At 33.0% G+C, this 144,179-nt stretch overlaps 2 protein-coding genes across 2 annotated transcripts; both read left to right on the top strand.

Moving 5' to 3' along the window:
- The first annotated feature begins 29,893 nt into the window (after window positions 1–29,893).
- On the top strand, window positions 29,894–60,079 carry LOC130649036 (cytochrome b-c1 complex subunit 2, mitochondrial-like). Its single transcript, XM_057455231.1, has 19 exons — window positions 29,894–30,054; window positions 31,444–31,536; window positions 39,409–39,558; window positions 49,729–49,793; window positions 50,016–50,072; window positions 50,221–50,281; window positions 55,726–55,789; window positions 55,863–55,896; window positions 55,977–56,040; window positions 56,148–56,205; window positions 58,155–58,317; window positions 58,392–58,431; window positions 58,503–58,558; window positions 58,635–58,677; window positions 59,263–59,343; window positions 59,418–59,494; window positions 59,570–59,642; window positions 59,713–59,793; window positions 59,888–60,079. Exons 1-19 carry the CDS (start codon window positions 29,992–29,994, stop codon window positions 59,975–59,977), a joined length of 1,413 nt encoding a protein of 470 aa, XP_057311214.1. The 5' UTR covers window positions 29,894–29,991; the 3' UTR covers window positions 59,978–60,079.
- A 2,670-nt stretch (window positions 60,080–62,749) lies between these two features.
- LOC130649037 (coiled-coil domain-containing protein 137-like) lies at window positions 62,750–69,564 on the top strand. Its single transcript, XM_057455232.1, has 6 exons — window positions 62,750–65,047; window positions 65,582–65,700; window positions 65,771–65,939; window positions 66,028–66,104; window positions 68,335–68,414; window positions 68,584–69,564. The coding sequence occupies exons 1-6, from the start codon at window positions 64,968–64,970 to the stop codon at window positions 68,776–68,778; spliced, it is 720 nt and encodes a 239-aa protein (XP_057311215.1). The 5' UTR covers window positions 62,750–64,967; the 3' UTR covers window positions 68,779–69,564.
- The last annotated feature ends 74,615 nt before the right edge of the window (window positions 69,565–144,179 follow it).

Consider the following 144,179-nt stretch of genomic DNA (forward strand, 5'->3'; position numbering starts at 1 on the left):
ATCCTTCCTAACTACGTGGACAGACCTTTAAAGTGCGTAATATGGCCTCTTATGGCCTAATAAAGAGACTACACTTAAGTCAGGGAGTTCTACTAGCACAGACAGGAAGCGGTCGGCCTAGTCCTTTCAATCTCAATGGATTACGATGTGTTATGCCGTGTTTCTGAGTGCCAGACTCTAAGAACGCTGCTAACTGCATGCACAGACCTTTAGAGCCTGTAATATGGCCTTTTACAGCCTAATTTGGAGTCTACACGTAACTCACGTGATTCCACGAGCACGGACAAGTTGCCATCGGTCTAATCCTTTTAATCTCAATGGACAACGATGTGTTTAGTCATGTTCCTGAGTGCCAGACTCTAAGAACGCTGGTAACTACGTGCACAGGCCTTTAGAGCCTGTAATATGGCCTTTTACGGCCTAATTTGGAGTCTACACGTAAATCACGTGATTCCACGAGCCCAGACAAGTGGCCATTAGTCTATTCCTTTCAATCTCAATGGACTACGATACATTAATTCGTTTTCCTGTGCGCCAGGATCTGAGAACGCTGCTAACTTTCTGCATAAGCCTTTAAAGCCTGCATTACGGACTTTACGGCGTAATATGGAGTCTACACGTAAATCACGAGCCCAGACAAGTGGCCATCAGTCTATTCTTCTCAATTCCAATGGATTACCAAACATTAAGTCGTTTTCTTGAGCGCCAGGCTCTATCAACGCTGCCAACTACATACACAGTCCTTTAAATCGCGTAATAGGGCCTTTTACGGCCTAATAAGGAGACTACACGTGAACGACGTGCTTCAACAAGGACAGAAAAGTTGCCATCGGTCCATTCCTTTCAATCTCAATGGACTACGAAGCATTAAGTTGTTTTTCAGAGCAGCAGGCTCTAAGAACGGTGTTAACTACGTACACAGTCCTTTAAAGCACGTAATAGCGACATTTACCGCCTAATTTGAAGTCTACACGTAAATCACGTTATTCCACGAGCCCAGACAAGTGGCCGTCGGTTAATTCCTTTCAATCTCAATGAAATACCATGTATTAAGTCGTTTTCTTGAGCAACAGGCTCCAAGAACGCTTCTAAAACATGCACAGGCCGTTAAAATGTGCAATATAGCTATTTACAGCCTAATAAGGAGTCTACACGTAAAGCACGTTATTCCACGAGCCCAGACAAGTGGCCATCGGTCAATTCCTTTCAATCTCAATGAAATACGATGTATTAGGTTGTTTTCTTGAGCGCCAGGCTCTGAGATCGTTCCTAACTACGTGGACAGACCTTTAAAGTGCGTAATATGGCCTCTTATGGCCTAATAAAGAGACTACACTTAAGTCAGGGAGTTCTACTAGCACAGACAGGAAGCGGTCGGCCTAGTCCTTTCAATCTCAATGGATTACGATGTGTTATGCCGTGTTTCTGAGTGCCAGACTCTAAGAACGCTGCTAACTGCATGCACAGACCTTTAGAGCCTGTAATATGGCCTTTTACAGCCTAATTTGGAGTCTACACGTAACTCACGTGATTTCACGAGCACGGACAAGTTGCCATCGGTCTAATCCTTTTAATCTCAATGGACAATGATGTGTTTAGTCATGTTCCTGAGTGCCAGACTCTAAGAACGCTGGTAACTACGTGCACAGACCTTTAGAGCCTGTAATATGGCCTTTTACGGCCTAATTAGGAGTCTACACGTAAATCACGTGATTCCACGAGCCCAGACAAGTGGCCATTAGTCTATTCCTTTCAATCTCAATGGACTACGATACATTAATTCGTTTTCCTGTGCGCCAGGATCTGAGAACGCTGCTAACTTCCTGCATAAGCCTTTAAAGCCTGCATTACGGACTTTACGGCGTAATATGGAGTCTACACGTAAATCACGAGCCCAGACAAGTGGCCATCAGTCTATTCTTTTCAATTCCAATGGATTACCAAACATTAAGTCGTTTTCTTGAGCGCCAGGCTCTATCAACGCTGCCAACTACATACACAGTCCTTTAAATCGCGTAATAGGGCCTTTACGGCCTAATAAGGAGACTACACGTGAACGACGTGCTTCAACAAGTACAGAAAAGTTGCCATCGGTCCATTCCTTTCAATCTCAATGGACTACGAAGCATTAAGTTGTTTTTCAGAGCAGCAGGCTCTAAGAACGGTGTTAACTACGTACACAGTCCTTTAAAGCACGTAATAGCGACATTTACCGCCTAATTTGAAGTCTACACGTAAATCACGTGATTCCACGAGGCCAGACAAGTGACCATTGGTCTATTCCTTTTAATCTCATTGGTCTATGATGTATGAAGTCGTTTTCTTGAGCGCCAGGCTCTAAGAACGCTTCTAACAACGTGCACAGGCTTTTAAAGTGTGCAATATAGCCATTTACGGCCTAATAAGGAGGCTACACGTAAATCACGTTATTCCACGAGCCCAGACAAGTGGCCATCGGTCAATTCCTTTCAATCTCAATGAAATACGATGTATTAAGTTGTTTTCTTGAGCACCAGGCTCTGAGATCCTTCCTAACTACGTGGACAGACCTTTAAAGTGCGTAATACGGCCTCCTATGGCCTAATAAAGAGACTACACTTAAGTCAGGGAGTTCTTCGAGCACAGACAGGAAGCTGTCGGCCTAGTCCTTTCAATCTCAATGGATTACGATGTGTTATGCCGTGTTCCTGAGTGCCAGACTCTAAGAACGCTGCTAACTGCATGCACAGACCTTTAGAGCCTGTAATTTTGTTTTTTACGGCCTAATTTGGAGTCTACACGTAAATCATGTGATTCCACGAGCCCACACAAGTTGCCATCGGTCTATTCCTTTCAATCTCAATGCACTCCGATGTCTTAAGTCGTTTTCTTGAGCGCCAGGCTCTATCAACGCTGCCAACTACGTACACAGTCCTTTAAATCGCCTAATAGGGCCTTTTAAGGCCTAATAAGGAGACTACACGTGAACCACGTGTTTCAACAACGACAGAAAGGTTGCCATCGTTCTACTCCTTTTAATCTCAATGGAATACGATGTCTTAAGTTGTTTTTTTGAGCGCCAAGCTCTAAAAACGCTGCTAACGACGTGCACAGGCCTTTAAAGTGTGTAATATGTCCATTTACGGCTTAATAAGGACTCAACACGTAAATCACGTGATTCCACAAGCCCAGACAAGTGGCCACCAGTCTATTCCTTTCAATCTCAATGGACTACGATGTATTTAGTCGCTTTCTTAAGCGCCAAGCTCTGAGAACGTTCCTAACTGCGTGGACAGGCCTTTATAGTGTGTATTATCGCCTTTTACGACCTAATAAGGAGACTACACGTAAGTCACGTGGCTGCACAAGCCAAGACAAATGCCATAGGCCTATTACTTTCAATCTCAATGGAGTACCAAGCATTAAGTCGTTTTCCTGTGCGCCTGGCTCTACGAACGTTGCTAACTCCCTGTATAGGCATTTAAGGCCTGCATTACGGGCTTTCACGGCGTAATATGGAGTCTACAGGTAAATTACGTGATCCACGAGACCAAACAAGTGGCCATCGGTCAATTCATTTCTATCTCAATGGACTACGATGTATTAAGTTGCTTTCTTGAGCGCCAGGCTCTGAGAACGTTCCTAACTACGTGGACACACCTTTAAAGCGTGTAATATGGCCTTTTACGGCCTAATAGGAGTCTACACGTAAATCACGTTATCCCACGAGCCCTGACAAGTTCCATTCGCGTGTTCCTTTTAACCTCAATGTTCTACGATGTATGAAGTCGTTTTCTTGAGCGGCAGGCTCTAAGAACGCTGCTAACTGCGTACACAGTCATTTAAAGCGTATAATACGGCCTTTTACGGCATAATAAGGAGGCTACATGTGAACCACGTGTTTCCACGATCACAGACAGCAGTCCGTCGGCCTAGTCTTTTCAATCTCAAAGGACTACAATGTATTTAGTCGCTTTCTTAAGCTGCAAGCTCTAAGAACATTCCTAACTACATGGACAGACCTTTAAAGTGTGTATTATCGCTTTTAACGGCCTAATATGGAGACTACACGTGAACCACGTGTTTATACAAAGACAGAGAAGTTGTCATCAGTCTATTCCTTTCAATCTCAACAGACTACGATGTATTAAGTTCTTCTCTTAAGCACCAGGCTCTGAGAACATTCCTAACTACGTGCACAGGTCTTTAAAGCCTGCATTCTGGCCCTTTGCCGCCTAATTTGAAGTCTACACGTAAATCATGTGATTCCACGAGCCAGGACAAGTTGCCACCGGTTTACTCCTTTCAATCTCAATGGATCACGATATATTAAGTCGTTTTCCTGTGTGCCAGGCTCAAAGAACGCTGCTAATTTCGTGCACAGGTCTTTAAACCCTGTAATATAGATTCTTATGGCCTAATAAGGAGACTACACATAAGTCAGGGAGTTCCACGAGCACAGACAGCAGTCTGTCGCCCTAGTTCTTTTAATCTCAATGGAGTACCAAGCATTAAGTCCTTTTTCTGTGCGCCAGGATCTGCAAACGCTGCTAACTACGTGCACAGGCCTTTAAAGCCTGTAATATGGCCTCTTATGGTCTAATAAGAAGACTACACTTAAGTCAGGGAGTTCCACGAGCACATACAGCAGTCCGTCGGCCTAGTCCTTTCAATCTCAATTGACTACGATGTGTTAAGTCGTGTTTTTGAGTTCCAGGTTCTATGAACGCCGCTAACTACGTACACAGTCCTTTAAAACCCATAATAGGGCCTTTTACGGCCTAATAAGGAGACAACACGTGAACCACGTGTTTCCACAAGGACAGAGAAGTTGCCATTGGTTTATTTCTTTCAATCTCAACAGACTACGATGTATTAAGTTGATTTCTTGAGCGCCAGGCTCTGAGAACGTTCCTAACTACGTGCACAGGCCTTTAAAGCTTGTAATATAGCTTTTTATGGCCTAATAAGGAGACTACACTTAATTCAGGGAGTTTCACGAGCCCAGACAAGTGGCCATCAGTCTATTCCTTTTAATCTGCATGGAATACAATGTAATAAGTCGCTTTCTTAAGCGCCAAGCTCTAAGAACATTTCTAACAACGTGGACACGCCTTTAAAGTGTGTATTATCGCTTTTTACGGCCTAATAAGGAGACTACACGTGAACCACGTGTTTATACAAAGACAGAGAAGTTGGCATCAGTCTTTTCCTTTCAATCTTAACAGACTACGATGTATTAAGTCCTTCCCTTAAGCACCAGGCTCTAAGAATGTTTCTAACTACGTGCACAGGACTTTAAAGACTGTAATATGGCCTTTTACGGCCTAGTTTGGAGTCTACACGTAAATCACGTGATTCCACGAGCCCAATCAAGTTGCCATCGGTCTATTCCTTTCAATCTCAATGCAATCCGATGTCTTAAGTCGTTATCTTGAGCGCCGGGCTCAAAAAAATATGCTAACTATGTGGACAGGCCTTTATAGTGTGTATTATCGGCTTTTACGGCCTAATAAGTAGACTACATGTAAGTCACGTGGCTGCACAAGCCAAGACAAGTGGCATAAGCCTATTACTTTCAATGTCAATAGAGGACCAAGCATTAAGTCGTTTTCCTGTGCGCCAGGCTCTGAGAACGCTGCTAACTACGTGCACGGGTCTTTAAAACCTGCAATATGGCCTTTTACGGCCTAATATGGAGTTTACACGTAAATCACGTGATTCCACGATCCCAGACAAGTGGCCATCGGTCTATTCTCCTCAATCTCAATGGACTACGATGTATTTAGTCGTTTTCTTGTGCACCAGGCTCTAAGAACGCTGCTAACTACGTGCACAGGTCTTTAAAGCCCGTATTATGGCCTTTTACGACCTAATTTAGAGTCTACACGTAAATCACGTGATTCCACGAGCCCAGACAAGTTGGCATTGGTCTATTCCTTTCAATCTCAGTGATCTACGAAGTATTAAGTCGTTTTCCTGTGCGCCAAGCTCTGAGAACGCTGCTAACTACGCGCACGGGTCTTTAAAACCTGCAATATGGCCTTTTACGGCCTAATATGGAGTCTACACGTAAATCACGTGATTCCACGATCCCAGACAAGTGGCCATCGGTCTATTCTCCTCAATCTGAATGGACTACGTTGTATTTAGTCGTTTTCTTGAGCACCAGGGTCTGAGAACGCTGCTAACTACGTGCACAGGTCTTTAAAGTGTGTAATACGGCCTTTTACGGCCTAATTTTGAGCCTACACGCAAATCACGTGATTCCACGAACCCAGACAAGTTGACATCGGTCTATTCCTTTCAATCTCAATGGTCTACGAAGTATTAATTCGTTTTCCTGTGCGCCAGGCTCTGAGAACGCTGCTAACTACGTGCACGGGTCTTTAAAACCTGCATTATGGCTTTTACGGCCTAATATGGAGTCTACACGTAAATCACGTGATTCCACGATCCCAGACAAGTGGCCATCGGTCTATTCTCCTCAATCTGAATGGACTACGATGTATTTAGTCGTTTTCTTGAGCACCAGGCTCTGAGAACGCTGCTAACTACGTGCACAGGCCTTTAAAGTGTGTAATACGGCCATTTTCCTGCATAATAAGACGATTACACGTATGTCTCGTGGTTCCACGAGCCCAGACAAGTGGTCATCGGTCTATCAATTTCAATCTCAATGGACTACCAAGCATTAAGTCGTTTTCCTGTGCGCCTGGGACTAAGAACGCTGCTAACTTTGTGCATAGGCTTTCAAAGCCTGCATTACGGCTTTTCACGGCGTAATATGGAGTCTACACGTAAATCACGTGGTCCACGAGCCCAGACAAGTGGCCATCGGTCTATTTCTTTCAATCTCAATGGACTACGATGTATTTAGTCGTTTTCTTGAGCACCAGGCTCTGAGAACGCTGCTAACTACGTGCACAGGTCTTTAAAGTGTGTAATATGGCCTTTTACGGCCTAATTTTGAGCCTACACGTAAATCACGTGATTCCACGAACCCACACAAGTTGACATCGGTCTATTTCTTTCAATTTCAATGGACTACGATGTATTAAGTCGCTTTCTTGAGCGTCAGGCTCTGAGAACTTTCGTAACTACGTGGATGGTTTTTTAAAGCGTTTAATACGGCCTCTTGCGGCCTAATAAGGAGTCTCCGCGTGAAAAACGTTTTTCCACGAGCACAGACAAGTTGCCATCGGTCTATTCCTTTCATTCTCAATGGACTACGATATAATAAGTCGTTTTCCTGTCCACCAGGCTCTGAGAACGCTGCTAACTACGTGCACAGGCCTTTAACCCTATTCGGTCCGGGGGGGGGGCGGATTCCGCCCCCCCTGACGGTTTTTTTAATAACTCCTGATTGCTTTGTTATATGGCTATGATACTTACTGAATTTCAACATTTATCTATTAGACACCTGCATGCTAATTTTTTAGGTCCCATACCTATCAGAGGCTTTGATATTGGCCATTACTCGAAACTACCCCTAAAAATCTCTATGAAATCCTTATAATGGGGAAAATATAATAACTCCTGTTAGGATTATCCTTAGAACTTGAAACCTGCAACACAACTTTGTTTCATCAAGAAGAATCATTTGGAGTAATTTGAACACGTGACTAATCCGATTTCCCGATTTTGTCGGATTTTACCCGAAAATCGGAAAAAAACGGATTTTCGGGCAATTTTTGGCAATTTTTCATCCGATCCATGTAAAAACCGGAAGATATGTAAATAACTTTTATTTAGCTTTCAGAAATTTCAAACAGAATGTAAAAATTCGCTCTAGAACAAAAGTTATTATATTTTAAGCAGATAGTGGCATTTTTAACAATTTTCGAGCTTTTGATGACGTCACAGAAAATGTGCTGACGCAAGCAAATTTTTTTTGGCGCCATTTTGTTCCTTTTATGACGTACTATAAGTGTGCCAAGTTTGATTCAATTTGAACAACCCTATGAAAAGTTATTGAGGGGGGGCGGAATCCGCCCCCTCCCCCGGTCATAGTATGTTCGAAAAACCCCGGACCGAATAGGGTTAAAGTGTGTAATACGGCCATTTTCCTGCATAATAAGAAAATTACACGTATGTCTCGTGGTTCCACTAGCCCAGACAAGTGGTCATCGGTCTATCAATTTCAATCTCAATGGACTACCAAGCATTAAGTCGTTTTCCTGTGCGCCTGGGACTAAGAACGCTGCTAACTTTGTGCATAGGCCTTCAAAGCCTGCATTACGGCCTTTCACGGCGTAATATGGAGTCTACACGTAAATCACGTGGTCCACGAGCCCAGACAAGTGGCCATCGGTCTATTCCTTTCAATCTCAATGAAATACAATGTGTGAAGTTGTGTTCCTGTGCGCCAGGCTCTAAGAACGCTGCTAACTTCGTGCACAGGCCTTTAAAGCGTGTAATATTGCCTTTTACGGCCTAATTTGAAGTCACACGTAAATCACGTGATTCCACGAGCAAGGACAAGTTGCCATCGGTTTACTCCTTTCAATCTCAATGGACCACGATATATTAAGTCGTTTTCCTGTGTGCCAGGCTCAAAGAACGCTGCTAATTTCGTGCACAGGTCTTTAAACCCTGTAATATAGCTTCTTATGGCCTAATAAGGAGACTACACATAAGTCAGGAAGTTCCACGAGCACAGACAGCAGTCTGTCGGCCTAGTCCTTTCAATCTCAATGGAGTACCAAGCATTAAGTCCTTTTTTGTGCGCCAGGATCTGCGAACGCTGCTAACTACGTGCACAGGCCTTTAAAGCCTGTAATATGGCCTCTTATGGTCTAATAAGAAGACTACACTTAAGTCAGGGAGTTCCACGAGTACATACAGCAGTCCGTCGGCCTAGTCCTTTCAATCTCAATTGACTACGATGTGTTATGTCGTGTTTTTGAGTTCCAGGCTCTATGAACGCCGCTAACTACGTACACAGTTCTTTAAAACCCATAATAGGGCCTTTTACGGCCTAACAAGGAGACAACACGTAAACCACGTGTTTCCACATGGACAGAGAAGTTGCCATTGGTTTATTTCTTTCAATCTCAACAGACTACGATGTATTAAGTTGATTTCTTGAGCGCCAGGCTCTGAGAACGTTCCTAACTACGTGTACAGGCCTTTAAAGCTTGTAATATAGCTTCTTATGGCCTAATAAGGAGACTACACATAATTCAGGGTGTTCCACGAGCCCAAACAAGTGGCCATCAGTCTATTCCTTCTAATCTGTATGGACTACAATGTATTAAGTCGCTTTCTTAAGCGCCAAGCTTTAAGAACATTCCTAACAACGTGGACAGGCCTTTAAGGTGTGTATTATCGCTTTTTACGGCCTAATAAGGAGACTACACGTGAACCACGTGTTTATACAAAGACAGAGAAGTTGGCATCAGTCTTTTCCTTTCAATCTTAACAGACTACGATGTATTAAGTCCTTCCCTTAAGCACCAGGCTCTAAAAACGTTTCTAACTACGTGCACAGGACTTTAAAGCCTGTAATATGGCCTTTTACGGCCTAGTTTGGAGTCTACACGTAAATCACGTGATTCCACGAGCCCAAACAAGTTGTCATCGGTCTATTCCTTTTAATCTAAATGGTCTACAATGTATTAAATTGTTTTCTTGAGCGCCAGGCTCTATGAACGCTGCTAACTGCGTACACAGTCCTTCAAAACGCGCAATAGCGCCTTTTACGGCCAAAATTGGAGTCTTCGCGTAAATCACGTGATTCCACGAGTCCAGACAAGTTGTGATCGGTATATTCCGTTCAATCTCAATCAACTACCAACCATTAAGTCGTTTTCTTGTGCACCAGGCTCTAAGAACACTGCTAACTTTGCGCACAGCCCTTTAAAGTCCGTATTATGGCCTTTTACGGCCTAATTTAGAGTCTACACGTAAATCACGTGATTCCACGAGGCCAGACAAGTTGTCATTGGTCTATTCCTTTCAATCTCAATGGTCTACGAAGTATTAATTCGTTTTCCTGTGCGCCAGGCTCTGAGAACGCTGCTAACTACGTGCACGGGTCTTTAAAACCTGCATTATGGCCTTTTACGGCCTAATATGGAGTCTACACGTAAATCACGTGATTCCACGATCCCAGACAAGTGGCCATCGGTCTATTCTCCTCAATCTGAATGGACTACGATGTACTTAGTCGTTTTCTTGAGCACCAGGCTCTGAGAACGCTGCTAACTACGTGCACAGGCCTTTAAAGTGTGTAATACGGCCATTTTCCTGCATAATAAGAAGATTACACGTATGTCTCGTGGTTCCACGAGCCCAGACAAGTGGTCATCGGTCTATCAATTTCAATCTCAATGGACTACCAAGCATTAAGTCGTTTTCCTGTGCGCCTGGGACTGATAACGCTGCTAACTTTGTGCATAGGCTTTTAAAGCCTGCATTACGGCTTTTCACGGCGTAATATGGAGTCTACACGTAAATCACGTGGTCCACGAGCCCAGACAAGTGGCCATCGGTCTATTTCTTTCAATCTCAATGAACTACGATGTCCTAAGTCGTTTTCTTGAGCACCAGGCTCTGAGAACACTGCTAACTTCGTGGACAGAGCTTTAAAGTTTGTAATTGGGATTTTAACGGCCTAGTAAGGATTCTCCACGTAAACCACGTAATTCCACGAACCCAACCAATTGCCATCAGTCTGTTCCTTTTAATCTCAATGGACTACTATGTATTAAGACGCTTTCTTGAGCGCCATGTTCTGAGAACCTTCCTAACTACGTGGACAGACCTTTAAAGCGTGTCATACGGCCTCTTATGGCCTAAAAAGGAGACTACACTTAAGTCAGGGAGCTCCACGAGCACAGACAGGAAGCCGTCGGTCTAGTCCTTTCAATCTGAATGGACTACGATGTATTAAGTCGCTTTCTTAAGCGCCAGGCCCTGAGAACGTTCCTAACTACGTGGACAGACCTTTAAAGTGTGTATTATCGCCTTTTACGTCCTAATATGAGGTTTACACTTAAATCACGTTATTCCACGATCCCAGACAAGTGGCCATCGGTCTATTCCTTTCAATCTCAATGGGTTACGATGTGTTAAGTCGTTTTCTTGAGCGCCAGGCTCTGAGAACGTTCCTAACTACGTGGACAGACCTTTAAAGCGTTTAATATGGCCTTTCACGGCATAATAAGGAGACTACACGTAAATCACATGGCTGCATGAGCCAAGACAAGTAGTCATCGGCCTATTACTTTCAATCTCAATGGACTACGATGTATTAACTCGCTTTCCTGTGCGCCAGGCTCTGATAACGCTGCTAACTACGTGCACAGGCATTTCAAGCCTATAATATGGCCTTTTTCAACCTAATTTGGAGTCCACACGTGAACCATCTGGTTCCACGAGTCCAGAAAAGTGGCCATTAGTCTATTCTTTTAAATCTCAATGGACTACGAAGTATTAAATTGTTTCTCAGAGCGTCAGGATGCAAGAACGCTGCTAACTACGTGCACAGGCCTTTAAAGCCTGTAGTATGGTCTTTTAAGGCCTAATATGGAGTCTACACGTAAATCACGTGATTCCATAAGCACCGACAAGTTTCATTCGTCTGTTCCTTTTAATCTCAATGGTCTACGATGTATTAAGTCATTTTCTTGAGCGCCAGGCTCTGAGAACGTTCCTAACTACGTGGACAGACCTTTAAAGCGTGAAATATGGCCTTTTACGGCCTAGTAAGGAGTCTACACGTAAATCACCTGATTCCACGAGCCCAGACAAGTGGCCATCGGTCTATTCCTTTCAATCTTAAGGAACTACGATGAATTAAGTCGCTTTCTTGAGCGCCAGGCTCTAAGAACGCTGCTAACTACGTGCACAGGACTTTAAAGTGTGTAATATGGCCATTAACGGTATAATAACGAGTCTACACGTAAATCACGTTATTCCACGAGCCCAGACAAGTGGCCATCGGTCACTTCTTTTCAATCTCAATGAACTACGATGTATTAAGTCGTTTTCTTGAGCGCCAGGTTCTACGAACGCTTCTAACAACGTGCACAAGCCTTTAAAGTGTGCAATATAGCCCTTTACTGCCTAATAAGGAGTCTACACGTAAAGCACGTTATTCCACGAGCCCAGACAAGTGGCCATCGGTCTATTCCTTTCAATCTCAATGGACTACCAGCCATTAAGTCGTTTTTCAGTGCGCCTGGCATAAAGAACGCCGCTTACTTCGTGTGTCATGGCGTAATATGGAGCCTACACGTAAATCACGTGATCCACGAGCCTACAAAAGTGGTCATCGGTCTCTTCCTTTCAATCTCAATGGACTACGATGTATTAAGTCGTTTTCTTGAACGCCAGGCTCTGAGAAAGTTCGTAACTACGTGGACGACCTTTAAAGCGTGAAATATGGCGTTTTACGGCCTAATAAGGAGTCTACACGTAAATCATCTGACTCCACGAGCCCAGACAAGTGGCCATCGGTCTATTCCTTTCAATCTCAATGAACTACGATGTATTATGTCGTCAGGCTCTGACAACGTTCCTAACTACGTGGATGGACCTTTAAAGGGTTTAATACGACGTTTTACGGCCTAATAAGGAGACTACACGTAAGTCAGGAATTTCCACGAGCACAGACAGGAGGCCATCGGTCTAGTCCTTTTAATCACAAAGGACTACCATGCATTAAGTCGTTTTCTTGAGCGCCAGGCTCTATAAACGCTGCTAACTACGTACACAGTCCTTTCAAGCCTGTAATATGTCTTTTTTCAGTCAATTTCAAGTCTGCACGTGCACCATGTGGTTCCGCGAGTCCAGAAAAGTGGCCATCAGTCTATTCTTTTAAATCTCAATGGACTACGAAGCATTAAATTGTTTTCCAGAGCGGCAGGCTTTAAGAACGCTGCTAACTACATGCACAGGCCTTTAAAGCCTGTAGTATGGCCTTTTACGGCCTAATATGGAGTCTACATGTAAATCACGTGATTCCACTAGCTCGACAAGTTCCATTCGTGTGTTCCTTTTAATCTCAATGGTCTACGATGTATTAAGTCGTTTTCTTGAGCGCCAGGCTCTGAGAACGTTCCTAACTACGTGGACAGACCTTTAAAGCGTGAAATATGGCCTTTTACGGCCTAATAAGGAGTCTACACGCAATTCACATGATTCCACGAGCCCAGACAAGTGGCCATCGGTCAATTTCTTTCAATCTCAATGAAGTACGATGTCTTAGGTCGTTTTCTTGAGCGCCAGGCTCTATGAACGCTGCTAACTACGTACACAGGCCTTTCAAGCCGGTAATATGGCTTTTTTCAGCCTAATAAAGAGACTAATTTGGAGTCTACATGTGAACCATGTGGTTCCACGAATCTAGAAAAGTGGCCATCAGTCTATTCTTTTAAATCTCAATAGACTGCGAAGCATTAAGTTTTTTTCCAGAGCAGCAGAGTCTAAGAACGCTGCTAACTACGTGCATAAGCCTTTAAACCTGCAATATGGCCTTTTACGGCCTAATATGGAGTCTACATGTAAATCACGTGATTCCACTAGATCGACAAGTTCCATTCGTGTGTTCCTTTTAATCTCAATGATCTACGATGTATTAAGTCGTTTTCTTGAGCGCCAGGCTCTGAGAACGTTCCTAACTACGTGGACAGACCTTTAAAGCGTGAAATATGGCCTTTTGCGGCCTAATAAGGAGTCTACACGCAATTCACGTGATTCCACGAGCCCAGACAAGTGGCCATCGGTCAATTTCTTTCAATCTCAATGAAGTACGATGTCTTAGGTCGTTTTCTTGAGCGCCAGGCTCTATGAACGCTGCTAACTACGTACACAGGCCTTTCAAGCCGGTAATATGGCTTTTTTCAGCCTAATAAGGAGACTACACAGAGAAGTTGCCATCGTTCTGTTCCTTTCAATCTGAATGGGCTACGATATATTAAGTCGTTTTACTCCGCGGTGTGGGTATCCAGCGCCCTTGACGTCTTCTCCCCTTTCTCTTGAAGCTCACGTTGTACGTAATAACCATGTACCTTTTCTACCACCTCATCGGGGGCCTAGTCAATGAACCCTTCCGAACACTTTTTTGGCAGGAGGTGTCCTTTGCCTTTACGCAGGGCCTCTTTCAAAGCTTGGCGCTGATCCGCGGGCTTTTCAATATTTTCATATTCTGCAGAGGCATTGTCGAATACTTGTGCAATATGGGACGACATCTTTATTATACGTTGATATCGAAAAAGTATGTAGGCAATCAAGGCATATAGTAGGAGTATGGCTATATACAGACATGCCTCCATTTTTATTTCCCTGTAGACGCTAGGCGGTAATGGCCTCTTGCAAGCGCTGTAATCTGGTTCAGTTGTACGATACGCTTATCGTCTGCCCTGTTTAGTGCCAACTTCAATACTTCTTGGGTGTATACCTTATGGCCCTTGTTTTGGATTAAGATCTGGCTTTTATATATGTCAACGCCCTCTTCCAGACATCGTTGATAGTCGTCGAAGGTGACAGATTTCTTGGTGACACATCTCTTAAAACCCTTCGCTTTTCGATCACCGCCTTCCTTGGTAAGGCTCTTATAGGCGTTGTCATGATTTTGCCACACAACTCATCCTTCATTAGGCCTACCACCTCATCATTGAGATCATACGCACTTGTGTCGAATCTTTCTTCGACGTAGTCCTTGATATCACGGTGGAAATCATGTGTCTGGATATAGTAAACGAAGCTGTCTGTGTCCATATAACAGATCCGTAGCTTGCTACCGTATTTGGGCTGCATATAGTTGTAGTGGAACTTGTACATGACTAACTTTGACAGATCCTGGATGGGCTGTACTATATACACCGGTTTGTTCATCTTGACCTCGGTCTTGCCCATCTCTACGCCTAGGAGGTGCTTGCTAAACCGATTTACACCCTTGAAATTCGGCTTCATTACAAGCTTCGTGTACTTCTCCTCATTGGTGACCGACTGGATGTTGCGGTGGTTCCGGATATTTTCCATCGTCTTGCCAAATACACTTAAATTCATGAGCTTGTAAAAGTCCTTCTCGAACTCATTTATGGCAGCCGTTCTCAACCTTGTGTTGTGATCGATGTACCCTTTCAGCCATGCCTTCTGGTTAAACAGGATGGCTCTGTGTACTTTTTTGAGCTCGAGCCCATGTTTTATAGATCCATGAAGGGCTCTGATATGCACCACCTATCGACGTTTATCACTCAGATTCGGGACCAGATTCTCAACCTTATGCACCATCTTGCGTTCGGGTAGGAACGGTAGCACATTATGTTTATCGTGCAGCTCCCTTGGGTAGTCGATATCGACCTCTAAAATGTACCCATGTTTGTTCCCTTCAGCGAGTTTACCAATCCGCCTTTCTGTGAAGGACTCAACATTCCAAATCCATTTAAAGCCATCGCCCAGCCGTACAAACTGTTGGCGTCGAGGTATTGGAGGTATGTTGATTTAACCTCCGGATCGTACTGGTCTTCCATGTATTTGTTACTTGCTTTGGCATAACGATGTACGGCTTGGACTATACCTCCACGGATACCTTTTTCGAACATCAATAGCATGTCGGGGTCTGTCAAAAGCTCTAGCTTTATACCCGTAAATTTAAGTGCCACATTCCATCCCAAGCCAGGTGCGCTGTAAATGTGTGCAGGGTCAAGGCTGTAGTTGTCCAGGCAGACACCCCTAAATGTCTCAAAAACGTCGGCTAATAGCAGGACGTCTATTGTCAGGTAGATGTTATGGTAGTCCCCCATGGTGACGTTATCATCCCCCGGGGTAATGACATCCCATACCTTTTTTGCATAGGTATAGTCCCTGTCGCTGATTCCCTTCATATTTAGCTTGCTATAGAACACATAGATAGCTCCAACTCTTCGAATCGCTGCCATCCATCCAGGTACTCATAGGGGTCTTTTCGCAGCATCAGCCTGAAGACATCATCTTTGTCGATAAATTTGGCCATTGATGGTACATTTGCCTTTACGTGGTCCCGATTAAGCTGCTTGGTGGTACTCGTTGATTCACAATTTTTACACCGAAATCTTGCCTCATATTCTGTGTCCACGCTCTTGAATTCTAGACAGGTATTGGCACACCGTTGACATTTCATACCAGCAGCTTTTGTTCCAATGAGATTGCTTGCTAATTTATCCAGGCTGGATGGCATGAGTCGACAACTATCGATAAACGGGATTTCGATTGTCTTGTGCTTCTCGCCATCACCAGAAGATCCGATACCTCGAAGGAGTACCTTGACTTTCACGTTGAAGCTGATATATTTCTCCGTGTTTTCGGCCATACAGCCAATGTCCTGGGTGTCGTACTTCTTACCCAGTTCTCGGATAAACAGGTAGGCATCATACCCCGATAAGTTTCGGAAAATGACGGGGATGTGGCCGGGTATCTTGTATTTGAAGTTGCATATTGCGTGCGCCGCGCCTCTATATAGACCTGTATAGTGGCAGTGGTCCCTGATTTTATGATTATTCTTATAGTTATCAAAGGTTTTCAGGCAGATATGAAAGTACGTGACCTTGTCATGTTCCTTTTTTAGGACCTCTGTTAGTTTGGTCATGGGTTGCTGAGGGTAGGTACTATACAGTCTTTTCACCTCATCCTCCAAATGGTTGACAAAGCGGGTGACGCAGTCCTTGCCGCGGTACACCGTTAGGGGATCCGGTACATCCCCATAGGCAAATGTGCTATAGGTACACCATCCAGATGGTACGTGCCTGCTAAGCTTTTTAGTCTTGGTCTCTCTGGCATCCTCTTCCATTGGTATTAATAAGCTTTCAAAGTCGGCATATATTGCAAAGGGCATCTTGAATTGTTTCTGGCCATCTCTGTAGTATAGCCATTTTTCAGCCTCCATTGCCATCGTAATTTTAACTGCCTCCTGATCGGTGCAATACCTATAATGCTTATCCCTCGACTCGATTGTGGGGAATGCCTGGAGGCAGTTCAGGCAAAAATGCATTTTTGCAGTATTTTTTGAGGTCTCAATACCTAGGAGCCGTGAGAGGTTTGTGATTGCTGTATAGTGATTCTTCTTGCCATCGGTGATGTACAGTAGATTCACCTGCTTGCCACTCTTGTTATGCGTTGATTGACGTAGGATATTGATCCTCTTTCCATCTATATACAGGACGTTCACCGCAATCTCCTTGTTATTATCCTCAAACTTTGATATATCCTTAATACTTGTGGAAAACCGTATACCTTCCCAATTATATTGGCCTACGTATGTTCTCAGCTTGCTTATTCTTTGTGGATACCTTTTAATCTCCTCATGATGCAGGGATGCTATTTGAAGCTCTCCTCATCTTCATTTTTTGGATTAATAATGGCCTTCTTCGAAGCTATCCATTTGGGTGCTTGTATATACGATGAGCCTCTTGTTAGTTTCAATTTATGGAAGTCTACATCAAGGTGTAGGATTCGACCCATCGAAAAGCCACTTTTGGAAAATGCAGGATTTTCCACATGTGTTTTAACCTGGGCAAACATCGTATCCAGTATGTCATCTACGTTGCTACCCTGTAATACCGGGGCCATATTACTATGGAAGGCCTTATTAGCCTCCTCATACTCTTTCGTTCCCTCTATTGGTTTAATCCAATGTATCCATAGTGACAGCTGTATCTTTGCTAACACCATATCTTCTACCTGCACCTCAACTAAGATTTTCACGTTTGGTCGCACCATCCCCATATACCCGTCGACGTCCGCTTCTCCTATACCGGGAATGCGGAAACTTCGGAAGGTCCTATGGTGAGCATGCGTATGTTCCTAGGGGGTAAAATCTTAGCCTCCTGTTCGACTTCATCATGCAGCGTAGGTCTTGTATTTGCTACTCTGCGATAGAGCTCCATCACCCCGCGTTTGCATTTTGCATAATTACTCATGAACCCTTTTTTATGGGCTTTGGAATGGCATCAACCAGCCAGTTATACCATTCCTGCATCTTGGATTTCACGATCGATCAATTTTTCGACATCTTTTGGGTCTCAAAAGTATCCATGGCCTCCGGCGTTGGTAGTACAGTTACAGGTCTTACGGGCTTTTGTTGTCCGGTCTTCTTGGTGGCCTCAGTGGTACATCCCCTAATAAGCTGATTAATTCAGCTTCATGTAGCTTATAATACCCTGTTAAACCACGACTTTTTGCAATATCACGTAATTGTTTGTCTTTGATTCCATTCTCACTTTATTATATAGAATTTTAACATTGTCGGTGGATTTCATAACGGTCAAAACTAATGTGGTTATTTCCCTTGAGGGAATTTCCCTCTTTACTGCGCATGCGTTGATTTTTGATGAATATTAGTATCATTAGGGATTTTCCCTTATGTGCGCGTTGATTTTTAGGGAATTACGCTACAATCTTGATGACGTCATTATGGTGAATATTAGGTCTTATGTAGATTATTATGGGATAGCCTTGGAATGGTGTTGGATTAATAGGTCTTGGATGATAATGTAGTGACTATTAGGGGATTGTCGGTGACTTTGCTGGGGGTTGCCGTAACGTGCGCACGCGACTGCGCTAGAACATACATTTGTCCGGAGGGTTGTGTTAACAAGGCTGCGGAGGAGGCCATCGACAAGGTCTATACCGAGTATGCGCAACGGGAACTTCAGGAGAAGGGTGAGAAGACAGCAAAGGCACTGTCTACCCACGTGGTTAACTTGTACGCAAATTTGATTAGAAATTTCGTGGATATCGACAATGTCGAGGAACTGAGAAAGGATATCGAAGAAGACCCTATAATCCGAGACTCTATGACAGATCTCGGGATCATGGTGTACTGCACCATCGGCAGATGTCTTGCACCGCTCCTGGTCCTGTCTCACACGGCTCGGCATATGAGCAAGAAGAAAGAGAACGCGGAGAAGGAGGTGGGGGAGGCGGAGACGGTGCTATAACAAAATGAGTGAAGAGGAACAAAAACAAGGGAGAGAGTCATTACGAAACCACCAAAGAATCCGGGGAGGGTTGCGCAGGGGCATAAGGTGGCGGCATTGATGAAGAAGAGGAAGGAAGAAATGAAGCAACAAGAGGGTACTGTAGAGCCTGCAGCCAAAGCCTCTTCCGCGGGTAATTCTATACAGTCGGTTCACATCTATGGGGTCGGAACTTTGGCCGTGTTTGCATAGGTGTCGGGGTTTGGTACAACTTTGGCAGGGATAAATATGAATCTAGCAAGCCGGTGGTTAATCCAGAGCCTCAGAATGGCAAAACCCAACTAAATATCTTCAAAATGCAGTAATAATAATAAATGAGTGCAAGCAACGTAACGCCGAAGGAAAAGGAAATTTTGGATATGTTGTACGAGACAGTTGTAGACCTTGGTTTCACCTTTGCCTATGCCATGGCGGGTAAAAATGTTTTGAATATAACAAGACCCTCTACAAAAATGGACACTGAAGACGTCCTCAAAATGGTTGCGTACTTCGTGGCAGGGAGAGCAAGTCGTGAAATGGCCGTATCCAAAGGATGGTTGACGGCAAGTATCGTGCCGAAGCCTCAATAGACCGTCCGATATTATTTCTATTTGCCCCGGGGGCAAATAGAAATATGGAAGAAAAAAATGTTCTGGATGTTCAAAATCTCTCCCATTGTACCAATTCAAGACAAGGGGCAAAGGCCAACTAACAAAAACATGAATTCCTTGCCTTGACCTGGGTAGGATTTCAAAAGGCCACACCAGACGTCGCATCTATATGCAACCCCTATATGAGTTGTTAATTATGCTGCAGGACCATATTCAGGCGCAGTTTTCCGAAGGCTATACGTGGGAAATTTTCAAGAATGCGTGTACATAACAGGGTACGCTTCAGACATCAAGAGAGCTTTAATTCCCCAACGCTTGCTGAGGTCGCCAATGCATTAAAGCGGGCACAGGGCGCCATAGTAAATGGACGTGTTATGTTGTAGAGTATGTAAACAAATATTACCACCACACACGTTTAAAATTAGGGGCAATACTTTAACTAAAAGTTGCATGGCCTGTCTAGCTAAGGTGAAGGAGAGGCGGGCTGTTAATAATGATGATATCCAAGACGTTGAAATGGACCCCTGCTATTGATGGTGAGATTCGAGGTGTTCAACACTAATCCTGTATGACCTATTCACATACAAAATTATAAAACAATATATCGAATTCATCGAGGATAGCCCCGAGAGGGCAAGATTCGTCGAGAGATATTGCAGGGCATTGCGTTGCCTTCAGGGCAAATTAACATATACTCCACCACCCCTCGAAAAGGCTCGTGTTCCTGATAGACCCCAAGACCGGTTACTTGAATGGATATCAAAACTGTCCTCATTGCTGGCAAGTGAAGAGACATTGTTTGTGGTTGATGATATGATAACTGACGAGAGCCTCGATAAACGGCGACAGCCCCTACTTGAATTGGTGGTCTCGGGCAGGCACAGAACGCATAGTTCATGGCTACTCACGCAGTCATGTACTGCCTTGCCTAAAAATTTGAGGAGGCAGAAAAAACTTTGTTTTTGTGGTACCCACATGAAAGAAGCGATATGAGGTTAATCGTTGAAGAAACGAACATGATCACAGACTGGGATCATATTAAAGTTGAATTGAAAAAATCCAAACATGCATGCTTGTATGTGAGATTGGAACACCCTAGGGCCTGGAAGATTCTTGAGTGAGCATGTTGAAAACCTCTGGCTTACGTTGATATATTAGAAAGATGTCAACCCAAGTTATGTTCAACGCAGGAGCCAATGAGACACTATCCAACAACTAAGATCAACCTATGTTTAAACGCGCCGATTTGGGATGGTTTCTGGGTATTGAAAAGGTTAAAAATAGGACAATACCTTTGGCGTTCCTATTCACCAGGTCAGAAAAAGTGGGGTCCAAGGGGACATCTCCCATGGGCACCCGATCGGTATGCGAGGAGCAGGGAAAAATGGGCATAACGTCTTTGTCACGCTCGAGGGCGCCTTGGAAATTGTGCGTAGATAAAAACAAAACAAAAGCTGTTGGGGTCATTAAATGGTTAGCCAGAGCAGGTGTCCAAAAACTACAAGATGTAATTAAGGAGCCTGGAAGATAGAGATGGGGCCCTTGCCTTTCTCAATGATGAATTTGAGGATAGGGATAGTCAGATCGTGATGTTAGGGGATGAAATTGAAGAGCTACAGCAACGTGCTGTGCCACACCTTGAAGATCCCGGTAGCATGGTCATCATCCAGAAGAATAATGACAATCCCTTCCAATACATTTCCATCTGTGGTCAACAGAGGTACGTAGCACAGAAGATTCGGAATAAACTCGTTGATTACCACAAGGGTGAAATCGTGGTACTGACAGAGACCCCTAATGCTATTGTCCATTACAACTGGCTCCGGGAACGTGGATGTGTTGAAGTAAACCCGGAGTGGGTCAGACATTTTAGGCTTGGTGAGAATTACACGCATGAAAGCCTCTTAGAACGCGCGGAATAGACACGACTTTTACTACCAGCAGGTAGTGAAAATTGAGGGTGTCTACCACTCTTTAACATGTTCCGGGGGCACTTCAACATCCTCAGAAATAAGCACGAGTTCTTCCGACTCAAAACTCCTTTCAGGACCATCCTTCAAATAATATAAGGCACGGCTGCCTGCTACTATGCGGTCCAACCTATACAATTTCCTACTTCAGAAAGCATCGGTGGCGCATCTTCTTGCATCACCGTGCTCTTCCCCAAGTTGCAGAAGGTAGAAGTATAAACGTCCCCGGGTAGTTTCTCTTCGGGATATTCTTCACTTTTCGCGGGTGGGACATCTTCGAGTTTGATCGCTTTGTTAGGGTTCATGCCATGCATGGCAGTCTTGGTATTGTTGAGACCCTTCACGATGGTATACAAATGCTTGGCCCAGGTAGTACTAGTCACATCGGAAGCCAACTCTTGGGCATGTTGAGGCTTAAAGAGTCTTTCAGCAAGGACCCTATTGTACGATTCGACGAAAGCCGTAAAAGTATGGTGATATTTGGTAGTGGCCCGCCTAATTTCTACACCTTTGCCTTCCAGGAGCTTCGTCGCATCCGATTTAAATTCAGAACCATTTTTGCATTGGAAGGTTTTGGGGTACTGTAGGGGTCCTGCTTTGTAAATATCTTTGAGCATGTCGGCGACTTTACTGGTTTTTTTGTGCGCAACGACCTTGCTACTTTGTATACCTGGAGGCAACGTCAATACCTGTCAATATGTATTTGTAGGTGTTCCCATGCAACCGATCATGAGGCATATAGAGTAGGTCGAACTGATGTATTTCATTCGGGGTTGTAATGGTGAAGTGTGGATAATCGATATGTTTTGGGCCTCGGATATGTCTTACCCACAGGAGTTGACGGGATAGCCAATGAGTAACCTTCTTTTTCGAGAGACCACTCTCCTTTGCGAGTAATTTAATATATTTAACATTTCTATGGCCTGGTCGTGCCGTTTGCGTTCAGCTTCCCCGTGTCCCGCAAGTTTAGAAAACAGATAATTTGATCCGGAGAATGCGAGGGCGTTGATTAGCGCGGCCCCCGCCATAATCATAAGAGTAGCCATTTTATTCTGAGACAAAACGGTTGCCTTTTGAGATGTTCTCACTTGCCCACATGGGTTGGGTATTGCTGTAGTGCAATCTCCTGCCCTTACACTCCCTAAAACGGGATCTTTTCCTCTCATGATGGCAAATCCCACCCCCTTACAGTCCTTGCATTGATACTTTAACTTCTCATGGGGGCAAATCTGACTGCCCTTGCACTCTTTGCAAAAGGCCTTCACCCTTTGATGGGGGCACTTTGTACATTCACGTGGCGCTGTGCTGGCATTGAGGCATTTTATGCACATTTTTGTTAGTTGACCGTTTACTTTGATCCTAAACTTGTCCAAAGATAAAAAGTGCTTATAACTCGAGCATTTTCTAGTCTCCTCCATATTGATTTGTGTTTGCCATTAAGGGCAAACACAAATTTTGCCGGTCATTAATACTCCACCCTATCCAGTCTGCCATCCAGAATATTCAGCTGCGCGTCTTGGAGGAGGTATACGTAACACTTAAATTCACCGGTTCCGTCTGCTTTTTTAACAATGTGGAGCGTAATGCCATCGGATAGACGCTGCAGGGGTCTACCGCTACCATGTAGTATATCGTCGGGGGAGGTCCGGAAGTCTACAAATATGGCATATCTCTCATTAAAGAACTGCCCAATCGTCACATTTGAGTCGTGCGCCCCGAAGATATTGACGATCTGCTCAAGGTGGTTCTTCGGAATCATAGCATGGCTGTATAATTCGTTAGGCTCCCCCTCAACCGTAATGCTAATTTTTTCAATTTTTGGGTTGTAAAAATTTTCATTAATGCCGGCATAGGGCTTCACTTTCCCGGGGTCTATAAACATTAGCAAGACGCCTTTGAACGACTTGGAGGGAGAGTTAATTTGTAAATTATAACTAGTGTCTGATTTTTTCATGGTGACTACCTTCATTCTAAGTACTCTTTCATAAGGCAAGGCCAATCTTGCATAGCTTGATATCATGGCACTTGCCAGGCCTTCATGGGTAACTTTATCGAATTCCAGTCTGATATTAGTAATTTTGTACGCAGTATCAGCCGCCTTGGCTGCCGTAGACCCCGAAGCTGCCGTCCCCGCATCCTTGATGACGTCACCGTAATGCGCGGAATTTATGATAAATTGCAACCTATCGAAGAGTCCTGCCGGGTAGAATGGGAGATCCCGGGTCAACTCAAACCTTATTTCAATGGGTATGGAAAACGTGTTCCCATAGGCCGCAACGATGGCCTTTTCTTCATCTGTCCCCACGTGGCAACTGGCACTTACCTGCAAGGCCCTAATGGTCCCGTCGTTGGGATTAATACCCTCTAAAACAAGGTTGTTATCCCGGTCACATTTCGGCAGCCGAAGGTCCCTATACACTGCCAGTATATTATAATCTGATATATTTTGGACCTCCTTACCATTCAGGGTGATCCGTAAGTTTTTTACCAGACTTTTCCATATGTTCGACACGATGGTTCTTGTTGTATTTGTTCCGCTATTGCCAGATCAAATAGGAGCCTGAGGCTACCCGGGATAATGACATCATTTTGGGGCATATTTGCAATGTTAATATAGAGATCCTACTTCTGGCCGATGGTCGAGGGTGTATGGGAGATTTAAAAACTCTGTCCCCTACCTTTCATGCCCAGCAGCTGCTTGGTTTCCCGGTAAGGATCCACCAGATTTCCATATACATTCATTGTTTATTATATGGGAAAATGTTGTTAATAAATGGCTGATAATCCAGTATTTACACCAGAGGAGCATATTGGCAGAGATGATAGGGTGACAAAGAGGATACCCAGCAATCAACGCAGCTCCCCGGAACGCAAAAACTCCCCGGAACACAGGAACCCTCAACATCAGGACATACGTTAGGAGATGCACTTGATAGGCTTCATGAAGATAAACTAAAAAAAAAGGTAAGCAATTTTTATATGCATCTATATAATAATACGCCAGTTCCGTGTGTCTGTAACAGGCAAAGTGGATATCGTCATTTTCCTTTGATGTTGCCGAAAAATGCATATCCAATATGTTAAATTTTCTGACGTTACGGCGCGACGTCAATAATATTACTTTAACGTCAATATCCTATATTAAATTATTGAAGCCGTTACAGTGCACTTAAAACTTTGAGGCCAAATAACTTGGAAACGAGGTGGTGACGTCAATGATTTTTCACCGCGTGGGTAACTAGGGACCACCTGGGACCAATTTGGGTAAGTTTCCCAAACCTGGGTCCTTGAATCCGTTTCGGAATGGACGGGTTGATGGCGTCATCACAAAACCTACAAACCCCAATATCTCTGCAACCGTTTGTCAAAAGTTCATGTTCCTATACATTTTCTTGATCAGCATTTCAAGATCTATATGATGAATGCAACGGGTGTACGAATTTGTGAAGAAATTTTTCTTTGGAACTTTTGGTAGGAACTTTGCTGACGCCAGCAAAATTTTTATACCCTATATCTCCTTAGGCTCTTTTCAAAAACATACGATACTATACATTATTTTGATCAGCGTTTTAACCTCTGCACATTACAGACAACAAATGATTAAATTTCACCAATTTTCTTTTTGTATATGCACTGTTGACGTCAGCAAAAAATCTAAAGCAACCTAATTTTCCATTGTTCTTCTGCGCCTTAGTGGATTTTTCCACGGGCCTTATTGACTAGTTGGTATAATAATTGGAATATGGGACATCTGAATGAAGTCAAGATAGAGATAAACGTAATTAATGGTAACTTTGAGTTTGAAGGGGAGCAGCTTTTTTTCAAAAATAAAAAAATCACGAAGGAGAATAGAATCTGGTTTCTAGCATTAACTACACTAAGAAAAAATGGCCTTACGGCCCACGATATTCGAGATATGGGCTTTACCGACTATATCTTTACGCCCAACAAGATGGAAGCGGTCCGAAAACTAGCTATGGAGGTTGATGTTATTGTTAATGAGGGTGAGGAGGATCCGGGTGAGATTATTCGGATGAAAACTATAGAAAATATCAAGAGGGTTGTACATGCAGAATGTACATAGTACAGAAGAAACTTCATTTGGTAAATTCACCGAGCGTGAATTAAATGGACCTAATCTTGAACTTCAAACCTATCAGGGGAATAATAAAAATATGGAACATAAGATAGTCTTATACAACGAAAATATTAAGAATTCGGATGATAGTCTGAAACGGATCAAGAATCATGTAGATGCCGATGGCGAGATTCATGAAAGCGCTAAGGAGGCCATGGAAAAGCTTGAGAAGGGCATTAAAAGGATGAACGATGAAAGGGATGCCTTGCAGGAAAAAGTAAAAGGACTTAACTGTGTTATTTATAGCCAACTGAGACATATCAAAGACACGCTGTTGAAAATCTCCGAGGATGATACAACCTTGCTTGAAAAATTAAAGATATTGTTCAAGGAGTAAGGCCTTGCCATAGCTCTAGTATCGTCTCTGCTGTGGGTCTCTTTCCACCATTGTACTTGCTGTTACGGGAGGTTCTGCCGCCGCTAATGCAGTGGGAAGTGCTGCAGCTGGTGGTAAAAAAGGGTTCGTGGAAAAGCAGCTTGAAAGGCTTGGGAGGTTCCCTAAATATCTTGCGGGCAAAGCAGGTGCCGCATTGTCCGGAGTCATCAGTACGGTAGTCTCGTTCCTTCTGAGAGTAGTGTCAACTATCGTTACATACGCGACTCAGCATCTGTACATGGCGGCTGCTGCCGCTGTTGGGTTTGTCGTGCTATACGAGAAATAGATCTATTTTTTCAACCACATAAGCCAAGATGATGCCGACGCCTGTTATAATTATGATGGTCTTGGTATCCTCATGTTGGTTTGGTTGGGGTTGTTCGGGTATGGGGGACGATGTTGTAGGTCTGGGAGGATGGTATAGCCTGTATAGTATGATCAGGAGTATGTATAGGAGGTGTGGTATGCTTTGGAGGTATAGTAGGTTTGTCATACTTTGGGGTATGTATGGGTGTTTTGGCAGTATGCTTGAAGGGTGCGGCAGACGCATGTCTCATAAGGGACTTGTTATTTAGGTCAAGCTGGATACCAATAATTGCGTTTGCAGGGGAAATCAAAATGTTGTGGTTATACCTTACGATTTTTCCTATACGCAATTTCATATAGGATGGTAGCATGTACACGTGGTGCATTACGGCAAAGATCACCAGGGTTCGGGCATATTGCAAGACCTTCTGGAATTCGGTGGTATCATGGCTTACATTTTCTTGACATTGGATCATTGAATTGAACTTCTGTAATAAAATCTCCCTTGCTGTGTAGTTATCTGCATTGGATCCAATCAGGGATGCCTTGGCACCTGCTTGCGATCCTAGCAACAGGACAACGTAAACCCTGATAATCTCGCTTAGTTTGGCGAGACCCTCCGACGTTAGGCCTTGTTGGCATCTGCGGCCACCATCTACCGTTTGTCGATGATGACATGACAGCCTTGAACTTGTACAAAGCATTGGCATCTGCGCCGTATTTCCTACATACCTGCGCGTATCCTGATGTGGAATAGGGATTTTTATACTGTTCAAAACCATCATCATAGGGCATTGGTACTTTCATTCTTGCCAATATACGACGCATGTGGTAGTAGACATGGAATTTAAAAATGGAGTTGATAAGTGGTACAGAGCCAGTCATGTGCTTGGCACACATGCCCAGAGCCGTTGTGGCGCAATGGGTAGCGAAATTAAACTGGATATTTCAATAGTCCAGCGCCTGCCCTGCCCACCCCACTTGAACGGGGTCATCAAGGTACGTTGTTGGGACCCTGATTGCATATTTGGTGAACTCGGGGAATACTACAGAAATATGTGATTTTGTAGACACGTAGAGGTACTGATGCTCCAAATTTGTAACACCAAGTGACCATTCTCCCCTGTTACTTTTGTACTTTGCTGACATGTTATATTGGTATATGTTCATTTGATAAGGATATGAAACAACTCTATATTACCGATATCAATAAACCTACTATATTCGAAGACTACCTTGGGCAAGACACTCGCATTGCCTTGAAGTCAATAAGTATCATGCCTGGATGGTTGAACCTATACAGCGACAATGACATTACGATCAGGAAAGTGGGACCTGATCAGAGGGTGACTCGTATCGAGATGGTTTGTACAGGATCGCGGCAGTTGTCAACAGCCAGGCAGAGGACAAGATCAATCTATTTGTGTTAAAAAATGGATATTGTAGGCTCCGTGTCGGTGACGGGTACTCGGTGACAATTCATCGACCATTGCAGGAGCTACTAGGCCTACCCTATGACCCCGCAAAAAAGTATTATATGAAGGGTTACTATGATGCCTTATACAGGACCGATACTTACCAGAGATTGAGACTGATTTGTCCGCAATTGGATGAAGACGACTGCCTTTTGGATGGGAAAAAATCGAAGGTTCTTGCTCTACTTCTACCAGGGAGTTAAATGCATGGGGAGATATGTTGACCTGGAGCTTTGACACTCCTGTTTACCTGCCACTTACGGGCTCCACGGAGCGTCTTGAGTTTATGCTAACAGACGTCTACCATCACGAGAAGAATGTCACGTTCTTCAATATAACCATGTGCATTCTGATAGAATAATAAATGAGCGATATCAGCAAACTTTATCCGAGTTTGCCGAGTGTACCTGAGCAAGGCTCTGATAAGGATGAGGGACAGGTCTTCAGGCTCAGAAAGATCGAGGAAATAGAGCAATATTTAAGGGATGAAATAAAGGAGCGGAATAGACTCGCAAAGAAGTTCAAGATGCACAATACATGGGTACGCTTTTGTAATAATGGACTGCTTGGTGTAAGTGTTATTACTTCGGGGCTTTGGATTGGAGCTATGTCCTCGGGCTTGGGGTACCCTTAGCCTGTGCCATGGGGGGACTCCCGATTGGTGCTGGAATAAGGCAGGCTGGTCTCCGGAACGCCTCTAAACGTTTGCGTGTTAAATTAAAAAACATGAGGGCATCAGGTTGTTGGCAGAGGCGAAATTAAACTCTATTGTTGATCTGATCAGCAAGGCAATGGAGAATGGCGTTATTAGCGATCACGAGTATAGTCTGATTAGCCTGGAAAAAGAAAGGTACATGTTGCTGAAAGAACAGATGCGTCAGCCTTTAACAGGATCGTAAATGCTATCAACGAGGGCCCAGCTGGTTGCCAAAGGTAGGGAAAAGGGGAAAGACGAAATAAAATATATGGTTTCTTAATCCTCACATAACAGCAATTTTTTTTAAAGTCCTTGTACCGGCATTCCGTAATATGTACCTGAGGGTAGTAGTTTTTACCTTGTACATATACTGATGAGATAGCTAGGATGGCACTGACCTGGCAAGGCTCATTATAGGGTACCGGCATACCATAAAATTTAGTAGTAATTGCATTCTTGTGATATTTAAGTTTAGCGTTTACAGAGCGGTCTTTTATCACCGGCCCCGTCGTCAATTGCTCAGATATCCGCTCCTCAATCTTCCCCCAGATCAGACGATACTTCGCAAACCCAATCAGGGTACTCTTCAAAATTGAGACTCATTGCTGGTACGGCGTTGGCGTTGTACCGTGTCACCCCATGTGCGGACCAGATTTTTGGTGTTTTTACCCTGAGGGCCACCACAATGTCTCGTGTATGGTACCCTATAATATACCGATTATCCTTACCTCCATTGGCAGGGATGGCATGTGACACTGTTAGGTAGTCTACATTGATATCATCGATATCTGTAGAGGTGTGGCGGCAAATTAATAGAATAATTTAGTGTTAACAAGCTCATTTTCAAACTTCTTTATTGTATATTTTAAAATATTTTATTTTTTTATTTTTTATTTTTTATTGTTTGTTTTTGTTTTTGGCTAAAACATAATTTGTAATCAACTCAGTCACAGAAGAGGAAGGTCCGTAAAATAAAGCTAAAAGGTCGCAGGTCCTGTGGGAACAGAGTACCCTTTTATTTTGTACGATTCTTAGTAAAAATTATGTCGGTCGCGTGACGGCGCTGACGTACACTGAATCCGCCCCCGACATACAGCAGTTTTCAGATAAGCCACTTATATTTCCTGCAAAGTCATTTCGGTTTTCTTTTTCCCTTTACGTATTGAGGTTCCACTTGACTTGATTTTTCTGCTAATTCTTTTCTTTCTCGCAGGCTCCTGCTGACTTTTTAATCCAGCTCGAATTTTGCATGTGCCATGTTGGCGTAAATGAATTAATGGATTACGACGTCGAACCTCGCTTCCGGGCCAATTTGCCTTGTTGACAAAGTTGTCCGTAAATGGCTCAGGGGTCATCACTAGATCTGGGAGCGAGGCTGCACAACGTCGCAAGACATCCACTTTGCCTGTCGTATGGACACAACTTTCATTGAGTGCAGTTTTTACAAAATTCAGACCTGGGTGGCGAAAAGAAAGTTGTGCTTTTTGATATCGTCATGTTACCCACAAAAGGAAATCAACTTGTAAAATCTTTACAAAGATCTTTACTGATACATTCGGTAAGTTAATTTAGGCAGAAGCCACATTTTGCACGAGCTTGTAAATATCTTCCTAAGTCGCATAAGACTTTCCTGTCACCTACCCGCAGGCATGGTCCTATATACGAGTACGATAGCACTGAAGGGTAAAGATGTTATTAAAATGCCAAAGCTCTTTCTCGAAAACATTTAAAACATTTTTTTCAAAACGTCTGAAGCTTTTATAAAAAAACTTTTGCTTAAAATATTGTTTTATTAGCTAGCGTTTACCGTCCTAATTACGTGATTATCTAACAAACGGGCTTAGCGATGATCTGGCAACTTTGCTTGCCACATATTTTTATGGTTTTGACTATAATTCATCCTTAAAAACAACCTTGCAAAAATGCTGGTGAAGAAGGTGGACAGTGTTAAGCGGGAAAGAAACCATCAAAAACATCCTATTTGCATGATTTGCGTCTTAGTTCCAAGATGTGGTTTTTCCAATGTAAGCTTCACTGGAATTATTTCTAAAGTCTTTATAATTTATGATTAATATGGTTGCATAACTTGGCGACTTGTCTTCGGATGGAGCTACTAGATACTTAGAGAACACTGCAATAATCTTTATTATAATTCTAAAGTTCTTCTTCTAGAAGATTGTATAAAGCTGGAGACTTGCAACATAGCCTTCTCTTATCTAAAAGAAGTCCTACCATTTTCATTTGATGACTTTCTGTCACCTGTTGCCTCGTTGCATGATTATAATAAAACTGTTTCAAAATTAAAATATGCTTTTCCACGAACAAGGACAGTTACTTATGGTTCGTACTCAATTGCCACTGAAACAGTAAAGTGCTGGAATAAACTCCCTGAACTTGATAATTTAAAGGTAGATAAAATTATAGCTCCTACTACATTCTGGAAAAATACGATGAAATACACTAGTATTTTAATTTTATTATTTTTTATTGTAACTTTACTTATTAACACCACAATTGAACTAAATATTTGTTAATTAGCAGGCCATTTCGTGTGAGGCGTGCGATCGCATGCGCCACCCCCACACACGTGCAGGTTTGTTTAGGCGTAGATCGCACGTGAGCAGTCTTTACCAAATGTTGATAATGTGAATTTAATTGCTACCATTTACCAGCTATCAGGCTATATTAAGGCTTTGTGAGTTTCATTTTAATGATTTTATAAAAAAATGCAACAATATTCAGGCCTCGTCAGGAAGAAAAATGCCGGCGTGCGAGCTTCGCTGAAAAAGCTATAGTCTATTGTATAAAGTCAAGCTTGTTTCGTTTTGACTTTTCTTGTATCAGAGTAAACTTTACTCGAATGATAATGGAAGAAAAATTTTGTAAAAATATGTCGCAAATTGCAATTTTGAATCCATTAATTTGACTTCATATTCTTTCTATTAAGAACAAACTTGTTTCTGCTGCTGTTCCATTAACTGATCCATTACCTGATGCACCAAGTCAGCATGTTCCAAGAATAGTGCATAGAGATGTAAAGGTATTTGTTTATTTTGAGAATGAATACTATAGTTATTTAAATTTCACACACTTGTGCATAGTTGACAAAAAGTGTCAGAACCCTATTTTTAAAGCAACCCCTCTATTTTTATTTCGAGGTCAAGCTATTATCTTTATTCTGTAACGGATAGGTAACGTGAACAGCCTATTAATTTTAATTCATATTCAGATACATCAGAACGCAACGCACCCACCAAAAAGCAATGTTAAATAGTTACAAAAAGGGTGATAGTGCAAAAAAGTTCTAGTAAATTAAATTGTCTACTTTGTCTGCATTTCATAGCCACTAAATTTGACTAAAAATACATGGTATTTTTAGAACTTTCAGCAAGATTTCCAATGCATAGATATGTTTCTAATTTGTTGCCAAATTTCAAAATTGCCACAATCTTAGTTTAATGAGTTTATTAAATGTTTTCTCAATTGTCGATTTCAAATAAATTTTTTTTGGTTTTGACAGGCAGAAACATGAATTTAGATATATTACGGTATAAACAGAATTTGAGTTTGCAAAGTAAAATGGCTGGAAACTGAAACAAAACAAAAAATAAGCAAATGCTGTTTTAAGGCTAACTTAATGATCTGTCTTACTTGAAGAAGGTAATCTGAGAAACAATAATTTACTCTGAAATATAGAACAACCCACCCTTTTTACAACAGCCCCCTATTATGCTCAACCTTACCTTTTAACTGGGATATTTCCAACACTCTATTTTTGTAAAATTTCAGAAAGTCGACCCCCCCCCACCCTCTTAAGTAAAGGAGAAGGGGGGTCTAGCTATGTTTGTGCACATGCTATTTTTGATTACTTTACAATGCCATAAAGTTTGAATGCACATCCCTTAACAGGTCTAAAGCTACAAATGACACAAAATATCAAAACTTGCTATTACTATGACATAATTATACAGCATCTGAAATTCTTTAAATGTGAATATCTTAAGAGCGAAAAAAGCTTTTAAAAAAAATTAAAAAGACTTGTTAACCAACTTTTTAAGCGCTATAATATAAGTGCAACATCATTTTATACCTCTTGTTCCCTTTAACGAAATATGTTGGGTTTTTTTAATGGTATACTATTTTCTCTGCTGTAATTTTGGCATGGCAAAGCAAGTATATAATTTTAGCAGATTTGCTTTTTTCCATAACGGTTGTTAGACACCTTCAATTTCGTTGGACATTTTCCAATTTTATTTTATTTTCTTTCAGTTTTCTTTTTTTTTTGTTGCAGATGCTTATATGTGACGATTCCAGGAAATTTAATAACAAGCTGTAATTATCGATAGGTATCGATAAAAAAAGAACAGAATTATCGATAAATAAAATGGATAAGTGATAAGGTCATTAGCAATAAACAAGTTAAGCTATAATTATCACTAATTTGATTTGCTTTGTCAGCAGATTATTGATAATAGTGCGAAGATAACGAAACAACAAAAACGGTTTGCTTGATGTTTTCATAAATAGTATTAATATTCTTTTTAGAATCTTACATAATAATACGGAGTGTTTGTGACGATCATAGTGGATATTGTCATTTTCCTTTGATGTTGCCAAAATTTTCTTTGAAGTTGTCGAAAAAAGTTTGTCTCAAATGTTAAATTTTATGACGTTACCGCGCGACGTCAATAACACTATTTTAACCTCAGTATCTTATATTAAATTAATGAAGCCATTACAGTGCACTTAAAATTTGAGGCCAAATGACCTGGAAACGAGGTGGTGACGTCAATAATTTTTCACCGCGTGGGTAACTAGGGACCACCTGGGACCAATTTTGGTAAGTTTTCTGAACCTGGGTCCCCAAATCCGTTTCGGAATTGACAGGTTGATGACGTCATCAAAAAACTTTTAATCCCTAATATCTCTGCAAACGTTTGTCAAAAGTACATGATCCTATACATACTCTTGATCAGCGTTTCAAGATATACGATGAAGGTAACAGGTATATAAATTTCTAAAAAAAAATTTCGGGGTTTGGCCATTGCTGACGTCAGCAAAATTTTTAAACCCTTCTATCTTCTTAGGCGTTCATCAAAACCCCATGATCATATACATTTTCTTGATCAGCAGTTTAATCTCATTGTAGAGGCAACGTGAAAACAAGGTTCTAATTTTTTTTTGTGGATGGGTTACTGACGTCATAAAAATTCAAATAACTTTCTTTTTCATATTTATCCTGCGTTGTGGATTTTTTCACGGGCTTTATCGACTATTTGTGAATATAATTTGTTTGATCGCTGTAAAGTATAAAAAAATAATTTAGTTAGTCTCTTTTTAATTTTTTTGCTTCTGCAAAATACTGCATGCTGTAAACATGCAGCACTGTCCAGACCCCTTTTATTTTAGATTCTTCCTTTGGGCTGGTGGTTGCGCTTAAACAAAACCTTATTAAATTAACCTACTACTTCATAACAAGTAAGAAACAAGTTTCTTTTTGTATAAAAGTCTACACCAATAAATTTACAGCTTTTTTAAAACTAAAACAAGTCTGAGTTACGGGAGCTCGCCAGCCTCTAACAGTTGCATTGGAATAATTTTAACTAATTAGAAAATGCTGTAAATTGATACAGCCAAATTAGGGGGTGTTTTTGTTTGTGCCACTTAAAGCCCTGTTTACACAAACCACACAACATATGAAACACTACTGGAAAGTCTTGTTTTTAACCATGTTAGATTTTTTTCACCAGCAGGCCTGAAGATTTCTTTATATTAAATTGCAGTACAAAAAATATCATTTTTAGACATTGACACAATATAGCTAGTGCGTGGTCATTCTGTTCCCACACCGTTTCTACACATGTCCAATTATGTAACTTTTGTTAATATTTTTTTTGTTTCGTCGCAGTGAAATTCTGTATCGGACATTTCATTTATGGGAGATGGTGTCAGCAGAAATTTGATATTTTGATACCCAATATTTAGGCAAAAATTTGCACATTCCTTTAAATTTAGAATTATGGTATTACATGGTGGAGAAGAGTTTTGTTTGCTTCAGAAATCTTGATTATTCCCATGGTTCACTCCTGAGTTATATATTTATAGTAATGTGTTTTAGCCAAAAAAATAAATTTAGCCTCTTATTTTTGATCACCTGCAATAGTGAAGTTATCTATAAATTAGTTTTTCTTTAGATCCACTCATCACGATTTTCTGATTGTTTACAAAAGTTTTCTAGGAAGTAACATTTTTGGATTTTTTTAAATTTCATTTGGTCTTGTATGCAGGAAAATTTGATCATTTTTATTTGTTAATTAGATTTTTTCACCAAGTTAATTCTCAATAAAGGCTAGTAGAAATTCTTGGATTTTTCAGAAAAAATCATAACCAACCCAATATTTGGCACCTGTAATCTAGGTAATTTGAGGCTCAACTTGTATTAAGATGATTATCATTACTTTTTTCTATAAATATAAAATGGTTTAAAATATTATTGCGGATCATTATCTACAAATTTTACTTGGTCCCACATACAGCCTCTGGTTTCAAATTAGCTGAAAATACGGTTTTTCACGTTTTCTTAAAATTGATAAAATATAACCTGAGAACAGAAAATAATTTACCAATTTCAGTTGATTTAATGTTTAAGAAAAAATATGCTACCACCCAAAATTACCGATAGATAAGGTTTTCATGTTTGTCTAAAAATTTCACTGTTTATTCTGATGTTTGATAATCTTGTATGAGCATTAAGATGTAAACTTGTTTTACTGTACAGAAATATTTTTGATATGGTTTACATTATTAGTAAGGGATCGTCTCCGAGATCGTTTCAATAAAAATCGTTTTATATCGTTTCATTTTTTAATTAGCATAGCATGTGATACGAATTTGTAACAATTTTAAATTAATGTTTAATTTTTTGAAATTGTTTCAAATTATATGGGAATCGTGACACTATTTTGTAAATCGTTTCATTAAAAACTAAAATCGTTTCATAATCGTTTCAAGATTGTTTTAATATATTTACTTGAAATCGTTTCAGATACCATAATTCGTTTCAAAATCGTATCATCATTATGATCGTTTCATTATATTTATTTTAGATTGTTTTCAAAATCGTTTCAAGGTGTTTGTTTTACATTCTTTTTACATAAAAGAATAAAAAAATTATTAATCTAATAATGGTCTTTCAATAAAACCTACACTCTGTCACGCAGGTAAATTTCATCGTAAAAAATCATGTATCTAAAAAACAAATATATATATAGATTTGCATATTTTTTTAATTCATCTATTTTATTACTAAATTTTTTTAATACGTAGCTCTTTTTTATTTCATAAACTTATTCAAAACGCACTACAATGACCAGGCCATTTCTTGAATAAAACTATGCCAGAGCTACAAAAAGCACCCGCTAAAAAATTACGAGTGCTAAGGTGTGCGAAAAATTGCACTTGTAAGCAAAATTTACAAGTGCGATGTGAATATTTGCAAGTGTAATTCACACTTTTTTTTTTGTTTATCGCAAATGGTTTTCCGTCTTTCGTTCGAGTCTCAGTGTAATGCACCAACCGAGCATAAGAGTGTCAGCATGAAGGAAAGGGGCCTTTAGGGGGACTTTTATGTTCTCTATACTTTTTAAAACAATCAATCACGAAGAAATGCATGTTATGTAATCAGCGTAATAGCCTTTTTCATCGCTCTAAAAAAAATTCACAAGTGCGATAATAAACACTCGTAAATCTTTTTACGAGTGTGCGGGCGAGTGCGCGTGCGATCGCACTTGTCTCAAGGAATGGCCTGGATATTTCTTTTTATGAAAATCTAATTTTTGTTATCATAAAAATGAACAAAATTATTATCACAGATTGTCTGTAACGACGACACATGGAATAATATTTCTAAAGTTTATAGAGTTTTGTTATCTATTTATATCTCAGCAATCGCAGTGTGCATAATAAAATGATTTGCAGCAATGCATAGAAGATAGTTACTGGTGTCTTATTAATTGTATTAATTAATTTTTTTTTACATTTTTGTGGCCACCTGTTGTTTAAAAGTAGCAAATATAAAAAAAGAAAAGAATATCATTTAAACTTAATTTTTAATTTTTTTACTGATTTTAACAGCACTTATCAATTTAGTCCTGGGCACTAGGTTTTTAAATACATGCCAATAACACCTAAAAATAGTACCTGTTATACTGCTCCATTAACAGAAGCAAATCATTTTAATATGCTCAATTTGATTGCAAAGATATAAATAGATTAGAATAAATTCAACACAAAAGAAAAATTGACCTCCAGGATCATGTTTTATGAGAGTAAGGAAATCGTTATTGAGAGAAAAAATAAAGCACCTAAGTGAAGTAAGGTCATAAGTATTAAGTTTTTTCTCTGGGGGCCAACAATGCAAAAAAATTTCTCAGCTAACACTGGCATTTTATAATTATAATTTATGCAGCAAAAATTTGTAAGAAATATAGCGATAAATTTAGCGATAAATAGCTTTAGCTATACTTCGCGATAATTTCCAATGGATATTAACATTTATCGATAATCCTCCTACTGTTAGCGAAATAGCGATAAAGCACATCGATAAGTAAAAATTATCGCTATATAGCTTCTTATCAAATTCCCTGGAATTGTCACAATTGACAGCGTTAGCTGAGAAAAAAGCTAGCTATATAGTTTTTTTTTTATGTCAGAATAAAACTGTAGCGAATCAGGGACTTTAAGGATATTTGATTTATGTTATTTTCTTTTTTTTAGATAATTATTTTCTAGATAAAGTTTGGCAAATTAAACAATCAGAACTAAAATTATTCCCAAGCAATAGCTTAAAGCTGGCTAGCTAGCTTCCTTGACCCAGACTTGTTTTAGTTTTAAAAAAACTATAAATTTATTGCATTGGACTTTTATACGAAAAGAAGCTTGTTTCTTACCTGCCATAAAGTAGCTAGCTAATTCAATAAGGTTTTGTTCCTGCTTTTTGTTGATAGTTTGTCAAATTAAACGATCACAACTAAAATTATTCCAATGCAACTGTTAGAGACTAGCTAGCTCCCCTAACCCAGACTTGTTTTACTTTTAAAAAGCTGTAAATTCATTGGCGTAGACTTTTATACATAAAGAAATTTGTTTCTTACTTGTTATAAAGTAGTAAGTTAAATTAATAAGGTTTTGTTCCAGCGCAGTCATTACGTCCAAAAAGAAGAATCTAAAATAAACGGGTCTGTCTGCACAGCGCCGCATGCTTACAACGTGCATTATTTTGCAGAACAAAAAAAATTAAGAGACTAACTAAATTCATGTTTTATTTTTTATAGCGATCAAACAAGTATTCACAATTCTAAAAAGAATATTAATACAATTTATGAATATTCTTGGTAGATTTGTGGAATGAACACCAAAATATGTTTCACATGAAAAAAGTAATTTTAATGACGTCATTGGGATAAAAAACGACGTCATTTCGGCAAGAAAATTTCATATTTTAACGATAAAGCTAGTAGGAAACGTTCTACCAGAAATATTGATGCTCATCTCATTAAGCTTGGCATACATGTAGAGCAGGGCATGTAAAGATAATCGAGGTAAGGAAAACAATTAATGACATCATTGGGATCCGAAATGAAGTCAATTTGCTGGATCGATATTTCCTTCAAATCTGGTCTGCTTTTTGTCCCTAGTAATCATATAATCACTTTAGCAACACCTTGGTTACCACTTAGTAACCAACATGCATGTAATAAATTACTTATATACCCAATACAACATCTTCTAACATTCTTACATGAATGTCAACGGTTTTCAAAATTCTAAAAAAATTACTGCCGTCCAAAAAATGCAATACCCCCAGCAAAGTACCAAATTTTGCCAAATATTTTTTTTTCATCAGAAGCCCTAATAAAAGTTAGGAATAGACACAAAATTTAAGCACTCAATTACATGTGTATCCAAAGTTATGCCTAGTCAAAGATACCGTCGGCACTTTGTGCCCCCCCCTGGTATAATAGGGTTAAACGACCTTAATATTTTTCCAAAAAAATTATATCACTCAATTGAGAAAAATAAGAGCTTCCAAAATATCTACATATCAGGTTATAATGTTATTTAGAATGGATATTTGGATTATAAAAATCATGCGCACTTTCCTTTACACTCGCCTAAAGGAAAAAAATTTGTGGGAAGAAACTTTTGTGTCAAGAAACTTCTGCAGAAAAGAAAATGTGAAACAAGAAAATTTTCCCCAAAAATGCAAAAGTTTAATACCACGAAAAAAGCTATATATATTTTAAAAGTTACGACTGCAAGATTGCAAAAGAATTGTAAAAGAAATGTCTGATTTATTTTTTGTGAACTTTATTTAAAAAGAAATCCTTCATGCACATCCATTTGTCTGCAGTGTTGTATGTGTATGAGGTGTGAAAAATAACCAAACCAAATAACCAAATTGAAGATCCTGTCTTATTGGGTCATTGGAAAAAATATACAAAAGCCTGAGACGAGCCAAGTGTGATTTCAGCAATTAAATTTATGTTAATTAATTCACCTTTATAATATCATTGCTTTGATAAAGTTTTGCTATTACTTAATATAATACAATAATTTATGCATAATTAAATCTGAAATTCTTCAAATGTGTATATATTGAGAACGAAAAATCTTTTTAAAAAATTTAAAAAGACTTGTTAACGAACTTTTTAAGCTCTTTAATATATTATTTAGTTTTGCAGTCTTTAATAATGGCCATTGAAAAACTTGAAAAATCACTGTGGTGTCTGTGGTTAGAGGTTTCATTTTGCGCCTTGACTCCATTGTGAAATTGTCTTTATTAAAAAAGGGAATGAGTTTTTGCTAAGTTATGAAATTTATAAACTGTTTTTTTATTGATCAATTATTTTAGATAACCCAACTTGAGAATGGAATTAAAGTTGCAACCGTAGATAATGGTGGCGCAGTTAGCAGACTTTGTGTAGCACTTAGAGGTGGAAGTCGAAATGAAACCAGTACCCAGTTCGGATTATCACATCTCTTAAAAAATGCTGCTTTTATTGTGAGTAAATCAGAACTAATGTAACGTCCAGGCCTTTTTTAAGAGAGGCGTGCAATAGCACGCGCACACCTCCACACACACGCAAAATGGCTTAGGGGTGCTATTGATAGCACCTGCAAAATGACAAATTTTATATGAAGTTAACCAGTGCAGCACACCCAAAACACACATGTAAAATACTTGAGGCGTGCTTTTTGGCACACACCTATTAAAATTTACCTGAAAAGGCCTGAACGTCAATATCACTACTTTAACGTCAATGTCCTATATTAAATTAATGAAGCCATTACAGTGCACCTAAAACTTATGGTCAAATATCTTTGGAAATGAGGTGGTGACGTCAATGATTTTTCACTGAGTGGGTAACCAGGGACCACCTAGGACCAATTTGGGTAAGTTTCCCAAACTTGGGTGCCCAAATCTATTTCGGAATAGACGGGCTGATGACATCATCAAAAATCATTTAAACCACCATATCTTCGTAACCGTTTGTTAAAAGTACATGATCCTATACATTTTCTTGATCAGCATTTCAAAACCTTTACGATGAAGGCAACGGGTATACAAATTTCTAAAAAAAAAATTGGTTTTAACTGGCCATTGTTGACGTCAGGAAAACTTTTACACCCTTACATCTTGTTAACGGTTCATCCAACGCACATGATCATATACATTTTCTTGATCAGCACTTTTAGCTCTGCACAATAGAGGCAATGTGAAAATAAGTTTCTAATTTATTTTTTTATGGATGGGTTGCTGACGTCATCAAAATTCAAATCATGCTTCTTTTTTTTCATTTTTATCCTGCCTCAGTGGATTTTTCCACAGGCTTTATTGACTAGTACTACATATATAAGAAGAACTTTATTACATATCACGGAAACAACATGCATAATTTTTTCAAGTTTTATGTCAATATTCACCTCCGTAAAGCAATAATTGCGTTAGCTGTCGTCGCCATTAGCGAACAGAAGCCAACTTGGTTTGTATACATTTTGTTGCTTTATCACGCTGCGCACTTCGCTCAACAACATTTTGAAGTTGGATGTGTCACTATTGAGTGAATAGCTCACAGTTTTATAAGCTAACAAACCACAATCTACCAAGGAGGCATTTTAAAAAGTACCAACACAAACCATTACATCAAAGGGACAAGCAATGAAGATGAGTTATCCAAAATACAGAAAACTTTGAGACTATATTTGTGTTGTTTGTTTTTAAGAAATCAACACTTTATTGTGTATGTTGAATTAAACTTTTGTGTTCGAAACTTTATGAATTAACTGCTGAAAGATACAGAAATAATGTAAGAGAATAAATGAAAATAAAAACAAGGTAAATAAAATTATAAAATCACATCAGGCCGTATATAAATAAAAAACTACACTTATTGAACAAATATATTATTGCAAATTCTCAGGGGAAAGATTACGTTATGCTGTTCTTAAATAATTATAAAAACTTAATGTCTAATTGATCATTTAAAGCTTGCATGAATTTTCTAATATAGATTGCTTCTAATATCTTACATTTTTTCTTGTTCAATTGGGCTGAGCAAAATACCTTTTCACAAAAGCATAACCTTCTTTTAATGCCATTAGCTTTGATCGTTCGGAATTCCCTACAATTTGTCATGCTCCTTCCTTCTAATACAAACATTTCTTTTTTCTCACCCATTTACACTACATGAATATCTTCCTATGTAAATCACATGCAATTTGGGCGTATATCCTTGTGTGTATATCCTTTAATGGAAAAAGCGACTTTATTTTCCTTGTTTTCCAGGTGATAATTAATCTGAATGTTTTCTTACTAAAGTAATACATATTCTCTATAAATTTCTGCGCTGCTCTTTCATTTTTCATACAAAAAGGTATATGGATTGTACTTTGGAAAGTTCTTCCTGAAAAAGCCAATTTGGGATCATGATCTCTTCTTGGTCAATATTTTTAAACAATCTAACGACAGAGTTAGTAAAAACAACTGGATATCCAGCATATTTTAAGTCTTTTCTCAAATCTAAAATTTGAGCTTATTCTTTTTGCTTGATGCAATTCTACCAACACAACATTTTTTTGTACTTCTTGGGAACAGCCTATTTCCAATAAAAAGGTAGCTTACAGCGACGTAGTTAGTAGGAATTCAATACCGGTAGACCGTTAAAACAATGTTTATTGTTATAAAACTAAAGCATTATTGTATAGGTAAATAGCATACCAATCTTCATTTTCTACTTAATGCTGTTGTTAAATGAAATTCAAAAAGCAAGAAAACAAAGGATTGAATTCTTAGCATTGTTGCCACCATGTTTATTTTGCTTGATAAATTGAGAAGTTTAAGCCTTGTATGTCATGTACGTGAAGAACAGACCCAGGCTAGCCGAGACAATTCGCATCCGTTAACACAGGCATACTACATGAAATCAACACCAAGAATATCCACCCTTGAATTGGTAAAATTATGTTTGTTACTTTTGTTTTTAATGTGACATGATCAAAATTCTTTATAAACAGGTTTATTTACAAACAGGTATTCTATTTTCACTGCAATCGAAAGAGCATCTAAACTATGTGAACAATTCTTTGGAATTTTTTCAAATAGTTTCATTTCATAGAAAACAAAATTGAAGTTGGTTGTTTAAGTTTCATATTTATTACATCTAGAAAGAAAATTTGCGTTCGTTGTCAGTTTAAACATTGGTGCTATATTTCATTCATTCAAAGTTATATAATATTGTTGTTATTGTTTGGTAAAAAAAAATGCTTTTTTTTCTTTTTTTTCTGTCTCCTCTGATTCTGATTCCACTTATTTTTCTGTTTGTTTCTTTTACTTAGTGTTTAAGTCACGGGGCATTCAAAAACCACTGGACAAAGTCATAACAAAAAGTCCTCTCGTATGCATCAAAGAGTAAAAACTAAAAATAAAGCACAAGGGGAAACAGAAGCTGCTACGACATCAATGTTGACAGCCAATGTAGATAAACAGCAGTAATATTCTGTAGAACAAAATGTGAATTTCGACGAAAACTAGGAAAGCTTCATATAAGTAGTGAGGATCTTGATACTGAATCTAATGGTGATGATAGCGACGATGACAACGAGGAAGGAGATTTTCACATGGCACCTAAATATGGAAGAGTATATCTGACTATGATGCAGAACCATTCATACTGGGAAAATGAATTTCCTTTCACCAATAATTCAGCCAAAGATAAAGGTTGGTTATGTAAACATTGCACTTAATATAGTGTTGGCGAGCATTGGTGAACAAAAGGAGTAAAGCTTTGGGAACTTCCAAACAGGACATTCCTAACACATGAAAACTCAACAAAACATCAGGACGCACTTCACAAACGGCGAGAATGTAAAAGAATGTTAACAAAAGGCAACATATACCGTCAGATAGGGCAGGGCCAGCTTGTTCAGAAAGCTGAGATCAAAGCTAGATATAGGCGTGTAATCATAACGTTTTTAATAACAATATACTTTGTGGCAAAAAGAACTGGGCAGTGAGGGAGAACTTTGAGGACATAGCTTCATTCCTTTGTGATTTGGAGGATAACGATGTAGACACGCATGTGAGTGGTAGCAGTTCAAGGGCCATATATACCTCAGTGGCTTCAGTAGATGAGTTTATCAAAATTATTGATGAGAAATTAGATGCGGAAACATGCGCAAAGATAGTTGCTGCTGGAGATTACAGCTTGCTTGCAGATGAAAAAACGACCATGTCAGATAAAGCTGTTTTGTCTATTTACGTAAGATACGTACACTATGATATGTACAATGTAGAAGAACATTTCATTAGTCTGATAGAGATGGTGGGGATTAAAGGTGCAGCAGCTTTATGTAATAAAATATGCAAAGTACTGCTCTTAAAGGAAATCGAAAATTGGCAACTTCGTTTCCATGGTTTCGATGGGACTAATACGATGAGCAGTGAAGTTTCTGGATTATAGCGAAGGCTGAGACACAAATCTCTATATTGAAAGTATGTAAGCTGTAGGAACCACAGATTGCCGTTAGTTTTTATTTACCTTATTTCGTGATATGAATGTTGATATGAACATATTAGCTGTATGGAAAACAAATTATTTTTCAGTTAAAAAGTCTATTTTTTGGCAAGGCATAAAGTGTTCAAGAACTAAAAAGTATGAAGTTGTTTAAAAGCAGCATCCATGAGGTGGATTTTGCATGGGGAAGCTAGTGCACGAATTATCTTAAAGGGATCCAGAAGTACTTTTACAAGTTAGACTTACCTGATAGATTTTCTTATTCCCAATGACATATTTACTTTTTGTTAAAAGCTCATGTAACCCCAGATATCGTTTTTTAAATATTTGTTTTTCTTGCCGCCTTGATGGCCGCTTTGATCTTCTTGTTCGTTAAAAATAGCTCCACTCCTTTTTAGTGGCACCTGACCCTATTACGTAGTATTTCAGTAGCGCTCACAAATTAATGACTTTCATTCGCTATTATTAATGACTTTCATAGCCAAAAACAATTAATATATTGTCGCAACAAAGTTAAAAAAAATTCAACTTACTTTCCACATCGATTTCTGTACGAATGCTTTTTTTAAATAATTCAACATGATATACTAGCCGTCTAAGCAATAAACAAAAAATAATATATTAGCAGCAGGTGTGTGCATGATTTCTTTTATTTCAAATTAAAAGAATTTATTTCAACAAACAGGTTGTAAAAATTACTGATCTATAACCTGTCAACCTAGGCAGGGTATGATGCTCAAGTGAGTATTGCCAACCTTGTTCTCAACAATCCTTGGGAACGACAATCCTTGGGAACGAGGTTGCCTAAGTTACTCAGTGGATGGATATATTTTTTATTAAAAATTTTAAAAAATCAATAGAAAAGAATACTACTTTAATTCATTCCACAATACAGAGAGAGGCAGAATTTACTGTCTAATTAAAGTTTGTTTTTATGATATTCTTCCAATATGTAGCGCAAACATCAACATAGTCTATTAAATTTTTCCTTTTTGCGATAGCGCGCTAAAATAAGCAGGGTTACAAAAGCAGGACAGACATCGAAGCGCGAAAGCAGAAAAGAGAGACAGGTATCCTGTCTAACATCAACGCTGCTCTACACCTCCATGATTAGACCTTTAAAAGCATACATCATACATAATGGCCAAGGACACCCTCATAATTCACCATTTTTAGCGTCGACAAATAACTGCTGTGGCTATATTCCCACTTATTAGAATACTGTGACAGCTTTTTGACATTTACATTTTTCTATTTGTGTTTGATCTGTAACCAGTCCGTTTATGTTGTTAGCTCTGTCTTGTGTCGTATTGTTTGTGATAGAAGGATTGTTTTTTCTCTTTACGATTTTCTTAAAGACTAGTTTTAGGTCCAAGTTGGACAGTACTCATGCTTGTACGAAGCAAGAAAGTGTATTCAGCACCTTTTTCTGGGAGCCTAATCCCAGTTTTGACAACCACCATCCCTGTAGACAAGATACTTCAGTGCAGCTTGCTGTATTGTAAACCTTTTTCATCATCCTTTTGAAATAAAAACCATACACAAAGGTGTGACATGTTGAATGATCAGTAACTTTCACAACATGTGTCTCAAATAAAGTTCCTTTGAAATAAAAATCATGCTCAACTTGCGTCTCAAATAAAAAGTCCTTTGAAATAAAAATCATGCACATTTTATTTTTCATTTGGTTGCTCAGCTATGTCAGGACATATGCAGAATTATTTCTATTTTTTAAAAAAAAAATAATGGTTCGTAAAGAATTTTATGCAGAATTATTTTAATTTTTTTTTTAAAAAAGTAATTGTTTGTAGAGAGCTTTCGTTTCACTTTGCAGCACGAAGCTATATGTTCTGGCTATGCAGTCAGTAATAATTAAAGCGCTAATGAAATAATACGTAACAGGGTCACATGCCACTAAAAAAGACTGGATGTAGAATGAAACTTTTTAATAAAGAAGAAGGTTGAAGATAACCAAGATGGCGGTTGAGCGACAAGAAAAATAAATATTTAAAAAGCTATATCTGGAGTTACATGAAGTTTTAAATAAATATACCAATTAGCATTTCTCAAGAAAATCTTTCAGATGAGTCCAACTTGTAAAAGTACCTTGGGATCCCCCTAAGATTCGAACCAATTATAACCAGTGTAGGTGAAAAATGATCCAAAGCTACGTGGAATGTGACATCAAATGCTGCAGCCAGATAACATATTGATGCTCCTGTTTCTTGCAGATGTTCTCAACCATGTCAATAAATTTTCCAAATTCCTTTAGACCCGAAATTTAATTTATTGCAATGTGAGCACAACATCGGCAAACCTGAAAGCAGCTCTGTAATGGATCAAGGAAAGTAACATTCCCCTATTCATGTTAAATGCTGCAGCTTTCCTCGAACTCTCATGTGAGAGATTGAAATTAGCTAGGAGATTGTGCAATAACAATCTCCTAGTAAATGGGGAAACCGAGGAAGAAAGAATCAGGGACTTTAAATCAAGAGTTAAAATTTCTTAATGAAAGAGCTGGAGGAAGAATTGGATTGAAAATCGATGTCCAAACTTTCCTTGCATTTGATATCTTCAATGTTTGAGCTCCATCAACTGAGGAAGATCTTTGTTGATATTGCAATTTGTATTAATGCTGTTGTTATCTTTCAGTAACCAATACAATATTCTTAAGACTGGTGAAGCCTTTAAGTTAACTCATCAAGGTAAGAATCATTTAACAATCTTCATTTCAGGGGGGAAGAAAACTGATGCTCTGTTCAAGGCTCGGTAGTGGTTGACTACCGAGATTTGACTTAAAGTCATTAAAACATTGTTTTAATGATTTCAAGTTGGCAAGTTGAAAAAGTGCATAATGACGACATTTTGTTGCTTTTAAAAAGGAAGGAATTAAAGTACGACATCCACAAGTATTAAGATGAGCATCCTATACAACCTGATCAAGTTTATGCTGTGAAGGTTTGTGATTGCGAACATAATCCAGAGTTTATGAAAATGTTCAAGTTGTCACTTCCCATCACTCCTAGGACCTCCAATGTCGAGCATGGTTTCTCAGCCTTAAACCTGATCAACATGAAACAGAACAACAGATTGACTGTCACATCAATCAATTGACTGATGCGGCTGGTATTAGTTGTGCCCAAAAACTTTTCAGAAGAGGATTACGAGGCTTTAGTTGGTAGATATCACAAGACTGGAAACAGGCGAATTGAGCTTTGAACTAATGAATTTATTTTTTATTTCTACTTATCTGCATTTACTCAAGAAAACATACAGCGTTTATTCTTATTATTTTGTGTTGATGTTAGAGCCACTAGTGCTTTTCCTAGAACATCATAGCCTGTTCATTTGCATATAAATCTATGTTACACACCACATTAAGAAATAGGAATAACATTGATACGGGGTATCCGAATTCAGTGCATAAGTCAAGACCAATAATGAAGTGCAATATTTTGTGTACCTGTCAACTCTTTTTTATATACAATAAATCTAAATGTTCCGTACAACCGTGCAATAACTGACGCGATATTCCATGCTTGTTTTGGTATTTTCAATTTTACAATGCAATAACTTCCCTAAAATGCAATGATTTCCATAAAAAAAAAATGAAATCGAGATGGTTACTCCCTTTCATGGGCCTTCTATGTGGCAAAAATGCAATAAAAAAATAAAAAATGTCTGATAAAAAAAGAGATAATTAAGATAAAGAGATAAGTTAGGTATATAATACAGGATATATTACATGCCCGTTCGTCAAATATCAGATTTATCCACGCTTGATGAGGCAATATCCCCACTTGGCTGCGCCAAATGGAATATTGATCAACTTGAGTGGATAAATCTTGATATTTAACGAACAGTCCTGCAATATCTGCTTAATATTGCATGTGGGAATAAGTAAAAATCATTATTGCAAACATGAAGTCTTTTTTATTTACAAATAGTGACGGTTACGTGTTCTCAAAATGTTGCGACTTGAATCTCTTAACACCCTAGCTCTTTATGCCATTATGCTCAAAGATGAGCATAATGGCAGCATAATAACCGAAATTGAAACTTAAAGCAAGCGTGACTGTAGAAAATGGAGATAAGGAGGAATATACTTTCGCGGAAGAAACTTTTGCGGAAGAAACTTTCGTGAGTACGCGATTTTTCGGCGAAAGTTAATTCCCGTGAAATGTCTGGTTTTGAGCCTTTCGTGAAAGTTATTTCATGCGTAAAATGTTAATTTTTTTTACAAAATTTTCAAAAAATTAGTGCTTTTTTTTGTTGGTTTTTTTGTTGGGGGGTGGTCACACTACAAAAATATAGCATGTTACTCTGAGGAAAAGCCTTATTATTAAGGCTTTTCCACTGAGTATCGTTTGAAATAAATAGGTATACTTGTAAAACAAAAGTCACAAAAGAACTTACTGTTCTTTGATACCAATCTTTTATAACTCTGTATCAGGAAATTTTTAGGATTCTGGTAAAACGAATGTTTGGATGGTATGTGTTCAATTTTTCATAAAGAATATCAGCAACATGTTTCTTTCTTCTATTGTACGTATCATCAACATATTTTATCTGGAACTTTATATTTAAAGGACCAACAACATCTTGTTTCAGTTTATTCATAAAACAACCAGATAACACGAATGAGACTGGACCACTCATCGCAACACAAACTATCTGCTTAAATAATTCATCATTAGCTGTGAATGTACACTCTTTAGTTTGTTCAATAATTTAATAAAATCTATCTTTTTTATATCGCTCAAACTTCTGGTGGATATATATTTCTAATAATATTAAAAAAAACTTTAATAATTTTATTCACTTTGTTTTTACGTTCATTTATCATACCATAGCTGTTATTTTCACAAATAGAAGAAAAATTTTGCGATAAATTAAATACATTCAAAATTTTTAGTGTTTAACTGAAGACTGTTAAGTGATTAACTGACCACTTTTAAGTGATTAACTGAAGAATGTTAAGTGATTAACTGAAGACTGATAATTAACTTTCATTGTTGCAACCTCGGTAGACTTCCTCTAATTCGAATGCCGCTTAATTCGAACTTTCCGTTATTTCGAACAAATTGCCAAGTCCCTTGAGTTTGGTTTATTAAAGTCTTATATTTTGAGCTGGTTATTTCGAACTTCGCTAATTCGAACATTTCGCTAATTAGAACAATTTTTTAGTCCCAAGCCTACATTATGCTTGTTAATTCTAACTTTTGTGTATCGATAAATAAAGTCTGATGGGAAAATATAAAAAACGTTTTCATTTTTATTCATTATTATTGCATTAATGGTGGAAAAATTTCTTTCAATTTATCAATTAAATTGGCATTTCAAATAAAATGAAGTTTACAAGGAATTCAGAGGCTTCGCCTATTTCTAAGCAAACAACGTTATTGCACATATCAAAAAATTTACACAGTTCACATTCACGCTACAATGAACACTTCAAGCCCAACTTGTTACCAATCGTTAGTTCTTCTTTATTTATTTAAAAGAACTGTGCCTTAAAAAATGCTGAAAATTAAGTACAAAGCGGCTAGATTTCAAATTCCAGACATACTGAAACAGGGGACCACAACAATTTCGTGGAACCAGTAGCAAACCAACAGTGTTTAGCATAACAACCAGCGAACCACTTGTAAATAAGCAGTTGAATATACACATCAACCGATATACATCACAAAGATCAACAACTTTTAATTTGTAGGGTCTCGAAAAAATTACAGTTCAGATATAGAATCTTAAGTTATTTGATTATATCTGAAACCTCAAACTGTGATAATTTTTCCCTCTTTTGTCGATTTCCTGGCCCTTCGCGGCCCTTCACGCTAATTGTTCTATATTGCAAATATCGCAGAAACTTTTCAGCCTGCTTTACCTGCGCTACATATCTGTAGAACTCTTACAGCCTCTGGATTGTGAAGCAATCTGTAGGTGATGCTGTTTTGGCATTTAAAAATGGGCAAAAACCTGCCATTTTTCGAAAGAATTATCAATACAATTACAGTAAAGGATTCCAGCTGCTGAATTAAGCTTAAAATGTGTCAACTTTATATATGTTGGTCATTTATCTTGAAAACTGTTAGCAAATCCAAGACCTAAAATATTTTTCGTAATATTTGTAACAAGGTTTTTATTCTTTTTTTCAGACAAATAAGGAGAGAACTGATCTTCGCACTGTTCGAGAGTTGCAGCAAATTGGTGGTACACTGGAGTATGGGCTCAAAACCTTACGTTAAGCCGGACTTTCACTATACGAAACCTAGCACTAACGCTTATTTTGTTGTCCCTGAGCATGCGTGACAAAATTATTTTGCCGCTTCAGCGTTCTCGCTTTACGGCTTAGTGGAAATCTGGCTTTACACTTCGCTATTATTGCTTTAAATTGCTTAGTTTTCTATGTACCTGATTGTTTTTACTTTCTTTTTATTATTAGGTGTAAAAGTTCACGAGAATTAATTTCAAGAAATGCAGTTTTCATGAGGCATAAATTGTAAGTTTTTGAAAAAATGACAATATGATATTGTCTATATTAAGAAATGTTTTATAGCATTAGAAAAAAACACTTCTTTAGTTGGTGGGTTTATTACGCATTTTGTTTGAATGTTTAAACCTTATTCATAATATCTTTATTTATTCAGGTTAGAGCTCCTGGAAAATATGGCACCTGGCATAACACAGCCTATTTTTAATGCATGGGATGTAAGTGATGTGTGATTTGTTTTTTACGGTCATCAGAAATTGTCCAGAGTTCCTTTTGGTCATTGATTATGATGTAACACCAAAAAGAGTATCAATACTAATTTTCAATTGTTTTTATCGGCTCCAAATTACAAATTTCTTAACCCTCATACGCAGGACTGGTGTTTTAAAATGGGCAACTTTTTTACAACCAAGATTTTAACCCTCATACAAACAGTCATAAATAAGGTCTATTAAACTTTGCAAATACTTCTGGGATGAATAATTATTTTTATAAATTATTTGCTGATACTTCTGACCAATTCAAGACAAAAGCAATGATAAAAATATCTCAACTGTCTCATTACAGAATTTTTGTAAACAGTATAACCAATGCTAATCTATTCATCACATCTTTTAAATGTAGTGAGAGTTAAATAACTTTTTTAATTTGTGAAAAAATGAAGCAATTTTATTTCTCAACATGTAAAGCTTGAAACGCCAATCAAAATAATGCATTGGTTACATGCTTAAGTTGTAGTTATTGAATTTTTGATAACGTTATCATCTATATGACTCTAAAACGGGAGGAAAGGGGCTGGTTCAGCTTTGTGAAGTTTGCCCAATTTTAGTCGCAGATGGTTCCTAGTTATCCAGGCAGGAGTTGATGTCAGAGATATTAACCTATTTTCAGGTTATTGGACCCTAAACTTGCAATGACTTCATTAATCTTTTTTAATCTATTGACGTCATGTTATGGTTTCAGGGAAAATGGTAACAACCTGTAATGCTGGTATTTTTTATCGTTAAACTCAGTATCAAGACTAAAGACCTACCAGCAATACCTGGTAATGATTACCAGTAGATAATTTAAAGTTGCTGGTAAAGCTACAAAATGTTTACCGTTATTTTACTGGTTATATTCTAACTTATGTACTGGTATATGATAAACAATATTAGCACTGCCAGAGTAGGCTCTTTCTTAAAGATTTTGTGGTGAAGCTGCAAATTCTGTTTTTCTTATTTTATTTTAGCCACCCTGCACTATTACATTTTTCATATTGGGGACAAGTGAGCAGGTTTAAACTCGTGAATCCCAAACACAAAAACTGACATCTGAACTAGCGATTCTCTTGGACTTAAACTTCCCTATTTCCCATAGTCAAAATAATGTTCAATTAAAGATTAGGCAAGCTTTTAAATCTTCTAAAATATCTAAAACATGATGGTTGATCTGGACTTAGTGTTCAATGTTTAAATTTGTTTTTATGCCTAAGTATTGATATTACGGCAGTTCAAATCAAGTTTTTAATATTTTACATAGGTACTTAGGGTAAATATTTAAAAGTGACAAGAAATATAGCTAGCCAACTAAGAGGAACTCAAGATTCATTGTATTCTTTTTAAGATTCGTCTGAGCATAACTAAATGTAAATTAAGAACTTATCTAAATATTGGTCAGGGATAACGTTACTAAATGATGCCCCCTAAATAAGAAGTGAATCCTTTTCTGTTAACCCTAATCCATGCCATACTTTTTGGAGTTCTTATAGGGTGGGTCAAATCTGCCTGCTCCTAATATTTTGGCTTGCAGAATGGGGAAATAACCTTTTTAAAGTTGCTTTGTGTATTTACCAAAAAGCTTAAATAAAAATCATACAAGTAGGTGAAAATTGAATTACTGACTTGTAGCTTGGGAAAAAATTCTGACACTACTGGGACACGTAGGTATTTAAGAAATAGTTTTACTGCTTCCTAATGCTATTTGGTCAGGGTTCGGAATCCCCCCCTGACGGTTTTTTTAGCTCTTTTTAGCTCTGCTGAATGGTTATGATATTTAATAAGTTTAAATATTTATCTGTTAGACACCTGCGCACTTTTAGGACCTAAAAATTTTGCACGCACAGTTATTACTCGAAACTAACTCTAAAAATCTCTATGAAATCCTTATAATCTGAAAAATATAATAACTTTTGTTAGGATTATCCTTAGAACCCCAAAATTCCAACACAACTTATAATTTTAGACATTTGATTAATCCGATTTCCTGATTTTTTCAGATTGGTTGAAAAATCAAAATCATGTGATTCCTTGATATTTATTTTTACTTTAACTTAATTTGGCAACAAAAACACCAACTTTTTGGAGAAAGAAGTTAGGATACTGTAAGGCCTTGGAGTGTTATCACAAAATCCCTAAGACCTCATGAAAATAAAAAACACCATTTAAAAGTCCATTTAAGAGTCAAATGAATGTGATTTACTGTGTGATTATTTTGTTTTAATGCAATAAAAAAGCGCTAAAAGACAAAGCAAGTTCCAGTGACTAAAGTATTGGAACTGAGTTGTCCTAAATTATGCTATCAATCTTTTTTTGCGTTGTTGGACTTTATGTTCAGAATTTTTTTTCTCCTTAATATCTCATTTTTGAGTTCTGGGGGAAATAACTTCAGAAGACACAAATAAGAAATGTGACAGCATATATTTTAGTCCTAGGTGTTAAATAACAATGACTTACTTTGATTGTGTCACTTGATTACTCTGCGGTATCACAAACACAACCAGCAGGAACACAACAACACAACTGTTTATAGTCTATATTATGGAGACAACATATTAATATCAACAATCTCCCTTCTCTTTCTTCAATTACTGAATGTTGGTGAGAATCTGTCTTCTCATTTTTATTAGTCTTTTTCATTTTCTGTAAATCAACTCAATCATATGTACACTAATTATAAACTTTTCACTTTCTTAGCTTACAGCCGAGCCTCTGCAATTGCTTACAAAAGTCGACTTGACGAAGCTCCATTCTTTGTCAGTGGATCTGCCATTTTGTTTTTTGTTGTTATCCAACTAAGTTTTGAAATTTCTTTCTTTTCTATCATTTCTTTCAAGATGGCAATATCGACTCTTAATCTTCTGTCCAAAATACCTTTACTGGAATGCATCAACCAAAGACTTTGGTTGATGCATTCCAGTAAAGAGTAAGATTAACATTCCAGTAAGAAAGACAACCAAAGAATCCGTATAACATTCCATCGCAATCTGGAGTCCTTTTCCATCAAAGACAACATCTCGAATAATACTATGACAATTCTGCAGCTTCTATGAGAGCTAACGTTTCTGCTGATAGTGTACAACTCGTGTGACTCTTTTTGACTACCAATCTAAGGGGATGGTAATTGACTTATCTTGTTACTTAGGAAGATAACATAACCTCCTTTTGAACCTCCATCACTCAAATTCCTATACGAAGCATCACTATAACAAATAAGTTTGGATTCTTCAATATTGCCTACACTTGGAACGTGGAGTGCAACATCATTTTTCTTCACCTTACAAACAACTTTGTTTAAATATGTCAGGTCACCAACAGTAGCTTTGCTTACAACTCCCATCAGCTGACAAAACAATATGTCTGGTCTTGTCTGAGTAGCTACCCAATTTAATTGACCAATTAATTGCCTCATCTTTGTCTTTTCCTCATCACTTAAACCGTCTGATTTGGACAATAATCTCTTTTTAGGTAGGTTTACAACTGAGGTTTATACCAAGGTATTTGAACGCAACTGATTTTTCTACACCAACTTGAAAGCATTTTCTTATCTCTTCAATAACCTCTCTCTCAAAATATTCGCTCCCTCCCCAACAAAAATCATCAACATGTGTAGAAATAATACGTGCTAGTTTACCATTGTGGTGCCAATAAAACAAACCATGGTCATATTTACATACAACATTCAATTTGGTAAGTTCTTCATAATCTTAAGATACCAAGTCCTTGAAGCATCGTTTAATCCATAAACACAGGTCTTTAATTTCCATACTGTTCCCTCTTTGTAGGCTTCCTTGGGTGGACGTATATATAATTCTCTGTCAATAGACTTTCCTTGAAGAAACGCTGCTTTAATGTTGATGGAATGGCATGTCCAATTCATGACAGACATAATAGCAAACATAATCCTAAGTGACTCTTTACAGCAGGTCGAAGAATCTGTTTGTACATCTGCTTTATTTTAAAATCCTCTTGCTACTAACCTTGCTTTAAATTTGACGAAACCAGACTGGTCACATTTCTTGGTAATCACCCATCTTGTCGATATCAATGATTGCTTAGACACTGGAACCTCTTCATAAACATCGTTTTTGATGAAATTTTCCAGCTAATTCGTTTTTTTCTTGCTTAATTAATTCAGTCTCTCTGATGTCATTTTTGATGTTCCCTTTTTCATATCAGTACATTCGGTAGGGACATCTTTATGGCAAACATTTCAAAAATCTTTATATTTTTCTCCCTGAGCCTTCCCAACTTTTCCAGCTCTCGAAATGACTTCAACTTCTTTTAATTGCAACTTTTCATTTGTTGCCATGCGTATTTTCATCTTTGGTTTTAACTTAACATCATTTTCAGCATCATTTTTATTTTTACCATTGACATTCCGCTGTTCGCTTACATCTTTATTGTGTTCCACATTTTCTAATTTGCTTACGATAGGATGTATACAATCAAAGTCATCACCATTTCTCTCCATTTCTTCTTCTTCAATAGTATTTTCAGTATCTTCAAAGTATACATTGTCCTCTTGTAGTGTAACAGCATCTACATCATCTTCATCATCTTCACTGTATACATCATCTTCTAGTGCAAGATGTTCCACAAACTGTTCTGTGTTTGTTTGAGGTTTTGGTGTGTCATCAGAAGCTATTCTCTCTTGACCTTTCTCATGCATTAAATTACATGGATGCACACGAATGTATCGACTTCCATGTTTTACCAAAACTTGCTGACTTTCAAAACCTATAACTGTACCTGAGCCATGCCAATGTTGTCTTTTCTCTTCTCCATGCCAATGTTGTCTTTTCTCCGATAATAGACTTTATCGCCATTCATATATTTCACATTTCCAGAAGGTCTTATCTGATGACTCGTTTTCGATATATACTCGTTTTCATCTAACAAGGTCATTATCACAACGTCATATACCTTACAAATTATATCATATGTTGCCACATGAGGAAAATATCCAAAAGTTAAGTTAGAAAAAGTTTCTTGCATTAATATAACTTAAACACCACGCATTATGTAGAATACCTGTTGTGTAAAAAGCTTCTGCAATTTTGTTTTGATATTGTTTTTAAGTGTGCAATTAGTCGTTTTAATTGGCTTTTATGCTTTTTTATGCTCTGTACTCGACTATAAAATAATGAAATAAATTAAACACCACTATTTCGTACTTTTTAACATAACACATTGCATTTTTACCCGTATTTTGACTTTCAGGAAAAAACAATTTGTCTTTTTCTAAATTTAGATAACGCTGTATTGTGTACATTCAAAAGCTGGTCAGGATATGACTTCCCCCCTATAAAATGTTGACCATTCTTTTGTTACATGTCAATCAAACTATAATGTGAAAGCAATACAAGTAGAATTAATTTTCTGGAAAGTAAACTAATTTTTAGCTCTCAGATGTCATTGAAGGTTGTCAATTTGAAAACGCAATTGTTTACACTGACCCAAATGCAGGTGGATATTCTTAGTTCTTTATTTTTTGTTGAATCATTTTGCGTAATGTAAAATTGTCTAAACATATTTTTAGTAAATTTGGAGTTGCTTCATCAAGCTGCCTTTAGGTAAATTTGTAATATGTAACTTTTTCAGTGTTTTTGTTCTTTTTATTTGTTATCACTCATCACATTCGCCATGGATTTAGATCTGGTCTTGGTAATTCCTTATATTGTGAAAATTTCCGACTTGGTTGCTACTCCCCAGAACAGGTGCGTAGTGTGACTTCATTTATTACTTGAAGTTTTGTAACAGGTATAAACATTCTGTGATTATGAATAGCAAATGTTACCAAAAGCTAACTTGATATCTCTTTTAGCTTGAAGAGTATGTCCAACAAATGCATGTGGGCGAACGTCTAACTATTGTAGGAACAGGTAGCTTAGAGTACTTAGTGAGGATTTTTTTGTTTGTTTGTTTTTTCATCGTTTTCTAATTTACCCTATTCAAGTTCATTAAGGTGCCGTGAAAAAACGCGACGTGTGGTTCAGTAAAGCAAAGTTGCTTTCGAACAATGGATGATTTTTTGTCTTCAAATGTCCTGTTAAAGAGAAAATTCAAAAATATGTTTATTATTATTATTATTGTTATTTTTATTTTATTTTATCGAAATCGGAATCAATTAGAAAAGGCAAAAAAAAAAAAAAAAAAAAAAAATAATAACCTTTTTCAACTCAAATCTTGGATATTCTCTAAAAGATGATTATGATGATTCTAAAAAAGTTTTACATGAAATTTTCAAAGATAACTAAGTGAGTTATGAACTCTCCAAGCATTCTCAAATTTCAAAATTCTAACAAGTAAAGGTGGACTTCTATTAAAGTCAGTAATTGTTGTGCAACTGCTCAGGGTGGCCACTCCTCCTTAAATTCCTTAAATAACCGTAGAAAAAGAAAATCTCCTTAAAAGTACTTAAATATACTTAAAAAATTGGAAATTTTACCTATCCTCCTTAATTTTTCCTTTTTTCTTATTTTTTCTGATCGTAACTTTTTTGGAAACGTGTTCATGCATTGTTCATCACCAGTAAAATAAGACATATTTCTCTCTTATCTGAAATCCTATATTTTCTATCTTTCAGGGCATGTATATTTGTATAATATGTATAACTTTCTTATCATAGAACATAGTATGTAACATTAAAGATGAGAACTAAAATGATTTTTCTCCGTAATTATCCTTATTTTTTTATTTTTTTATTCTCGTTCACAGCAAAATATCCTTAAAAAATGTCAATTTGTCTCCTTAAATCTCCTTAATATCCTTACTTTTGTTCTCATTTTATTAGCGGTCACCCTGCTGCTGTAGAGGCAAAGGAAAATTCTACACGTGTTTCCATTAAATGCGAAATTGTTGTGCAACTGTTGTAGAAGCAGAAGAAATTCTACATGTGTTTCCATTCAATGCGAAATTGTTGTGCAACTGTTGTAGAAGCAGAAGAAATTCTACATGTGTTTCCATTCAATGCGTAATTGTTGTGCAACTGTTGTAGAAGTAGAAGAAATTCTACATCTGTTTCCTTTAAACGCGTAATTGTTGTGCAACTGTTGTAGAAGTGAAGAAATTCTACATCTGTTTCCTTTAAACGCGTAATTGTTGTGCAACTGTTGTAGAAGTAGAAGAAATTCTACATCTGTTTCCTTTAAACGCGTAATTGTTGTGCAACTGTTGTAGAAGTAGAAGAAATTCTACATCTGTTTCCTTTAAACGCGTAATTGTTGTGCAACTGTTGTAGAAGTGAAGAAATTCTACATATGTTATCTCTGTCTTGTGTCGTATTGTTTGTGTTAGAAGGATTGTTTTTTCTCTTTAAGATTTTCTTAAAGAATAGTTGTCCAAGTTGGACAGTACTCATGCTTGTAAGAAGCGAGAAAGCGATTCAGCACCTTCTTTTGGGGCCTAACCCCAGTTTTGACAACCACCGTCCCTGTACACTAGAAACTTCAGTGCAGCTTGCTGTATTGTAAACCTTTTTCATTAATTTTTCTTTAATTAAGTTACTGATTCTTTTTTCTTTAATTAAGTTACTGATTCTTTTTTCTTTAATTAAATTACTGATTATATTTTCTTTAATTATGTTGCTGATTCTTTTTTCTTTAATTATGTAGCTGATTCTTTTTTCTTTAATTATGTAGCTGATTCTTTTTTCTTTAATTATGTTGCTGATTCTATTTTCTTTAATTATGTTGCTGATTCTATTTTCTTTAATTATGTTGCTGATTCTATTTTCTTTAATTATGTTGCTGATTCTATTTTCTTTAATTATGTTGCTGATTCTATTTTCTTTAATTATGTTGCTGATTCTTTTTTTTTTTTTTTGACTTAGATGTTGACCACGACGAACTTTTAAGATACGTGAAAGAATTGTTTGGAAATCTTCCTCGAGGTCAGATCTTACATAACACAACACAAAAATATTTTGGCGGAGAAATCCATCGTAACACTGGGGTTGACCTCACCTATGTTTCACTCGTTACTGAAGGGGCAGGGTAAATTCTTTACTGGCACTACTGTGTTGAATTTGTTGATATGATAGTTTTATCAAAATTTTGTTTTTATACAGTTTGTTTCACGCAAATCTTCCAGTGTTAGCTGTTTTGCAGGTAAGGGAAAACTCTATGGAGCGTTTTTTTGTTTTTCTATGAAATAAGGTTCATATAATTGTTTTTAACAGAGAATACTTGGTTCTGGACCAAATGTTAAGTGGGGAAGCAACCAAGCGTCATCCAGGTATTATAAACGCTGTAAATAAAGTCACCCCCTCTGTATCCGTAGTTTTAATGCTTCTCCTTACATTTTAATTTAGGATAAATAAGGCAGCGACAGCAGTAACTGACGGCCCTCTCTTGGTATGTCAATTTTTCATTAAAGCATTAAACGTTTTGCGAGATCCTATCAACGTTGTTTCGGGGTGTGGACTAAAGTTAGACTTTAGAGTAAACTCTGTAACCTTAGTTAATAAAATACAACTTAAAACAAAAAACTATGACGCTAGAGAAATTACTTTCGTTTTACAATATTCCTAGCTAAAAATTATGCCTGATAAAACATTCATGAAACAGTAACAGCTGTAAATAAGATTAAATGTTGTTGTATTGTATTTATATTTAATAGCATTTTAAAACATTGAAATGAAAGGGAACAAACAAACGCCACCATAATGAAATATAAGAGCTAAAACACATAAACTGCTAAAAATAATGATATGTCGAACTAAACTGTTTCGAAAAGTTAAAAGTTAAACAATAATAGTATCTGGCTCAGAAGCACTTTGGCGAAAATTATAAAATAGAACTATATTATGAAGGGTCTGTGTTTATTGCGTTTTGCAAGTAGGTTAGGTAGGTTATCAAACAATTTGCTCACAGAGCGCGCATAAATTTCATGTTAGTAAATTGTTTAAAAATATTTTTTTTTTTGCAAATTACGTTTAGATAAACACGCTAAATATTAGTTACTCAGATGCTGGCTTGTTTGGTGTGAATATCATCACCACTCCACAAGCTGCTACACCAGTAAGTATGAATGTGAAGATGTTTATGTTGTCTTTCTTAGTGACTTGTTGAGGTAGTACGGATCTTTCATTTAGGTTCTAAAAGCTGCAGTTGGACAAATAACTGCAGTTGCCAAAGGTGATGTAACAGCAAAAGAATTTGAAAGAGCGAAGTATGACTATGTTTTTATGTTAGTACTCTGCAATGTCATATGTATAAACCTTAATCAATAAAATTATTTTATTAGAACACAAGCAAAAGCAGCTGCCTCTATGCAAAGTGAGAGCAACGATGATATGTTAGATGATCTTGTACAACAGGTAAATTATTCTCACCAGTTGGTATTGATTTTTTTTTCTGTGTAAAATTCTTTTTACCCTTTTTTTACAGATTGCTTTCCATGGCAGATATACTCCGTTAAAAGAATCTTTGGCAAATATTGATAAAGTAACACTTGAAGAAACTAGTAAGGTATCAAACGTCAAATTTTACAGTGCAATTTTTCCCCTCTATTTGACTAAATTAGTACTCCTTTGATTGTGACGATATCGATATATTTATTCAGTTAACAAAGCATTTGCTCAATGGGAAAGCATCGTTAGCTGTTACTGGAGATTCATCTGCTGCTCCGTACATTGATCAACTTTTTATTTGAAGACCAGATAAATTTATATAATTGATGGCTTGTAATGTTTAACAGTGAATAGAAACTCCCTTATGTTTTTGCTTTGATAGAAGACAATTTACAGTGTGTGTCTTTATTTAGTTTTATTTTAAAGCATTTTCCTTTGGAGAAGGGATTTTTGCACAACTTATTTTTGTATTTTAGACCCTACTCGCAACTATGTTTCTCAATTTTTTTTTTAGAAAAAACTATTAAATCCTGAAAATAATTTAAGTTCTTAAAGATGATCAGTAAAACCAAGGTTGCACCGAGACTGGAAAATCTAGAAAACCTGAAGTGCGGAAAATGCAATTCTACGAATTTTTTGTATAATTTTCTGACTAGTTGTTATGACATGCAGCCATTTTCTCGGAAACCATTTCTAATTTGGTCATTTTGCTAGGAAAATTTTCTGTCTTCCTCAAACACTTTCTTTTCTTAACCCTATTCTTCCGGGCTATTTGGGGGGCTCCTCAGTGTTTTTTTATTTGGGGTTGTTTTTTTTGTTTTTTTTTGGGGGGGGGAGGGAGGGAGGGAGGGTGGAGGGTGAAGCTTAATCTCCTTTTTAAAATTTCTAAAGTTGTTGTACAGACCTTAAGTAATCACTTGTTCCAAACAAAATTGCTAATATTGAAGAAGAACTACTTTGTTCATCACTAACATACTGCCAAGCAGTGAGCGGGATTCGATCCGCGGTCCCCAGAACTGGGAGCTGCAGACGAACCCACTACACTACGTGCGGCAATATGTTAGCGATGTACTCAGATAGTTTATCCGGATGGTGTGTATACATATAGGTGAATATTTATCATAGCACATCCGTATTTCATTCTCAACAGTTTCATTCTCAACAGTTCATCAATCCCTCTCACTGCTTGGCAGTATGTTAGTGATGAACAAAGTAGTTCTTTCTCAATATGACTTACACGCATTATACTCGCCCGTCATAATCAGAGGTCTGATCGGAGTGAAGCATTCTCTGTTGAGAATGAAATAGGATGTGCTATGATAAATATTCACCTATATAAAATTGCTAATGTCTACATTTTTTATTTCTGCCAGCGAAGGCGGAATCTTTAAAATCGCCTGAGGAGATAGAGACAGCGCAGCTAGGCTCAACGCTGCTAATTTGTGTCCAGGCTAAAACCTCGGAAAATTTCTTTTTTTTTTGAAAGGCAATGGAGAGGCTTTAATCTTTATTAATTTAATCACCAATCTGAACAGAGTTCGTGTACTCTTCGAGTGGCCAGAACATTCTGTGTATGGCCATGACTAAAAGTGCTAACATTTTGTTGTTCGCCCCTTGCTGGTCTGGTTGGTCGTTGTAGCTTTATTGATTTAGCTAGGGAGCTAAACAGTATATATTATTTAAATTCGTCTGTTTTATCAGGTAAGAATTATTTTATATATAAGTGAGAAAAGTGTGCTGGCTAGCTAGCTATCTCAATTTTAGGTGCTGACTTGTTCTCCCTTTGATTGGTGCTGAAATACCCCTTCTTATAGTCGTAAAATTACTTTCTTACTCTACACAAAAAAGTGCCTTAATTAAAATGCCTTTTTTTCTTAAGGAGCCAGCAACAAAAAACATTTGTCCTGCTTTGCGTAGTTTTTCCATTAGGGCTGGACACTTAAACCCTCCCCTTTAAGGGAAAAGGGGGCTAAAAAAAACTTCCCAACGACACTTCGATCAGATAAAACGATATTCGTCACAGGATATTTTTTTATATTTTTTTGCAATAAAGTTTTCGAAGCGTGACAAAAGTTTATTGTTGCTTGCACTGAACAGTCAGGGTGAACTGATAATTAGCATGTAAACAGAATATATAGTGATGCAGGATTATTAGACCCTACACTAGTATATTTAGCTGTTAAAATCTTCTTTGTGTTCTTTACAGTCAGCTAAATGTGTCTTTTCCAGGTTTTTTCTTGAAATCAAAGTAGTGTTGTTGTCTGCTTGCTACAGTAAAATTAATAACTTTTTTGCACAATCGTTTCTTGTTCCTTTTTAGGTTTTAAATGAAGCACAACTTTATGTCGATCTGTATAAATATAGATGGCTATGGGAAGATTGATAACGAAGAAAATTGTGGAAATTTAAGTAAAAAAAATATCTATCATATAAGTAGTTCTATGAGCGGCTAATTATACTGTACGCACTTTATATATAATTATTTTGCGTATATAAATAGATGATCTGTATATTTTATATGGCTAGCCTGACAATTATCGAGGGATATACCCTGTCTATTATTTCTAGGAGGGGCCATGGCTTAGATCGGGAGTCCTAGATTATTTAATGCTCATTTTGAACTACGCAGACCCAATTAGGGTTCGCGCTCTACCAGACAACTCCCTATAGCAGCCAACACAGTGCGCATTCTCCATGTGTGAGAAATTGCACCAAGGGGGATTGAATCCCGTTCTTCCCACAAAATGCCAGAGTTTTAATTATCAGTTCTCCTTGAGTGCCTAATTTGCTTAAAAACCTTTTTTGAACTCACCCAAAGTAACACAAAATATTTTTCTAAGATTACTTCCTAAGACTTGATTTTTAGAAATCTCACGAAAACGACCATCGATTTATCAAATCTGCAAATTTATTAGTTGTGTGTTTACCCTTTTTTATTTCAACTTGTAGATTTCAATTTGAAATTTCAGAAGTTAGATATGTTTAACTTTTTGGATTTGTCAAACAAAACAATGACCAATCAGTTTCCTCAAAATGAAAAATTGCAACTAATCCGACTCCCCGATAAAAATTCAAGTTTGAATCAAAAAACGATAATAAACAATTTGTTAACTCAACCAATTGATTTCAACAAAATAAATCCTGAACTTGTTTAACAAAAATATCAAAAGCCAGTTTGTATAACTTTATTTACTTATTTATTTATAAAATATACCTTGTGCATCACATGGCATTGATTTGTATCCTTTTAATCAATTCCCTTTTCAAATCAAAGAAGTAAAGAGAGGTTAAGGAGACAATAATTAAACAACCTGGTTTTAATGCAGTTTATGGTATGTGTTCTTGTTTCCCAAACGTACTTTTTTCAGATCAGTGTTATCAAGCCATGCACCATCACAATTTTCAAAAGATTTTCAACAAGAGAGTAAATTTTGAAGCCCTAAATACTGAAATATTTATAATGCTAATATGCATTTATTGCTGAATTAATTAACAATGAACTACTTCATCATTCAAATTGAGCTCGTTCAGAAGTTATTATATTCGAATCGTTAAGTTTATACATAAGATTTGTACCCTGGAATTTCAAGAATTTTCCTGATCAGTTTTAAAAATATCCAGTTAAAGTTTTAACTGTTATTTTAGAATACTTCATATAGCTATGTAAAATTTTTAATTTTTATTTATTGAGTTGTATTTTAACATTGCAGGTTAGTTACATTAATAATGAAGAATACTCAATGATTTGTTTACCCCATAATTCTCCGTTTTCAAGCTCTACTTCAAATTTTAAAATCTTTCAGGCCAATGGCGGAAATCTTCAAGCCCCTGGGCTTCTTCTTGTTTATGACATCAAACTGCTGAAATGAGTAAAAGTTAGCTTAAATTTGAGATTTGTTCAATATTTGTATAATTGCTTTGTATTTTGTAACACTGATATGAAAAACAAAAAACAATGTAGCAACATATACAAAGAAGGCCCCGAAAGCTTGTTAAAACAATTAAAAATTCACTCAATGGTCTCATGGTCGCGAGGACCACGACACCGGAAAATTAAAACACTAGGTAGAAATCTGTAATATAGAACAAATTTTTTTAAAGCAAAAATGTCTTTTTTAATGGTGACACGTTGTTTTATCAAGAACAAAATTTCCTTACATCTGAGAAAACCTAGATAATTCAAGAAGCCTGCAAGAGAGTTCTTTATTTGAATAAAGATATTTTTTCTAAAAAGCAGTAACAGCAAAGTGGTGCAATCTTCTGGAAGATGAATAGCATGCTGCAACTTTGTGGTTGATTTTACAAAATTCAGTTGCTTTCTTAAAGAAATACGTAAATTGGGGCTGAATTGAAAACCAAAATATTTGTTTGGATATTTTTGTGCATTTTCGAATTTTATTTATGACTTTTCAATACTTAAAAGGAAGAAATTTTGGCGTGGAAGAATTTTTTTAAGTTCCGCTTTTTTTGCCAAAATGTAGCCAAGTCGACGCAAAATTTAAATTATTTGACCCTTTACTCTAATTGAAAGAAAAACTACCAATTTTTTGAGTTTTTCATAAATATTGTTTACATTTTGTCCTATTTTAATACTTGAATCATTTTTCTCGTACTAGGAACCTAGATGTTTTTTAAAACATATTCACAATTGGACTCTTAATGGAAAAAAGTCTGGAGTTTTAATGGGAAATGTGAGCACCAACCCTGTAAACGTTAATGTTGAAAGAATGTGTTTCACTTGATACTAGATTTTCATTCCATATTGCGATATACTTTGTTTAAAAAACACTTTTTTTACAGTCATTTTCTTATATTTAAAAAGTGTTCCAAAAGGAAACAACTCCGCATTTTATTTTATTTTTAAAATTCTGATTGCAAAAAGAACTGCTGCAGCTTGCTTAAAAAGCGTTTTAATCAAAAATTGCCCCTCCGAATAAATATTTGCACGCATCCAATCTCCTATGTGAATTCCGCAAAAATCTCTTCCAAAACAATTTATTTGCTTCAGTTAGACTATTAGAATTCACTAACATTAGCGTTTTGGAAATCTGTAGGTTGGAAATGCATTGACATCACATCACGCTGCATTTGTATTAGGTGCCTACCTGCTGTAGGCACCTACTACAAATGCAGCATGATGTGACTACAAAAATTGTTTGGCTTATAATGGTTCAATTTATTACTGTTTTGTATTATTCTGTTTAATTTTAAAAAGACATTTTTGAAAACTCAAAAACTTAGAATTTATTTGGTTGGTTAAGTTTGTTATATCAACAATACAACGGCGCTGCTATGGGACGCATCAGAAGACAACGACGTTATAAAGCTTGTGATCCCTTTAGTGTTAAAAAGAAAACTGGAAACGAAGATATGTAAATACCGTTGTTTGATTTTGATTTGTGTTTACTGTTTTGGTAATTAATTTTCCCGAAAAATATGTTTATAATAACATTTCAACTTGTCCTTAACAATAGCTAATAAGTATTTTATTGTTCCTTGTCTGAGTATTCATTTATTTTTCACCTATCTTTCAGCTGTTGATATACACTATATTTCCGTCGCTACAATTTTCTTTTGACAATTTTTTGTCAATTTTATTTGTAATTGTTGTTTGTTTGTTTCTTTGTTTTTTTTATCATTTAAAAGTAAAAAATTTAAAGCTAAAGCAATAGAACATTAAATTCCATTTGCATTGAGTCGTTTGATCGTATGATGCGTTTTTGTCAATTGCAATAGTTACGCTCATTGTACGCGCACAAAAAGGGAAATAGTGAATACACATAAAACTATAAATAACTCAATCTTTCTATTAGCTAAATAATTGTTAAGAAAACTTCGTATTTATGAAGCAATATTTTTTGAGGGATTTTTCTAGATCCTAAAAAATTATTTGATCCATTTTATAGGTATAATCAACCTCCAAAACAGAAAGAAGTAATAAATGATTATTTTGTTAAAAATAAAAGTTACCTGCACTTTCAGCAAAAAATTAAACGTGGTTCTATCAAAAAATCCACAAATAAAGGTGCGTAGTTTTTTAGCGGTTAAACTGCTTTATTTTTATTTATTTTTATGTTTACTATTTTAATTTTTAGGTCATAGACAAACGGCAATAAAAAACGACAAACAAACCAAAAAAACAGAATTTCAAAAACGTGGCAGTGAAACCAATAAAGCCTTTTTACAACGGCTAGATCGAAGTGTTCAGGAAGCTTTCGACAAAGCAATAGTGAAAACCAAAACAATACGGAAAAAAAGAAAGGAGTATGGAATGCTTTTGGATTTCTAAATCTGACGCGTTTTCGCTGTTACTGTTATTTTTTTTTTACAGAATAAAAATTAATTTTTTTAGACATCTGAAGGCTAGAGATTTGAAGAAGAAAAACAAAAAAATCGACGACTTGCACACTGATTTTTCGTCTTTCGGAGGTAAAACATATTTCAATGACAAATGATTCAATGATCCGCCTTTTTTGCCCGAGGGGATGGGGATTACAAGTATTGGATGTTAATGGGGGCTCTATAGAAGGAGGGATTAAATAGAGGGAAAAAAGTATATAAATAATAAATTTTGCACACAATTGTATTTTTGATAATAATACATAACATTGAAGACAAATAATTTCAAAAGCAAAACACGATTTTCTTGTTTAGTGGGTAAAAAGAGACTTTTAGAATTCAAACTACTTTAATTGCATTAACATGCGCTGTACGTGCCAGGATGCTACACATAAAATTTGTACTCGTACACAATCAAATGTTTACAAAAACAGAACAACCTCGAAGTTGTTTGATGTTGCTCTCCAACAAGAGAGCTTAGCTACCCTACAGCTACATTTAGGATTAAATTAGCATTTATTAGTAATAAGTAAAACAAGTCATGTTTAAATTTTCGCTTTTTTGCTATGGCTAGTTAGAGTGACGATGAAAGGAAGAGGCTGAGGTGAGGCTGAGGTTTAGTTTGGTTGAAAGTTAAAACCTGAGAGGAAAATTATATCACACTTACCTTAGCTATAGCTAGCTACACATATTTACAACTGTGTTAATAAAAACCGCCCTTAATTTCTGGTCCGTGTTAATTAAACCGCCCTTAATTTTTGGTCCGTGTTAATTAAACCACCCTTAATTTAAGATCTAAAAAAAAACGAAAAAATTCAAAACTGCCTAGTGTATACATACATTATCATATACATCATATATATATATGCATTTTTTGTCCTCAATTAAAATTTATTTTGGCGCATCGATTAAACTTCAAGGCTATTTCTCGCAGAGTTTGTTATCCTGAAAAGAACAAGACGGATACTAGATTTTAATAAATTTTCAACGAAAAGAAATACTAATTATAACTAATGAGTAATCATACATTCATCGTCACTACAGTTTTCAGCAGCTTCTTCGCAATTACTTTCTTCTTCATTGTCACTTTCCACTTTCTCATCGTTATCTGAATCTTCGATTTCATGGCCAACAAGTTCTTCCAAGATAGCTTTGGAGCTGTCGACATACTCCAAATACATCGGATATTGAACTTCTGCAACTTTTGCTGTGTAGATCGAAAGTTTTTGTTTGTTCAGCCAGCTTACTTCCATTTTGATTTGTATTTCAAGCCCACCCTGAAGTAAGGGGGTGGCCTCTGTTTTGCATCATTAACAAAAGCTTTGAATTTCGCTCCTCCTGTCATAACATACCAAGTATAACGGGAAAGTTCTCTAGGAATATGTCTAACAATTATTTCTCCTAATCGACCTCTCAAGAGCGCTTGTCCAGCCACCGCAAACTTATCGTACTTGTTATTGTGTTCACGCTTAAAACATATTTTTTGCCCAACATGCGGCTCCCAATTAACAGTGTTGCAGTAAACATGAAAACCTCTAAGTACAGTGAAAAATTCAAAATGTGTATCTGCCATAACTTCAATCAAAGTAGATTTAAATTTGTCTACGTTGAAACCGTATCATGCCAAAGTGATGGTCGAGGCGTACGAGTTCCTCCAATCAAGGAAAAAAGTTAGTATTATATAAAAGGGCTGGCAAAGTGCTGGTATTACCGCCGCCGTTGAAGATACTCTGAAAATGGGTACAAATTATATTCATTTGAACCCATTCGATGCTATGGAGTAGACATTTCTACTAACTTTTGCATTGAATTGTTGTTGAATAAAAAATGTTTAGTCACATGAAAATTGTCAAAAATTGTCTCTAACCGCGTTAATTTCCACACACTTAAACTAGGTCTTCTCAAGCAACCGCGTTAATTAATGACCTGTTACTTTTAACCGCCTTAATAAACACACAGCGTTAATTTCGTGTAATAAAGTATTTAGAATTTTAAAATTATAAAATGTGGACTAAACTTTTAAAGAGGCCCTAAATTGCTTTGATGATTTTTAACTGTAGATGATGTTGAATTAATAGATTAAATAATTATGTTGTATACTATAGAAAGTTTCTCTTGTTAGTTCTTTATTTTCCACCCAATTTGTCTAGTTGTTATAGAAAATATTGATACATATACCAAATATTCTTAACTCAGAAATTTTGATATCAATATGATTCAATCCCCTCAACAAAGAAAATTACCCCTGCCTCTAATAGAAATCCAGATTATTTTTAAAAAGAGAAAGCTGTTTTGTCACATCTTCTCTTTTCTTACTTAGATAAAGTTTTGTTCGGTCAAATTGTACAGCAGCCACCTTGCAGTTTACCTGTTCCAAGAAAAGCCCCTGTAAAAGAAAAGGTTAGTCGACATGTTGTTTGTGTTGGTTTTCCATGGATATTAAGCTGTAATAATTCGTTAATAATTCGTTTTTTTTCTAAGACCCCATACCTGATTCCCTAAAATCATTGTTTCTAATTCTAAACTTAGTTCCATGTTGATTCTGCATAACATACCCACTTATATATAGATGTCTCGTAATCTACAGCTAATACCACTGCTTGAGAAGAAAGAAAACGAGATTCAATCTGTAGATGATAGGAAGAAGAGATATATCAGCAAAAAGGAACGTATGGATTTCGATGCTAAGCGGCAAAAAGCAATAAATGCATATCGATCACTAAAGAAAAAACGTAAGCAAATGAAAGACTTGAATGAAGTATAAAGTAAAAATAATGTAAATGACATATTTTTTTATAGTCTTTAAGTCGACAATTTTAGTAGTGCTTGAAACAACACTGCAGAACACTATAAAGGTATATAGACGCCGTATTCATTAATTAAATCGCTTTTCAAAGTGTTTTGATGTTCATTTGCAAAAATATGCATAAAAATGTAGACATAGCGATCTGCAGATATCCATTGTCGCCCTAGCGAGTTAATTTACATTGGAAAAACCTAAAGTCGACAAAAATAATTACATTAGAAAAGCCTTAAGTCGACAAATACGGAAATATGAAATATAAATACGCAGGAATAAAATAAAGGTTGCTATATAAAAAGTGCGTTACTATTAGTGCGATTTAAGCGCAAACGCTAGAAAGTGAATATTGAGCTACTGTTATTCGAATCTTAATAAAGAATATAAATTTAGTTCGATTATTGTAAATTCCTAAATATGCGGGAATCGTTGTCCCTGTAAATACACACTTGTGCAAAAAGACAGCAGAAATTGTAGACGAAACAATACTCAAGAAGAACGAAGGTTCAATATAAAACGTTTCCTTTAAATTTATAAAAGAACATTGTTGTGTCCTTGTAATTTCTTGAGCGAAAAAAGTCTATAATAAACTTCCCCTTTCTGACTGTAAAAGAATTTATTAGAAGTTGGGCGTTTACTTAGTTTTTTATGTTTTAGTGGGCGTTATAAGTTATTAGAGGTAACCAAGAGTTTGAAAATTATTTTAAGTTGAATTTGAAGTTCACAGAGATAAATAAACAGTTTGAATAAGTGTGGATTTCTTACTTTGGGACACTGTCGCTACAGTCCAGGCCAATATTTCGCTTCAAATTCTCACAACAGGTCCCACAGCGAGTACAAACCGTATTCTTTCTTTCTTCTTATCTCATGGTAAGTCATGAAGAAGACGCGGATGGGTTTGTTTTAACAGTTTCGCAACTGTTATACCCCGTCGCTCAGACAGATAATGCAGGAAAACCTGGTGAACCGAAAAGCCTGAAAATTCCAATTTCTTTATATTCGTGTCCTAACGTTAAAAGAAGATGCAACGTTTTAATTTAATTTGCCTCGCGCCACGGTCGTGCAGTAACTATATGAATGTAATTTCATATGGTTTTGAGAAAATCCCGTTAAAGAGTAGTGTCCATTTTTTTAACTCAATGCATTTTCTAGCAAAAAACGAAGGCGCATTAAGTACATATTTCCTATTCAAAAGAACTGCTTACTGTACTACTCACATGTACTATACTTTCATTGAATACTTTTCACGTTTTTAGGAAAATTATCGATTTTCAGCAGTCCTTAGTTAATAAAACTTTTCACATGTTTTTTTTTGTCTGAATACGGATAATGGTTTTTGCTGACGTTTTTCAGGGTTTATAGTTCTATGGAAGGGGAAACCGGCTTTTTGGAAATGATTTAATCCGTAAATATAAAATGCGGAGCAAACAGAAATATAAACTAATGACTATATGTCGTCGTATATAAGTTTTCATGTTTAACAAAAACACGTGTCTAACATAACGGTATAAATTCGAACATAATACATTCCGCAATAAATTTTTGCTTGAGGGCCGTTCTAATTGCCAATCAGTTAATTTATATCTCAAATTATAATTCTCTTTATAAACCTTTCTGTCATAGATGGCACTTCAAAACTATGGTTACACAAACTTACTAATATTTATGTGTTTAATATTTCTATGAGATAAAAATAGATTTTGTAGAGGGCAAAGTATGAAGAGCTGACACAGTTGATGCCTTCAATATAAACAAACTAGTCGATAAGGCCCGTGGAAAAATTAAATTCAGTAGGAAATATGAAAAAGTAAACCATCATTTAAGTTTTGATGACGTCTGCAAGAAACCTTCAATACACGCAAAAAAAATTTTCAGAAAATTTGTTTACTTATTGTAGAATATGAAACGCTGATCACAATAACGTATAGAATCATTAATATGCTTTTAACGAATGCCTAAGGATAAATATTTAAAGCTGATTAAAAAAATGTACAAGAACATGCACTTTTGACAAGTGGTTGCAGAAATATTGTGGTTCAAAGGGGTTTTGATGACGTCATCAACCTGTCTATTCAGAAACGGATTAGGGGAGGTTTGGAAAACTTACCAAAATTGGTCCCATGCGGTACCTAGGCAGTGAAAAATCACTGACGTCACCAACTCGGTTCTGGGTTATTTGGCCTCAAAATTTTAAGTACATTATAATCGCTTCATAATTTTAATATTAGATACTTACGTTAAATTATTATTTTTGACGTCGCAACGTTGAACTTGTCAATTAACATTTGAGATACGCATTTTTCGGCTCCATCAAGGGAAAATAAACACTAATCGTATCTATATAACAATATTGTTTAAATTACTTATTAAATTACTTAATTACTTTACTTTTAAAACGTCTTTGATGTATTATATTTTTGAATAAATTTTTTTTTATTATTATTGTTTATTGTAGGTCGTTCGCAACTACTCTTGTTTGTTAAAACACCCCAGCATAGTATGTAAAAAACCTTTCAAGCTGAAAAGCTAATAAATATTATTACAGCACAATTTGACCAGGATCCTCTAATCTGCAGTTTTACAAAAAACATGGTCGGAAATTTTAAAAGTATTTTTTTATAATCATTCTAGTTTCCTGCGCTTCTTAGAAGCTGATTATATGATCCGTATTCTTCCCAGTTGTTGAGATATCTCAGAAGCCGGGATAGATCGGCTGTTCTAATAAGAGGTCTTATTAGAACAGCCGATCTATCGATCTATTTCATGCTGTTGCGATGTATACAACATGGCTCCCGATATGTCTCAGTTATCAGACAAACTATATCTCGGGGGCAGCGCTGAAGAGTATACATGTAATCGTAGCTTAAACCGAGATTTCCCGGTACCCAGATGGTTTTTTTCTTGTGCCAGGGTAGTTTGCTTGCAAATCTCGTTTTTTTTTTCTCATAGGGTGTTTTCGTAGTTCGAATCGACCCTGCTTTGATGGTACATTGCTGAAGACATTTTTTTCAGCAAGGAGATGATCATTGGCAGCCGATTGTTAAAGAGTTCGGTCTTCCTCGGCGGTGACTGCGCGATCTCCTATTTAAAAATCCACCCACGGATCAACTTTGTCAAGTTATTCATTTCAACTCGAGAGACATCAGTAGCTAAGTGTGTACATAGCGGGTGTCTTATCACTTGCCGCATACTTTCTACTTGTTTAGTATTGCATTTGTAATTAAATACCCGCTTTACAAACGTGTTCTAAAAATCTTCAAAATGAAAGAAATATACAGAGGGAAAGGAAGTTACGAAACATAAAGTAATGAAAAAAAGAGAGACAATAAATTAAAAACACAGAAACTCAAAAGAAAAAGATGTACTAAAAAAATTGTTGAAACAAATTCTTGCCATTTTAAATTGATTTATTAAAATTTTACTCCGCACACGTACTGACCACCACAGTTTACCACAGTAAAATCTTACTTCTATGTAAGCCTAATCAACGTTATGACTCGTTCCCGGGGCTACTTTTCTTTTTTCCGATATATGAGGACGGTAGAAAATTTCCTGCGAACGAGGCTAGAGATAGGAAAATGCGGATGTTAGGACAAAAATCCCTTAGCACTTTACCATTTTACGTCAGAAGAATAGATCATACCCGTTAAATCAACGATAGAAGAGTCCCCCAATCCCCGCCGTGTCCCCCGGGCCCCCACCCCCCAACCCTGCCGTGTCCCCCCATTACAGTAATAGGATTCAACTGTGTCTATAATGGCCTCTAGCGTACGTGGTAATACCATCTACGATAATAAAACATAAATAACAACACGCAAGCAGTTTTTGTTATCTTGTAAAACCATCTGTCAATCAAACGCTTATAACAAAAGGATTTTACATACCAGAAGCTTGTTTACATAAGAAAAAGTCAAAACGAAAGTAGCCGTTGCTAAGGATATTTGGTATGTAAGGAATGCATTGTTCTCTATTGTTATTCCGGTTTGATTGACATTTAATTGACGTCATTATTTATCTAAACAAATACCATATGAAATAACCTGTTGTCATTGCAATCACAAGAGCGATCTTCTCATCTTCATGTGTAGGAGTATCTTTGTGGTAAGGTGCAGTAATGTGTTTATCAGTAGTACTAGTAGTAATAGTATTATGGATAGGAATAGGACCGGATGTCCTATCGGGGGTCTTTTTATCGGTAATAGGACCGGATGTCCTATCAGGAATCTTTTTATGTGATTCAGCTGTTTTTTCAATAACATTAACCTTTCGATTAATCCCAATCGTCACATCTTCACCCGATATCAAAATCTTGTTGTTCTAACCTACCACCCCTGTTTTAATTTTGAGATTCATGTCACTAGGTAACATATAAATACCTTGTCCAACCGAATAATCAACCTTACTTGAAGCGTAGTTTAACGTATCCTGATAACGTTTAATGTCCTCCTGAATATCAACTCTACGGTTAATAATGTCTTCAAGGTTGTTCATAAAAACTCTTTGAGCCGTCAAAGCGCTGGAATCATTACCCAAGATAGAAGAACGGGATAAGGCTTGCGAACTAAGAACAAGATAAGCATACGCCCTAACACTGCTTGAAATCTTTACAAGACCTGTTTTTGTAAAGCCATTAGATTTTTCCACAATCCATCGTGTCATGGAGTCATTCGTGAAATAACTCAAGCCCGGAGTTGGATAGTTTTTACGTTTTTTTTGATATGAGCTGAAAAAGTATTGACCTCTGTATTTCATAGGATTAGAATCGACGTCATATTCACCCCATTTTTTTAGAAATTCTTCGTTTGAATAAGGATTGTCATATTGATTAAAACTATCTTCAAAAGGTAGAGGTGTCTGCAAGCGCTTAATGATTCGTCTAATGTGATAATAGACATGAAAACGATATACCGATCTGATCATAGATCTACCTTCTTTCAGGTGTTCGGAACTGACTCCACAAGCACTTGAAGCACACCAAGTGGCAAAATTGAGTTGGGTTTGCCATAATTTAAACGGTTGTTCATTCCAAATTTTCATACGTTGTTCGTTTTGATTCAGTTCGTAATTGGTAAAAATATTAAGAAAGACAGCAGGAAAAGAGCCATTTTCGGAGACAATAATGGTCTGTTTGTATAGATCCTTCCCATCCAATATCTGAAGGTCCCGTCCTCCATTTGGCTTATAGGCCGCATTGGGATTGTATTTGAAAATGCTATCCATTCTTTTTGATTTAAATAATTCCACTCTCTAATATAAGAATGATATCACAATAAATGACGTAAATAGTGAAAAGACAATCTATTTGTATCACAACATATACAACGAGACTGGCACAAAAGAAGTTGCGATCATAGAGACGTTTTCAGACAATGTTACATATGAAATCACAGCTCCACTAAAAGTGACCATTGGAAAAGAAGAAAAGTTGCTACCGAAAGGAAAATACACCGGTAGGGAGCTGAACGCATCTTTAGCGGGTGATGTCACATCCACAACATTTATCAAAGACCCTCGAGTAATCAAAACAAATAAGCTAACCAACATAACAGAATTACATTTCAATCTGAATGAATTGGATAATACATTAAATCTTAAAAATGGTAGATATAGCGATAACCTGCTAACATATCATATATCTAAGTATGGTGATGTTACACATATTGAGCCCAAAAACCCGCAATATAAGAAACTAAAGGGTGGTTACCTTCAATCACTTACTTTTAAAATAACTGATCAAAATGGAGATCTGGTAAAAGATCTGGGAACAACAGTTGTCCTTCATATTAGAGACGGCAGACAATAGGTTTGAATAAAAGGTCATAGGTCTAATGAAGTATACGCTAACTGAGATAAAAGTAAAAATAAAATAAAAGTAATAACAGACATGGAATACGGAAAAAGTTTAAATCCTGAACGTTCTCTTAGAACTGCTCATGGTGTAAAAGGATCACACCAAAAAGTAATTGTGACACACAATCCAAGTGAGATTGATCAAAACCAGTTACTTTTGATTAGGTTTCCTAATTTAGGTAGCGATGATGTTATTGTTCCAGGGACTTCAAAAATAAGTTTCGACGTTGAACTCGAGTCAAAAGCCGACACGAAAAGAACATTAGTCTCTAATATTGGAAGAGCTATTGTTAAAAAGTTAGCAATCAAGTTTGAGGGTACCGAGATTTTGAGCATTGATGACTTTGATCTTTTAGGATGCTACAGAGATTTATGGCTAACCAAGTATGAAAAGAGAAATGCAATCAGACAAGGCATCATATCCAATGATGGGTGTACGGAAAACTGTATGAAATTGAGGGTAAGCGCTTCGGATAAAGACGCATCTGATTTCTCAGACAAAGCCATTGCCGATGCATACAAAAACAAGTTCACCATACCACTAGATTTTGAAATGTTAGATAGCACGATTCCATATTATCAAGCCGGATTAGGTAATAGGTTATATTATGAGATCACATTCAATAATTACGACAGGGTTGTATTATCAACTCCAGCCAAACCTTCCGGTTCTGCCACGGCACCTGCACCGGATGCTAAATACAAAATAACTAACATATCTCTCGAATATGAGATTGTGACACACCCAAGCTTAGCCAGATTCATTTCAAATGAATATGAAAACATGGCTTTACTATACGACAGGTTTTTGAGACATAGACAAATTAGAGTGGATAAGTCGGACACAACGTGGAATTGCTCATTCAATACACCCTATAAATCTTTGAAGGGTATATTGGTTTTGTTTGAAGACGAACAAGCCTACAAACGAGATACCGGTAAGTTCTACAATCCGAAAATAAAAAAGGTATCCGCCATACTTGAGGGTAAGCCTAACCAACTTTTTGCGCAAGGGATGCAGCCGTTTGAACATTACAATGAAATTTGTAAGTATTTTGCCGAGGGTAAACCAAAGGATGGCAATGCCAGCAAAATCAAAAAACATCTGCAATTACATGATGTAAAAGTCTCCGATTACTTGACGAACAAATATGCTCTATGGTTAGATTTCAGAACCATAGATGAAAACTCCCTGCATGGGACCGGTCGACGGATTGAAAATGCAAGTGAGGGATCACCCTACAAATTGAAAAGAAAGCAGAAACCGCAGGATCCTTAAACGCCTATATATATCTAATCATGGACGCTCAACTAAACATTCAAAACGGTGAAATTATAGATGTACTTTATCAAGATAGAATGGCGAAAAACACATTTTACATGAAAGAGCCCCACACAGCATTATTCGTTGGTCCCACGGGATGCGGAAAATCCAAACGTGCTGTAAAATTATTAGAGAATGAATACTTTGATCACTTCGATTTCATCGTGATTATATGCCCAACATTAAGATGGAATAAGACATATAGGGACCGAAAATGGTTTTGGAACGACAGAGATGTGATTCTAATTGAGCCGGGAGGTATCTTATATCAAAGCATTCGAAAGATGACGGATTTCTGTGCCGGATACAAAACTTTATTCCTGATCGACGATATCATCGCAGATGAGAAACTAGACAAAAAGAGACAGCCATTGCTAGAGTTGGCCATTAGCGGACGACATCGAAACCACACTATGTGGCTACTCACACAATCATACACCGCTATACCAAAAAATTTACGAAGGCAAGCTAAAATGTTATATATGTGTGGTATCCAAAAGACAGACAAGATCTCGCAACTATTCATGAAGAGAATGATGTCATTGAATCACGATCAGAGATCCAGACGGTTAAGGAAAGGCTAAAAGATGGTAAATACACACATTTAGTCATGAGAATGGAACATCCAAGAACTTACGTGATTTGCTAGATTGGACGTTTTTTGTTACAAGACTCTTGTAACAAAAGTATAAGACTTCTATAGATTTCTTGAAATCTCCTATAGATTTCTTGAAATCTACTATAAGACTCTCCTATAAGACTCCTATAGATTTCTTGAAATCTCCTGTAGGACCACAACAAAATGATAGAATATATCAATTTCATAACACTAGTAGTATTACTAGTAGTACTTAGTTTTTGCTATTTTTGTGTTAAAAAATACCTATCGCTATTGAAAATGGCTGAAACGGCAATTGATAACTTAATTGCTCTTCCGGGTCCTCCATCCGAGGATGGTAAGAGGCAAAAATTGCTGGAGTGTGTGTTAACCGGAAATAGCAAGCTATACCTGGGTAAAATGTATACGGACGATCAAATTCAAAAGCTCAAAGATGATGAGGTGAAGAAACTATTTAGTATATATGAAGCTAAACTATAAGGTCAAATGGTAAAGTCCTTAGGACAATCAATCATTCACATGTATTCCATGGGTGCCTGTACGGTCTTGGGAATAAATTCTCAAAATGCATTGAGCAATGACCTGGAAAATGACCCTTTCCTAAATTCAGCCCTTCAAAGGTTCACATGTGACTTATATTATAAATTCGGCTCATTGTTAGCACCACTCAGTGTTGGTCTCATTACGGGTAGGCATTATATCGCTGGAAGAAATTTAAACGCAAATAATAATACTACTAGTAGTAGTAGTACAACAGATAATAAAGATGTCGGAGGAACAGACTCCAATTCAGGTGACAACGAAGAACCCTAAAAAGGTTGAAGCGGGTAAGAGGTTGGCGGAATACAACCGTAAAATGCGGGAAGAATATAAAAAAGTGGTCATGGCACAAACACATCAGACGCCTCAGACACAGCAGACGCCTCAGACACAGCAGACGCCTCAGACACAGCCATCTCAAGAAGACAATGCCGTAGAGGTAGAACCTACCATCGTCCTAAATGAAAAGCCCATGAACTACGCTATAGGGGGAATAATAGCTATCGGTTTGGTTGGTGCTTATTTTGTGTATAAACTATTTGCTATAACTGGGCCGAAGGGTACCCTACCACAAAAATCCAAAACACCTGTGAGAATAAGAAAACTTGAAATGGAATAAAGGGATAATATCGCGATATAATAATCTCACAGTATAGAATTAACATGGACAAGAAAAGTATCGTCAACGATTTATATCACGCATCGGTCGTCTGCGTTTTCGCTGTCGGCTATTCGATGTTAGGAAAAAAGGTGTTAAAAATGTCACCACCATCAATTCAAAAGTTTGACTTGGAAGATACCGGAAAGCTAGTCGCCATCGTCGCCGCTAGTGAAATGTCAAGGGAATACTTAATTAAGCAAAAGATTATACCTGAAACTATCAATATCTAAACATGGCTTCAATTGCAATGATGTTGGGAGGGGCCTTGGCCAATGCTTTGGCTTTTACAGGCTCAAGCTATCTCTTTTCAAGCTTATCAAAAGACAGAATTGATAAGGAAAGAAAGCGTCATGATCTGGCCATAGAGCAATTACAAAAAGCCCAGGTTTTGTGGCAACGTAAAAGACAAAAGAGAGTAGACTTTATCAATAAGCAGCTCAGACTTGAAAAGAAGGCCGAAGGAAAATTCATAGAGCTAAACGATGCAATGCGTGAATATAAAAAAGTGTTTGGAGATAAACTTGAAGGACTGGATGTCCTACCGCGGGAACCTGTATTGAGCGACTTTTATACACCGAGTCAGGATCAACATGAAAGGGAATTGGCCTTTATCGCGCTAAGTATGATCGGTGTCGGTGGTGCTGTGTGGTATTTCGAAAGATAGTACTCCTAGTACTACCGGTACTACCAGTACTACCGGTACTCTATGTTACATGATGCGTGTAACATATAATCTATACAAGGATCTAACGCTTTGTCACGAGATAGGTGTATATCAGACCTCCGATTCCAACTATCAAAGCCCACAAGTTTTGACTCAACCAACCAACCACTTCTTTCGCCCGATTGAGTATCCATGATACTATGGATCCTAATATACCCGGTAGAGCCGCAGCGCCCGTCCCCGCCAACCTTCCCAAGAGAGATCCCAATGCATTCAACTAGTTTTTTATCCAGGACCGGAGGTCCTTTGCACCACCCTTTTCATGATTTTGTGCGTTACCGGTGGATGACCCCCACCCCCAGGTGAAAAAGCTTCTACGAGAAGGCCGATAACCATACCAAATGCCGTTAGTACGCTGACAACAGTGATACCCTGCTCACGGAATAGTGTTCGTATCTTTTCAGACAGTGTGGTATCTTTGTCAAGTACTTTGGTAATCGTCTCCTTGATGCTTTTTATTTGACTGTTAAGTTTACCTTTGAGAATATCGATAATCTCTTGCCGGCCTTTCAACTCATCTTGCAAACCTTTCAACCTTTCTTTCGCTTCATTTTGTTGTTCCTCAGTCATATTTGGTGTGTTTTCCATCTCTTCCAACTTGTTTTTTTCTCTGTCAATATGCTGTTCGAGCTGAACCTTTTTTGCAACTTCATCCTGAAGACTTCCTCTTATGTTTCTCAATGATCTATCCAATCCTAGCAATTCACGCATAGGATATTCAAATAGATCACCGGTCTGGGTTGCTTCATGGTCTACAGATTGTTTGACCAATGAAATTAAATCTTCCGTACTGTTTACCACATCCCCGGATATAGCTTCTAATTCTACATCACTTGCTGTTTTTATTTTAGATGACGAGGGTAGTTCTTCATGTATTTTGTTTAGCTTAGCTGCCTGTCGGGCTGTAATCTTACCTTTTGGTATGTCAAAGCCTAAATTACGCAGCCTTCTCTTGCCTAATATATCTGATATAGTACCGGTGGCCCTTAGTCTTCCATTGTTTGTCAAAGGTTCGTTTTTACCTCTGTAGTATAATTCACCATCCTTAATTTCAAAAAGGTCTGTATGTAGCACCTCAGGTTTTGACAGGGATCCTTCAGATAATCTATCATACAACACATCAACCATTTCCCGCAAAACTCTGGTACGTTGAGTGGAGCCTCCTCCGAATGATGTTTCTTCATCCCGTGTATGTACTCGCGTACGGTCCCTGGTGGGTATGAGTGGAAAAGTTTCATCGGTACCTTCATCCGGTCTCCCATGATCTCCAAAAGGGTCAATGTCAATGTCCGCCATTTTTTATTATTTAGAGGATAGTTTTTTCTAAGATAATAACTAAAATGTCCGAGCTTAATATTCATCCAACTCCCGATTATTCGAGTGATCAAGACAAGCTTGTTAATTCTCAACTTGGAGATTTGACAAAATTACGAAATAAATTCGACAGCAAGTTGTATAAATACAACAAAGCACTAAACCGATTAGCGATTACACTCGGCATCTCGGAAAACTTGGTCGTTACCACTGGTATTGGTACGATAGTCCGGAGCGCTACCATTATTAGAATTCCCATTTATATGGGATTTTCCGGTATAGGACCATCCAGCTCTGTTTCCCGTGAAATTATCTCGGAATATATTAATAAATATAGAAAGAAACTCAAGAAAGTTGAGAAATTATACGATACTGTAGTATCGTATATTGATGAGATTAGAAACTCTTCCTATTTCTGTGCACCGAATGATGATAATATTAGCAACATGGAATTTCAAACTTTGTGTGGTATATACTATGAAGCTCTTGAAAAGATAAGTAAAATAGATGGAGAGTGAAACATTCTCAAAAGAATCATGAAAGGCGTTTTTTTATTATTTAGAGGATAGTTTTTCTTTGTAATAAACTAAAATGGCCGATCTTAAGATTTATCCAAAGTTACCCACCGCTCCTGAGTATTCGAGTGAGCAAGACAGGTTTAATACAAATACAGTTAATTCCCAACTTGAAGAGTTGGTAAAATTACAAAAGAAATTCCGGGACAAGGAGTATAAATACAACAAAGCACTAGACCGATTAGCTATTTCACTCTACATCTCAGGAACCTTGGCCATTTCCACCAGTATTGGTATGATAGCAACCAGTGCTACCCTTGTTGGAATTCCCATTTCTATAGGACTTTCCAGCGTATCCATAGGTGGAGCTATATCCTGTACCATTATCTCAGCATCGATTAAGAGATATCAAAATAAACTCAACAAAGTCATGAAATTATGTGATGTTGTAACATCTGCTATTGCTGTGTTTAAAAACTCTTTCTCACGAGCATTGAGTAATGATAATATTAGCCACATGGAATTTCAAACATTGTGTGGTATATACTACGAAGCTCTGGAAAAGATGAGCAAAACAGATAGAAAGATGGAGAGTGAAACACGCAATCAGTTTGAAAAAAGTTTAATGGCGGAAGTTCAAAGTCTAAAAAGGCGTTAAATCAGGAACAAAGTTAGTAATGTGTGCCTGTATACCACTCACATGTTTCATGTGCTATTTGAAAAATTGAAAGTAAGGCGGTTTATGACATTATGCGGCCTTACCCGCCGGCCGCCCCGCGCGATCCCCGGCACAATCATCTTTACCAAGATACTTTTTGTCATTGTCATGACTTCGTCCCCCTCACCAACCTTGCACATAATCAGGAGGTAAATCTGTATCTTCAGGTATTAACATCAATTCCTCTTTTACAAAAGCTCGTCTTGGTCCGTCTTGAACATAATACATTACACGGTTACCGGGTTGCGCTATTACCTCACGCAATCTATATGTGTTTTTCGACCATATTCTATCGGTTGCCCGTCTCCGCCCATCATCATGCTCTTCACCGGGTTGCAGTAGATATCTATACAAGCCATCTTTAGGTAATTCTACTTCAGGTGGATAACTCTCTTGATTAACCAAAGGCACCTCTTTCATTATAATAGCATCTTTTGGTTTCATACCAATCATCTGCGTCTTTGTATCGTTTAGCCTATCAATCAGTTTATACAGATGCTTAACCCATGTAGATGATACCTTTTCCGAATCATTCAGTTCTTGGGCATCTTGTATTTTGAATAAATTTTCCGCAAGTATCTTGTTCAACGCCTCAACAAAAGCTGTGTGCGTATGCTTATATTATATTTTGTAGTCGCCCTTTTAATTTCAACCTTATGCTTCTCCAACAATTTTGATACATCTGCTTTGAATTCTGAACCGTTATCACATTGGAAAGTTTTCGGATAAGTTAATGGTCCTGTCTTGTAGATGTCCTCAATCATGGCGGCAACCTCTTTGGCTTTCTTACTCCTCAAAGGTCGGGCTACTTTGTATCTGGAGGCAGCATCGATTCCTGACAAAATGTACTTATATTTATTACCATACAGTATGTCACCGGGCATGTACAATAAATCGAATTGATGTAAATCATTAGGGGTGGTAACTTCATAATGTGGTCTTTCAACATGTTTTGGGGCGGGTAAATGTACTTGCCAAAATGCTTGTTTTGATAGCCACTTCTTAATCTCCTTTGGCTTGAAACCGAATCCTCTTAAATTCTGAACAGCCTTTTGTCCTTTCCATAAATTTTGAGGTTGATAGTAAGTCTCTTGAAGTTTTGACATGTTTTATTTATGCACACCTTTATTTATCTCCTTTTTTGTTATTATGTAGTACGATAAAAGTTCTTAAAAGTATTTTTACTGATTATATATAAAGATGTCTGACGTGGCTACCCAAACTGATCTACATTGTGATACCACCGATGGTGGTGTACCCGACTACAAATTAATGAAACTCAAAGAGTTGAGAGAAGTGGCTAAATCCCGTGGGATTAAGTATATTTATGGAATGAATAAAGCTAAATTGCGTGAGGTGATTGCGAGGAATAATATTGATCCATCCTACACCATCGACCTAGAAACCAGACAAGAATGGTATGGATAATTTTCCAACTGGAGGGTAAACAACAGAGAAGCATATCTAAGATCTCAAAAACGTTATAATGATAAGAGATCTTCCAAAAGGTGATTGGATCTAGATCTAGATCTAGATCTGGAACGGATTTTGTTACTCGCTAGGGTAACAAATGTTATGAAGGTGATGCTCTCGCGTCCCGATTTTTTTTTCCTGGGGGAGTACCCACCAGCATTTCCCTCGGGAAACGATGTTGGTATCATAAACCGCGGTTTACCACCAACTACCCTGTGGAAAATTCCTGTGACCACCATGGTGGTTATGCGAACGAAGCCCCTCGCGATCCTCGTCCGGTTTCACGATTATAAAACTATCTTAAAGATTCATAAAATCGTATATCACAACCAGGCATGTCTTCAGGAATCGTTCTCGATTCCATATACAGTAGAGAATACATTGATGACTTTGATCTTTTCACGGTCCCCGATTTAAGAGCCCGAGCGAGGTTCCTTGTCATACGTAGATACTCGCGGCTCATTAGGTCCGAGCTTATCGAATTATTGCTATCAACAGTACCCACTAGAGAACCCGATATGACTTTGAGAACGGTTTCCGAATTAAGGGATCTCGCTAGAGAACGTGGTCTACGCGGCTACTCAAGGCTACTCAAGGCTGAGCTGACCGAATTATTGAGACCCACCAGACCGGTACCGGCGCCGCTCGTCCTAGGGATGCGGGGTCTCGAACTGATCGAATTTTTGGGACCCGTGCCGAGACCAAATGTATCAGCACCGATACCCATGGATCCAATCGATGAGGATAATGTTGAGCTGCATCAGCCGGCTATCCTGGACTATGATATTGATACCTTGGATGAATCGGAAAATTGCATAATTTGCTATTCGAAACGAAAGGAAGCAACTATTGTTCATGGGAACACCGGGCATTTTTGCTGTTGTTTATCGTGCGCATCTATATTGAAAGCAAGGGGGGGTAAATGCCCCATATGTCGCGCATCCATAGATCTTGTCATTAGACAATATAATTGATTTGTTGGGGGTCAGATTGTTTTTTTTTTGTTACTCACGCGAGTAACAAATGTTATGAATCTTTTTTTTTTGGTTTCACGATTGTATAAAACCATATTAAAGGTCCACATATAGTATATCACAACCCGATATGACTTCGAGAAATACAGTTTCCGAATTAAGGGATCTCGCTAGAGAACGCGGTATACGCGGCTACTCAAGGCTACTCAAGGCTGAGCTGATCGAATTATTGACAACCACTACTGTGTCAGCACCGGTACCCGTGCCGAGACCCACCAGACCAGTACCAGCGCCGAGACCAAATAGACCAATACCGATGCATAGACCTGTACCGGCACCGAGACCCTCGAGATTCGGTACTAGCCAACAAGACATGGATTTGTTTGAGCTGCAAGAAATGATTAAAACCAGACCTATTGTGAAAAGTAAGTTGAATGAATGGAGGGAATGGTTGATAAATCATGTACCTAAGGCTATTAAGGATAAAACAACAAAAGCTTTCAAAACCATGAAGGATAAGATCATGAGTTTGTATAAAAAGGGTAGTGGAGAGAAAGAAGAGGAAGAGGTGAAAGAGGAAAACCCCTATACTCCTATTGAAGAAGCGTTTGTAGGTTCATACAAACGCTTCAAGATAAACTCGGATGGTGAGAAGAATGTCAGGGTATTTTTGAAAAAGGTTCATCCTATCGTCAAGAGGTTGATGAAGGACTTGGTCGAACAGAAGAAGTCTTTGAAGACTCAGGTGACATTGTGGGTGAGGTGGGTGAGGGATGATTTATCCAATGAGGATTTATCTAATCCCGAATCAATAGTAATGCATGTCGATAAGGCGTTCAATAGCTATATGGAGATACTGCACGCCCACGATGACATTTCCGATGTTTTCGATCGGATGTGTAATAAGATAATCGACCAGATTGAAAACCCCGCTCTACCCGCCAGCGGGTTCACAATCGAAAGGATCCTACATATGCATGTGGACTTTCATAAACTGAAATTAACCAGAGGTAGTTCTTACTTGCCGCTACCCAAGAATTTCAGTGGAAAGCGATCTGTGATTAACCCTCATAATGAGGATGATGATGAATGTTTCAGATGGGCTATTATCGCTGCGCTTAACCACAATCTAATCAATAATCATCCTGAGCGTATCTCAATTCTTAAGAAGAATGACAAGTATAATTGGGATGGTCTAACTTTCCCAATGGCGCTAAATAAAATAGATTTGTTTGAGAGAAGGAACCCCGATGTCGCTGTGCATGTTTTGACAAAGGACGGGAGAGAAGGTATCTACATGTGTCGCAAGTCGAAGCATCTGGATCGTAAGGAGACGGTTGTTTTGTTTTTACTGTGTGAGGGGGATAAGAGACATTATATCGCCGTAAAGAATCTTAGCGATGTCCTGAGCAAGGCCAACTCGAAGCACAAAAATAGGGAGTATTATTGCTTGAATTGTCTAAATGGATTCTTAAGCGAACAGAAAAGGGATGAGCACTTTGAATATTGTAAAGATAACGATGCCGAGATTCAACTCCCTGAGGAGGGTAGCACCTTAACCTTCACTGATGGTAAGTTTTAGCTCAAATCTCCATTTATCATGTATGCCGATTTCGAAGCTTTCACAAAAGAGTTGCCCGAAGAAGAGAGAAAATGTGGATCATCTACCGATAAAGTTGGTAAACATGTTCCCACGGGTTTTTGTTGTTATAGCAAATATGCTCATGGTGAAGTGCCGGACCCTCTGAAGCTTTACCGCGGTGAGGACTGTGTTCCACGCTTTGTAGATCATGTAGTTTCTGAGGTGAAAAGGTTATATAACATGTTTCCTCAGAAAGCAATGGATCCACTGACGGAGGATGAGCGTGACAGTTTCAAGAGAGCCAGGGTGTGCCACATTTGCATGGAAGAATTTGATGACAAGGATGACATCAAGGTTAGGGATCACTGCCATTTCACCGGTAAGTTTCGCGGGGCTGCCCACCGTGAGTGTAATCTCCGATACAAGGTACCCAATTATATCCCTGTCGTCTTCCATAACCTGAGTGGATATGACGCACATCTATTCATCAAAGAGCTTGCTAAACAGCATGGAGAGGAAGGTATAAGCGTCATTGCCGAAAATAAGGAGAAATATATCTCTTTCTCGACGGATGTTTAGGTTGGTGAACACATTGACAAAAATAGAGAGACTAAAGCCAAAAAGATAAAATTAAGATTCATCGATTCGGTTCGTTTCATGGCTAGTAGCCTGGATAAGTTGGTAAACATCTCTCTGATGATCAGTGTAAAAATCTTCGAAAATTCTTCAATGATGATGAGCAATTCAAAATAATGAGAAGAAAGGGTGTATACCCATATGAATATGTTGATTCATTCGATAGGTTTAATGAAACTAAGCTTCCGTTGAAAGATGACTTTTATAGTAAGTTGAACATGAATGGTATCAGTGATGCCGATTATGCGCATGCCCAGAAGGTGTGGAAGGACATGGAAGTTGAAAATATGGGTGCTTATCATGATATCTATCTCAAGACAGACGTTCTATTGCTTTCTGATGTTTTTGAGACTTTTAGGGAAACATGCTTGACAAACTATAAACTGGATCCTTCACATTTTTACACGGCTCCGGGATTAGCCTGGCAGGCCTGTCTGAAAAAGACAGATGTTGAGCTAGATTTGTTGTCCGATATGGATATGTTACTCTTCATAGAGAGGGGTATTAGGGGCGGTCTCTGTCAGGCTGTTCATAGACACGCCAAGGCCAATAACAAATATATGGGCGCTAGATATAAGGTGGATGAAGAGGACAGCTATCTCCAGTATCTTGATGCAAACAATCTGTATGGATGGGCTATGATTCAGAAGCTGCCGACAGGAGGGTTCAAGTGGATTGATGCTAGTAAATTTACTGCTAAACTCATTTCAAAGTTAGCTGCGGAAAATGGTGAAGAGGGTTACTTCCTTGAGGTTGATGCAAGATATCCACGGGAGCTTTATGATACACATAACGATCTTCCTTTCATGCCTGAAAGGAAGGTGATTAATGGCGTTGAAAAGCTGACACCGTGTCTGAAAGACAAGAAGAACTATGTCATTCACATCCGTGCACTTGATCAAGCGTTGAAGCACGGTCTTGTTCTTGAGAGGGTTCATAGAGTACTGAGGTTTAAGCAAAGCGCATGGTTGAAACCTTATATAGATTTTAATACCGATCTGCGTACCAAATCAACGAATGACTTCGAAAAGGACTTTTTCAAGCTGATGAACAATTCAGTCTTCGGTAAAACTATGGAGAATCAACGTAGACACAAAGACATACGCTTGGCTACCAAGAAAGAACAATATGAAAAGCTGGTGATGAAGCCCAACTTCAAGGGTGCTATCTGTTTCTCGGAAACACTGATGGGCATAGAGATGTCCAAGATCAAGATCAAACTGAACAAGCCAATCTACCTAGGACCGGCGATCCTCCATCTATCAAAGATAGTTATGTATGAGTTTCACTATGATTACATGAGACCAAAATATGGTGGGGATGTAAAGCTTTGCTACATGGATACAGATTCATTCGTTTATCATATCAAAACCAACGACTTCTACAAAGATATCGCTGATGATGTGCCGACGAGATTTGACACTTCGGGGTACGATAGGAGAGATGGTAGACCTCTACCATTGGGTTTGAATAAAAAGATCATAGGTCTGATGAAGGATGAGTTAGGTGGTAAGGTAATGACGGAGTTTGTCGCTCTAAGAGCGAAGAATTATGCTTATAAACAGCTAGACGGAAAAGAAGCAAAGAAGTGCAAAGAAGTCAAGAAATGTGTGGTGAAGAAGACCGTAGGGTTTGATGATTATAAGAGATGCTTGTTCGATGGTGTGAATATTTACAGAGAACAGATTACCTTTCGATCCATTAGGCATGATATTCACATGGTAAAAACAAACAAACTCGCTCTAAATGCAGATGATGACAAAAGAATAATAGTAGATGGTATTACCACGTACGCTAGAGGCCATTATAGACACAGTTAAATCCTATCACTGTAATGGGGGGACACGGCAGGGCTGGGGGGTGGGGGCCCGGGGGGACACGGCGGGGATTGGGGGACTCTTCTATCGTTGATTTAACGGGTATGATCTATTCTTCTGACGAAAAATGCTATGGGATTTTTGTCCTAACATCCGCATTTTCCTATCTCTAGGCTTCCTTAATACTTATTTAGTAATTAGTGCCCTGTCCAAAATTTTTTAATTGTTTTTCCAATGGTTCATTAGTTACAGTGGTCCATGCCAGACCAATTACAAGAAAATATTTCACGCCAAATATAAATGCGCACGTCAAAAAATTTTTACTTTACGACAAAAAATTATCAAATATCTAAAAAATGCAAATACCAAGATTGTGTCTCTGTTACTTTTCGTTCTTTTCTTCGCAAAAAAAGAACAATCCATCGACAATATCGCCTTGTTATATTTGGCATGGCAAGTTTTATTATAAACCCCAGTTTTTCAAACTTCACTTGACACTCAACCGTCTAATCTAATTAAAAGAAATCTCACCGATTTGTTTGGATTGTGCTGTTCCTCACTACCTAGTTGTTAGAGATTGTTTGTCTGGCGAGCCTGGTTTATTTGTGAAAAAGAGCACGTGGGTACTAAAACGTAACTTGATCCTTTACCCATGTTGCCACACTAAATTCACTAGTGTGAATTCAGGTGAAGCGAAAGAAACAAAACCATATCTACAAATAAATAATATCAATACAAACCTACCGCTTTAGCATAAATAACAAAAAAAAGTGAAAAAACACAAAATCATTTGCTTTAAAAATATTCCTATCTTTTTGAATTCCCAGTATGATCTAGAATAACTCTTGCTTGAATGACCAGACTAAACCTTTGGAAGAAGGTCGCAAGTTCTGCTGGGAATGTCTAAGTAGGTAGTAAAATAGTTGCAACAACTCGAAGAGGATTATTTTTTAACAAATAGATCTTAAATTCGCTTACCATACTTGAGAGAACTAACTAACGAATATTATATGAGGATAATAAGTCGCCATGGTGTATGTGATTGGTTCAAGCTGCGTTAACTGGATGTCCCTGCTGTTATTCTGAAGAGGTGATGGTTCAAACTTGTAGCCTGTAGTTTTTTATTAACCCAAAATTGCGGTGGATGCAGATCATATAGAAATGTTGTGGCCGTTGTTGTTGAAGTATTATCTCCTTAAGATGTTAACGTAGTAAATATTGGTGCAGACATTGTCGAAAAATTAAACATGACTGTAAACAAAACAAAATAACGCATAATTAAGGCTTTGACTATGGGCATTATTAATATTACTCAATTTCTTATAATTAGCCTAACGACATAAAAACAAAGTATTTATTGGCAGTAACCCTACTTTTCTTCCATGGCCAGAGCTCAATTTTTTTTTATTAAACCTCAATAAGAGCGCTGAACAAAATAAAGATTTATTTACACAATGGCTAACAAAAGCGTGAAATAGTGCAAAGCCTGGTTTCTACTATGTGCATAATTTGCACAGCTCAAATTTTTAGGAACTGCAGGTAGTTTTCAACATGTTTTCTCTTTAGTTTTCGTAAAGAAAAGTAATACATACATTTTTTTTGTTATGAAAGTCGTACGCTTTCGTGCAAAATATTGCTCTTTATTTTTTTCAATAAGAACATGGCGAATCCAAGAAATAAAAAAATAAAAAACCATAAAGTCGATTTTATCGTATATGTACTTTTTATCGTAAATTTACTTTTTCTCTAGTGATAATTTAGGGCCGCCAGATAACGATTTAGGGTGAGAGGGCCAAAATTGCAAAAAAGGCCCTTAATATATTTTGTTTCACTATGACTTACAACTCTTTCTCGGGGGATGTAGATTCCTGATTGATATTATAAAAGTAGAAAGTCACAAGAATAGCGGTAGTTAACGCTCATATGTGACGAAGAGTCTTCGTGAAAAGCTGAACTTCAGAACGTATAATTTTACGAACGTTTGGACAAACGGATAGCGTTGTTAAGTCGCTTGACGTTGTTACAAGCTCGTGAGCTTGTATTAAAACGCAAATGTGTCCTACAAAAATGGAAATTTTTGCCTCTCTGAGCACCGACACGGGAGTCGTCGTGTGTTCAAATCTCATCTTGGTAACTATTTTTACTTTTTTTTTTTCATTTTTCTTTTTTAAAAAGATAAGACAAGTGTTCAAAACACTTATTTAACTAGCTAGTAAATAAAGGTGTTTCCACCAAACTTTTTAAAAGTGAATGTAGGCAGAATTAACTGAATTAATGAATTTCGCAAATTTTGGGGTTTGTGGGTTTGTGGTCTTTCTTCTTCCTGTCAGTCGGTTCACCCAAGACGGACCCATCGAAAATTAAAATTTCGAGGAATTTTCCGTTCAGGAAGATCTCACAAATCAATTTTGAAAAGTAACTGCGTAGTGTGTAACAAATATTATTGCGTATCTGAATAGTAAAATATGTCGTGTCTAACTTCGTAACAAAAATCCCAATTTGATAGACAACATTTTGTAAACTTTATTCGCGAGGTTGTTTGCGTATATCATACGTCTTGTTGAAGTCTGCATAAAAAATAATTCTTCTGATAAACCTATTGTTGTAGAGGCCTTATGTGTTCCTTTAATTTGTAGCCCTTTGACAAAACAGAATATTTCTAAGGTTACGAAAATATATGATAATTTAAATAAATTGAAGTTAGCTGATAGCGATCTTGACTCTCCGGTTTTTCCTGTTGGTGTATTAATCGGAGTAGATTACTATCATAGATTTTTCACTGGAAAAACAATAAGAACTAGGGGTGGGCATACTGCACTGGAATCTATACTAGGTTGGGTACTAAGTGGTCGTGTTTGTGCTCAAAGTGGTGAAGACGTGAATATTTCTTCAGCACATGTCATGCGGTGTTCTTTTGAAGAGGTGCCAGAAAAAGAATGTATGTTGAGGCATGACTTAAACAGGTTTTGGCACATTGAAGAAATAAACTCTAAGGAGGAGTGTGTTATTCATAACTTTGAGAAGGATATTAAGTTTAATGGATGTAGATATGAAACTAAGTTGCCTTTTCGACCCGATCACGAGTTTCTGCCTAATAATCAGAAAACTTGTGTAGGTCGATTAAACCGTCTGAAAATCCGACTTGAAAAAGATAATTTATTGAATGAATACGATTCAATATATAAAGAGTACGAAAACAATGGCATCATAGAACGAGTACCCGAGGAGGAATTACATGTTAGCTCCGGGTCTGTTCATTATTTGCCACATAGACCTGTTGTCCGTGAAGACAGGCAAACGACTAAAGTCAGGGCTGTGTTTGATGCATCCTGTTCCAACGAAGGACCTTCCTTAAACGACTGTTTATATTCTGGACCTAATCTGCTAGCTAAGATTTTCGATATTTTGCTAAGGTTCAGGTTAAATCCAATTGCCATCCTAGCAGATATTAAACAAGCTTCTTTGAACATAGAGATTCACAAGGATCACAGGGATTTTTTACGTTTTTTGTGGTACGAAAACTGTTCTGAGTCTGATTACAGAATTATTATTTACAGGTTTTTGCGTCTAGTTTTTGGTCTAACTAGTAGTCCTTTTATATTGAACGGAACTATAAGACATCACTTAGGTAAGTATTTAGATTTTGAAAGAGAATTTGTCGAACAGTTTTTAAGAGATTTATACGTAGACGACACGACTTCTGGGTGTTGCAATATTGAACAAGGTAAATTATTTTATGATAAGTGTATGGCCATTATGTCTGCAGGAGGTTTTTGTCTGAGGAAATGGGTAACTAATAATAAGTCATTGCAAGCTTATTTTGATCAGAAAGAAGGAGTGATGAGTGAAAAGGGTGAGAAGAAAGTGCTTGGAATGGCGTGGAATGTAGAACAAGATGAATTCATTATTAACTTCTCTGATGTTATAAATTTAGCTGAAACTTTAGAGCCTACGAAGAGAAACATTCTCAAAGTAGCTGCGTCTTTTTTCGATCCGTTAGGTTTTATTTCGCCTGTTACTGCACGCGTTAAACTATATTTCAGATGTTATTATCTCGGTGCAACTCAGTTATGAATAGGGCTGCACTTTTTTTTTCTATCTAACAGAAATGGGGCACACAATTTACTTCTTGACTTATTTCTATTTTGCAGAAATAGTGCACACATTTTATTTTCACCGTTACAAGTTATTTTCATTATGAAATTCTGTTATGAATATATGATATAAATGATAAAGCTTGCGCTATATCATTTATGCAAAATCTTTTACATTTGTTTAGCAATAAAGGATGTTACCATTTTTAGTAGGCACCAAGCTCTGGGATTTTTTATTTTTCTATCCCATGCCTATTAAAAATAATTTTGCTTTAAGCTATCCTTATAGGTTTAAGTTCTATAATAAAAATGAAGCTTGTGGGTTTAAAACCAATACCATAGGAATCAACCGCGACTAAATAAACAAACAACTGTGCTTGTTTTGATCTCTGATTTTACACCTCTATTCAGAAAGTTCTACAACAATTGCAGTATATATTCAAAAAGGATTTTTATACTTTTTAGCTCCATTGCAACGAAAAAAATTTGGATTTTAATATCTTCTAAAGACGACACTGAAGAAACTCCGCCGATCAAAATACTGGAGAAAGATTTTTTTACGATAAAGATGTATATATTATAAGAACTAAAGTAAAACGTAACCTGAAATATGATGTGATATATTTCCTGTCACAGGTTATATTCACGTGTTTTATAAGAAAATTTCTTCCTAAGAAAATATCCCCAAAAACCTCAAAATCTTTATAAAATTTTGAGAAAACCGCCAGCCTCAGCGTTTTAAACTCTAATTTACAGTTGCTAAGTCATCATAATTGTAAAAAATAAAACAGAATGAAGTTTCTTTTTATCAGTAAATGAATACACATATACTAAACAAAGTTTTATCTTAAAAATAACAAAAATGTTCTGTTAATAATGAAAGTCTCAACAAAAAGTAAATAGAGTGATAAAATTTAAGAAATGGTTAAGAAAAATTCAGCCTATATTCAGGCATTTTGCTAAGAAAATTGAGACTCAGGTCAAGAACAATTATAAAATGGAAATGTGTACTGTCTGTGAAAAAATAAATACTAAATGTTGAGAAAAAACAAATTTTATTGCTAATTCTTGGTTGTGCTTCCATGTACCAACTTAGCAGATTAGATATGACTTAATTTTAAGCTGTTTTAAGCATGTAAGGGGGATCGCGATCCAGCAGGACGTTTTACAGAGTTTACGACGCCCCTGCTGAACACAGAATTTCTGTTATCGCTTGTGCAGGTGAAAAAAACCTTTTCTAATGTTTTTTATATCAATATGAGTATCTGAAGTTTGTTATATCCAGTTATGGTCGAGCGGCTATATGTTGCTAGATATTTAAAGAATTAAAAGACACAGATAACAACAAGTATTAACTAGCTAAATGTGCCTCTTTATAAGACGAAGTATCTCTATATACTGGGGTGTTTATGCACACTAAGGTCCGTGGTTATGTTAGTAGCTGACCATATACTATTGTGTAAATAGTGAGTCTTGAGCGACCCATAACAAAGTTGAAAAATAACAGGTGGTTTCAGTAAAACAGTCGTTTTTGTTCGCACTTTAAAATAAACATCGTTAGCTACAAACACCATGCGCAACCCCGTGCAATAATCTGCATATTCTTTATGTTTAGAGTTGCTAAAACATCTATTTAAAAAATTATGTGCATATAAATATATAAATATATATATATAAATATATATATATATAATATGCCATTTACATTATTTTTACTTTATACTTCATTCAAGTCTTTCATTTGCTTACGTTTCTTCTTTAGTGATCGATATGCATTTATTGCTTTTTGCCGCTTAGCATCGAAATCCATACGTTCCTTTTTGTCATATTTCTCTTCTTTCTATCATCTACAGATTGAATCTCGTTTTCTTTCTTCTCAAGCAGTGGTATTAGCTATAGATTACGAGACATCTATATATAAGTGGGTATGTTATGCAGAATCAACATGGAACTAAGTTTAGAATTAGAAACAATGCTTTTAGGGAATCAGGTAAGGGGTCTTATAAAAAGACGAGATATTAAGGAATTATTACAGCTTAATATCCATGGTAAACCGAAAACCAACACAAACAACATGTCGACTAACCTTTTTTTTACAGGGGCTTTTCTTGGAACAGGTAAACTGCAAGGTGGCTGCTGTACAACTTGCCCGAACAAAACTTTATTTAAGTAAGAAAAGAGAAGATGTGACAAAACGGCTTTCTCTTTTTAGAAATAATCTGGATTTCTATTACAGGCAGGGGTAATTTTCTTTGTTGAGGGGATTGAATCATATTGATATCAAAATTTCTGAGTTAAGAATATTTGGTATATGTATCAATATTTTCTATAACAACTAGACAAATTGGGTGGAAAATAAAGAACTAACAAGAGAAACTTTCTATAGTATACAACATAATTTATTAATCTATTAATTCAACATCATCTACAGTTGAAAATCATCAAAGCAATTTAGGGCCTCTTTAAAAGTTTAGTCCACATTTTGTAATTTTAAAATTCTAAATACTTTATTACACGAAATTAACGCTGTGTGTTTATTAACGCGGTTAAAAGTAACAGGTCATTAATTAACGCGGTTGCTTGAGAAGACCTAGTTTAAGTGTGTGGAAATTAACGCGGTTAGAGACAATTTTGACAATTTTCATGTGACTAAACATTTTTTATTCAACAACAATTCAATGCAAAAGTTAGTAGAAATGTCTACTCCATAGCATCAAATGGGTTCAAATGAATAAAATTGTACCCATTTCCAGAGTATCTTCAACGGCGGCGGTAACACCAGCACTCTGCCAGCCCTTTTATATAATACTAACTTCTTTCTGTGATTGGAGGAACTCGTACGCCTCGACCATCACTTTGGCATTCGTACCGTCTACTTAAGGATAGTATTTTCGTAATAAGACCTATTAAGATTTAAAAATATGTGAAATGATATGTTAACTAAATTCAATTTTGATATTTAAACTTTTCTCTGTCTACTTAAGGATGGTATTTTCGTACATAAGACTTTTAACATTTAAGAAAATGTGAAATGACATTTAAAGTAGTTTCGATTTCGATATTTCAATATTGTAATGTGTACTTAAGGAAGGTACTTTTGTATATAAAACCTATATCAACTTTGAGAATATTGGAAATGAAGTTTTAACCGAATTCAATTTTAATATTTAAATTTTTTTACTGTCTACTTAACGATGGTATTTTCGCTCATATGACTTTCAACATTTAAGAATATGTGAAATGACATTTTAACGAAATTCAATTTTGATATTTTAATGTTGTAATGTCTAGTTAAGGATGGTATCTTCGCAAAGATATAAGAATATGAGAAGTCACATTCTAACCAGATTCAATTTTGATATTTCATTATTGTATGTCTACCTAAGGATGGTAATATTGGCATAAAACACTTATCAACATTTAGGAGTATGTGAAATCAAATTTTAACGAAATTTAATTTTGATATTTAAATATTCTACTGTCTACATAAGGATGGTATTTTGCTCAAACGCCTTATCAACATTTAAAAATATGTGGAATGATATCTTAGCCAGATTCAATTTTAATATTTAATTTCTGTACTGCCTATTAAGGATGTCTACTTAAGGATGGTATTTTTACATAAAAGACTGATATCAACTTTAAGAATATTTGAAGTGAAGTTTTAACCAAATTCAATTGTGATATTTAAATTTTGTAATGTCTAATTAAGAAAGGTATTTTCGCACAAAGGCTTATCAACATTTAAGAATATGTGAAATAATACTTTAGCTAATTTTAATTTTCATATTTGAATATTGTACTGTCTACTTAAAGATGGTATTATCGCACATATAAGAATTATCAACATTTAAGAACATGTGTTATAATATTTTAATCAATTTTAAATTTCATATTTAGATTTCGTACTGTGTACTTAAGGATGGTACTTTCGCACATAACACTTATCAGCATTAAAGGATATGTGAAATGATATTTAACCAAATTTAATTTTTCTTTTTTAATATTTTAATGTCTACTTAAGGAAGGAATTTTCGCACAAAGACTTATAGAGATTTAAGAATATGTGAAACCACATTTTAACAAAATTCAATTTTGATATTTCAGTATAGTACTGTCTACCTAAGGAAGGTACTTTTGCAGATACGACTTATCAAAGATTAAGAAAAAGTGAAATGATACTTTAGTCAAGTTCAATTTTTATTATCTAATTTCTGTATTGTCTACTAAGGATGTCTACTTAAGGATGGCGCTTTTGCTTATAAGACTGATATCAACTTTAAGAATATCTTAAATGAAATTTTAACCGAATTCAATTTTGATATTTAAATTCTGTACCGTCTGCTTGACGATGGTATTTTTGCGCATATAAGGTTTATCAACATTAAAGAATATGTGGTATGATATTTTAAGCAATTTTAAATTTTATATTTAGATTTCGTACCGTCTACTTAAGGATCTGATTTTCGTAATAAGACCTATTAAGATTTAAAAATATGTGAAATGATATGTTAACTAATTTCAATTTTGATATTTAAACTTTTTTCTGTCTACTTAAGGATGGTATTTTCGTACATAAGACTTCCAACATTTAAGAATATGTGAAATGACATTTTAACCAAATTCAATTTTCATATTTCAATACTCTAATGTCTAGTTAAGGATGGAATCTTCGCACAGATTTAAGAATATGTGAAGTCAAATTTTAACCAGATTCAATTTTGATATTTCATTATTGTATGTCTACCTAAGGATGGTAATTTTGGCATAAAACACTTATCAACATTTAGGAGTATGTGAAATCAAATTTCAACGAAATTTAATTTTGTTATTTAAATATTCTACTGTTTACATAAGGATGGTATTTTTGCTCAAACGCCTTATCAACATTTAAAAATATGTGGAATGATATCTTATCCAGATTCAATTTTAATATTTAATTTCTGTACTGCCTATTAAGGATGTCTACTTAAGGATGGTATTTTTACATAAAAGACTGATATCAACTTTAAGAATATTTGAAATGAAGTTTTAACCAAATTCAATTGTGATATTTAAATTTTGTAATGTCTAATTAGGGAAGGTATTTTCGCACAAAGGCTTATCAACATTTAAGAATATGTGAAATAATATTTTATCCAATTTTAAATTTCTTATTACAATTTTTCAATTTTTAATTCAATTTTTCTTTTTCAATATTGCAATGTCTACTTTAGGAAGGAATGTTCGCACAAAGACTTATAAAGATTTAAGAATGTGTGAAATGACATTTTACCGAAATTCAATTTTGATATTTCAATATAGTAATGTCTACTTAAGGAAGGTATTGTTGCACATACAACTTATCAACATTAAGGAATATGTGAAATGATATTTTAGCCAAATTCAAATTTAATAATTAATTCCTGCATTGTCTACTAAGGATGTCTACTTAAGGATGGCTATTTTGCAAAAAAGACTGATATGGACTTTAAGAATATTTAAAATGAAATTTTAACCAAATTCAATTTTGACATTTAAACTTTCTTCTGTCTACTTAAGGATGGTGTTTTTGCATATAAGACTGATATCAACTTTAAGAATGTTTGAAATGAAATTTTAACCGAATTCAATTTCAATATTTAAATTTTTTACTGTCTACTTAACGATGGTATTTTCGCACATAAGACTTTCAACATTTAAGGATATTTGAAATGGCATTTTAACGAAATTCAATTTTGATATTTCAATATTGTAATGTCTACTTAAGGAAGGTATTTTCGTATATAAGACTTTTTTCAACTTTAAGAATATTTGAAATGAAGTTTTAACCCAATTCAGTTTTAATATTTAAAATTTTTACTGTCTACATAACGATGGCATTTTCACACATAAGACTTTCAACATTTAAGGATATGTGAAATGACATTTTAACGAAATTCAATTTTGATATTTCAATATTGTAATGTCTACTTAGGGAAGGTATTTTCGTATATAAGACTTACCTTAACTTTAAGAATATTTTAAATAAAATTTTAAGTCTACTAAAGGAAGATATTTTCGTATATAAGACTTATTTTAACTTTAAGAATATTTTAAATGAAATTTTAACCAAATTCGATAATTTTTTCACTGTCTACTTAACGTTGGTACTTTCGCACGTAAGACTTTCAATATTAAAGAATATGTGAAATGACATTTTAACGAAATTCGATTTTGATACTTCAATATTGTAATGTCTACTTAAGGAAGGTATTTTTGCACATACGACTTATCAACATTTAAGAATATGTGAAATGACATTCTAACGAAATTCAATTTTGATATTTCAATAATGTAATGTCTACTTAAGGAAGGTATTTTCGTATATATGACTTTTTTTAACTTTAAGAATATTTTAAATGAAATTTTTACCAAATTCGATAATTTTTTCACTGTCTACTTAACGTTGGTACTATCGCACGTAAGACTTTCAATAATAAAGAATATGTGAAACGCCATTTTAACGAAATTCGATTTTGATAATTCAATATTGTAATGTCTACTTAAGGAAGGTATTTTTGCACATACGACTTATCAACATTTAGGAATATGTGAAATGACATTCTAACGAAATTCAATTTTGATATTTCAATATTGTAATGTCTACTTAAGGAAGGTATTTTCGTATATAAGACTTTTTTTAACTTTAAGAATATTTGAAATGAAGTTTTAAACCCAATTCAGTTTTAATATTTAAATTTTGTACTGTCTACTTAACGATGGTATTTTTGCACATAAGACTTTCAACATTCAAGGATATGTGAAATGACACTTTAACAAAATTCGACTTTGATATTTCAATATTGTAATGTCTACTTAAGGAAGGTATTTTTGCACATACGACTTATCAACATTTAAGAATATGTGAAATGACATTCTAACGAAATTCAATTTTGATATTTCAATAATGTAATGTCTACTTAAGGAAGGTATTTTCGTATATAAGACTTTTTTTAACTTTAAGAATATTTGAATTGAAGTTTTAACCCAATTCAGTTTTAATATTTAAATTTTTTACTGTCTACTTAACGATGGTATTTTTGCACATAAGACTTTCAACATTCAAGGATATGTGAAATGACACTTTAACGAAATTCGACTTTGATATTTCAATATTGTAATGTCTACTTAAGGAAGGTATTTTTGCACATACGACTTATCAACATTTAAGAATATGTGAAATGACATTCTAACGAAATTCAATTTTGATATTTCAATATTGTAATGTCTACTTAAGGAAGGTATTTTCGTATATAAGACTTACTTTACCTTTAAGAATATTTTAAATGAAATTTTAACCAAGTTCGATAATTTTGTTACTGTCTACTTAATGATGGTACTTACGCACATAAGACTTTCAATATTAAAGAATATGTGAAATGCCATTTTAACAAAATTCGATTTTGATATTTCAATATTGTAATGTCCACTTAAGGAAAGTATTTTCGTATATAAGACTTATTTCAACTTTAAGAATATTTGAAATGAAGTTTTAACCCAATTCAGTTCTAATATTTAAATTTTTTACTGTCTACTTAACGATGGTATTTTCGCACATAAGACTTTCAACATTTAAGGATATTTGAAATGGCATTTTAACGAAATTCAATTTTGATATTTCAATATTGTAATGTCCACTTAAGGAAAGTATTTTCGTATATAAGACTTATTTCAACTTTAAGAATATTTGAAATGAAGTTTCAACCCAATTCAGTTTTAATATTTAAAATTTTTACTGTCTACATAACGATGGTATTTTCACACATAAGACTTTTAATATTTAAGGATATGTGAAATGACATTTTAACGAAATTCAATTTTCATATTTCAATATTGTAATGTCTACTTAAGGAAGGTATTTTCGTATATAAGACTTACTTTAACTTAAAGAATATTTTAAATAAAATTATAAGTCTACTAAAAGAAGATATTTTCGTATATAAGACTTATTTTAACTTTAAGAATATTTTAAATGAAATTTTTACCAAATTCGATAATTTTTTCACTGTTTACTTAACGTTGGTACTATCGCACGTAAGACTTTCAATATTAAAGAATATGTGAAACGCCATTTTAACGAAATTCGATTTTGATATTTCAATATTGTAATGTCTACTTAAGGAAGGTATTTTTGCACATACGACTTTCAACATTTAAGGATATGTGAAATGGCATTTTAACGAAATTCAATTTTGATATTTCAATATTGTAATGGCTACTTAAGGAAGGTATCTTCGTATATAAGACTTATTTCAACTTTAAGAATATTTTAAATGAAATTTTAACCAAATTCGATAATTTTGTTACTGTCTACTAAACGATGGTACTTTCGTACGTAAGACTTTCAATACTAAAGAATATGTGAAATGACATTTTAACGAAATTCGATTTTGATATTTCAATATTGTAATGTCTACTTAAGGAAGTTATTTTTGGACATACGACTTATCAACATTTAAGAATATGTGAAATGACATTCTAACGAAATCCAATTTCGGTATTTCAATTTTGTAATGTCTACTTAAGGAAAGTATTTTCGTATATAAGACTTTTTTCAACTTTAAGAATATTTGAAATGAAGTTTTAACCCAATTCAGTTTTCATATTTAAATTTTTTACTGTCTACTTAACGATGGTATTTTCGCACATAAGACTTTCAACATTTAAGGATATGTGAAATGACATTTTAACGAAATTCAATTTTGATATTTCAAAATTGTATTGTCTACTTAAGGAAGGTATTTTCGTATATAAGACTTACTTTAACTTTAAGAATATCTTAAATGAAGTTTTAATCAAATTCGATAATTTTGTTACTGTCTACTAAACGATGGTACTTTCGCACGTAAGACTTTCAATATTAAAGAATATGTGAAATGACATTTTAACGAAATTCGATTTTGATATTTCAATATTGTAATGTCTACTTAAGGAGGGTATTTTTGGACATACAACTTATCAACATTTAAAAATATGTGAATGACATTCCAACAAAATTCAATTTTGATATTTCAATATTGTAATGTCTACTTAAGGAAAGTATTTTCGTATATAAGACTTACTTTAACTTTAAAAATATTTGAAATGAAATTTTAACCAAATTCGATAATTTTGTTACTGTCTACTAAACGATGGTACTTTCGTACGTAAGACTTTCAATATTAAAGAATATGTGAAATGACATTTTAACGAAATTCGATTTTGATACTTCAATATTGTAATGTCTACTTAATGAGGGTATTTTTGGACATACGACTTATCAACATTTAAGAATATGTGAAATGACATTCTAACGAAATTCAATTTCGGTATTTCAATATTTTAATGTCTACTTAAGGAAAGTATTTTCGTATATAAGACTTACTTTAACTTTAAGAATATTTGAAATTAAATTTTAACCAAATTCGATAATTTTGTTACTGTCTACTAAACGATGGTACTTTCGTACGTAAGACTTTCAATATTAAAGAATATGTGAAATGACATCTTAACGAAGTTCGATTTTGATATTTCAATATTGTAATGTCTACTTAAGGAGGGTATTTTTGGACATACGACTTATCAACATTTAAGAATATGTGAAATGACATTCTAACGAAATTCAATTTTGGTATTTCAATATTGTAATGTCTACTTAAGGAAAGTATTTTCGTATATAAGACTTACTTTAACTTGAAGAATATGTTAAATGAAATTTTAATCAAATTCGATAATTTTGTTATTGTCTACTAAACGATGGTACTTTCGTACGTAAGACTTTCAATATTAAAAAATATGTGAAATGACATTTCAACGAAATTCGATTTTGATATTTCAATAATGTAATGTTTACTTAAGGAGGGTATTTTTGGACATACAACTTATCAACATTTAAGAATATGTGAAATGACATTCCAACGAAATTCAATTTTGATATTTCAATATTGTAATGTCTACTTAAGGAAAGTATTTTCGTATATAAGACTTTTTTCAACTTTAAGAATATTTGAAATGAAGTTTTAACCCAATTCAGTTTTCATATTTAAATTTTTTACTGTCTACTTAACGATGGTATTTTCGCACATAAGACTTTCAACATTTAAGGATATGTGAAATGACATTTTAACGAAATTCAATTTTGATATTTCAAAATTGTATTGTCTACTTAAGGAAGGTATTTTCGTATATAAGACTTACTTTAACTTTAAGAATATCTTAAATGAAGTTTTAATCAAATTCGATAATTTTGTTACTGTCTACTAAACGATGGTACTTTCGCACGTAAGACTTTCAATATTAAAGAATATGTGAAATGACATTTTAACGAAATTCGATTTTGATATTTCAATATTGTAATGTCTACTTAAGGAGGGTATTTTTGGACATACAACTTATCAACATTTAAAAATATGTGAATGACATTCCAACAAAATTCAATTTTGATATTTCAATATTGTAATGTCTACTTAAGGAAAGTATTTTCGTATATAAGACTTACTTTAACTTTAAAAATATTTGAAATGAAATTTTAACCAAATTCGATAATTTTGTTACTGTCTACTAAACGATGGTACTTTCGTACGTAAGACTTTCAATATTAAAGAATATGTGAAATGACATTTTAACGAAATTCGATTTTGATACTTCAATATTGTAATGTCTACTTAATGAGGGTATTTTTGGACATACGACTTATCAACATTTAAGAATATGTGAAATGACATTCTAACGAAATTCAATTTCGGTATTTCAATATTTTAATGTCTACTTAAGGAAAGCATTTTCGTATATAAGACTTACTTTAACTTTAAGAATATTTGAAATGAAATTTTAACCAAATTCGATAATTTTGTTACTGTCTACTAAACGATGGTACTTTCGTACGTAAGACTTTCAATATTAAAGAATATGTGAAATGACATCTTAACGAAGTTCGATTTTGATATTTCAATATTGTAATGTCTACTTAAGGAGGGTATTTTTGGACATACGACTTATCAACATTTAAGAATATGTGAAATGACATTCTAACGAAATTCAATTTTGGTATTTCAATATTGTAATGTCTACTTAAGGAAAGTATTTTCGTATATAAGACTTACTTTAACTTTAAGAATATGTTAAATGAAATTTTAATCAAATTCGATAATTTTGTTACTGTCTACTAAACGATGGTACTTTCGTACGTAAGACTTTCAATATTAAAAAATATGTGAAATGACATTTTAACGAAATTCGATTTTGATATTTCAATAATGTAATGTTTACTTAAGGAGGGTATTTTTGGACATACAACTTATCAACATTTAAGAATATGTGAAATGACATTCCAACGAAATTCAATTTTGATATTTCAATATTGTAATGTCTACTTAAGGAAAGTATTTTCGTATATAAGACTTACTTTAACTTTAAGAATATTTGAAATGAAATTTTAACCAAATTCGATAATTTTGTTACTGCCTACTAAACGATGGTACTTTCGTACGTAAGACTTTCAATATTAAAGAATATGTGAAATGACATTTTAACGAAATTCGATTTTGATATTACAATATTGTAATGTCTACTTAAGGAAGGTATTTTTGGACTTACGACTTATCAACATTTAAGATTATGTGAAATGACATTCTAACGAAATTCAATTTCGGTATTTCAATATTGTAATGTCTACTTAAGGAAAGTATTTTCGTATATAAGACTTTTTTCAACTTTAAGATTATTTGAAATGAAGTTTTAACCCAATTGAGTTTTCATATTTAAATTTTTTACTGTCTACTTAACGATGGTATTTTCGCACATAAGACTTTCAACATTTAAGGATATATGAAATGACATTTTAACGAAATTCAATTTTAAAATTTCAAAATTGTATTGTCTACTTAAGGAAGGTATTTTCGTATATAAGACTTACTTTAACTTTAAGAATATTTTAAATGAAATTTTAATCAAATTCGATAATTTTGTTACTGTCTACTAAACGATGGTACTTTCGTACGTAAGACTTTCAATATTAAAGAATATGTAAAATGACATTTTAACGAAATTCGATTTTGATATTTCAATATTGTAATGTCTACTTAAGGAGGGTATTTTTGGACATACAACTTATCAACATTTAAGAATATGTGAAATGACATTCCAACAAAATTCAATTTTGATATTTCAATATTTTAATGTCTACTTAAGGAAAGTATTTTCGTATATAAGACTTACTTTAACTTTAAGAATATTTGAAATGAAATTTTAACCAAATTCGATAATTTTGTTACTGTCTACTAAACGATGGTACTTTCGTACGTAGGACTTTCAATATTAAAGAATATGTGAAATGACATTTTAACGAAGTTCGATTTTGATATTTCAATATTGTAATGTCTACTTAAGGAAAGTATTTTCGTATATAAGACTTACTTTAACTTTAAGAATATTTTAAATGAAATTTTAACCAAATTCGATAATTTTGTTACTCTCTACTAAACGATGGTACTTTCTTACGTAAGACTTTCATTATTAAAGAATATGTGAAATGACATTTTAACGAAATTCGATTTAGATATTTCAATATTGTAATGTCTACTTAAAGAAGGTATTTTTGCACATACGACTTATCAACATTTAAGAATATGTGAAATGACATTCTAACGAAATTCAATTTCGGTATTTCAATATTGTAATGTCTACTTAAGGAAAGTATTTTCGTATATAAGACTTTTTTCAACTTTAAGAATATTTGAAATGAAGTTTTAACCCAATTCAGTTTTCATATTTAAATTTTTTACTGTCTACTTAACGATGGTATTTTCGCACATAAGACTTTCAACATTTAAGGATATGTGAAATAAAATTTTAACGAAATTCAATTTTGATATTTCAAAATTGTATTGTCTACGTAAGGAAGGTATTTTCGTATATAAGACTTACTTTAACTTTAAGAATATCTTAAATGTAATTTTAATCAAATTCGATAATTTTGTTACTGTCTACTAAACGATGGTACTTTCGTACGTAAGACTTTCAATATTAAAGAATATGTGAAATGACATTTTACCGAAATTCGATTTTGATATTTCAATATTGTAATGTCTACTTAAGGAAGGTATTTTTGGACATACAACTTATCAACATTTAAGAATATGTGAAATGACATTCCAACGAAATTCAATTTTGATATTTCAATATTGTAATGTCTACTTAAGGAAAGTATTTTCGTATATAAGACTTACTTTAACTTTAAGAATATTTGAAATGAAATTTTAACCAAATTCGATAATTTTGTTACTGCCTACTAAACGATGGTACTTTCGTACGTAAGACTTTCAATATTAAAGAATATGTGAAATGACATTTTAACGAAATTCGATTTTGATATTTCAATATTGTAATGTCTACTTAAGGAAGGTATTTTTGGACATACGACTTATCAACATTTAAGAATATGTGAAATGACATTCTAACGAAATTCAATTTCGGTATTTCAATATTGTAATGTCTACTTAAGGAAAGTATTTTCGTATATAAGACTTTTTTCAACTTTAAGAATATTTGAAATGAAGTTTTAACCCAATTCAGTTTTCATATTTAAATTTTTTACTGTCTACTTAACGATGGTATTTTCGCACATAAGACTTTCAACATTTAAGGATATGTGAAATGACATTTTAACGAAATTCAATTTTAATATTTCAAAATTGTATTGTCTACTTAAGGAAGGTATTTTCGTATATAAGACTTACTTTAACTTTAAGAATATTTTAAATGAAGTTTTAACCCAATTCAGTTTTCATATTTAAATTTTTTACTGTCTACTTAACGATGGTATTTTCACACATAAGACTTTCAACATTTAAGGATATGTGAAATGACATTTTAACGAAATTCGATTTTGATATTTCAATATTGTAATGTCTACTTAAGGAAGGTATTTTCGTATATAAGACTTACTTTAACTTTAAGAATATCTTAAATGAAATTTTAATCAAATTCGATAATTTTGTTACTGTCTACTAAACGATGGTACTTTCGTACGTAAGACTTTCAATATTAAAGAATATGTGAAATGACATTTTAACGAAATTCGATTTTGATATTTCAATATTGTAATGTCTACTTAAGGAGGGTATTTTTGGACATACAACTTATCAACATTTAAGAATATGTGAAATGACATTCCAACGAAATTCAATTTTGATATTTCAATATTGTAATGTCTACTTAAGGAAGGTATTTTCGTATATAAGACTTACTTTAACTTTAAGAATATTTGAAATAAAATTTTAACCAAATTCGATAATTTTGTTACTGCCTACTAAACGATGGTACTTTCGTACGTAAGACTTTCAATATTAAAGAATATGTGAAATGACATTTTAACGAAATTCGATTTTGATATTTCAATATTGTAATGTCTACTTAAGGAAGGTATTTTTGGACATACGACTTATCAACATTTAAGAATATGTGAAATGACATTCTAACGAAATTCAATTTCGGTATTTCAATATTGTAATGTCTACTTAAGGAAAGTATTTTCGTATATAAGACTTTTTTCAACTTTAAGAATATTTGAAATGAAGTTTTAACCCAATTCAGATTTCATATTTAAATTTTTTACTGTCTACTTAACGATGGTATTTTCGCACATAAGACTTTCAACATTTAAGGATATGTGAAATGAAATTTTAACGAAATTCAATTTTGATATTTCAAAATTGTATTGTCTACGTAAGGAAGGTATTTTCGTATATAAGACTTACTTTAACTTTAAGAATATCTTAAATGTAATTTTAATCAAATTCGATAATTTTGTTACTGTCTACTAAACGATGGTACTTTCGTACGTAAGACTTTCAATATTAAAGAATATGTGAAATGACATTTTACCGAAATTCGATTTTGATATTTCAATATTGTAATGTCTACTTAAGGAAGGTATTTTTGGACATACAACTTATCAACATTTAAGAATATGTGAAATGACATTCCAACGAAATTCAATTTTGATATTTCAATATTGTAATGTCTACTTAAGGAAAGTATTTTCGTATATAAGACTTACTTTAACTTTAAGAATATTTGAAATGAAATTTTAACCAAATTCGATAATTTTGTTACTGCCTACTAAACGATGGTACTTTCGTACGTAAGACTTTCAATATTAAAGAATATGTGAAATGACATTTTAACGAAATTCGATTTTGATATTTCAATATTGTAATGTCTACTTAAGGAAGGTATTTTTGGACATACGACTTATCAACATTTAAGAATATGTGAAATGACATTCTAACGAAATTCAATTTCGGTATTTCAATATTGCAATGTCTACTTAAGGAAAGTATTTTCGTATATAAGACTTTTTTCAACTTTAAGAATATTTGAAATGAAGTTTTAACCCAATTCAGTTTTCATATTTAAATTTTTTACTGTCTACTTAACGATGGTATTTTCGCACATAAGACTTTCAACATTTAAGGATATGTGAAATGACATTTTAACGAAATTCAATTTTAATATTTCAAAATTGTATTGTCTACTTAAGGAAGGTATTTTCGTATATAAGACTTACTTTAACTTTAAGAATATTTTAAATGAAGTTTTAACCCAATTCAGTTTTCATATTTAAATTTTTTACTGTCTACTTAACGATGGTATTTTCACACATAAGACTTTCAACATTTAAGGATATGTGAAATGACATTTTAACGAAATTCGATTTTGATATTTCAATATTGTAATGTCTACTTAAGGAAGGTATTTTCGTATATAAGACTTACTTTAACTTTAAGAATATCTTAAATGAAATTTTAATCAAATTCGATAATTTTGTTACTGTCTACTAAACGATGGTACTTTCGTACGTAAGACTTTCAATATTAAAGAATATGTGAAATGACATTTTAACGAAATTCGATTTTGATATTTCAATATTGTAATGTCTACTTAAGGAGGGTATTTTTGGACATACAACTTATCAACATTTAAGAATATGTGAAATGACATTCCAACGAAATTCAATTTTGATATTTCAATATTGTAATGTCTACTTAAGGAAGGTATTTTCGTATATAAGACTTACTTTAACTTTAAGAATATTTGAAATCAAATTTTAACCAAATTCGATAATTTTGTTACTGCCTACTAAACGATGGTACTTTCGTACGTAAGACTTTCAATATTAAAGAATATGTGAAATGACATTTTACCGAAATTCAATTTTGATATTTCAATATAGTAATGTCTACTTAAGGAAGGTATTGTTGCACATACAACTTATCAACATTAAGGAATATGTGAAATGATATTTTAGCCAAATTCAAATTTAATAATTAATTCCTGCATTGTCTACTAAGGATGTCTACTTAAGGATGGCTATTTTGCAAAAAAGACTGATATGGACTTTAAGAATATTTAAAATGAAATTTTAACCAAATTCAATTTTGACATTTAAACTTTCTTCTGTCTACTTAAGGATGGTGTTTTTGCATATAAGACTGATATCAACTTTAAGAATGTTTGAAATGAAATTTTAACCGAATTCAATTTCAATATTTAAATTTTTTACTGTCTACTTAACGATGGTATTTTCGCACATAAGACTTTCAACATTTAAGGATATTTGAAATGGCATTTTAACGAAATTCAATTTTGATATTTCAATATTGTAATGTCTACTTAAGGAAGGTATTTTCGTATATAAGACTTTTTTCAACTTTAAGAATATTTGAAATGAAGTTTTAACCCAATTCAGTTTTAATATTTAAAATTTTTACTGTCTACATAACGATGGCATTTTCACACATAAGACTTTCAACATTTAAGGATATGTGAAATGACATTTTAACGAAATTCAATTTTGATATTTCAATATTGTAATGTCTACTTAGGGAAGGTATTTTCGTATATAAGACTTACCTTAACTTTAAGAATATTTTAAATAAAATTTTAAGTCTACTAAAGGAAGATATTTTCGTATATAAGACTTATTTTAACTTTAAGAATATTTTAAATGAAATTTTAACCAAATTCGATAATTTTTTCACTGTCTACTTAACGTTGGTACTTTCGCACGTAAGACTTTCAATATTAAAGAATATGTGAAATGACATTTTAACGAAATTCGATTTTGATACTTCAATATTGTAATGTCTACTTAAGGAAGGTATTTTTGCACATACGACTTATCAACATTTAAGAATATGTGAAATGACATTCTAACGAAATTCAATTTTGATATTTCAATAATGTAATGTCTACTTAAGGAAGGTATTTTCGTATATATGACTTTTTTTAACTTTAAGAATATTTTAAATGAAATTTTTACCAAATTCGATAATTTTTTCACTGTCTACTTAACGTTGGTACTATCGCACGTAAGACTTTCAATAATAAAGAATATGTGAAACGCCATTTTAACGAAATTCGATTTTGATAATTCAATATTGTAATGTCTACTTAAGGAAGGTATTTTTGCACATACGACTTATCAACATTTAGGAATATGTGAAATGACATTCTAACGAAATTCAATTTTGATATTTCAATATTGTAATGTCTACTTAAGGAAGGTATTTTCGTATATAAGACTTTTTTTAACTTTAAGAATATTTGAAATGAAGTTTTAAACCCAATTCAGTTTTAATATTTAAATTTTGTACTGTCTACTTAACGATGGTATTTTTGCACATAAGACTTTCAACATTCAAGGATATGTGAAATGACACTTTAACAAAATTCGACTTTGATATTTCAATATTGTAATGTCTACTTAAGGAAGGTATTTTTGCACATACGACTTATCAACATTTAAGAATATGTGAAATGACATTCTAACGAAATTCAATTTTGATATTTCAATAATGTAATGTCTACTTAAGGAAGGTATTTTCGTATATAAGACTTTTTTTAACTTTAAGAATATTTGAATTGAAGTTTTAACCCAATTCAGTTTTAATATTTAAATTTTTTACTGTCTACTTAACGATGGTATTTTTGCACATAAGACTTTCAACATTCAAGGATATGTGAAATGACACTTTAACGAAATTCGACTTTGATATTTCAATATTGTAATGTCTACTTAAGGAAGGTATTTTTGCACATACGACTTATCAACATTTAAGAATATGTGAAATGACATTCTAACGAAATTCAATTTTGATATTTCAATATTGTAATGTCTACTTAAGGAAGGTATTTTCGTATATAAGACTTACTTTACCTTTAAGAATATTTTAAATGAAATTTTAACCAAGTTCGATAATTTTGTTACTGTCTACTTAATGATGGTACTTACGCACATAAGACTTTCAATATTAAAGAATATGTGAAATGCCATTTTAACGAAATTCGATTTTGATATTTCAATATTGTAATGTCCACTTAAGGAAAGTATTTTCGTATATAAGACTTATTTCAACTTTAAGAATATTTGAAATGAAGTTTTAACCCAATTCAGTTCTAATATTTAAATTTTTTACTGTCTACTTAACGATGGTATTTTCGCACATAAGACTTTCAACATTTAAGGATATTTGAAATGGCATTTTAACGAAATTCAATTTTGATATTTCAATATTGTAATGTCCACTTAAGGAAAGTATTTTCGTATATAAGACTTATTTCAACTTTAAGAATATTTGAAATGAAGTTTCAACCCAATTCAGTTTTAATATTTAAAATTTTTACTGTCTACATAACGATGGTATTTTCACACATAAGACTTTTAATATTTAAGGATATGTGAAATGACATTTTAACGAAATTCAATTTTCATATTTCAATATTGTAATGTCTACTTAAGGAAGGTATTTTCGTATATAAGACTTACTTTAACTTAAAGAATATTTTAAATAAAATTATAAGTCTACTAAAAGAAGATATTTTCGTATATAAGACTTATTTTAACTTTAAGAATATTTTAAATGAAATTTTTACCAAATTCGATAATTTTTTCACTGTTTACTTAACGTTGGTACTATCGCACGTAAGACTTTCAATATTAAAGAATATGTGAAACGCCATTTTAACGAAATTCGATTTTGATATTTCAATATTGTAATGTCTACTTAAGGAAGGTATTTTTGCACATACGACTTTCAACATTTAAGGATATGTGAAATGGCATTTTAACGAAATTCAATTTTGATATTTCAATATTGTAATGGCTACTTAAGGAAGGTATCTTCGTATATAAGACTTATTTCAACTTTAAGAATATTTTAAATGAAATTTTAACCAAATTCGATAATTTTGTTACTGTCTACTAAACGATGGTACTTTCGTACGTAAGACTTTCATTATTAAAGAATATGTGAAATGACATTTTAACGAAATTCGATTTTGATATTTCAATATTGTAATGTCTACTTAAGGAAGTTATTTTTGGACATACGACTTATCAACATTTAAGAATATGTGAAATGACATTCTAACGAAATCCAATTTCGGTATTTCAATTTTGTAATGTCTACTTAAGGAAAGTATTTTCGTATATAAGACTTTTTTCAACTTTACGAATATTTGAAATGAAGTTTTAACCCAATTCAGTTTTCATATTTAAATTTTTTACTGTCTACTTAACGATGGTATTTTCGCACATAAGACTTTCAACATTTAAGGATATGTGAAATGACATTTTAACGAAATTCAATTTTGATATTTCAAAATTGTATTGTCTACTTAAGGAAGGTATTTTCGTATATAAGACTTACTTTAACTTTAAGAATATCTTAAATGAAGTTTTAATCAAATTCGATAATTTTGTTACTGTCTACTAAACGATGGTACTTTCGCACGTAAGACTTTCAATATTAAAGAATATGTGAAATGACATTTTAACGAAATTCGATTTTGATATTTCAATATTGTAATGTCTACTTAAGGAGGGTATTTTTGGACATACAACTTATCAACATTTAAAAATATGTGAATGACATTCCAACAAAATTCAATTTTGATATTTCAATATTGTAATGTCTACTTAAGGAAAGTATTTTCGTATATAAGACTTACTTTAACTTTAAAAATATTTGAAATGAAATTTTAACCAAATTCGATAATTTTGTTACTGTCTACTAAACGATGGTACTTTCGTACGTAAGACTTTCAATATTAAAGAATATGTGAAATGACATTTTAACGAAATTCGATTTTGATACTTCAATATTGTAATGTCTACTTAATGAGGGTATTTTTGGACATACGACTTATCAACATTTAAGAATATGTGAAATGACATTCTAACGAAATTCAATTTCGGTATTTCAATATTTTAATGTCTACTTAAGGAAAGTATTTTCGTATATAAGACTTACTTTAACTTTAAGAATATTTGAAATGAAATTTTAACCAAATTCGATAATTTTGTTACTGTCTACTAAACGATGGTACTTTCGTACGTAAGACTTTCAATATTAAAGAATATGTGAAATGACATCTTAACGAAGTTCGATTTTGATATTTCAATATTGTAATGTCTACTTAAGGAGGGTATTTTTGGACATACGACTTATCAACATTTAAGAATATGTGAAATGACATTCTAACGAAATTCAATTTTGGTATTTCAATATTGTAATGTCTACTTAAGGAAAGTATTTTCGTATATAAGACTTACTTTAACTTTAAGAATATGTTAAATGAAATTTTAATCAAATTCGATAATTTTGTTATTGTCTACTAAACGATGGTACTTTCGTACGTAAGACTTTCAATATTAAAAAATATGTGAAATGACATTTCAACGAAATTCGATTTTGATATTTCAATAATGTAATGTTTACTTAAGGAGGGTATTTTTGGACATACAACTTATCAACATTTAAGAATATGTGAAATGACATTCCAACGAAATTCAATTTTGATATTTCAATATTGTAATGTCTACTTAAGGAAAGAATTTTCGTATATAAGACTTTTTTCAACTTTAAGAATATTTGAAATGAAGTTTTAACCCAATTCAGTTTTCATATTTAAATTTTTTACTGTCTACTTAACGATGGTATTTTCGCACATAAGACTTTCAACATTTAAGGATATGTGAAATGACATTTTAACGAAATTCAATTTTGATATTTCAAAATTGTATTGTCTACTTAAGGAAGGTATTTTCGTATATAAGACTTACTTTAACTTTAAGAATATCTTAAATGAAGTTTTAATCAAATTCGATAATTTTGTTACTGTCTACTAAACGATGGTACTTTCGCACGTAAGACTTTCAATATTAAAGAATATGTGAAATGACATTTTAACGAAATTCGATTTTGATATTTCAATATTGTAATGTCTACTTAAGGAGGGTATTTTTGGACATACAACTTATCAACATTTAAAAATATGTGAATGACATTCCAACAAAATTCAATTTTGATATTTCAATATTGTAATGTCTACTTAAGGAAAGTATTTTCGTATATAAGACTTACTTTAACTTTAAAAATATTTGAAATGAAATTTTAACCAAATTCGATAATTTTGTTACTGTCTACTAAACGATGGTACTTTCGTACGTAAGACTTTCAATATTAAAGAATATGTGAAATGACATTTTAACGAAATTCGATTTTGATACTTCAATATTGTAATGTCTACTTAATGAGGGTATTTTTGGACATACGACTTATCAACATTTAAGAATATGTGAAATGACATTCTAACGAAATTCAATTTCGGTATTTCAATATTTTAATGTCTACTTAAGGAAAGCATTTTCGTATATAAGACTTACTTTAACTTTAAGAATATTTGAAATGAAATTTTAACCAAATTCGATAATTTTGTTACTGTCTACTAAACGATGGTACTTTCGTACGTAAGACTTTCAATATTAAAGAATATGTGAAATGACATCTTAACGAAGTTCGATTTTGATATTTCAATATTGTAATGTCTACTTAAGGAGGGTATTTTTGGACATACGACTTATCAACATTTAAGAATATGTGAAATGACATTCTAACGAAATTCAATTTTGGTATTTCAATATTGTAATGTCTACTTAAGGAAAGTATTTTCGTATATAAGACTTACTTTAACTTTAAGAATATGTTAAATGAAATTTTAATCAAATTCGATAATTTTGTTACTGTCTACTAAACGATGGTACTTTCGTACGTAAGACTTTCAATATTAAAAAATATGTGAAATGACATTTTAACGAAATTCGATTTTGATATTTCAATAATGTAATGTTTACTTAAGGAGGGTATTTTTGGACATACAACTTATCAACATTTAAGAATATGTGAAATGACATTCCAACGAAATTCAATTTTGATATTTCAATATTGTAATGTCTACTTAAGGAAAGTATTTTCGTATATAAGACTTACTTTAACTTTAAGAATATTTGAAATGAAATTTTAACCAAATTCGATAATTTTGTTACTGCCTACTAAACGATGGTACTTTCGTACGTAAGACTTTCAATATTAAAGAATATGTGAAATGACATTTTAACGAAATTCGATTTTGATATTACAATATTGTAATGTCTACTTAAGGAAGGTATTTTTGGACTTACGACTTATCAACATTTAAGATTATGTGAAATGACATTCTAACGAAATTCAATTTCGGTATTTCAATATTGTAATGTCTACTTAAGGAAAGTATTTTCGTATATAAGACTTTTTTCAACTTTAAGATTATTTGAAATGAAGTTTTAACCCAATTGAGTTTTCATATTTAAATTTTTTACTGTCTACTTAACGATGGTATTTTCGCACATAAGACTTTCAACATTTAAGGATATATGAAATGACATTTTAACGAAATTCAATTTTAAAATTTCAAAATTGTATTGTCTACTTAAGGAAGGTATTTTCGTATATAAGACTTACTTTAACTTTAAGAATATTTTAAATGAAATTTTAATCAAATTCGATAATTTTGTTACTGTCTACTAAACGATGGTACTTTCGTACGTAAGACTTTCAATATTAAAGAATATGTAAAATGACATTTTAACGAAATTCGATTTTGATATTTCAATATTGTAATGTCTACTTAAGGAGGGTATTTTTGGACATACAACTTATCAACATTTAAGAATATGTGAAATGACATTCCAACGAAATTCAATTTTGATATTTCAATATTGTAATGTCTACTTAAGGAAAGTATTTTCGTATATAAGACTTACTTTAACTTTAAGAATATTTGAAATGAAATTTTAACCAAATTCGATAATTTTGTTACTGTCTACTAAACGATGGTACTTTCGTACGTAGGACTTTCAATATTAAAGAATATGTGAAATGACATTTTAACGAAGTTCGATTTTGATATTTCAATATTGTAATGTCTACTTAAGGAAAGTATTTTCGTATATAAGACTTACTTTAACTTTAAGAATATTTTAAATGAAATTTTAACCAAATTCGATAATTTTGTTACTCTCTATTAAACGATGGTACTTTCGTACGTAAGACTTTCATTATTAAAGAATATGTGAAATGACATTTTAACGAAATTCGATTTAGATATTTCAATATTGTAATGTCTACTTAAAGAAGGTATTTTTGCACATACGACTTATCAACATTTAAGAATATGTGAAATGACATTCTAACGAAATTCAATTTCGGTATTTCAATATTGTAATGTCTACTTAAGGAAAGTATTTTCGTATATAAGACTTTTTTCAACTTTAAGAATATTTGAAATGAAGTTTTAACCCAATTCAGATTTCATATTTAAATTTTTTACTGTCTACTTAACGATGGTATTTTCGCACATAAGACTTTCAACATTTAAGGATATGTGAAATGAAATTTTAACGAAATTCAATTTTGATATTTCAAAATTGTATTGTCTACGTAAGGAAGGTATTTTCGTATATAAGACTTACTTTAACTTTAAGAATATCTTAAATGTAATTTTAATCAAATTCGATAATTTTGTTACTGTCTACTAAACGATGGTACTTTCGTACGTAAGACTTTCAATATTAAAGAATATGTGAAATGACATTTTACCGAAATTCGATTTTGATATTTCAATATTGTAATGTCTACTTAAGGAAGGTATTTTTGGACATACAACTTATCAACATTTAAGAATATGTGAAATGACATTCCAACGAAATTCAATTTTGATATTTCAATATTGTAATGTCTACTTAAGGAAAGTATTTTCGTATATAAGACTTACTTTAACTTTAAGAATATTTGAAATGAAATTTTAACCAAATTCGATAATTTTGTTACTGCCTACTAAACGATGGTACTTTCGTACGTAAGACTTTCAATATTAAAGAATATGTGAAATGACATTTTAACGAAATTCGATTTTGATATTTCAATATTGTAATGTCTACTTAAGGAAGGTATTTTTGGACATACGACTTATCAACATTTAAGAATATGTGAAATGACATTCTAACGAAATTCAATTTCGGTATTTCAATATTGTAATGTCTACTTAAGGAAAGTATTTTCGTATATAAGACTTTTTTCAACTTTAAGAATATTTGAAATGAAGTTTTAACCCAATTCAGTTTTCATATTTAAATTTTTTACTGTCTACTTAACGATGGTATTTTCGCACATAAGACTTTCAACATTTAAGGATATGTGAAATGACATTTTAACGAAATTCAATTTTAATATTTCAAAATTGTATTGTCTACTTAAGGAAGGTATTTTCGTATATAAGACTTACTTTAACTTTAAGAATATTTTAAATGAAGTTTTAACCCAATTCAGTTTTCATATTTAAATTTTTTACTGTCTACTTAACGATGGTATTTTCACACATAAGACTTTCAACATTTAAGGATATGTGAAATGACATTTTAACGAAATTCGATTTTGATATTTCAATATTGTAATGTCTACTTAAGGAAGGTATTTTCGTATATAAGACTTACTTTAACTTTAAGAATATCTTAAATGAAATTTTAATCAAATTCGATAATTTTGTTACTGTCTACTAAACGATGGTACTTTCGTACGTAAGACTTTCAATATTAAAGAATATGTGAAATGACATTTTAACGAAATTCGATTTTGATATTTCAATATTGTAATGTCTACTTAAGGAGGGTATTTTTGGACATACAACTTATCAACATTTAAGAATATGTGAAATGACATTCCAACGAAATTCAATTTTGATATTTCAATATTGTAATGTCTACTTAAGGAAGGTATTTTCGTATATAAGACTTACTTTAACTTTAAGAATATTTGAAATAAAATTTTAACCAAATTCGATAATTTTGTTACTGCCTACTAAACGATGGTACTTTCGTACGTAAGACTTTCAATATTAAAGAATATGTGAAATGACATTTTAACGAAATTCGATTTTGATATTTCAATATTGTAATGTCTACTTAAGGAAGGTATTTTTGGACATACGACTTATCAACATTTAAGAATATGTGAAATGACATTCTAACGAAATTCAATTTCGGTATTTCAATATTGTAATGTCTACTTAAGGAAAGTATTTTCGTATATAAGACTTTTTTCAACTTTAAGAATATTTGAAATGAAGTTTTAACCCAATTCAGATTTCATATTTAAATTTTTTACTGTCTACTTAACGATGGTATTTTCGCACATAAGACTTTCAACATTTAAGGATATGTGAAATGAAATTTTAACGAAATTCAATTTTGATATTTCAAAATTGTATTGTCTACGTAAGGAAGGTATTTTCGTATATAAGACTTACTTTAACTTTAAGAATATCTTAAATGTAATTTTAATCAAATTCGATAATTTTGTTACTGTCTACTAAACGATGGTACTTTCGTACGTAAGACTTTCAATATTAAAGAATATGTGAAATGACATTTTACCGAAATTCGATTTTGATATTTCAATATTGTAATGTCTACTTAAGGAAGGTATTTTTGGACATACAACTTATCAACATTTAAGAATATGTGAAATGACATTCCAACGAAATTCAATTTTGATATTTCAATATTGTAATGTCTACTTAAGGAAAGTATTTTCGTATATAAGACTTACTTTAACTTTAAGAATATTTGAAATGAAATTTTAACCAAATTCGATAATTTTGTTACTGCCTACTAAACGATGGTACTTTCGTACGTAAGACTTTCAATATTAAAGAATATGTGAAATGACATTTTAACGAAATTCGATTTTGATATTTCAAAATTGTAATGTCTACTTAAGGAAGGTATTTTTGGACATACGACTTATCAACATTTAAGAATATGTGAAATGACATTCTAACGAAATTCAATTTCGGTATTTCAATATTGCAATGTCTACTTAAGGAAAGTATTTTCGTATATAAGACTTTTTTCAACTTTAAGAATATTTGAAATGAAGTTTTAACCCAATTCAGTTTTCATATTTAAATTTTTTACTGTCTACTTAACGATGGTATTTTCGCACATAAGACTTTCAACATTTAAGGATATGTGAAATGACATTTTAACGAAATTCAATTTTAATATTTCAAAATTGTATTGTCTACTTAAGGAAGGTATTTTCGTATATAAGACTTACTTTAACTTTAAGAATATTTTAAATGAAGTTTTAACCCAATTCAGTTTTCATATTTAAATTTTTTACTGTCTACTTAACGATGGTATTTTCACACATAAGACTTTCAACATTTAAGGATATGTGAAATGACATTTTAACGAAATTCGATTTTGATATTTCAATATTGTAATGTCTACTTAAGGAAGGTATTTTCGTATATAAGACTTACTTTAACTTTAAGAATATCTTAAATGAAATTTTAATCAAATTCGATAATTTTGTTACTGTCTACTAAACGATGGTACTTTCGTACGTAAGACTTTCAATATTAAAGAATATGTGAAATGACATTTTAACGAAATTCGATTTTGATATTTCAATATTGTAATGTCTACTTAAGGAGGGTATTTTTGGACATACAACTTATCAACATTTAAGAATATGTGAAATGACATTCCAACGAAATTCAATTTTGATATTTCAATATTGTAATGTCTACTTAAGGAAGGTATTTTCGTATATAAGACTTACTTTAACTTTAAGAATATTTGAAATAAAATTTTAACCAAATTCGATAATTTTGTTACTGCCTACTAAACGATGGTACTTTCGTACGTAAGACTTTCAATATTAAAGAATATGTGAAATGACATTTTAACGAAATTCGATTTTGATATTTCAATATTGTAATGTCTACTTAAGGAAGGTATTTTTGGACATACGACTTATCAACATTTAAGAATATGTGAAATGACATTCTAACGAAATTCAATTTCGGTATTTCAATATTGTAATGTCTACTTAAGGAAAGTATTTTCGTATATAAGACTTTTTTCAACTTTAAGAATATTTGAAATGAAGTTTTAACCCAATTCAGATTTCATATTTAAATTTTTTACTGTCTACTTAACGATGGTATTTTCGCACATAAGACTTTCAACATTTAAGGATATGTGAAATGAAATTTTAACGAAATTCAATTTTGATATTTCAAAATTGTATTGTCTACGTAAGGAAGGTATTTTCGTATATAAGACTTACTTTAACTTTAAGAATATCTTAAATGTAATTTTAATCAAATTCGATAATTTTGTTACTGTCTACTAAACGATGGTACTTTCGTACGTAAGACTTTCAATATTAAAGAATATGTGAAATGACATTTTACCGAAATTCGATTTTGATATTTCAATATTGTAATGTCTACTTAAGGAGGTTATTTTTGGACATACAACTTATCAACATTTAAGAATATGTGAAATGACATTCCAACGAAATTCAATTTTGATATTTCAATATTGTAATGTCTACTTAAGGAAAGTATTTTCGTATATAAGACTTACTTTAACTTTAAGAATATTTGAAATGAAGTTTTAACCCAATTCAGTTTTCATATTTAAATTTTTTACTGTCTACTTAACGATGGTATTTTCGCACATAAGACTTTCAACATTTAAGGATATGTGAAATGACATTTTAACGAAATTCAATTTTAATATTTCAAAATTGTATTGTCTACTTAAGGAAGGTATTTTCGTATATAAGACTTACTTTAACTTTAAGAATATTTTAAATGAAGTTTTAACCCAATTCAGTTTTCATATTTAAATTTTTTACTGTCTACTTAACGATGGTATTTTCACACATAAGACTTTCAACATTTAAGAATATGTGAAATGACATTTTAACGAAATTCGATTTTGATATTTCAATATTGTAATGTCTACTTAAGGAAGGTATTTTCGTATATAAGACTTACTTTAACTTTAAGAATATCTTAAATGAAATTTTAATCAAATTCGATAATTTTGTTACTGTCTACTAAACGATGGTACTTTCGTACGTAAGACTTTCAATATTAAAGAATATGTGAAATGACATTTTAACGAAATTCGATTTTGATATTTCAATATTGTAATGTCTACTTAAGGAGGGTATTTTTGGACATACAACTTATCAACATTTAAGAATATGTGAAATGACATTCCAACGAAATTCAATTTTGATATTTCAATATTGTAATGTCTACTTAAGGAAGGTATTTTCGTATATAAGACTTACTTTAACTTTAAGAATATTTGAAATAAAATTTTAACCAAATTCGATAATTTTGTTACTGCCTACTAAACGATGGTACTTTCGTACGTAAGACTTTCAATATTAAAGAATATGTGAAATGACATTTTAACGAAATTCGATTTTGATATTTCAATATTGTAATGTCTACTTAAGGAAGGTATTTTTGGACATACGACTTATCAACATTTAAGAATATGTGAAATGACATTCTAACGAAATTCAATTTCGGTATTTCAATATTGTAATGTCTACTTAAGGAAAGTATTTTCGTATATAAGACTTTTTTCAACTTTAAGAATATTTGAAATGAAGTTTTAACCCAATTCAGATTTCATATTTAAATTTTTTACTGTCTACTTAACGATGGTATTTTCGCACATAAGACTTTCAACATTTAAGGATATGTGAAATGAAATTTTAACGAAATTCAATTTTGATATTTCAAAATTGTATTGTCTACGTAAGGAAGGTATTTTCGTATATAAGACTTACTTTAACTTTAAGAATATCTTAAATGTAATTTTAATCAAATTCGATAATTTTGTTACTGTCTACTAAACGATGGTACTTTCGTACGTAAGACTTTCAATATTAAAGAATATGTGAAATGACATTTTACCGAAATTCGATTTTGATATTTCAATATTGTAATGTCTACTTAAGGAGGTTATTTTTGGACATACAACTTATCAACATTTAAGAATATGTGAAATGACATTCCAACGAAATTCAATTTTGATATTTCAATATTGTAATGTCTACTTAAGGAAAGTATTTTCGTATATAAGACTTACTTTAACTTTAAGAATATTTGAAATGAAATTTTAACCAAATTCGATAATTTTGTTACTGCCTACTAAACGATGGTACTTTCGTACGTAAGACTTTCAATATTAAAGAATATGTGAAATGACATTTTAACGAAATTCGATTTTGATATTTCAATATTGTAATGTCTATTTAAGGAAGGTATTTTTGGACATACGACTTATCAACATTTAAGAATATGTGAAATGACATTCTAACGAAATTCAATTTCGGTATTTCAATATTGTAATGTCTACTTAAGGAAAGTATTTTCGTATATAAGACTTTTTTCAACTTTAAGAATATTTGAAATGAAGTTTTAACCCAATTCAGTTTTCATATTTAAATTTTTTACTGTCTACTTAACGATGGTATTTTCGCACATAAGACTTTCAACATTTAAGGATATGTGAAATGACATTTTAACGAAATTCAATTTTAATATTTCAAAATTGTATTGTCTACTTAAGGAAGGTATTTTCGTATATAAGACTTACTTTAACTTTAAGAATATTTTAAATGAAGTTTTAACCCAATTCAGTTTTCATATTTAAATTTTTTACTGTCTACTTAACGATGGTATTTTCACACATAAGACTTTCAACATTTAAGGATATGTGAAATCACATTTTAACGAAATTCGATTTTGATATTTCAATATTGTAATGTCTACTTAAGGAAGGTATTTTCGTATATAAGACTTACTTTAACTTAAAGAATATCTTAAATGAAATTTTAATCAAATTCGATAATTTTGTTACTGTCTACTAAACGATGGTACTTTCGTACGTAAGACTTTCAATATTAAAGAATATGTGAAATGACATTTTAACGAAATTCGATTTTGATATTTCAATATTGTAATGTCTACTTAAGGAGGGTATTTTTGGACATACAACTTATCAACATTTAAGAATATGTGAAATGACATTCCAACGAAATTCAATTTTGATATTTCAATATTGTAATGTCTACTTAAGGAAGGTATTTTCGTATATAAGACTTACTTTAACTTTAAGAATATTTGAAATGAAATTTTAACCAAATTCGATAATTTTGTTACTGCCTACTAAACGATGGTACTTTCGTACGTAAGACTTTCAATATTAAAGAATATGTGAAATGACATTTTAACGAAATTCGATTTTGATATTTCAATATTGTAATGTCTACTTAAGGAAGGTATTTTTGGACATACGACTTATCAACATTTAAGAATATGTGAAATGACATTCTAACGAAATTCAATTTCGGTATTTCAATATTGTAATGTCTACTTAAGGAAAGTATTTTCGTATATAAGACTTTTTTCAACTTTAAGATTATTTGAAATGAAGTTTTAACCCAATTCAGTTTTTATATTTAAATTTTTTACTGTCTACTTAACGATGGTATTTTCGCACATAAGACTTTCAACATTTAAGGATATATGAAATGACATTTTAACGAAATTCAATTTTAATATTTCAAAATTGTATTGTCTAGTTAAGGAAGGTATTTTCGTATATAAGACTTACTTTAACTTTAAGAATATTTTAAATGAAATTTTAATCAAATTCGATAATTTTGTTACTGTCTACTAAACGATGGTACTTTCGTACGTAAGACTTTCAATATTAAAGAATATGTAAAATGACATTTTAACGAAATTCGATTTTGATATTTCAATATTGTAATGTCTACTTAAAGAAGGTATTTTTGCACATACGACTTATCAACATTTAAGAATATGTGAAATGACATTCTAACGAAATTCAATTTCGGTATTTCAATATTGTAATGTCTACTTAAGGAAAGTATTTTCGTATATAAGACTTTTTTCAACTTTAAGAATATTTGAAATGAAGTTTTAACCCAATTCAGATTTCATATTTAAATTTTTTACTGTCTACTTAACGATGGTATTTTCGCACATAAGACTTTCAACATTTAAGGATATGTGAAATGAAATTTTAACGAAATTCAATTTTGATATTTCAAAATTGTATTGTCTACGTAAGGAAGGTATTTTCGTATATAAGACTTACTTTAACTTTAAGAATATCTTAAATGTAATTTTAATCAAATTCGATAATTTTGTTACTGTCTACTAAACGATGGTACTTTCGTACGTAAGACTTTCAATATTAAAGAATATGTGAAATGACATTTTAACGAAATTCGATTTTGATATTTCAATATTGTAATGTCTACTTAAGGAGGTTACTTTTGGACATACAACTTATCAACATTTAAGAATATGTGAAATGACATTCCAACGAAATTCAATTTTGATATTTCAATATTGTAATGTCTACTTAAGGAAAGTATTTTCGTATATAAGACTTACTTTAACTTTAAGAATACTTGAAATGAAATTTTAACCAAATTTGATAATTTCGTTACTGCCTACTAAACGATGGTACTTTCGTACGTAAGACTTTCAATATTAAAGAATATGTGAAATGACATTTTAACGAAATTCGATTTTGATATTTCAATATTGTAATGTCTACTTAAGGAAGGTATTTTTGGACATACGACTTATCAACATTTAAGAATATATGAAATGACATTCTAACGAAATTCAATTTCGGTATTTCAGTATTGTAATGTCTACTTAAGGAAAGTATTTTCGTATATAAGACTTTTTTCAACTTTAAGAATATTTGAAATGAAGTTTTAACCCAATTCAGTTTTCATATTTAAATTTTTTACTGTCTACTTAACGATGGTATTTTCGCACATAAGACTTTCAACATTTAAGGATATGTGAAATGACATTTTAACGAAATTCAATTTTAATATTTCAAAATTGTATTGTCTACTTAAGGAAGGTATTTTCGTATATAAGACTTACTTTAACTTTAAGAATATTTTAAATGAAGTTTTAACCCAATTCAGTTTTCATATTTAAATGTTTTACTGTCTACTTAACGATGGTATTTTCACACATAAGACTTTCAACATTTAAGGATATGTGAAATGACATTTTAACGAAATTCGATTTTGATATTTCAATATTGTAATGTCTACTTAAGGAAGGTATTTTCGTATATAAGACTTACTTTAACTTTAAGAAAATTTTAAATGAAATTTTAATCAAATTCGATAATTTTGTTACTGTCTACTAAACGATGGTACTTTCGTACGAAAGACTTTCAATATTAAAGAATATGTGAAATGACATTTTAACGAAATTCGATTTTGATATTTCAATATTGTAATGTCTACTTAAGAAGGTATTTTTGGACATACGACTTATCAACATTTAAGAATATGTGAAATGACATTCTAACGAAATTCAATTTTGATATTTCAATATTGTAATGTCTACTTAAGGAAAGTATTTTCGTATATAAGACTTATTTCAACTTTAAGAATATTTGAAATGAAGTTTTAACCCAATTCAGTTTTAATATTTAAAATTTTTACTGTCTACATAACGATGGTATTTTCACACATAAAACTTTCAACATTTAAGGATATGTAAAATGACATTTTAACGAAATTCAATTTTGATATTTCAATATTGTATTGTCTACTTAAGGAAGATATTTTCGTATATAAGACTTACTTTAACTTTAAGAATATTCTAAATGAAATTTTAATCAAATTCGATAATTTTGTTACTGTCTACTAAACGATGGTACTTTCGTACGTAAGACTTTCAATATTAAAGAATATGTGAAATGACATTTTAACGAAATTCGATATTGATATTTCAATATTGTAAGGTATTTTTGCACATACGACTTATCAACATTTAAGAATATGTGAAATGAGATTCTAACAAAATTCAATTTTGATATTTCAATATTGTAATGTCTACTTAAGGAAAGTATTTTCGTATAAAAGACTTTTTTCAACTTTAAGAATATTTGAAATGAAGTTTTACCCCAATTCAGTTTTAATATTTAAATTTTTTACTGTCTACTTAACGATGGTATTTTCGCACATAAGACTTTCATCATTTAAGGATATTTGAAATGGCATTTTAACGACATTCAATTTAGATATTTCAATATTGTAATGGCTACTTAAGGAAGGTATCTTCGTATATAAGACTTATTTCAACTTTAAGAATATTTGAAATGAAGTTTTAACCCCATTCAGTTTTAATGTTTAAATTTTTACTGTCTACATAACGATGGTATTTTCACACATAAGACTTTCAACATTTAAGGACATGTGAAATGACATTTTAACAAAATTCGATATTGATATTTCAATATTGTAATGTCTACTCAAGGAAAGTATTTTCGTATATAAGACTTATATCAACTTTAAGAATATTTGAAATGAAGTTTTAACTCAATTCAGTTTTAATATTTAAATTTTTTGCTGTCTACTTAACGATGGTATTTTTGCACATAAGTCTTTCAACATTTAAGGATATGTGAAATGGCATTTTAACGAAATTCAATTTTGATATTTCAATATTGTAATGGCTACTTAAGGAAGGTATCTTCGTATATAAGACTTATTTCAACTTTAAGAATATTTGAAATGAAGTTTTAACCCCATTCAGTTTTAATGTTTAAATTTTTACTGTCTACATAACGATGGTATTTTCACACATAAGACTTTCAACATTTAAGGATCTGTAAAATGACATTTTAACGAAATTCAATTTTGATATTTCAATATTGTATTGTCTACTTAAGGAAGGTATCTTCGTATATAAGACTTACTTTAACTTTAAGAATATTTTAAATGAAATTATAATCAAATTCAATAATTTTGTTACCGTCTACTAAACGATGGTACTTTCGTACGTAAGACTTTCAATATTAAAGAATATGTGAAATGACATATTAACGAAATTCGATTTTGATATTTCAATATTGTAATGTCTACTTAAGGAAGGTATTTTTGGACATACGACTTATCAACATTTAAGAATATGGGAAATGACATTCTAACGAAATTCAATTTTGATATTTCAATATTGTAATGTCTACTTAAGGAAAGTATTTTCGTATATAAGACTTACTTTAACTTTAAGAATATTTTAAATGAAATTTTAACCAAATTCGATAATTTTGTTACTATCTACTAAACGATGGTCCTTTCGTACGTAAGACTTTCAATATTAAAGAATATGTGAAATGACATTTTAACGAAATTCGATTTTGATATTTCAATATTGTAATGTCTACTTAAGGAAGTTATTTTTGGACATACGACTTATCAACATTTAAGAATATGTGAAATGACATTCTAACGAAATTCAATTTCGGTATTTCAATTTTGTAATGTCTACTTAAGGAAAGTATTTTCGTATATAAGACTTTTTTCAACTTTAAGAATATTTGAAATGAAGTTTCAACCCAATTCAGTTTTCATATTTAAATTTTTTACTGTCTACTTAACGATGGTATTTTCGCACATAAGACTTTCAACATTTAAGGATATGTGAAATGACATTCTAACGAAATTCAATTTTGATATTTCAATATTGTAATGTCTACTTAAGGAAGGTATTTTCGTATATAAGACTTTTTTTAACTTTAAGAATATTTGAAATGAAGTTTTAACCCAATTCAGTTTTAATATTTAAATTTTTTACTGTCTACTTAACGATGGTATTTTTGCACATAAGACTTTCAACATTCAAGGATATGTGAAATGACACTTTAACGAAATTCGACTTTGATATTTCAATATTGTAATGTCTACTTAAGGAAGGTATTTTTGCACATACGACTTATCAACATTTAACAATATGTGAAATGACATTCTAACGAAATTCAATTTTGATATTTCAATATTGTATTGTCTACTTAAGGAAGATATTTTCGTATATAAGACTTACTTTAACTTTAAGAATATTCTAAATGAAATTTTAATCAAATTCGATAATTTTGTTACTGTCTACTAAACGATGGTACTTTCGTACGTAAGACTTTCCATATTAAAGAATATGTGAAATGACATTTTAACGAAATTCGATATTGATATTTCAATATTGTAAGGTATTTTTGCACATACGACTTATCAACATTTAAGAATATGTGAAATGAGATTCTAACAAAATTCAATTTTGATATTTCAATATTGTAATGTCTACTTAAGGAAAGTATTTTCGTATAAAAGACTTTTTTCAACTTTAAGAATATTTGAAATGAAGTTTTACCCCAATTCAGTTTTAATATTTAAATTTTTTACTGTCTACTTAACGATGGTATTTTCGCACATAAGACTTTCATCATTTAAGGATATTTGAAATGGCATTTTAACGACATTCAATTTAGATATTTCAATATTGTAATGGCTACTTAAGGAAGGTATCTTCGTATATAAGACTTATTTCAACTTTAAGAATATTTGAAATGAAGTTTTAACCCCATTCAGTTTTAATGTTTAAATTTTTACTGTCTACATAACGATGGTATTTTCACACATAAGACTTTCAACATTTAAGGACATGTGAAATGACATTTTAACAAAATTCGATATTGATATTTCAATATTGTAATGTCTACTCAAGGAAAGTATTTTCGTATATAAGACTTATATCAACTTTAAGAATATTTGAAATGAAGTTTTAACTCAATTCAGTTTTAATATTTAAATTTTTTGCTGTCTACTTAACGATGGTATTTTTGCACATAAGTCTTTCAACATTTAAGGATATGTGAAATGGCATTTTAACGAAATTCAATTTTGATATTTCAATATTGTAATGGCTACTTAAGGAAGGTATCTTCGTATATAAGACTTATTTCAACTTTAAGAATATTTGAAATGAAGTTTTAACCCCATTCAGTTTTAATGTTTAAATTTTTACTGTCTACATAACGATGGTATTTTCACACATAAGACTTTCAACATTTAAGGATCTGTAAAATGACATTTTAACGAAATTCAATTTTGATATTTCAATATTGTATTGTCTACTTAAGGAAGGTATCTTCGTATATAAGACTTACTTTAACTTTAAGAATATTTTAAATGAAATTATAATCAAATTCAATAATTTTGTTACCGTCTACTAAACGATGGTACTTTCGTACGTAAGACTTTCAATATTAAAGAATATGTGAAATGACATATTAACGAAATTCGATTTTGATATTTCAATATTGTAATGTCTACTTAAGGAAGGTATTTTTGGACATACGACTTATCAACATTTAAGAATATGGGAAATGACATTCTAACGAAATTCAATTTTGATATTTCAATATTGTAATGTCTACTTAAGGAAAGTATTTTCGTATATAAGACTTACTTTAACTTTAAGAATATTTTAAATGAAATTTTAACCAAATTCGATAATTTTGTTACTATCTACTAAACGATGGTCCTTTCGTACGTAAGACTTTCAATATTAAAGAATATGTGAAATGACATTTTAACGAAATTCGATTTTGATATTTCAATATTGTAATGTCTACTTAAGGAAGTTATTTTTGGACATACGACTTATCAACATTTAAGAATATGTGAAATGACATTCTAACGAAATTCAATTTCGGTATTTCAATTTTGTAATGTCTACTTAAGGAAAGTATTTTCGTATATAAGACTTTTTTCAACTTTAAGAATATTTGAAATGAAGTTTCAACCCAATTCAGTTTTCATATTTAAATTTTTTACTGTCTACTTAACGATGGTATTTTCGCACATAAGACTTTCAACATTTAAGGATATGTGAAATGACATTCTAACGAAATTCAATTTTGATATTTCAATATTGTAATGTCTACTTAAGGAAGGTATTTTCGTATATAAGACTTTTTTTAACTTTAAGAATATTTGAAATGAAGTTTTAACCCAATTCAGTTTTAATATTTAAATTTTTTACTGTCTACTTAACGATGGTATTTTTGCACATAAGACTTTCAACATTCAAGGATATGTGAAATGACACTTTAACGAAATTCGACTTTGATATTTCAATATTGTAATGTCTACTTAAGGAAGGTATTTTTGCACATACGACTTATCAACATTTAACAATATGTGAAATGACATTCTAACGAAATTCAATTTTGATATTTCAATAATGTAATGTCTACTTAAGGAAGGTATTTTCGTATATAAAACTTTTTTTAACTTTAAGAATATTTGAATTGAAGTTTTAACCCAATTCAGTTTTAATATTTAAATTTTTTACTGTCTACTTAACGATGGTATTATTGCACATAAGACTTTCAACATTCAAGGTTATGTGAAATGACACTTTAACGAAATTCGACTTTAATATTTCAATATTGTAATGTTTACTTAAGGAAGGTATTTTTGCACATACGACTTATCAACATTTAAGAATATGTGAAATGACATTCTAACGAAATTCAATTTTGATATTTCAATATTGTATTGTCTACTTAAGGAAGGTATTTTCGTATATAAGACTTACTTTAACTTTAAGAATATTTTAAATGAAATTTTAACCAAGTTCGATAATTTTGTTACTGTCTACTTAATGATGGTACTTTCGCACATAAGACTTTCAATGTTAAAGAATATGTGAAATGCCATTTTAACGAAATTCGATTTTGATATTTCAATATTGTAATGTCCACTTAAGGAAAGTATTTTCGTATATAAGACTTATTTCAACTTTAAGAATATTTGAAATGAAGTTTTAACCCAATTCAGTTCTAATATTTAAATTTTTTACTGTCTACTTAACGATGGTATTTTCGCACATAAGACTTTCAACATTTAAGGATATTTGAAATGGCATTTTAACGAAATTCAATTTTGATATTTCAATATTGTAATGTCCACTTAAGGAAAGTATTTTCGTATATAAGACTTATTTCAACTTTAAGAATATTTGAAATGAAGTTTCAACCCAATTCAGTTTTAATATTTAAAATTTTTACTGTCTACATAACGATGGTATTTTCACACATAAGACTTTTAATATTTAAGGATATGTGAAATGACATTTAAACGAAATTCAATTTTGATATTTCAATATTGTAATGTCTACTTGAGGAAGGTATTTTCGTATATAAGACTTACTTTAACTTAAAGAATATTTTAAATAAAATTTTAAGTCTACTAAAAGAAGATATTTTCGTATATAAGACTTATTTTAACTTTAAGAATATTTTAAATGAAATTTTTACCAAATTCGATAATTTTTTCACTGTCTACTCAACGTTGGTACTATCGCACGTAAGACTTTCAATATTAAAGAATATGTGAAACGCCATTTTAACGAAATTCAATTTTGATATTTCAATATTGTAATGTCTACTTAAGGAAAGTATTTTTGCACATACGACTTATCAACATTTAAGAATATGTGAAATGACATTCTAACGAAATTCAATTTTGATATTTCAATATTGTAATGTCTACTTAAAGAAGGTATTTTCGTATATAATACTTTTTTTAACTTTAAGAATATTTGAAATGAAGTTTTAACCCAATTCAGTTTTAATATTTAAATTTTTTACTGTCTACTTGACGATGGTATTTTTGCACATAAGACTTTCAACATTCAAGGATATGTGAAATGACACTTTAACGAAATTCGACTTTGATATTTCAATATTGTAATGTCTACATAACGATGGTATTTTCACACATAAGACTTTTAATATTTAAGGATATGTGAAATGACATTTAAACGAAATTCAATTTTGATATTTCAATATTGTAATGTCTACTTAAGGAAGGTATTTTCGTATATAAGACTTACATTAACTTAAAGAATATTTTAAATAAAATTTTAAGTCTACTAAAAGAAGATATTTTCGTATATAAGACTTATTTTAACTTTAAGAATATTTTAAACGAAATTTTTACCAAATTCGATAATTTTTTCACTGTCTACTTAACGTTGGTACTATCGCACGTAAGACTTTCAATATTAAAGAATATGTGAAACGCCATTTTAACGAAATTCGATTTTGATATTTCAATATTGTAATGTCTACTTAAGGAAAGTATTTTCGTATATAAGACTTATTTCAACTTTAAGAATATTTGAAATGAAGTTTTAACCCAATTCAGTTCTAATATTTAAATTTTTTACTGTCTACTTAACGATGGTATTTTCGCACATAACACTTTCAACATTTAAGGATATTTGAAATGGCATTTTAACGAAATTCAATTTTGATATTTCAATATTGTAATGTCCACTTAAGGAAAGTATTTTCGTATATAAGACTTATTTCAACTTTAAGAATATTTGAAATGAAGTTTCAACCCAATTCAGTTTTAATATTTAAAATTTTTACTGTCTACATAACGATGGTATTTTCACACATAAGACTTTTAATATTTAAGGATATGTGAAATGACATTTAAACGAAATTCAATTTTGATATTTCAATATTGTAATGTCTACTTGAGGAAGGTATTTTCGTATATAAGACTTACTTTAACTTAAAGAATATTTTAAATAAAATTTTAAGTCTACTAAAAGAAGATATTTTCGTATATAAGACTTATTTTAACTTTAAGAATATTTTAAATGAAATTTTTACCAAATTCGATAATTTTTTCACTGTCTACTCAACGTTGGTACTATCGCACGTAAGACTTTCAATATTAAAGAATATGTGAAACGCCATTTTAACGAAATTCGATTTTGATATTTCAATATTGTAATGTCTACTTAAGGAAAGTATTTTTGCACATACGACTTATCAACATTTAAGAATATGTGAAATGACATTCTAACGAAATTCAATTTTGATATTTCAATATTGTAATGTCTACTTAAAGAAGGTATTTTCGTATATAAGACTTTTTTTAACTTTAAGAATATTTGAAATGAAGTTTTAACCCAATTCAGTTTTAATATTTAAATTTTTTACTGTCTACTTGACGATGGTATTTTTGCACATAAGACTTTCAACATTCAAGGATATGTGAAATGACACTTTAACGAAATTCGACTTTGATATTTCAATATTGTAATGTCTACATAACGATGGTATTTTCACACATAAGACTTTTAATATTTAAGGATATGTGAAATGACATTTAAACGAAATTCAATTTTGATATTTCAATATTGTAATGTCTACTTAAGGAAGGTATTTTCGTATATAAGACTTACATTAACTTAAAGAATATTTTAAATAAAATTTTAAGTCTACTAAAAGAAGATATTTTCGTATATAAGACTTATTTTAACTTTAAGAATATTTTAAACGAAATTTTTACCAAATTCGATAATTTTTTCACTGTCTACTTAACGTTGGTACTATCGCACGTAAGACTTTCAATATTAAAGAATATGTGAAACGCCATTTTAACGAAATTCGATTTTGATATTTCAATATTGTAATGTCTACTTAAGGAAGGTATTTTTGCACATACGACTTATCAACATTTAAGAATATGTGAAATGACATTCTAACGAAATTCAATTTTGATATTTCAATATTGTAATGTCTACTTAAGGAAGGTATTTTCGTATATAAGACTTTTTTTAACTTTAAGAATATTTCAAATGAAGTTTTAACCCAATTCAGTTTTAATATTTAAATTTTTTACTGTCTACTTAACGATGGTATTTTTGCACATAAGACTTTCAACATTCAAGGATATGTGAAATGACACTTTAACGAAATTCGACTTTGATATTTCAATATTGTAATGTCTACTTAACGATGGTAATTTTGCACATAAGACTTTTAACATTTAAGGATATGTGAAATGGCATTTTAACGAAATTCAATTTTGATATTTCAATATTGTAATGGCTACTTAAGGAAGGTATTTTCGTATATAAGACTTACTTTAACTTAAAGAATATTTTAAATAAAATTTTAAGTCTACTAAAAGAAGATATTTTCGTATATAAGACTTATTTTAACTTTAAGAATATTTTAAATGAAATTTTTACCAAATTCGATAATTTTTTCACTGTCTACTTAACGTTGGTACAATCGCACGTAAGACTTTCAATATTAAAGAATATGTGAAACGCCATTTTAACGAAATTCGATTTTGATATTTCAATATTGTAATGTCTACTTAAGGAAGGTATTTTTGCACATACTACTTATCAACATTTAAGAATATGTGAAATGACATTCTAACGAAATTCAATTTTGATATATCAATATTGTAATGTCTACTTAAGGAAGGTATTTTCGTATATAAGACTTTTTTTAACTTTAAGAATATTTGAAATGAAGTTTTAACCCAATTCAATGTTAATATTTAAATTTTTTACTGTCTACTTAACGATGGTATTTTTGCACATAAGACTTTCAACATTCAAGGATATGTGAAATGACACTTTAACGAAATTCGACTTTGATATTTCAATATTGTAATGTCTACTTAACGATGGTAATTTTGCACATAAGACTTTCAACATTTAAGGATATGTGAAATGGCATTTTAACGAAATTCAATTTTGATATTTCAATATTGTAATGGCTACTTAAGGAAGGTATCTTCGTATATAAGACTTATTTCAACTTTAAGAATATTTGAAATGAAGTTTTAACCCAATTCAGTTTTAATGTTTAATATTTTTACTGTCTACATAACGATGGTATTTTCACACATAAGACTTTCAACATTTAAGGATATGTAAAATGACATTTTAACGAAATTAAATTTTGATATTTCAATATTGTATTGTCTACTTAAGGAAGGTATTTTCGTATATAAGACTTACTTTAACTTTAAGAATATTTTAAATGAAATTTTAATCAAATTCGATAATTTTGTTACTGTCTACTAAGCGATGGTACTTTCGTACGTAAGACTTTCAATATTAAAGAATATGTGAAACGCCATTTTAACGAAACTCGATTTTGATATTTCAATATTGTAATGTCTACTTAAGGAAGGTATTTTTGGACATACGACTTATCAACATTTAAGAATATGTGAAATGACATTCTAACGAATTTCAATTTTGATATTTCAATATTGTAATGTCTACTTAAGAAAAGTATTTTCGTATATAAGACTTACTTTAACTTTAAGAATATTTTAAATGAAATTTTAATCAAATTGGACAATTTTGTTACTGTCTACTAAACGATGGTACTTTCGTACGTAAGACTTTCAATATTAAAGAATATGTGAAATGACATTTTAACGAAATTCGATTTTGATATTTCAATATTGTAATGTCTACTTAAGGAAGGTATTTTTGGACATACGACTTATCAACATTTAAGAATATGTGAAATGACATTCTAACGAAATTCAATTTTGGTATTTCAATATTGTTTATCTACTTAAGGAAATTATTTTCGTATATAAGACTTATTTCAACTTTAAGAATATTTGAAATGAAGTTTTAACCCAATTCAGTTTTAATATTTAAAATTTTTACTGTCTACATAACGATGGTATTTTCACACATAAGACTTTCAACATTTAAGGATATGTGAAATGACATTTTAACGAAATTCAATTTTGATATTTCAATATTGTATTGTCTACTTAAGGAAGGTATCTTCGTATATAAGACTTACTTTAACTTTAAGAATATTTTAAATGAAATTATAATCAAATTCAATAATTTTGTTACCGTCTACTAAACGATGGTACTTTCGTACGTAAGACTTTCAATATTAAAGAATATGTGAAATGACATATTAACGAAATTCGATTTTGATATTTCAATATTGTAATGTCTACTTAAGGAAGGTATTTTTGGACATACGACTTATCAACATTTAAGAATATGTGAAATGACATTCTAACGAAATTCAATTTTGATATTTCAATATTGTAATGTCTACTTAAGGAAAGTATTTTCGTATATAAGACTTACTTTAACTTTAAGAATATTTTAAATGAAATTTTAACCAAATTCGATAATTTTGTTACTGTCTACTAAACGATGGTACTTTCGTACGTAAGACTTTTAATATTAAAGAATATGTGAAATGACATTTTAACGAAATTCGATTTTGATATTTCAATATTGTAATGTCTACTTAAGGAAGTTATTTATGGACATACGACTTATCAACATTTAAGAATATGTGAAATGACATTCTAACGAAATTCAATTTTGATATTTCAATATTGTAATGTCTACTTAAGGAAGGTATTTTCGTATATAAGACTTTTTTTAACTTTAAGAATATTTGAAATGAAGTTTTAACCCAATTCAGTTTTAATATTTAAATTTTTTACTGTCTACTTAACGATGGTATTTTTGCACATAAGACTTTCAACATTCAAGGATATGTGAAATGACACTTTAACGAAATTCGACTTTGATATTTCAATATTGTAATGTCTACTTAACGATGGTAATTTTGCACATAAGACTTTCAACATTTAAGGATATGTGAAATGGCATTTTAACGAAATTCAATTTTGATATTTCAATATTGTAATGGCTACTTAAGGAAGGTATCTTCGTATATAAGACTTCTTTCAACTTTAAGAATATTTGAAATGAAGTTTTAACCCAATTCAGTTTTAATGTTTAATATTTTTACTGTCTACATAACGATGGTATTTTCACACATAAGACTTTCAACATTTAAGGATATGTAAAATGACATTTTAACGAAATTAAATTTTGATATTTCAATATTGTATTGTCTACTTAAGGAAGGTATTTTCGTATATAAGACTTACTTTAACTTTAAGAATATTTTAAATGAAATTTTAATCAAATTCGATAATTTTGTTACTGTCTACTAAGCGATGGTACTTTCGTACGTAAGACTTTCAATATTAAAGAATATGTGAAACGCCATTTTAACGAAACTCGATTTTGATATTTCAATATTGTAATGTCTACTTAAGGAAGGTATTTTTGGACATACGACTTATCAACATTTAAGAATATGTGAAATGACATTCTAACGAATTTCAATTTTGATATTTCAATATTGTAATGTCTACTTAAGAAAAGTATTTTCGTATATAAGACTTACTTTAACTTTAAGAATATTTTAAATGAAATTTTAATCAAATTGGACAATTTTGTTACTGTCTACTAAACGATGGTACTTTCGTACGTAAGACTTTCAATATTAAAGAATATGTGAAATGACATTTTAACGAAATTCGATTTTGATATTTCAATATTGTAATGTCTACTTAAGGAAGGTATTTTTGGACATACGACTTATCAACATTTAAGAATATGTGAAATGACATTCTAACGAAATTCAATTTTGGTATTTCAATATTGTTTATCTACTTAAGGAAAGTATTTTCGTATATAAGACTTTTTTCAACTTTAAGAATATTTGAAATGAAGTTTTAACCCAATTCAGATTTCATATTTAAATTTTTTACTGTCTACTTAACGATGGTATTTTCGCACATAAGACTTTCAACATTTAAGGATATGTGAAATGAAATTTTAACGAAATTCAATTTTGATATTTCAAAATTGTATTGTCTACGTAAGGAAGGTATTTTCGTATATAAGACTTACTTTAACTTTAAGAATATCTTAAATGTAATTTTAATCAAATTCGATAATTTTGTTACTGTCTACTAAACGATGGTACTTTCGTACGTAAGACTTTCAATATTAAAGAATATGTGAAATGACATTTTACCGAAATTCGATTTTGATATTTCAATATTGTAATGTCTACTTAAGGAGGTTATTTTTGGACATACAACTTATCAACATTTAAGAATATGTGAAATGACATTCCAACGAAATTCAATTTTGATATTTCAATATTGTAATGTCTACTTAAGGAAAGTATTTTCGTATATAAGACTTACTTTAAATTTAAGAATATTTGAAATGAAATTTTAACCAAATTCGATAATTTTGTTACTGCCTACTAAACGATGGTACTTTCGTACGTAAGACTTTCAATATTAAAGAATATGTGAAATGACATTTTAACGAAATTCGATTTTGATATTTCAATATTGTAATGTCTACTTAAGGAAGGTATTTTTGGACATACGACTTATCAACATTTAAGAATATGTGAAATGACATTCTAACGAAATTCAATTTCGGTATTTCAATATTGTAATGTCTACTTAAGGAAAGTATTTTCGTATATAAGACTTTTTTCAACTTTAAGAATATTTGAAATGAAGTTTTAACCCAATTCAGTTTTCATATTTAAATTTTTTACTGTCTACTTAACGATGGTATTTTCGCACATAAGACTTTCAACATTTAAGGATATGTGAAATGACATTTTAACGAAATTCAATTTTAATATTTCAAAATTGTATTGTCTACTTAAGGAAGGTATTTTCGTATATAAGACTTACTTTAACTTTAAGAATATTTTAAATGAAGTTTTAACCCAATTCAGTTTTCATATTTAAATTTTTTACTGTCTACTTAACGATGGTATTTTCACACATAAGACTTTCAACATTTAAGGATATGTGAAATGACATTTTAACGAAATTCGATTTTGATATTTCAATATTGTAATGTCTACTTAAGGAAGGTATTTTCGTATATAAGACTTACTTTAACTTAAAGAATATCTTAAATGAAATTTTAATCAAATTCGATAATTTTGTTACTGTCTACTAAACGATGGTACTTTCGTACGTAAGACTTTCAATATTAAAGAATATGTGAAATGACAATTTAACGAAATTCGATTTTGATATTTCAATATTGTAATGTCTACTTAAGGAGGGTATTTTTGGACATACAACTTATCAACATTTAAGAATATGTGAAATGACATTCCAACGAAATTCAATTTTGATATTTCAATATTGTAATGTCTACTTAAGGAAGGTATTTTCGTATATAAGACTTACTTTAACTTTAAGAATATTTGAAATGAAATTTTAACCAAATTCGATAATTTTGTTACTGCCTACTAAACGATGGTACTTTCGTACGTAAGACTTTCAATATTAAAGAATATGTGAAATGACATTTTAACGAAATTCGATTTTGATATTTCAATATTGTAATGTCTACTTAAGGAAGGTATTTTTGGACATACGACTTATCAACATTTAAGAATATGTGAAATGACATTCTAACGAAATTCAATTTCGGTATTTCAATATTGTAATGTCTACTTAAGGAAAGTATTTTCGTATATAAGACTTTTTTCAACTTTAAGATTATTTGAAATGAAGTTTTAACCCAATTCAGTTTTTATATTTAAATTTTTTACTGTCTACTTAACGATGGTATTTTCGCACATAAGACTTTCAACATTTAAGGATATATGAAATGACATTTTAACGAAATTCAATTTTAATATTTCAAAATTGTGTTGTCTAGTTAAGGAAGGTATTTTCGTATATAAGACTTACTTTAACTTTAAGAATATTTTAAATGAAATTTTAATCAAATTCGATAATTTTGTTACTGTCTACTAAACGATGGTACTTTCGTACGTAAGACTTTCAATATTAAAGAATATGTAAAATGACATTTTAACGAAATTCGATTTTGATATTTCAATATTGTAATGTCTACTTAAAGAAGGTATTTTTGCACATACGACTTATCAACATTTAAGAATATGTGAAATGACATTCTAACGAAATTCAATTTCGGTATTTCAATATTGTAATGTCTACTTAAGGAAAGTATTTTCGTATATAAGACTTTTTTCAACTTTAAGAATATTTGAAATGAAGTTTTAACCCAATTCAGATTTCATATTTAAATTTTTTACTGTCTACTTAACGATGGTATTTTCGCACATAAGACTTTCAACATTTAAGGATATGTGAAATGAAATTTTAACGAAATTCAATTTTGATATTTCAAAATTGTATTGTCTACGTAAGGAAGGTATTTTCGTATATAAGACTTACTTTAACTTTAAGAATATCTTAAATGTAATTTTAATCAAATTCGATAATTTTGTTACTGTCTACTAAACGATGGTACTTTCGTACGTAAGACTTTCAATATTAAAGAATATGTGAAATGACATTTTAACGAAATTCGATTTTGATATTTCAATATTGTAATGTCTACTTAAGGAGGTTATTTTTGGACATACAACTTATCAACATTTAAGAATATGTGAAATGACATTCCAACGAAATTCAATTTTGATATTTCAATATTGTAATGTCTACTTAAGGAAAGTATTTTCGTATATAAGACTTACTTTAACTTTAAGAATACTTGAAATGAAATTTTAACCAAATTCGATAATTTCGTTACTGCCTACTAAACGATGGTACTTTCGTACGTAAGACTTTCAATATTAAAGAATATGTGAAATGACATTTTAACGAAATTCGATTTTGATATTTCAATATTGTAATGTCTACTTAAGGAAGGTATTTTTGGACATACGACTTATCAACATTTAAGAATATATGAAATGACATTCTAACGAAATTCAATTTCGGTATTTCAATATTGTAATGTCTACTTAAGGAAAGTATTTTCGTATATAAGACTTTTTTCAACTTTAAGAATATTTGAAATGAAGTTTTAACCCAATTCAGTTTTCATATTTAAATTTTTTACTGTCTACTTAACGATGGTATTTTCGCACATAAGACTTTCAACATTTAAGGATATGTGAAATGACATTTTAACGAAATTCAATTTTAATATTTCAAAATTGTATTGTCTACTTAAGGAAGGTATTTTCGTATATAAGACTTACTTTAACTTTAAGAATATTTTAAATGAAGTTTTAACCCAATTCAGTTTTCATATTTAAATTTTTTACTGTCTACTTAACGATGGTATTTTCACACATAAGACTTTCAACATTTAAGGATATGTGAAATGACATTTTAACGAAATTCGATTTTGATATTTCAATATTGTAATGTCTACTTAAGGAAGGTATTTTCGTATATAAGACTTACTTTAACTTTAAGAAAATTTTAAATGAAATTTTAATCAAATGCGATAATTTTGTTACTGTCTACTAAACGATGGTACTTTCGTACGTAAGACTTTCAATATTAAAGAATATGTGAAATGACATTTTAACGAAATTCGATTTTGATATTTCAATATTGTAATGTCTACTTAAGAAGGTATTTTTGGACATACGACTTATCAACATTTAAGAATATGTGAAATGACATTCTAACGAAATTCAATTTTGATATTTCAATATTGTAATGTCTACTTAAGGAAAGTATTTTCGTATATAAGACTTATTTCAACTTTAAGAATATTTGAAATGAAGTTTTAACCCAATTCAGTTTTAATATTTAAAATTTTTACTGTCTACATAACGATGGTATTTTCACACATAAAACTTTCAACATTTAAGGATATGTAAAATGACATTTTAACGAAATTCAATTTTGATATTTCAATATTGTATTGTCTACTTAAGGAAGATATTTTCGTATATAAGACTTACTTTAACTTTAAGAATATTCTAAATGAAATTTTAATCAAATTCGATAATTTTGTTACTGTCTACTAAACGATGGTACTTTCGTACGTAAGACTTTCAATATTAAAGAATATGTGAAATAACATTTTAACGAAATTCGATATTGATATTTCAATATTGTAAGGTATTTTTGCACATACGACTTATCAACATTTAAGAATATGTGAAATGAGATTCTAACAAAATTCAATTTTGATATTTCAATATTGTAATGTCTACTTAAGGAAAGTATTTTCGTATAAAAGACTTTTTTCAACTTTAAGAATATTTGAAATGAAGTTTTACCCCAATTCAGTTTTAATATTTAAATTTTTTACTGTCTACTTAACGATGGTATTTTCGCACATAAGACTTTCATCATTTAAGGATATTTGAAATGGCATTTTAACGACATTCAATTTAGATATTTCAATATTGTAATGGCTACTTAAGGAAGGTATCTTCGTATATAAGACTTATTTCAACTTTAAGAATATTTGAAATGAAGTTTTAACCCCATTCAGTTTTAATGTTTAAATTTTTACTGTCTACATAACGATGGTATTTTCACACATAAGACTTTCAACATTTAAGGACATGTGAAATGACATTTTAACAAAATTCGATATTGATATTTCAATATTGTAATGTCTACTCAAGGAAAGTATTTTCGTATATAAGACTTATATCAACTTTAAGAATATTTGAAATGAAGTTTTAACTCAATTCAGTTTTAATATTTAAATTTTTTGCTGTCTACTTAACGATGGTATTTTTGCACATAAGTCTTTCAACATTTAAGGATATGTGAAATGGCATTTTAACGAAATTCAATTTTGATATTTCAATATTGTAATGGCTACTTAAGGAAGGTATCTTCGTATATAAGACTTATTTCAACTTTAAGAATATTTGAAATGAAGTTTTAACCCCATTCAGTTTTAATGTTTAAATTTTTACTGTCTACATAACGATGGTATTTTCACACATAAGACTTTCAACATTTAAGGATCTGTAAAATGACATTTTAACGAAATTCAATTTTGATATTTCAATATTGTATTGTCTACTTAAGGAAGGTATCTTCGTATATAAGACTTACTTTAACTTTAAGAATATTTTAAATGAAATTATAATCAAATTCAATAATTTTGTTACCGTCTACTAAACGATGGTACTTTCGTACGTAAGACTTTCAATATTAAAGAATATGTGAAATGACATATTAACGAAATTCGATTTTGATATTTCAATATTGTAATGTCTACTTAAGGAAGGTATTTTTGGACATACGACTTATCAACATTTAAGAATATGGGAAATGACATTCTAACGAAATTCAATTTTGATATTTCAATATTGTAATGTCTACTTAAGGAAAGTATTTTCGTATATAAGACTTACTTTAACTTTAAGAATATTTTAAATGAAATTTTAACCAAATTCGATAATTTTGTTACTATCTACTAAACGATGGTCCTTTCGTACGTAAGACTTTCAATATTAAAGAATATGTGAAATGACATTTTAACGAAATTCGATTTTGATATTTCAATATTGTAATGTCTACTTAAGGAAGTTATTTTTGGACATACGACTTATCAACATTTAAGAATATGTGAAATGACATTCTAACGAAATTCAATTTCGGTATTTCAATTTTGTAATGTCTACTTAAGGAAAGTATTTTCGTATATAAGACTTTTTTCAACTTTAAGAATATTTGAAATGAAGTTTCAACCCAATTCAGTTTTCATATTTAAATTTTTTACTGTCTACTTAACGATGGTATTTTCGCACATAAGACTTTCAACATTTAAGGATATGTGAAATGACATTCTAACGAAATTCAATTTTGATATTTCAATATTGTAATGTCTACTTAAGGAAGGTATTTTCGTATATAAGACTTTTTTTAACTTTAAGAATATTTGAAATGAAGTTTTAACCCAATTCAGTTTTAATATTTAAATTTTTTACTGTCTACTTAACGATGGTATTTTTGCACATAAGACTTTCAACATTCAAGGATATGTGAAATGACACTTTAACGAAATTCGACTTTGATATTTCAATATTGTAATGTCTACTTAAGGAAGGTATTTTTGCACATACGACTTATCAACATTTAACAATATGTGAAATGACATTCTAACGAAATTCAATTTTGATATTTCAATAATGTAATGTCTACTTAAGGAAGGTATTTTCGTATATAAAACTTTTTTTAACTTTAAGAATATTTGAATTGAAGTTTTAACCCAATTCAGTTTTAATATTTAAATTTTTTACTGTCTACTTAACGATGGTATTATTGCACATAAGACTTTCAACATTCAAGGTTATGTGAAATGACACTTTAACGAAATTCGACTTTAATATTTCAATATTGTAATGTTTACTTAAGGAAGGTATTTTTGCACATACGACTTATCAACATTTAAGAATATGTGAAATGACATTCTAACGAAATTCAATTTTGATATTTCAATATTGTATTGTCTACTTAAGGAAGGTATTTTCGTATATAAGACTTACTTTAACTTTAAGAATATTTTAAATGAAATTTTAACCAAGTTCGATAATTTTGTTACTGTCTACTTAATGATGGTACTTTCGCACATAAGACTTTCAATGTTAAAGAATATGTGAAATGCCATTTTAACGAAATTCGATTTTGATATTTCAATATTGTAATGTCCACTTAAGGAAAGTATTTTCGTATATAAGACTTATTTCAACTTTAAGAATATTTGAAATGAAGTTTTAACCCAATTCAGTTCTAATATTTAAATTTTTTACTGTCTACTTAACGATGGTATTTTCGCACATAAGACTTTCAACATTTAAGGATATTTGAAATGGCATTTTAACGAAATTCAATTTTGATATTTCAATATTGTAATGTCCACTTAAGGAAAGTATTTTCGTATATAAGACTTATTTCAACTTTAAGAATATTTGAAATGAAGTTTCAACCCAATTCAGTTTTAATATTTAAAATTTTTACTGTCTACATAACGATGGTATTTTCACACATAAGACTTTTAATATTTAAGGATATGTGAAATGACATTTAAACGAAATTCAATTTTGATATTTCAATATTGTAATGTCTACTTGAGGAAGGTATTTTCGTATATAAGACTTACTTTAACTTAAAGAATATTTTAAATAAAATTTTAAGTCTACTAAAAGAAGATATTTTCGTATATAAGACTTATTTTAACTTTAAGAATATTTTAAATGAAATTTTTACCAAATTCGATAATTTTTTCACTGTCTACTCAACGTTGGTACTATCGCACGTAAGACTTTCAATATTAAAGAATATGTGAAACGCCATTTTAACGAAATTCGATTTTGATATTTCAATATTGTAATGTCTACTTAAGGAAAGTATTTTTGCACATACGACTTATCAACATTTAAGAATATGTGAAATGACATTCTAACGAAATTCAATTTTGATATTTCAATATCGTAATGTCTACTTAAAGAAGGTATTTTCGTATATAAGACTTTTTTTAACTTTAAGAATATTTGAAATGAAGTTTTAACCCAATTCAGTTTTAATATTTAAATTTTTTACTGTCTACTTGACGATGGTATTTTTGCACATAAGACTTTCAACATTCAAGGATATGTGAAATGACACTTTAACGAAATTCGACTTTGATATTTCAATATTGTAATGTCTACATAACGATGGTATTTTCACACATAAGACTTTTAATATTTAAGGATATGTGAAATGACATTTAAACGAAATTCAATTTTGATATTTCAATATTGTAATGTCTACTTAAGGAAGGTATTTTCGTATATAAGACTTACATTAACTTAAAGAATATTTTAAATAAAATTTTAAGTCTACTAAAAGAAGATATTTTCGTATATAAGACTTATTTTAACTTTAAGAATATTTTAAA

The sequence above is a fragment of the Hydractinia symbiolongicarpus genome, chromosome 7 (assembly GCF_029227915.1).
Source record: "Hydractinia symbiolongicarpus strain clone_291-10 chromosome 7, HSymV2.1, whole genome shotgun sequence".
NCBI lineage: Eukaryota > Metazoa > Cnidaria > Hydrozoa > Anthoathecata > Hydractiniidae > Hydractinia > Hydractinia symbiolongicarpus.

Bases quoted from the DNA above. Each gene is read 5' to 3' on its own strand.
- LOC130649037 (XM_057455232.1), top strand. From the start codon at position 64,968: ATGGGACGCATCAGAAGACAACGACGTTATAAAGCTTGTGATCCCTTT. The intron at 65,940-66,027 runs GTATGGAATGCT...TAATTTTTTTAG, and splicing joins ATACGGAAAAAAAGAAAGGA to ACATCTGAAGGCTAGAGATT. The intron at 66,105-68,334 runs GTAAAACATATT...TTTCTTACTTAG, and splicing joins TGATTTTTCGTCTTTCGGAG to ATAAAGTTTTGTTCGGTCAA.
- LOC130649036 (XM_057455231.1), top strand. From the start codon at position 29,992: ATGTTACCCACAAAAGGAAATCAACTTGTAAAATCTTTACAAAGATCT. The intron at 39,559-49,728 runs GTGAGTAAATCA...TCTTTTTTTCAG, and splicing joins TAAAAAATGCTGCTTTTATT to ACAAATAAGGAGAGAACTGA. The intron at 56,206-58,154 runs GTAGCTTAGAGT...TTTTTGACTTAG, and splicing joins TCTAACTATTGTAGGAACAG to ATGTTGACCACGACGAACTT.